Here is a 132,261-nt window from a genome sequence, read left to right on the forward strand (position 1 = left end):
AAATGTAAATAGTACAAATTACTCATTGCTTACACTTGAGTATTTTTATTTTCTACTTCAACTTCGTCATTTTTTTTTCATCTTATTTGGTACTCATTACTGCCTTAGAGTATGAGTGGCTACCTCCACAAGCTACAACAATAAAATGCACATTACAGAATAATGCATACATAATACAAATGAATGAATAAAAATAAGATAACTCTGACTGTAATAACTGGATATATTTGATACTTTAAGTAACATGTACCTTACATGACCTACATGTTCTTTTACTTAGAGCAGTGGTTCTTAACCTGGGTTCGATCGAACCCTAGGGGTTCGGTGAGTCGGTCTCAGGGGTTCGGTGGAGCCTCCGCCCTGGAATTTTTTATACCATTTGTTACAACATATCTTTGTGAGCAATCGTTTTCGAGGATGCTGGACATAAAAACTAAGAAAAGGAACAGACTTTGCTGTGAAAATGACATGAGACTGGCACTTGCCAAGGTGAAGCCACGCATATCTGAACTGGTCTCTCAAAGGCAACAGCAGAAGTCACACTGAGGTAAGTTGTTGTGAGTTCATGCACTGTGTTGGTTTTGTTATTTGAACAAGGTGATGTTAATGCACGGTTCATTTTGTGCACCAGTAAAAAAAAATCATATTTTATTTTTTACTAAAGAAGGGTTCGGTGAATGAGCATATGAAACTGGTGGGGTTCGGTACCTCCAACAAGGTTAAGAACCACTGCCTTAGAGAAACTATCTGAATACTTTTTCCACAACTACTGCTCCTCTGTATGTTGTCGTGCTAGATTTCCCTCCTGGAGATCAATACAGTTTGATCTCTTCATATCTTAATACATTTTTAATGAGAACAATCATGTAATGAACTAAACTCATCACAGTTTGAGCACCACTGACATTAAGAGTTAAACGACAAGTGCAGTGAAACAAACAGCATGTGTAACACGCAGCGTCCCAAATCAAAACAATCTCAGCGTGGCCAGCTGCTCATTGGACGTCTCCACACGTCACAGTCTAACCCGGAAGTGCAGTGACAGCTCCTGTTAAAAAGCCTTCATCCCTTTTGGCGGAAGACAGAAACAAAGGTGAGTTTTAAAGCCGCACACTTGCTTCCTCCTGCACGCGTCGCTCGCACCTTCTGGTGTTTTCCTCTTCTAACGCACGTTTGAGCTCGGTTCAACGCCGGAAGCACTTTTATTGAGCTTAAATATTAGCCGCTAGCTGCTAATGTTAGCGGTGGAGTAACGGGCTCGGGCTCGTCTTCTGTGATGATTTTTTTTTTTTTGAGTCACGCCGAGCTCTGTGAGCTGCGTGTGTGTCCAACAGCAAAAAATAATAATTTCAACATGGACATGCAAAATAATGAGCTCCCTGTATTCTCCGGCTCACCCTGAGTATCCTGCAGGCTGCTCCTCTGTTGCATCTCCATGCGCAGTGCAGGACAGCTGCAGGTTGCAACCTGCTACTGTGGAAAAGTCCAACAGAAAGGCTGCTGCAATGCAGGCTGAGGTCCTTATGTTACCTCTGCAAGATGCATGAAAGAAAAAAAAGAGTGATGTATTTTTATTTTTGTGTCAAGATCCATTGAATCAGCGCTTCTTTTGATCAGTTGTAGTGTACTACTACATCTTTTAAAAGTCAAAATTAAAAGTTTTCACTAAAACATGGTCAGTTGATCCAATAACAGGGACCCCTCTCTCTTTATGCTTCACTGTGATTGTTAGTATTTTTATGTAAAGTAACATAACACCTTCAGATTGACTGAATTGATGAATCCAATAGTGGAATACAATTAATAGAAATCACTAAAATAGAGGCAAGTAAAGTCAAAAAATGTCAACTAAAAAAAATGAATTCACAAATGAACCAACTGATGTGGAAAAAATCACTAAATGAAACAATGTTTCATAAAACAAGTCATTTAAAATGGGAGGTAAAAATGAGTAATAAAGAAAAAGGTTAGTTCAAGAGTCAAATTTCAAACTTTACTGTCACATAATGAAAGAATATTGTCTTATAGGTAATTTGTTGGGAATAAATTTCCCGTGATGCAAAAGTTTCTCCAGTATTGTCTTTGATTTATTCAACAGAGTAAGAATAAAATGAGGCGAAGAAGAAAATACGACTTTTACAACTATCATTTGTAAAAACACCATTACAAAGAATACCGCTCAGTGAATACCAAGTCACAAGTGTTTTAGCTCAAACATCAGAGATCCTCACACACACACAAAGTGGTTCAGTCTGGCAAAGAGTGAAACAAAGTAACATACATTTATTCAGTTCCTGCCCTGCACCTGGCGTGACCATGGATTCTCCAACTTTGAAGTTCAGTCATCTCTTAGAAGTCTTCTCGTAATGAGGAATCTGACCCTTATCTTATCCTAGCCATGAAGGTTATCAACAAAAACTCCTCACAGAAACTTCTCATTATAAAGACGAATAAACCTTTTGAAGAAACTCATTTAAATAACAGTTATTTACACCAGACGCAACTTTCTACCCAAACTCTTGGCTGGCCTTTGTAACGGGGTCACAGCTGTGAGATAAGACAAGCTGTAAACTGTAATCACTCTTCTCAGTGCAAAACACAAAATATAGTTTGACATGCATACATTTTGTCACCACATTAGGGGCTCACGAATAACAAAGAATACACTCATGAACCACATAACATTGCATGAAAACAACCAGTTGCTTTAATAAATAAGAGCAGACGTGTAAAGCTGCTTTAGAAACTCCTTTGCCTGTTTAAAATGGACACTGCAGTGGGAGTGGGAATGAAAGAGTTTCCGTAAACTCTTTTTGGACAATGGTGCGCTCAAGCGTCTACCTGCTGAAGTGGTGAAGGGTCCTGAGTGATGGAGTCTGCCTTTCTTCTTGTGAAGGTCTGAGTGGTGCCAGTGATCTTGGTTGCATGCTTGATGCATCTTGTGAGTTTTCTTCTCGCTTTTCTCACCAGGATGCAACGCTGAATAAGAATATGCTGCCTGTCTGACATTAAAACCTTTTAACATCCTTTCTAGAAACATTGTACTCGTCGGCCTTTTTGGCAACCCTGTTGTGGTTGTGGTCCATCTCAGTGCACAGGGCACTCAAACTGCCCCAAGTGGTCCAGATTGTTCTGTATGAAATGAGTTCATGCACATTCATGCAAGGATTTAGTTGCTTTGTATCACAGCATTTCCTGCACAGTTTGCTGGAATAGTGTGCGTTGAGAAATTCTCTCAATGGAAGTTTTGTGTGTCGATAGGTGAAAATATTTGAATCTGAAAGATGATGCTGGCTTTGCATTCTTCTCATTTTACTGCTCCTCTCATACTGTGGCACAGATTCTTTACATAACTGCTGGTAAAGAGGGATTATTCACGTACGAGTTAATCATTTACATTTGTGCGAAGCTTTGTGAAAACATAAAGTTTTACTGAGCTGCAGCGACTCCATCTGCAAAACAAAAGGTCGTCCTCCCTTCTCAGGCCTCTGTGCCCATGATTGGAGTTCATCGCACAGTTTTGTGCTACCGCTTTGTCATCACTGCCTACAGTCCAACAAAATTACCCTGCACTCAGCACTGCGGGAGATTGAGCGGTACCAACGAGATGCAGCCGAGTTCACCTCTAGCATAACATTCAGTGACCATAACATAAAGATTTATAGACACTGGTGTGGAGAATCAGCAAAAAAAAAAAGACTACAGTCATAGACCACAGGTGTAATTTCATAATATCAAAAGGGCTCTACTTCATTTTGCTTCAGTTCTTTAGTTTGAGGCCCCTGTGCATGCTGACTCACTAACAAAGGCTAGAGCCATCATTAAAAATATTAACTACAGCTACGCTTTTCCTGCTGTGACAAGTTAAAATGTCTCCTGTGAAAACAATATAAAACCAATAAAAGGCATATAAGGATTTATGACAGCCATATAAACTAATATTTAACATTTATAATATATAATTTTCATGCTATTTCTTATTAAATAGTAAATACTGTATCTGTCTCTGTGTATATTGGTATATATTTCTTTCTTTTCAAAGCAGCTTAATGTCTTTCCATTGTGTGAGCTGTCCAGCCGACCTTTCTTCTTTCAGCAGTCCAGTATTTTTTTATCTGTGCGAAAAAGAAAAATGTTTTTCAAAGGCCGTCTCCAAGCCATAAAAAAACTAATTCACCCGCAGCACGTCAAGCATTGCATTTTAATAATTGTTACCAGAATTTATTATTCCATTTAGTTTTACTCTTGGGGTATTTGGTTTATAAAGAGCTGGCGACTTGGTTTTGAAATAGTTCAATAGATTCTCAGTTTTTAGTGGACGACAAGAAATAAATTCTTCCTCTGACGGAGACACTGTGTGCTCCTTCTAAACAAATCCAGCGGACATCTGGCAGTTGAGAGCGGGTTGCTGGGCTGCATTGCGTTTACAAGCCCTGATTGGTTGAATTAATAAACACAAAATTATGTTTTTTGGAAGGGGAAAACCTATTTGGGTGAACCACCCAAATAAATTCTAAATAAGAGGAACACAGATCCGCATGCTGTTAACAAGATCAGTTTGGAGGGGACAGGCCAGATGCTCAGTTTCATATTGCTGAGCTGTACGCATCAAAAACAGTTATTAGACAGGTGGCCTTTCCTTAGACTTCCACCTGGCAGCTGGCAGATAGACACACTTTTTCTTTTGTTTATAGCAGTGTGTGTGTGTGTGTGTGTGTGTGTGTGTGCACTTGTCTTGATTTAGAAGTGCTTCTTTCGCCTGGGTGCTTGTATTCTTCTTAAATACTAGTCAAATTTAAACTCTCACATTGATGCGTGTCGAGTTCTCCCACTAGTCGACTGAGTCCGTTCAGCTCGGTGCTGTACATTAAACTATTCAACCACTCTGTCAGATGTTCTTTACACACAAGCGCCCAGTTGCCCAGGGCCCCTCTCTTCATACACTACAAGGAGCAGCCATTTGGTTTATTTACGGGAGGTGCTTCTGTAACTGCTGGAAATAGGCCAAGAGCCAATCGAAACACACGGTCGAGACCAAGCTAATAGAATCTGACAGGAATGGAGTCATAGAGGCCGCTCAGGCATCGTAAACCTGTCGCCATTTAAGCCCCTAAATTTGTCGCTATTACCTGCCTGCTTCTCCCTTTACATGGCCAAAGAGTTGTGAGGAAAAGTGCAGCCAGGCTCCAGAGTTGAAGCAGGTGTCGTTACTCATCTTTCTCTATTTCAACCACATTAAATACGTATGGGTATGTTTGTGCGTACATACATACACAGATGCACATGCATTTTCAGCATCCAACGCTAATCAATAATAGACTTTCCTCCATAGTGGCATCAAGTTAACAGTGAGGATTGCAGTGAGTATGGCAACAACCTAACAAACCAAAATGCTTCTGCACTGCACCACTGCTCCAAGGTAGCCTTACTTACTGTCCTTGTTTACACTCTTATGAAAACTTTTTTACTTATTTTATACTCTTATTTGGCTGTGTGCTTTTGGGGAATTGCTTTGTTGATAGTGCAGCAGGGGAAGATGTCAAGATGTGTGAGCCCTTTCTAGGTTTTCGTCATCCAAAACGCTACAGCAGTCAGTCACTGCCTCAAATGCTAGTCGGTGGGAACAAAGTGATTGGAAATCATTCACACTTCAGAAACCCATTGTAGAATCTCTAATTGAGTCGAGTCTTTCCTCCACTAATGAGCTTGATTATGAGAATATATGTAAATTCCCCTGGAACTGTTCTTGTCATTCTGTCTGTCTCCTGTCGCTGTGGCGACAGATCAGTTCGACAAAGTGTTGGCCGATGACATCACAGCAACAGATTTGGCATTTCTCTTTCTGGCTTTGTGAGGGACTTCACAAAAGGATGTGCGGTTTTCCGTTTAATCTGATTTCCATTTTAAGGGTCAAATCTTGAACTAGTGATTCGCCTGCCATCCCACTCTTAGCTTAATGCTCGTTTAATTGGCTTGAAAACACGAGTAGATAAACTCTTGACGTAAGGGTGTGATGTAAAATATGAGCTTTAAATGCAGCTAATGTGCGTTGAGTACAGAAAATATTGAGGAAAGTGTTGCAAAGCGCCAATTTACCATCCTCTAATTCTATGTCCATGAATGTGCCTGTGTGTGCAGACCTACTATGAGATAATTGATATAGGCAGAGACCCACTCAAAAATGTCTCTGATTGGGCCTTTTATAGATGAAGCATGAGAAGAAGCTCATTTCTCACATTGCCGTTCGCTTGTGAGGGAAGGCAACAAGTATTGAATTAGTTTGCATGAGAGGAGGGAAATTGAAATATGGATTGGGGTCGCAAATGCCTGCCAGTGCTATTGGCTGTTTCGGATATGGAGGATGAAATGTATTTTCTGTGTGTATGTGTGTGTCAGTGTGTGACTGATGCAGACAGTGCCGGCATTGAATGGTTTTCCACCTTTCCTATTTTCCAATAACAACTTGGGAGCAGGAGTGACACAGATGAAGTGAATGTTTTAAGAGCGAAAGTAATCTTAAAGACAAGCCAAGCTATTCCTCACTCTAAAACGCAGCCTCATCCACCGCTTCTCCTACATCACTGCTTCTGTCATGGAGCCAGACACGAGCCAGCTCTCTCACCATCTGCCATTTAGATGTATTTAAATCATGCATGCATGCTGAGTTTGGACCTGTGATTTGAACTGGTCAGGTCCCCGGTCTCTGCCAGGCTGCTCGGCACAACTTGTGACCCAGAGAAGCCGTCTGAATATGAATGAATGACAACACAGTTGGTTAAAAGTGTCACTGCCCAAAAGTCAGATCAAATTTATTAGATATTATCTGGCATTTAAGCATTGAAAACAGTGACCCGTCATAGTGGTTTTAATACCAGTTCCAGCTCTGTCATAGCTGGACTTGGCATTTAAGAGGGGTATCATTTTTTGGTAAAATGCTGAAAGCAGTGGGAATAATGTGTCATACCTAAAAATGTGTCCAGGATGACGATGAAAACTAGTGTCTAGTAAATAAAGTGTAGATGTTAAGTGATATGAATATGAACATTTAGATTTGGATCAAACTCATTATCAGAACTCATTGCCCATATACATGAGTAGTTTTTGCATGCAGATTGTATGTTAAGAGTATTATAAATTTAAAGTCATTGTGATTGTGTGACATTTTTGTCTCCTTAATTAGTAATGTACCATTTATAATAATAATAATAATAATAATAATAATAATAATGGAGCTGAAGCAATTGTCGATTTGTTGATGGTGCTTGTTTAACATAACATGTGACATAAAATAATTTAGTATTATAGTTTCTTGTCCTGATCCCAGCTATAACAGCAACATTTAAATATCACTAATGCAACAAATATATATTTTAATTTTTTTATACAATACATTTTGTGAAAGACATTTTCTTGACTATTTTTTGATATATATTTTTTTTACTTTTTGAAGCTTTTTTTATTTTGACAGAGACAGCTGAAGAAGTGACAGGAATGTGGAGAGAGAGAGAGATGGGAAACGACATGCAGGAAAGAGCCACAGGTCGGGCTTCCGCAGCAAGAACTGAGCCTTCATACATGGGGCGGATGCTCAACCAATTGAGATAACCAACACCCCAATATATTTCTTTAACCAATGAGTAATCCGCTGTTTATTTGATAATGAAGATAACAGTTAAGTTCAGTTGAATCTTAGATAATAATAAACTTTAAACTATACATGTAACATCTTTGATACAAGAAATGCAACTCCAATTGCTTTCACAGTAATAACTGAAAAGAAGTTAAAATAAAGAGCACATGATTGACCTTGTTGATGCGTTCGATTCAAACCCACGGCTGCATAGTGTCCCCTTTCTCTCTCTGCCCCATTTCTTGTCTACTTTTAACTGTGCTATCCAGTAAAGGCATACAAAGAATAAAAAAGAGCAATCAACCTAAAGAGACTAAAAAGAGCTCTTCACTTGCATCAGAGAAAAAGCTCCTTTGTTACATTTGAATGTATTAGATATTTAAAGAACAAAACTAAAGGACGTTGCTGTATGTTACCAATGTATGAAACTTCTTTTGTAGAAGGATGATGTTGCAAACCATTTGAAACTAAGCCATGAGAAGCCACTTTTAAGGGATCTGAATGGTCCAAAATGATTGGGTTCACAGGTAAGGACCACTCCACCCTTCTCGCCTCCAACAGAAAACACTCTGGAGAGTGGAAAAGGAGTTGTGTGTCAATGCTAGGGGACTGGAAAAGAAAGAGAGCAGGAGGAGGCGGAGGGAGAGCTGTGAAATCGATAGTTCATACCGTTCTGAAATTGCAGGGTTTTTTTTTTTGTCAGAAACCGTGTGTAGAAGGTGGAATATGAAATAGCTTTGGTGGGGGCCCCTGATGTAAGCAGTGGTATTGATTTCCAGAGACGTGGTCCAATTATTGTACGGCAGGTTTTGTCAGTGCCCTTTAAAGGACCAGAGCGACTCTGGTGGGGCAAAATTTTGGGCACCGCCTCACTCTGCCTCATCTCTTCCTTCCAGAGTGGCTGGCTGTTTCTGTCACCAAAGCCACGGAGGAAAAAGTCAAGGAAATAGAGTCTGCTGTTTCTACAGTTTCCAGACTCTCTGAGGACACAGCTGCAGGATGGGAGATTTCCCCTGTTGGCAGTTCCTGTTAAGAGATTCACTGGCATTACAACATAAAGAGAAAATAATCCTCTCTCTAGTAGTATCTGTCCGCAAGCGTGTCTGTTGGCAAGTGGCTCAGAGAGAAAGAGTCTGACTGAGTGGACTGACAGAATCACTGTCTCAGTACGAGACAGCCGGGCTTTGTACGCCTCTGTGTGTGTGTGTGTGCTGCCGTGTTTTGTTATTGAACAAGGACGGGGGTTGCATTGTCAGTATGGCTGCAGCTCGTGCTGAGGTACATTCACCCACACCCCCTACAGTTTATTAGTTATTGTGAACAGCCACACATTAGCAGAGCAGCTGTTTTAAAGCTTTTATTGCTGGAGGTTTTTTGCATGGTAACACGGTCTGTAATTCCCATCCCGTGTTCCCGATGTGCTGTCCCTGCTGCTGACGCTGCTTTTCGCACTGCCCCAGTCTGGCTTCGTAAGGAAAAGCGACAGGATGGTATCAGCTCCCGGAAGAATATAGGACATTTTACTCCCTTCCACTCTTGAGATTCAAAAAAAAAAAAAAAAGAAAGTTTGCTGGCAATGAAAAGAAGTCTTTCTCTCTTCCCCTTTGCTTCTTCTACAGTCACCATGTGTCCCATCTCTTCTTCCCCTCAACTCTCATTCTCGCTCTCCAAGTAACAGGAGTCTCACGCAATATGCTGTGTTTCCCCACTTGAGTGTTAATGAGGCAGATGAATATTCATGAAGAGGAGGCTGACATCGCTGTGTGGCGATTGTGCAGAGGATGTTTGTGTGCACAGGCACTGTGGTGGCCACATTTCTGAGGGATCTGTTATGTGGCGGGTAGACATCAGGGGACTCTGCTAATGATGCAAATGAGCGTCCCTGAATTTTGTTTTGCTTGGTGATTGTGGATGACCCCTTCCCAAGGCCTGTCCTCTCTCCCTTGTGGCTGCTGCTGGAGCTTAAGTTTAGCCTCCAGCTGCTGGTGGAGGACATCTAGGGAGCGCGAGACTGAGGAGCGGAGCTACCTCTTAGTCCGCTGCCTACACTCCTCCTCCTCCTCCTCCCTGTGCTTCTGGCTTGTGACAAACAGATGCCACGGGCCACCTCTCTGGGGATCAGCTGCTTTTCTGTTATTATAGCTCTCTCCGTATTTCTTGCTACCTCTCTCTTTATCTTTTCATTTTCCATGTCTTCTGCATGTTCTTTCTTGAAACATATTGTGCTGTGATGTATAAAGCCGCCGGCGCTGCGTTTCGAAGGACATAAGAAAGGCCATTTTAGCAGCAAAAGGCTGTGTGACACATGCTCGTCATGTCTTCGCCATTTCTTCCCGTCACACACTTTTGCCATTGTCAGCTTTGTTCTGCTCTTCAGACTCTTTTCCAGCAGTCCCTATAGTAATCTCTCACGTTCTCTCTCCTCTTTTTTCACTTTGCTCGGCAGCCTCTCATTTGCATTTTCTCACTTACTCATCACCCCAGTCTTCCTCTTCTCTCCCGACTATCTTCAGCCTGCGGCTTTCGCTGTTCCCCTTTCCCCCTCTTATTTGCCATCACTCCCCTTTTCCCCTCTCAGCCTCCCTCTTTCCTCCCTTGGTCCTCTGTAAGATATCCGCCCCCTACAGTCTGCGTCTGAAGGAGCTCCTGTGGTTCTGTTAAACATCTGTAAAGTCTTTGATGTCCCACTCGCCATTTTCGACATGAGGGGATGTGTGTTTATGTCTGCGGCACAAGGTGGAAGTGTGTGTTTGTCTGTCTGTCTCATGCTGTTTGTTCTCAGCAACCTTTAATTTGGGGAAGGTGAGTCTGTAGAGGAGGACAGATAGTCCGACTGCCTCCTTTTATGTCTACTGTTCGGTGACATAATAGAGACCTTCCCTGGCGCTCTTGGCCTCCCTGTGTTCATGAATCTGTCCACACCGCCACTTAATATTGTCAGTTCCAGTCTAGCAGGCGTCCATGTTGATTCTCATGAACACACACATCCTTCCTGCAGTTGGGGAAAAGGGTGGAGGCTGGTCAATTTATCTGCACTCTGACTGTAAGGCTATAGGGAGCCCTCCGTCTTCATCAGTTCACTCAGCAGATAGGCACACCCCAGTCACCGCTACTAGACTTACCTCATGTGTCTCCATTACTCGTTAATAACAAAGCTGTGAGGTGGACTCGAATTGGCGCTTCATGTTATGTAGGGATGTAACGATACACTCAACTCACGACTCGATTCGAGTCACGATTTTTTGTTCACGATACGATTTTTTCACGATTTTTTTTTTATCAAAATGAGCTACAGACAAATTATGACCAAATAAAATTATCTTTTTATTTGTAGGAAAAAAATCTCTCTTTACAGAAACTCTCAAACAGTTTGTGTTCTTATAAAAAGTGCAACTTACATCTTAAACAACAAAATACATGACAAATATCTCCTTTCTTTAGAAACAATCTCACAAGTAAACTGGTGTGATGTAACGTTACTTTGCTTTTCACTGTGGTGGCGGCTAATATGCTGCTGCATGTTGCTCGTGTTGCCGCTATATGTTGCAGTCTCTTGCAATATTTACATGCTGATTCGGTTTTGTCTGTCCATTTCTCACGGTTGTATTTGTGTACAGTCGTCCCTCGCTATATCGCGGTTCACTTTTCGCGGACTCGCTGTTTCGCAGATTTTTTGTGTGTAATTTTGCATGCTTTTTTTTTACAGTGTACTGTACAGTATGAACGCGCAGTGTGTTCTGCGTCCTAAATTGGCTAAGGTAGAACCGCACGTGTTCTGCGTCCTGATTAACTAAGGGAGTACTGTACAAACTGCGTGTAAAAAGGTGTATAAAAGTGTGTGGTTAGGGGTTTTACGGCCTTAAAACATGTATAATAATTGTAAAACTTACTTTGCGGATTACGTTTATTGCGGGTTATTTTTAGAACGTTTTCCCCGCGATAAACAAGGGACCACTGTATATAGGGAATCCAAAATGCTGCCACACAGGTGATTTCAAACTGCTCGGTGCATCCTCTATTTTAAAGTTATTTTCTACCGTCTCCATGTCTTCCCTCGCTCTGTGCTCCGTACCTACGTAGTGATGTGAGTCACGTGACTTGACGCCTGACGTTGAACAAATGAATCACCAACCAGTGGCTTTTTTTAAGATAACGTAGCCTTTTTCTAATTTTAAAAAAAGACGAAAGAGAACATATCCTACTTCTCTCGCATTCGCCAAGAATCGTGATTCATTTTTTCTGTCAACTGATGCGAGTCGTCACGCATTTGTACCCATTTTTAATGGTGTCACGATGCATCGTTACATCCCTAATGTTATGCCATGTTAAGAAACAGGGGTCTGCTGAAATCACACGGTGGAGCAGGTTAGAAATGTTTATCCACTCTAAAACATGACAGCACCGTCCGACGTGGAGTGTTTCCCACAGGTTTGTTAGTGAACTGATTATAGTTTATATATTATATAGTAGTCATGTCATTATAAACTAATGAGAAGAACATTGTACCTGCAATATTAGCTGACTCTTGTGCTCTGTTTTGATTATTGTGAGACACAAATGTACAGCTAAAGAAATAAACTGCATTTATTTAAATTTGTATTATTTTAGTGCATATTACACTGGAAAATAGACCAGCATGTATACATTAAACACTGTCATATATAATACACAGCTAATAAAGTATCTTTGCTTCTCTCTGTAGGATAATGATTTTATGTTTCCTACTTCACTGTCCATGTAGTGATTTTATGTCATTGTTGATCTGGAGATGATTTTCTAAATAAAACATCATAAAATCATGAAAAATGTTTATCTTACTTTCATAAAGCATTTTTTTCCCTGACCATCAGTCCAAATCTAAAAGATATTCAATATTCACTGATACAAAACAGAGAAAACAATCAAATCTTCACGTTTGAAAGCTGGGATTGTCATTTTTGATACCCGATGACTTAATCAATGAATCAGTCATCAAAATACAGCAGTATCATCGTTTCAGCTTTATTTCAAACATGAAGTCGCAGTATCTTATGAACTAAACTTGAAATCACAAGCAGTCACGCAAGTAAAATGCCTGTATTTATTATACTTATTGGACTGGGCAAGGTTATCACCTACATTAAGCTCAATAAGATAATGCTGTTTGAACCTTGGGTGCTTTTCATTGATACACCCTCCTGTTCCTGTCCTATCATGTGATATATCAGAGCCATCCTGCAACAGATAGGAATGCTTGTCTTCCTCCTGCGTCCCTCCACCGTCCTTGGCCTATGTGCCCCCTCCCTTTCCTTGGTCCATTGCTGATCAAAGCCCCTTTGAGGGGGCTGAGCACGTCCGGGGCTGATAGCAATTTGATAATATGTGTCTTCAGAATCTGTCGCTTCTTGTGTGATTAGATGCCGTGTGACAGGCAGCGTCGGTCCCATCAGCTCACATTAAGCCCCGGCGCTGTGCTGCCACCACCACTGCCGTTTTTATCCTTTAATGTTACACCTTCCTCACCAGCCGAATCAATTATCAGTGATTATGTTAGTGTCAAAGTCTTTAGCGCTGGGCTGAGCCCCCACTGCTGCTTTCTCCTCCTCTTCGTCGCTATGTGGCCCAGAGGCCCAGAACAAGCCACACTATGCTGATCCCAAGTCAGAGCACTGCTGCTGCAGAGGGACAGCTTTACAGACAGCTCTAAGTTTAACCTTCCTCCTCAACAGTGCTGTGACAACACAAGGAGAGTTTATTATGCCTGACAAACTCCCCCACGTTAAGTTCTCCTCAGCAATAAAGCTGCATAGCGATTAGCCCAATCATGTTCAATTGTGGATGTAGCTGTCAGAGCTGACTTGGTCGTCATGTTGTGTCCTTGGAGTTAACGTGGTTATACATTGCTTGAGAGGACCATGTTGTATAAGTAATAAGAGATCAGAGTCTTGGCTGCATCACACTTGTGTGAGCTGCTAAAAGGAGAATTTTCTATACAAAATCTCTCCTCCACACTTTCCAATTGTATCCCGTCTGTTTCCTCAGAAGTGCTCACATGGCCTTGGATTTACAGGCGTTGCGCTGTCTCTGTGTGTGTGTGTGTGTGTGTGTGTATATGTGTATGGATTACACACAGGGCAGCCAGGCGGCTCGTTTAAAAACCCCTCTCAGCTGCAAGGTCACGGCTCTGGCTTTTCCACCTTTTGTGTGTGTCAGTGCTCCGTCACATCGCACACATAGCTGCAAATTTAGGTTAAAACACTTTATATATAACACGTGCACACACGTGTGCTAACGACTGTTTCCTTGGGGTGTCTTTTCAAGTACATGAGAAAAGAACACATACTCCATCATGATGTCCGCCTCCTCTCTGTTTATTCATATATATGCTAGTGCTAAAACAGCATGGTTGGATTCTCTTCAACCTTTCTAAGTTCCTCATTTTTCATGCATGTAGGTTATATCATATCATATGATATATCATATATCATTAGAGACTTGTGATCAAGTTGTTTTGGCCTGAATCTTGATTACAGTCTTTTAATTTTAGGTATCTATCAATACAGTGACTGATTCGATATTTATTTGTTGTTTGGATTTGATGGCTATCTGGCACACTGAAATAATCAGTTCATGAGCTTGAATTATAGTTATCATATGAATGGGTGTCGAGAGAAACGCACTGTCGGTTTTGTTAGAACTTCTTTGGAGTTGGAGCTTTTCTCACACACGATCTTCGGTTGACTGTAGACACCGGCATGCAGAGAGCATTGTTTAACCCGACAAGTTTAACCTTGGTTTGTCATCGAGTTACTCTCGGAATTAACTAGCGACAGCAGATGTGACCCGCTCCAGGCGATGTGTGTCGTTTTACCCGACAAAAGCGACAAGTCAACGACGGCTAAAAATGAGATTCTGCTACCTAAATGTTTTGTACACAGCTCCTCTCTAGTGTGAAAGAGAGAGCAGAGATAACATATTCGCTATCTTCAGAGCTTAGCGAATCTGTGTATTTTGTCAACCTCTGTGTCAGAAGTTTTACTCACCAGTGAGTCCAAATAATCGTTCACATTTGCACACTCTAATTCTGACTGCCACATATGATCAAAGTACTCACACCAGCAGGTGGACACAAATACAAAGGAGTACATTAAAGGGTCACAAATAATCTGATCCTTATCAAGTGATCAGGGTTTGAAAGCAGGATTTCGGTCTTCAGCACATCTGTAACATCTGTGTAATGAGTGACATCCACAATGAAACTTTTGGCTGGTTGTCTGTGCTCAGTCAAAGATAATTTGTGAGAGAAAAAAAGTACCGGCTCTTCCCTAGAGATTTGATCTAGCCGATTGCGTCACAGTTTGGCATCAGTTTCAGAAGAATCTCACAGTCAAACACTCGTGAATATCATGTCAACAAGCCTGTTAATAATAAAAATAATAGCTCTAAATCAGCTGCAGCATGTGGAGGAAGTAGCTTGTGAAAACTAAGGTGTGCGAAGGAAGGATGTACCTGTTTTTTCGACACACTTAATCTACAGTTTAGAGCTGTAGGATGGGAAAATTAATTAGTCTAAAAATAGTGTTTCTGCCTTCCGAGTTAACAAAGTTGATTTAAGTAATTTGGTTATTATAAAGCTGAATGTCAAATCAAAATATGGGAAGGGATTCGAATAGATTCAGATTCAATTAGCAGATCTGAATCAAAATCTCAACCCTGAGAGTTAACCAATAAATCAATTAATCCATAGAAGTAAAATGAAATATAAATAATTTTTGATAATTAAATCATATTAGCAAGCAAAAACATTCATGTTTTTCTCAAACTGGAATTTTATTTTATTTTTTTACTGTTTGACAGATCGAGACGATCAGTAGATGAATTGAAAAATGATTATTTGAGTAACCAACAATGAAACAGTTGATCAAAATGACCAGTGACTACCAGTTCTCCACCAAAGCCAGCTGTTTACAGGGGATGAAAGCTGCAGCGTAGCTCATGTCTTTCCATTAGCAAAGCTCACTGTGGAAATAAATCAAGACTCAGGTTTGGAGTTGCCAGTTGGGATTAGAGTTTTTAAATTCAGCTGCTGTGCTTCTTTACGTGACAAGTGAGGCTTTTAAGAGCTAATGTGTCCGCCTCCTATCTAAGATTGTTTCTTTGACTCGCTGTCCCGACCCTCCCTGCCTCTCTGTCTGCCCATCCTCTCCTTCTATATGTTTTCCAGTGCTGAGTGGGGGTAAGGAGAGATAGTAATCTGCTGTAGCCTTGGCAGTCTCTCGCACTCTGGTCTCATTGAAGAAGATTGATGGCCCTCTTTCTGGAATGGCTGTTGTTTTGGACGGAGAGGGAAAAAGATGGAGGCAGAGAAGTGGATTTAGAATGAAAAACTGAGCGAGGGCAGGCGGAGGGAGGGCAGGCGGCGGCGGTGGTGGGGGAGGGAAAGAGAAATGGAGGCCGGGTGAATGATAGTTGTAAAAAGATGGAGAAATGGAGGAGGAAATGTCACAGTGGAGGAGCTCGAGAGCTCATTAAATTTAGTTTGTTTATTGAGTCAGAGTATGCATCCACCTGTGATTGGTTTCAGATTCACACATCTTTTTTCCTGATGCACATGTGGGTTATGGAATTGGCTGCACTTAGTTTGCATGTCAGCAGGATTATATTTAAATGTCAGCTTTTCTCTCAGACTGCAAAGGAGGCAGGAACATGTTGTGATGGAGCGATCCTGTGCTCGTGTGTCATGTTTCTGTTGCATTATAATGGTGTAACCTTTAAGCCTTTAGGGTATCTGGTATTTACTATTAGTAGTCAGTGCTGTATCGCTAGGGGGAATTAGCAGCCCTTCATCCCCCTTCATGATGACTCTATTGCTCAGTGCCTGCGTGTGGGTGGCACTGGGTTGATTGGCTGTGATGACAGTTATGCTCTTAATTGTGTCAGTTATTCTTCCTCTGTGGCTCTTTTGAATGTAGCGAAGCGCTTGATGTAACCCCCCTGGCGTTTTGTTCCTTTCTACATATTGGTCTTTTTAAGTCTGTGCAGGTTTTAGGAGCAGTGAGACGGAGAGGAACAAGCCTTTCTTCTTCCCCCTTAATTCTCCTCTCTTTTGAGAGATGAATTGAGTCTGACATTTTTTTTTTTTTTATTCTTTGGGCTACCCCCTTCTCTTCGTGTTCCTCTCTGCCCTCTGCTTAATTTGTCTTCTGTCCCTTTAGTGTGGTTCCTTTTTCTTTTCTTTTTTTTGTTCTTCTGTTTCTTGACTGTCGTTTGAGCTGCTGTTCCACTCCTTTCTTTCTCGCTCTATTTCATCAGCCTGTTGTACATTGACCTATCTTTCATCCTCCTTCTACCCCCTCTGTGCATTGTCGGCTCTTCATTTTTCTGCTTTCTATTTTCCCTGCTCTTGTATTTTTGTTTCCCACCTCCCTGTCTGGCAGCTTCATCCTCCTTTCCTTTTTTTTCCCCAGACAGACCACGCTGTCTCATGATACTCAGACATTGCTGGGGTCAACCAGTCAGGTCTTGGTGGCATGACTGGTTGGATTGTCTATTGTCATGTGTCCTTGTCTTTACTCACCACTTGAGACTGCCAGACTCATAGGAGGCCAAACGACACAGGACAGAAAAGACAGGAAGGGCATGGAGGCCAGGTCCCATCCTGCTTATCCAAACTGTTGATGGGGTTGTTACAAGCTCCAGGTTATACCTCATTTCCTGTGGTCACAACCCAGTACCACAATATTCCTGTGTGAATATTAAATAGAAAATAGAGAATACCAAAACAGTGGTCAGTTTTAGTTCCAGAAGTAGAATAATGAGGAAGCAAGGAGACCAAGAATATTTTTGTCTGGTCACGCTTGTCGGACTATAGGGAGCCATACACACTCATCTAATGGCTTTGTGTGCTAAACAAAGACGATTTTCTCCAGACAGGCGACTAAGTCAAATGTATGTGTAATTGTGTATAGTAGTCCCAGATCTGTTCTGTACAATTCTGGATCAGTAGTGAAAGTTCTCATGACAAAAGTGTTGGCAAATTTCCAAATAGGCGTTATTTGATGAACTGACCACGTATTGGGCATCGAAGTGGTTACTTTCTTGCCTGAAAAAATACCAAAATAAATAATAAAGGAATAATATAATAACAGATATCTTACCAAAGAGATTTGTATTTTCCCCGCATGTTGTCCTTTTGGAAAACAGATCAAGGTTTGTAGCATTTGTCTCTGTGTATATATTGAACACAGTAGGAATTGTGTTCATATTCAGTGTTATTCATGGTCAATGTCAATGCCGATATGCTGATACTGATATCTCTGCTTATCACTTATCATTGTTGACAGGGAGATACAGTCCAGTGTGCTCCTTACTCAGGGCTGCTCTGTCCGCCAAACTCCTTTGGAATTGAGTCAATGGCAAAAGCATTTTTTCTTAAAAATGAACCATGTAATTACAGGTTAATATGTGTAGGGATGCTGAAAACCAGATTAACCAAAACTGACATTCCTAGTTGAGAGTATTGTCGTTACTGTGCTGATCGCTCTGTCTTTCATGATAGCATTATAGGAGCATTATAGCCTTTTGGCCATTTGGGGTCAGGAAAAATAAGCTGTGAGCACAACACTGACATATCAACATCTTTTAAGTTATTAGCAGCTTTAACATTAATTCAAGTTTTGCTTCTGTCCTGCTTGAGGTAATGGTCACATGTCATTTGATCCCTTGTTGATATATGATCTGATGTCTGGCAAAACATTGTGCGCTGACGGGGATGCAACAAATGGTTATTTCCATAATCTATTATACATTTTGGATAGGTCAATTATTCCATAGTCATTAGTAACCATCACAAGTTCCCCAAGGTCTTTTGCTGACTTTGAGTCCAAAACTATAAAGATATTAAATTTACAATAATTTTGGAATAACTTTGGAATCTTTGTTTGATAAGTAACGATTGAATGATTATGGAAATAGCTCACAATTACTCTCCCTTTTGAAAATGTAGGTATTTAATCGATTATTTTAAAATGGGACCTATTGGTACGGGTAACGTCTCTTATAATGTCAGGTTTAGAGTGCACGTCTGCTTTGTTGAGACAGTGAGAACGATCGTGTATTCATTTCAGGTGAGCTATTGATCAGAAGGTGCTGGGCCCATACGCACATCACAGAGCCAGGCTTTCTTTTTGACATTTCTTTCGGGGTTCAACGTCTGTATTTTGCATCTGATTGACATTTTCTTGGTATGTGTGTGTAAACATGTGGATCTTAAGATATTTCATTCATTCATGTAGATCATCTCCTCTCTCCCGGAGGTAAAAGCCCACTGGCAGTTTGGATACTGGTCATGAATACAAATGCACTAAGTGTATAAAGTAGCCTATTATTATGTTCAGTATGTGTGGCCCAATGTAAGTTAGTATTTTATTGTCAGAATTTATGTAACTTCTGAGGCAACTTGAGACTCTGTCGCTGTAGTTTCAAGTCATTTATCCTGTTTTAAAATGCAGCTTTGTACTTTATGAGCTGGTTATAAAGGAAAATGGACTCAGATCAGCCAGCCTTTTCTAGTTTAAATGTCTTAAATATTCTTTATGGATTGGCTTTATTATGAGCCTAAAAAGCATCGATGTGGCTATGCTTTAGACAATTTGTTACAATCCACACACCTCTCTAGAATAGTGGTCGGCTAAACACAACCAGCCGGCTCTGTGAAATCCTGTTCCTCTTTGGTTGGCAGGCATGTGGAGTATGAGTAAGCATATTTGGTCATGTTTGTTTAGGTAGAGGTGGTATTTGAAAGAGAATTAGACTTGGAGGATTTTAATGAGACTGCCAGAGCATATCACGCTGGAGTTGAGTGCCACTGTGGGTCTGTACTGTCAGATGGTTGTACTGTTATTGGGGTCTCTGTGGGTCCTTTATACATCAAATTAACATGCAGCGTATATATCTGAATTATATCCACAAAGATTTTTATCTGTATTAACAGGCCATTGTAAATATATACCCCAAGAAGTATTAAGAAAGCATTAAGCCTGCTTGCAGTCTTACTGCTATAAGCACCATCATTTAATTTGTGGAAATGAGACTGCATTCCTTCATGGCTCTGTTTACACCTGTGGCTTAGTTTGCTGTTTGGATACAGTCCAGATACAGTTTGTATTTGGATTAGTGTTTTAATGCTGGGTGTAATTACATAAGGAATCCCTGTCCCACTTTGTTCCGTCTCGCTGTGTAAACCCCACTACAGTCTTTGTAAAACATGTCTCTTCGTAATATCTTGTCACTAAGACACACACGCGCAAGGACGCAAGTACACTCTATCTCAAAAATGTTCTAAATTCAAGTCTCCTACATAACAGATGCGCACACAAACAGTCAACTTGACAAGGAGTCTCTTGCAAGAATATGATAAGGCACTAGCTCACACCCACGCTCGCTCTCACAACTACAGTCTTGTTGATTCTTTCCGCTGTTTGCGCTTGTAGCTTGCCAAGAAGCTCAGGCTTTGGACGGACATGCAGTACTGACACACCTACAGACACAGAGACCTGACGGGCAGAGTCCAGCTGGCGAGTCATGGCAGCAGCAAGTGAAACAGATGTGCGAGGGACTTTGATCTAGGTGAGTATCAAATGGGGTGAGGATCTGGGGTAGGGAAGAGGGGGTGTTGGTCTGTACCAATATTAAGAAATGGCAAGTATACCTTAGAGGAGGGGGCTGGAATAAGGAGGTATTGGAGACTCTTCCAGCTTATGATATGTTTGTTAAATTTTAGTGGAAGCATGAACACATTTGACTTAAAATAAATAATGTCTTCAAGGCTTTAAAATGTTTCAAACCGTAGCACCAAAGCTCAAGGCCATAAACAGATGTTTATACAACGAAATAAAGTCTGAAGTAAATCTTGAACTAACTTGTAACAAGGGATCATGCTTAGAGGTTTGCACTGTCGCCTCATAGCAATAGGATTCTTGGTTTGATTCCTGACCGCGGAAGGACCTTTCTGTTTGCATGTTCTCCCTGTGTTTGCGTGGGGTTTCCTAGGTGTTCTGGTTTCATGTCCCCAGGCGCCCCACAGTGGCTACCCACTGCTCCTAATACTTAGGATGGGTTAAATTCAGAGCAACGTGGTAAGAAACTTGATTAGCCTTGATTTTAAACATGTATTTCATAAATATTGCAGTATTCCTGGTGCCATATGTACTTATTTGTCAGCGCAATATCGTTATAGGTCCACATGCTGTGTTGCTTTGAATTCACACTAAAATTGCCTTTCAAAGTCAAAGTGCAGATGTCATAGGAAAAAAAGGGTAAATAAAAGTAACCAAGTTGTAGTTCAGTAGTTTCTCTCAAGCAAACTGCATTTTGTTTTTCTTTTTGAGACTATACACTTATTCTCTGATGGCTAGCATCGAATCAAATAGTGGGTAAGAAGAAATTGATGGTTCCGAATGAGAAATGAGGTACTGTATATGGTTTGAATAGAAAACACAAACCTTCAAAAAGAATGAAGGTGACAGAAGATCTAAAAGGCTACCAGTGGATGAATACCAAGTAGCAAGCGAACAGAGGACGCAGCAGACACTTGATCATATGAGTGGCAGCTGGGTAAGACGTTTCAGGTAGTATTCAGCCGTCATTTGAAAGTGGAAGTTGCAAACAGTTCTAATAAAAGACATAAGAGTGGGAAAAAAAAGGAAGGAGATCGGGTTTTAGAAGGGGAAATGAAGGTGGAGGCATGGAGGATGTGCTAACATGAAAGGCCCCCCCCAAAAAAAAGAACAATAAAATATATCCTTCAGGGGAAATTATGTGGCCCTGTGTGTTTCACGCCTCCCGTGAAAAGTTTTCCATGTTAATTAGGTAATGTGAAACTAGCAAGTACAGCAGGACTGCACCAAAGCATGAGGGAGATGAAAAGACGGTGTGAAACAGCACGGTATTCCGCTAGAGGTCATAAAACATACATTTTTGTGTGTCTTTAGAGAAGAAAATGGTAAATGATGGTGCATTATTGATGTGACATGACATGTTGTTCCGTTGGTTTTGTCTTCTGCTTCATTGTTTCATAAAACATTTTCGGTTTGAAAGGTAAACCTAGGCACGAAAAAAATTCCAGGACACGGCTCAAATCTATTCTCCATGTTCCCATATGTTTAGAGTGTGATTTACCTTCATATATTCAGAGTGAAACTAGCACTGGCAGTGCCTTCTATAACCTCAGCGTTGCATGCATATATCCATGAAAATTAAATCTCTGTGTTGGTTTTGTTGAGAAATGCTTCTATATTTTAATCACCTCCTTTCTGTATTATCATACAGACGGAGAATCATGCAGAATCAACACGAATATGGTTTTGCAGATGTACGTGAGGCAGTGTCTGTGATATTGGATTTCCTGGCTGTGACTTAATTTCTGTTCTCCTCATGAAACTCAGAATAGTTTCAGCATTGAAAATGATAACATCTATTGTTATGTTTTTGTGTGAGAGTCGATGTCTGTGCGTATGTCTGTATTTGCAAGTGAAAGACAATCCGTGCTGACCCTGCAGTTTCAGCCAATTTGCTGTGATCACAATGACAAGTGTCTCCATATGGATACTTAGTAATTAGCTAAGAGGAGATGGAGAAAGGTTGGAGTTGGTGGGGCATTCGAGGACCTGTCAAAGGGCCCCACTCATCTTATCCCCCTCCCCCCATCCAAATCTGTCAGGAGGCTTGTCTGAGGCTCTCGTCCCCCCAGTCCCCTCCCTCACACTTGGCTGCTCCAGTTAATTGAAGCCACTTCAGATCAGTCAGAGGAGCTAGATCTGCATGCCTGAGCAGACCACGGCACTCACCTGACCTGTCAGTCACTGCTGCTAGCTGCCTGCCACACAAACCTAGCACATCCCAGTACATTTAAATGTTCAGGGCACAGTAGGGATGCCGGGGAGATGCTCTGTATGCCCCCTCCCAAACCCAGATCTGTCCCAGTTGTAGTGTATTCCTGTGTGCATTTGTGCACAAGCCGTTTTGAATGAGTCTATTTGAAACCTTGAGTTTTTAGTTGTTTTCATTTAGACAGGTGAGAGCAGTGGTTTTTAAACTCGATAATGACCACACAGAGACTGAAAAGTGAACAGCAAGGCGGTTTTTGTTAGGACTTAGACCTTTTATCTAGAGGAAGTGACCCTGAAATGCAGTTTTATGGCTTTAAGGAGACTGATGATGTCATCTGATAGCCAGTTCTTACTTAAAAGCGAAAACAAAATGTACCGAGGACAAACTTGCTCTCTAGATGCAGTGAAATGCGTTTTCGATAAATTCCTAAACTTGGTAAAAAAAAAAAAAGAGCAGAAAAGTGGTGTGAAAGCTCAGTTCAAACAAAGAGCAAAAGCAAAAAGCCCACAAAGCTGAGCTGAAGTGACACAGACTGCAATTGGATTTGTTTTGACTAATTTGCTGATACTAATTTGACTAATTTGTTGATAGATTATAGCTGAATAGAAAACTGTTTGCGGCTCATAAAAGCATGAGAATGCAACTTCCCCCTGATTTGGAACAAAATAAGCTGACTACGGTTTGCAAAGGCCATTAAAGTGATACCTTCATTATCCCTGCAGAGAAATTCAGTTTTTCTTTTTGCCAGAGAACATTGTAAGGTGCACAACCAGCAAGTCCTCATTCCTAAAGGACAAATTATATTAGGGCTTACAGTTTGGCAACTATATTGTCAAAGTCTGGTCAGTTTATGCAACTAATGCAACCTGGTTAAAGTCATGAAGTCATACACGTTTCACTATTGTGAGTGGACATTATTGACATGTTTTAAAGCTCAGGGAAATGTAATGTAGACATGGCTTTCCCTGGAGACAAATGTGGCAAAAGCATACAGTTTATGTGCTCCTTTAGTGCTGTGTGCTCATGAAATATATATGATATGTCCATATGGATTCAAATTTTAGACTGAGATGGAACAAAAAGATTAAAAAGCAGAGATTTTATTTGGGCACAGGGATTAGGATAAAACACAGATAGCTCTACTGGCTCTATTTCTTGATGAAACAAAAGGGCACAGAGGCTGATGGGGAAAAATGAAGACAAGAATGATGAAGGAAAAGATCTTTTAAAAGTGAACAGTAAAAATATATCTACATGGAAGCTATTGGAAAAAAGATACATTTCAATAAAAGAAATAGTCATATTGAAGCACTAAAATCCAGTAAAGTGTGTTATTTGTCCAGTGTAGTAAGAAGATGATAATTTGCAATCACTGGGTCATGTGACATGGAAACTATTACAAATAACTGCAATTGTCTTCTGTTAAAATATTTATGTAAATAAATAAGTGCATATTAGCAACCAAAATAGGTCTGCTTCATGAGACCAATTAGTATAATTTGTTTTATAATTTTTTATGGGCAAGTCAGCATGAAGGCGTTTATAATAACATTTTTCTGTGTCATTCATTCATTGTGTCAAATAGTAATTTATTGACTGATCCCTTCAGTCAAACCCTGTGGGTATGAACGAGAGCCGACTGTACTCTTACCGCGAGCACTGGCTGAAACTGAGCAAGATGCTGCCGGATCCAGAGTGAATATCTGTTGAATATCCAAGATGATCTGTCAAGTGCAGCCACTCTAAAAGTAGGATATCAAGGTTCGATATCATTTGTTCGCCTCACGAATAACTCATTGCTAACCTTGAAGAGACAGTGGAAGTGTCTCTGTTAGGATGTTGTTGGATTTTTTTTTTTTTTTTTACAAAAAAAGCAAAGTTGTGATTTTTTTTCACAGTTCTTCTTGAGCAGGCAAGTGAGTCACTCACTGACACATCAGCAGGGTGCATGTTTTCTGATGGTTTGCACCTTAAGGTCCTCCAGCTGAGGGATTGTCTCTTTGCCCTAAAAGGGGAAAGTTGTCTATCAGGCATCCTGCAGGAATTCTGCACAAATGAATACTTTCCTCTGAAATATTGTGCTCCTCTGTTGGTTCTGCCGAGCTGCCTTCCGTAACACTGAACACTGGGGATGTGTGAAGTAGAACCGCAGGGAATAGATCTTTTTGAGACAACCCACTTGGGAGTGAACGTCTGAAATGAGAAGTGGAGCTTGTGTATTGTTTTAAATGCCAGGCTTCTCCTCATCCGTTGTGCTTTCTTGTGCGAGCCTTTAGTTGTAGCTCAGTCAGCTGACATTTAATGCTCAGCCATTACATACTCTGCTGCTGCTTTAGTATAGGCCTGGTTGTTACCAGCATGGATATGAACGGACAGATGTGACAGCTGGCCAGCCATATGTGACAAGCCTTTTAGATCTTTATGCCTTAATTATGTCTTCTCTTGGGAACTATTGACATTTTAGGTCTTCACGTTCAGACCTAACAAACTGCCAGCCTCTAGTTGGCATTATCTGTCTCTTGGCAACCTCAAAGCTGACCGAGAAAGGTGCTTGATAAGTACTCACAGCTAAATTAATTTCTGCGAGCTGTGGTGTGATGGGTGCTTTCAAATTTATTACAGTGTTGTAAAAATCATGTCATTATATCATGTCTGTTGTTTACTGATTAGTGGCTCTGTCAAAAGTCTCCTCCGTTTTTCTTAATGAAGTTTTTGTGTGGAGTTTTCGGTCACGGTCTGAGGTTTGAAGCCGTAGTTTTCATCTATATTTATAGCGTGAGCCCCGCTGAGAAACCCTTTGAGCCTCACAGTGATTAGTGGCTACGCAAATAAAATTGACTTAATTAATAATTGAAAGCGGACGTTGAATTATTTTGAAGAGTGTATCCATAAATACCTAATCTTGGCTGAAATTTTCATGCAGCTCCAATAATCCTGCTGCAGTGTGTGTGCGTTTTTTTTATTTACATCACAGGTCACAGGTCACACCACAGGAGAACACATTAATGTTTTTTTCTCCATGTATTACGCTGAACGAGCTGCTGTCATCTCTTTTTAAGATTTTGAAAGAGAACACACTCGGGCATTTTATGTATCACATTGTTGTATCAGCAGTGCTCACAGGAATGAAGGCAACTCTGTTATTTTCTTTAGGATTCTTCTTATCCCCTTCATTTTCGCGTCTCTCTCCGTGTGTCTCACCTGGGTCTTCCCACACGTTCTCATTTCTCTTGTTATCCCAGGTTCTAATTTCAGTTGCCGCGGCAACCCTGCGGCTCCCCCCCACTTATTCCTCCTCCCTCAACTCTCTGAGCTCCTTGTTAAGTGTGGCAGAGCTGGTTAATGATTGTGTTTTATTTATATTTTTCCTTTTTGAAGGGCCACACATGTCTTGACTCTTGACTAAGCCTGGCTTTCTTTCTACTGTATCTTCATTTCATGTCTTTGTTGCTTACTTGCTAGCTTTGTTCTTGCCTCTCTTGTTTTGTTGCAGTCTGCCTTTGTGTTTTCTTGTATTTCTCATGGCACTGTTAGCTGTCAGTCGTGCAGTAAATTGTGGCCACTCAAGGACACTAGGTGGACCATCACTGCTATCTAATGGCATACTTGAATGCAAATTAGTTTGCTCAATGTGCCTTGTCTGATTGTTTGCTTTTATGCTGATCAAATTTAAATGTTCAGCCAAACTCTTGGTTCATCGGTAAAAGTTCACAGCATACCTACAGTAAGGGATGCATAATCATTTTCATTGATATTACACCATATGTTCAGTCTCCTGCAGTAAAGTTCACTTATAACTTTAACTTTAGAGCTTGGTGCACATTTTGTATCTGATTAATTACTTATCACGACACTACCTTGTTTTAGTGAGTTCACTTAAAGCAGATGAGGACAAATTACCTGAAGATGTAATAACATTCTGATATTTTGTTGATTTTGTTTCTACGGCAGTTGCATCCCTGAAAGATTTTCTGTGAGATGCCGACTTTCACAGTTGCATTAAGTGAATCTTGGATTATTTAAAATTACATGAACAGTATTAATTGTCCAGTATCTGTCAGGTTTAAACAAATAGCCTGTTCAAGTTAAAAACAAGTGAAAATATAACGATGGAATAGCCAACAAATCAATCAACACGTCCATATAACAACTAATAACAAGTTTCATAGTAGTCACAATGATAATAACATTTTTTATCATTGCCTGATACCAATGCACTGACAATATATTGTACACTGCCACAGGTATCTTAAATTCAGTCAGATGACATACCTGAAGAGTGTGTGTGTGTGTGTGTGTGTCTGTACATACAGTATATAAATGTGTACTGTATATGTAACTGCTTATTTCTCTTGCAAACATAATTTTAGTTTTTCTTTTTTATGTCTTCTTTATTTTCTATTTTATTGCAAATTTATTGTTTTCTTTTATTCCATTTTGTTCATACATTTTCATGCGTAGCGCAGAGGGGGCTGCAACTGCATTTGAATGTGCAATCCTGTATGACAATCGAGTTAAACTTGATCTTGAATCTTTCTTTCTTTCTTTCTTTTCTTCTCTCCTGTTCTTCATTCTTCCTCTTACCGCAATATATCTGATTTTCTTCTTTCCACACTTATCTCTTAATAGCGTCTTATTGTGTTGATATCATTGATATCTCTAGGACAGAATTGATATTCTCTAGAATATGAACAACAAGGAAATTATTTTAAAATTGATTTAGATGATGTCGTCTCACAGTCAATATAAAAATATTTGCATTTGGAAATTTTTTGAATAGCTCTGGAGAATACTCCTCCTATGGTTACTTCAGTTATTCCATCTTGCACATCCAAAGTTACAGGGACTGGAATCTGATTTGTTTTGACGCCTGTCTTGCTTGTTTGCTTTGCTTTCTCAGTTTCGGTCTGTCAGAACATTCCTGCTTTCAGTGTGAAAACTAAAAGCCAGGTCCTTTCACCTTCTCATTTTTTGCTTGCCAGCCTTCCTTCTTTCCTCCACTCTCTCTATAGGCCTACTCTTCGTTTATTACAGTCTTCTATTATCTTGATTTATTCAGTATGCATTTATGTATTTAACGTGGTTTAAAATAAATGCTGTCTGGCCCCCCACTGTTGTGTTTTTCCAGTTGTCTTGTTTCTTTGTTTATCTGCCTCCGTCCATCACCATCTTGGCATCTGCCGGAGCAGAGAAAGTCTCTCTGATGCTTTTGATTGGCTGTTCAGAGATTGGAATGTGTCTCCCTGACACAAATGACTTCATTAGAGAGTGATAATCTCAGAGGGGGTCCTCACCAAACGCAGCCTGATGTGGTGGATTTGTTTGGGCCATTTTGACAAAAGAGGTGTGAAATAGTTAACATGAGTAATTTTAAATGGCAGAGCAGGCAGAGAGGATTTTTAGGCCTAGAAAGTTCAATAGTGGCAGGAGTGCCCTCGGAGATAGTGAAAGAGTGGGGGGGTGAATTAAGAAGGCTCCGATTCGGAGCATAACTGTTGGTTACGGTCCCAGATTCACTGCAGAGATGTGAAATGTCAGTGTGTGTGTGTGTGTGTGTCTGTTTGTGGTAGTCGAACAGCTTTATCTGCCTGGCATTTCCTGCTATCAGAACCAGCTACAGCACCAGGCATCATCTGATGACCCTCCAAAAGGCCCAGCGCTGCAAAGAATATTGAGGGGAACACACGTAACCTTAACATGAATTAGGAAAGCTTGGATTTAGAGGATGACATACAGGGTTTTGTCACCTTCACTAACACCAGCAGTTATTTTGTTGGGTGTTATCTTAATAGTGTCATGGGAGTTCAGGTCTGAATCCTCCTTGTTGGCTTTTCTGTTAGCCCCTGTGGGCAGGTAATGAAAAGATCTCAAATCGGACTCCTGGTTGATTAATACCAATGATATGACACAGTCAGAGTTGTGTGGCATCAGCTTGTGGCTGCGACTTTGCAGTCTTTTCCACTTCAGCACTGCACGGATAGAGGTTGACATTTAGGTGCCAGCAGCCAAACAGAGACGTACGACTACAGACACTCGACGCCCACCACAATCTCAACTAGGGTTCTTCAGGGAGGGAATATTGAAAATGTCACCTGTAAATTATATGTAAACATTGAAACTGTTGAAATGTTACCATTTTAATGTCATATGTCTCCTATAAAGAAAGTTGGATATGGATATACAACAAAAATGTAATGATACCACATTAACATACTGCACGCCACAGTTTTTAATTATGCATAATTAGCTAATAATGTAAGAAAACACTGAGCAAGTATAGGCTTGTGCTCATTCATCTGACTTGTTTGTGATGGAAATAGTAGTGAAATTTAATCCGTATAGCTTGAGACAAGTTTTGCTGATGATTCTGTTTTAAAGGTTTGCTTTTCTTTTATGGCCGTACTCTTAATGCCTCATCTGACCAGCAATATTTTCCTCTACTTAGCAGTACAGGCATTTACTTTTTTATTAGAAAGGCTGTGGTTTGACAATTTACAGAGAGAGACAGCTCATTTTCAGCACTCACTGTATAATATATCTGCTCTTTAATGTATAGATAACAATGTGTAAAAGGTGAGGAGATCACTTTTGGTTTTAAAAAGACGATCCATCTTTTATGAATTTAATGGAGAGCATTTAAAATTCTCCCTGAATATAAATGAACGTGTGCGTGTATGTGTATGTGTATGTGTGTGTAAATGTGGTAATTGGGAGGCAGAGTGACGTTGGGGCACACAAAGGAGTAACCCTTGTCGTACCAAGTGCAACCGACGGATAGAACTGAACTTATTAGCGCAGCTACCTTTCCTCTCCCTTCCTATCACTGAAAAGAGCAACAGCAAAGCAGTAAGACAGAGTGCACCGATTGCACCTGTCTCCAAATCTTCTCAACGGTCTGTTCAACTCTGTCTTGGTTTCCATGCACTATAAGTAAACTTAGGTGAATTCAGTATCTGTAAGAATAAAAAAACTCTGAGAAAATGTCTTCCTACCACAAATTATGTGGTATCTTATATAACTAAGAATATCAAATAAATGCAGCTGTGTAACCATTAGGTACTAAATTACATTATTACTTGTGTGTGTCTTTGTTTACATCTTTGGATGTTATGATATACAGCTTGACTTCAGTAGACGGCAACTTTTGCTGTTGATGTGTACCGTCTCTACAGTCAGGAAGCCAATTTATTCACCTCAGTAGAGCTGATGGAAGCAGATCTAATTGCATATAACATTTTGCAGCATTTCAAACATCAGTTCAAAATTTGTTTGACCTCTCAGTTCCTGCATATGTGATATTTTTCTAATGGTCTCCATGTTCACTTTAGAAGTGTTTCTTTCTGATCTAATGCCACAGCTGTTAGAAATCACTGTTGAAAGATACATACATATTTTATGTTGCCAATCCTTTGTTTTGGTTAGTTTTAGGGGAAAATTGTCGATTTGGGTTGGATAAGTGCTTGATTAAAAGAAACCAGCCTTGACTGGAAATCACAGGAACACATGTGAAAGCACAAAGAAAGAGTGTTTTACTGTGTAAAAACGTGATGTTTTGTTGACCCATCCATCCACCCCGGCTTTCCTACATGTCCTTTACTCCTGATGGTCAACCTTCAGAATGCATTCATTCAGAATCCTGCAGTGTTGTAGGACACTGAATGTAAACATAATGTTGTTTTGGTGCAGTTGATAGATTCTTGGGAGGACAATATCAACAAAAGATGACCCAGGACCACCTCTCACTATGACCCTGTACATCGGCGGCTCCCTGCTGCTGCTGAATTGTCTCAAATGTAAGCTTCTCCAGTGAGAGGAAGATTAGATGTGACATCTGGTAAGGAGCAGGAATATTGTCCCCTGAGGTGAAGCGGGGCTGTTGTGTGGAAAAATGCCAGAAAGTGGCATTAGATTGCCCTTGATCTCCATATTTCAGCACAGTGATATGACAGTATGACAAGTTAAGTGAATAGTTGATCTTAATTGGCTCTTCTTCAGTGTGGATCCATTTGGGTTTGAAGTACATTATGCTAATGGAAGACCAACAGAAAAGACACATCAACAGAATCTTTCATTCATATTTGGTTCATTGTTGGCCTCTTGGAAAAGGATACTAAACAGCTAAACAGATCTGGTACACCTGTCAATGATGTCTTTTATATTTGAGGATATATTTAAAAATTCTCTTTTATGTCTTTGTTCATTTTTCTTTTCCAAAACAGTGGACTTTAATATAGATCCACACCACTTCGCTTTTTTTTATTATTTTTTCTCTTGCCCACGTGACTCACTCTACCTCTGTTAAAGATGACATCTCACAAATTCACTGGCTTGTACTGCTACCGGCACAGTTCATCATTATAATTGTTGTAAAGAAGGGAGAGAATGGTGAAGAGAAAATGGAGAAAAAAAAACCCCACACTCGGCCTGAAATCACCCACTGTTCTCTACATATTGAACATATTAAACACCCAATAGTGTACTCTATTATGAGATTTCAGACACTAATGATGCGTCATTATTTTGTGAATCATTGAATTCTACATTTTGTGTTCCACTGAGGGATTTTTTATGGCTTTATAGTACATAAATGTTAGAAATAGAGCTCCAACTCTCAAATAGAATGACCGACTTTAAGTACATCACACTTGGTAGAAAATGGGGAGAGACTCTGGACAAAGCGCTATGGTGAAGTGGGAGGGTGAAGGAAAGAAGAAATTCTCTCTTGCTGAAATAAGCCTTTATAGATGCATGGGGATGGGCTGAAAGCAATTTTCCCTAAGGCAACATTTCTGTGCGGAAGCAAGCTGACATTTTTTTTAAAAGCGCAATTAAAATGGAAAACCAAGGAGAAGGTTGTTGACCGAAGTCTGACTCTGGTCATATCATTTTATATCTGGAATTCTAATCATGTCATGACGTACTTTGAACATTGTAAGAACAATTTTATATTTGGCTGTATTCATAGTGCATTCTAGTGATTGATGACTCATTAAGATCTCTAATGAATCGCAAAGTTTGTTGGTCTCATCAGATATTCATTAGGTTTACACAATGCAGCACTTGGAGGTTGGTAAAGTTTGATTTCTCTGCTCATAGGACCTTCTTCTATAGACAACTGAGTGCTATATCTGTTTGTACATTCAACAGAAACTGATTAAACAGCATGACTGACACAGGTGTGTCTTGCACACAATGAAAGGCCAACTCTTAGGCAATGAGTACTAGCCAATCAGAGGTAAAGTAAGGGGGATCATGATTTTGATCTCCTGTGGAAATACATTGGCATCATTAGACCTACCTAAGTTTCTTTTTTCTGCACATATTCAAAGTGCAAAATCTATTGCGACTAGTCCAAGGCGCACATCATTAACAGCCCGCCGTCAGGTTCATTTAGTTTCCAAGCCTTTCCTTACGGATCAAGTATCTCGTTTTGCATCATGCTTTGGACTATAAAAGCTGACAACCTGTTGGCATATGAAGGTATTGACTGAGTGCATACAGGATGTCAAACACCCTGTGTGAAAAGAGAAGGATCAGAAGAGATTAGACAAGCGGATGGGATAAAGATAGAGCTAAAGACAGGCTTTGTCTTTGCCCCCCCTTATGAGCTAGGGCTCCTGCTAATTACCAAGCTCTCTGGTCCTTGCTAAATGTGTTTGAAATCCACTGGATGCAGATAATTGAGCTGGAAATGTGTTACATGACAAAGTCACACTGAAGGACAACCACTAAAAAAGGCCTCCTCTCCACTCCCCCCCCCTGTTTCTCTGTGAGGCGTACTTTGGAAATAAAACTCCACCAAAGGATTCATTCCACAGCGTTTGTCTTTGTTGTTTGCTGAGATTGAAGCTTAGGGGATGTTTGAGCCACCTATTGTGATAAGCTATAGTCAAAACAGAGACGGGCCAATGGCTGGATGTGTCAGACAGATCTGTGTCTTCTTGTTGCCGAAATAATTGCTTTTAGCCTTCAGTTTAGGGATGTGAGCTTTTAAAGATCCCTCACACATCATCATAGCAAAGTAGAGAAATGTTTTATAGCCACAGGCTAGATGTGTCTGTCCATGCATCTCAAGTTTTCTCTCAGCTAAGCAGTCGCTCGTACTCGCACAGATTTGTATAGCCTAAATCTCAAATTGATTCCAGTGCTTCATATGAATATTGATTTACTGGCTTGGATACATTGATCCCGGGTAGAGATAGGCCTCCCCTGAGAATGTAGGAGTGAAGTGAAAACAAGGTGAAGAGAGACTCCCTGTCGTTCTATTTGCATTTTAATTATAAATTGCATCATTGCACTGAGTGCGGTAACAAAACAACTCCCTCGCCCTCCATTCACTCCTCCCTTTTGCTTCAAGCTCGGCTCACTTCATGAGAATGAAACTTCATGCAGGGAGCCTCTGCAGGGCAGAAAACAAACAGACAGGGTAATACGTAGGAGCTCACCCAGTAGTCGTGTGCATGAAGGTGAAAGAAGCTTCGCCTCAGTGGGTGCACGCGAAAGTTGTTGCACAAATATTCTAGCTTTGTTCAGAGAAAGAAAGACATACATTGTCAAAACATATTTTATTTGGATGGTTAGATAGACTTAGCTGTGTTTCAGTTGGTGTTGGAGAAGAAAACAGTGAGAGAGAGAGAGAGAGAGCTGTGGACAACAGCCAGTATCATTTTGTCATTTAGAAAGCACTTTTCTGTTGTTATCTTGGCTACATGAGCCCACTGTGGTTTGATGTCTGCCTCTGAGTATAGAACTTTTATTTTTTTCAAGTCTCAAATTTTCACTGAGGATTTGGCTCTATGTGTGTGTGTGTGTGTGTGTCTGCGCTTGTGTAGAAATGTTACTGTTTTGTCACAGAAGTGGTGCGCTGTGACTATACAGGGCTGACTGATCACATCTGAGCAGTGTGTAAGCACAAATTGCAAGAACGCAGACAGAGTGGCTTTAGATGTGCGACTTAAAGCTCCTCTCTGGATTCTTCACAGGATGACATATGGACTTTGCTAAACGTTGTGTACCACTGTACATTACAAAAGCATTTTTATAGGATTGTGTCCATCAAATGAACTCTCATCTTTTTTCCACGTCTCCTGTATTGAATCTGTAATATCGGGTGTTTCTAGCTGAGTGTGCTAAATATCAGGAGAAGTGTATGCAGATAGATTGATTTGCATGTGTAATGTGATTTACCAAGACTGAAAGTCATTGCGGTAAAGGTATTTGTGGGTGTAATGAAGTACACCAGACCATGTACATACCACCTTTCACTTCAAATTGAGCTTTGCAGTTAAAAGAGAGAGACCAGGTGTTCAAAATTTTGACTACAGTTAAACTGAAGTACTTGTAAAGATGGTCTAAACTGTAGGTAAATGTTTCTCAAGAGCTACTCTGTTTTCTCTCTCTTTAGATTTAGGATTGGATCTTTTATACAGAGACACTGAGTCACAGAGCAGCTGGTCGGCTCTGCAACACTAGAGCAAAGCAAAGATCTGGGGAAGATCAGAAAGGATGGAGAGATAGGGAGAGAGAACAAAGGATGATGGCAGAGGCCAAACACTGACAACATACTCTCAGCTTGGCATTATGGTGGTAGCAGCTAAGGAGCTTTTACCCACTGTGGAGCATTGATTATATTAAATGATTAATGACGTCGTAGAAATGATTGCAGACGTGTGACCATTGCACTATTTCCTATTGAATGCATGTTTTAAAAAGTATAGTGCAGGAGTTTATACAATCTGTGAGACTGTGGGCCACCTGAAAAAGACAGACCTCCTTAGTTTACTCTGGATGGGATCCTGATTGTTATTTAATCCTATACATTCAACAACTGAACCATGATAGTTTCAAGTATGTGTAAAGTAAGAAAAAATATGTGTTCTGAGTTTGTCAGACTAAAGAAGAAAGTGTTATTAACCACCCAGCCAAATTTGAATGAAAAGGTTTGTCCTAAGGCATGTGTTCTTTTCTGACTCTAGAAAAGTGTGAGAAACTGTAAAATTCCCCAAAAGTGTTGTATCTCTGAATTCTTTAACTAATTTGTTCACGTTTAGGCGTTTATGTGATCTCCTTTTAATAACTAATGTAATATTCTTTCATTTCCATTTACTTAGCCTCGCCTAAAACAGTTCGGAGCCCCGCTGGGAAGCCCAACTCTTTGAAAACCTCTGGTATAGAGTAATCAAGTTGTATTATATACCTATTTGACCATGTGTATTCAGGACATGACTCAATTGTGAATATGTATTTTTGGTTTTGAAAAACTGCTTTCATGCAAACTACTAGCAACGCTGTGAAGTGATCTCTTAGAAATGTAGTCCAAAACATTAATGACATCAATGACTGCTTATCTCTAAAGGTTGACACCAAAATGAAGTTAATTAATATTACCACTCATAGTAACACATATACTCAGTTCTCTGAAATGCAGCTGGATAATAACATTATTAATTTGGGCTAATCTATCTCAGTTTCTTAATGTGAGACTTCTTATGGAATCTTTTGTTATCTTGGCTGCATATTAGCACTTCTCTCAATATTAGGTCTTCCAAAGAAGGATATGTGATCCAAACGCCAGACTAAAGCATGAAGGAAGAAGTGCGGGGACTGGCATGGTTGCCTGGTTTTTATTGCGATTTTGGCTGTGTTGAAGAGAGGCAGAGAAAATGGGGAGTTAAAGTGATAGTTTAAAAAGGGGAGAAATAAGGAGACAGAAAAAACGATATAGATAGACAGAGAGAGGAGACCATCAGTGATATGGAGAGCGATGGTGATGTTGTTTTACTGGGGTTTGCTCCTGATTCAGGGAGGGCCTCCGTCTCTGCCTGGCACCTCTTAATTCATCACACCTCCCGCGGCCCTGGATCCGACACACTCCAGTGTCTCCCCCGACCCGCCGCCAAGTTCGCGCTCAGCCCCGTCATGCATGCGTGCTCACCGCTCCCGTTATTCTCTTATCCCTGTTTTCACCCTCTTTTTCTCTCTCTGAGTGAGTGTCAGGGCTATCAGCGGTGCCTCGGGCAAGATGGACAGACACTGTTTTACAGCAGACATGTTTTCATACATGCTCCACATCCAGCCTTGTTCACACGTGTGTGTGTGTGTGTGTGTGTGTGTGTCTTTCACTCTCACCTGGAAACTCTCCTTCCCTCTGCCTATTTTGCCTGTCATTCTCACCAACTTGTGGTTTAGTTTAGATTTTCTTGCTATTAATATCAGAGACACCCCCGCTCTGACTTTTTTCTCATGGCCGTCTGCTTGAGAGCTGGAATTTCTTCTGTCATATGATCTCTGTGTATGTTCTTATTTAACAGGAAGTGCACCTCCAGTCAGCTGTGTATGATTTGTTAAAATGGGAGACAGCCCCTTCACTTGATCAGTCTTGCTGATCCACTATATACATCTGCACATGCTCCCTGTAAACATTGATTGGAGCTCCTGTCCACTTTTAGTGGAATCTGACCTTATAATGAGCAGGCTTCATTAGGCCTTAGATTTCTCACCCGGACTGGAGGGAAGAGGGTGGTGTGGGTTGTTAAAAAAGCACATGGTTGACTCTAAGCTGTCGGAAAAATGAGCTAGCATGTGGGCGCCTGATTTGCGTTCAGAAATGCGTCACGAATACGCTCAAAGCTGCAACATTCTGCCACTTTGCCTCAGCTTTTTGGCATGTTTTCAGTCTTTGTAGTCCGTCCCTCTGAACGCCGCAGCCCGTCTCTGTACCTCACTGTTTTGCTCGCTGCCTATTGTCGCACAAGGTGACCCTCTAAACACTCCAGGATCCCCGCTGTGATCGCAGCCCTTTCTGCAGCAGCCAAATCACACAGCTCCACCCCCGTCCACCAGGTGGTGGCGTCTCAGCACCGTGCTCCCCTCCCCCATTTTCTTCCCCTCCCAGCAGGAAACCAGGGCCTGAAGGGAGAGGCTCGTGGGTGGTTCTGTGTATTTGATGTTTGCCTTTCATTTTGCAAGTTAAAGGGAATTTAGATGGAGACATGTTGAGTGTGTGCGCATGTGTTTGTAAGTGCTTGTGTGCTCGCATTTAGTTTTTGTTTTTTTCCCCCTTTTTTTTTAATAATATATTTTTTTAGAGAGTCTTAGAAATAGCCGTAATGAATTCCAGAAGGCTTTCCATCTCTCTTTTCTGTCACTCTTCACCTCCTATTTCACAGCAGGCCTGGTCGCCTCAAGTCCCTGCCATATGGCCAAACTGAAGAATCTTTGCGATAGACTTAAGTATTTGATATAGAAATCCATTGATTTAACTGCTTATAGAGATTATCATCATCATCACCAGTAGCTACAATTGGCGTATCTTTATCTACAGTGAAAAGGTACTGTAAAGTTATCTCATGGCACATCACATAACTTGACAGATGAATCATTTTATGAACAAAGCCTTATTTATGATAACTTTTCAGTACCAAACAGTGCATTCATTTGCCTAGGCTGGAGGACTTTTTATAGTAACTGACTTTAATAGTTATACAGAAGTTTTTTAAATTTTATTTTGCCATCATGTCACAGTGACAGTGAAGATCAGAGAGGAGAGAGAGAGAGAGAGCGAGAGGAAGAGGGGTATGATGTGCAGCAAAGGTCTCCAGCTGTAACTGAAGCATCAATGAGCCTGCTCTGTATAACCACACTCACCTGCATTGTTAAAAGATATTAGTATAATTCTTCAACTCATAGTGAAGAATTGTCCTCCTTTTTCATTATATTACTTGTAATATGGAAGAAATGGACAACTTAAATTGAACTTGTTCAACAGGAGGCTCTATGGTAATGTGGGTCTGTCTGTTCCAGCAGTGAAATATCTCGACAAAAACAATAATTCAGTGTTATTTATTAAGCCATGACTTATACTGATATATACAGATAATAAAACAGGCATACTGAACATACTATGTGCTAACATGCTAAATGTTGAATGCTAAATACATCATATTTAAAAACTTTCAACATTCATGTTAATATACATTGACTTTCATTTTGCTGTGAAATAAAAGCTGTCTCCAGTCTGACAGTATTGTGCTGGGATGAGCCTGAATATTCCAAATAGGTCACTGATCAAGATAAACCGCTGAAATTTAAGCAACAAGTCAAGTCAGTTTTATTTACTGAAGCCCAAAATGACAAAAGGCTTTATAATCGTTGCAATATGAAACAGATATTTATAGACCTTTTGATTCTGATGGTTAAAACTGTGTTTTCTGCTTTGTACTTAGCAACTTCACACCATAACTTTAGATTGCATTACATAAAACTTAAATATAAACATTAAGAGAAGCGCCGGTGTGTGGGGTTTTTTTTTCTCACGAAAGGAAAGTACTAGAGATAAAAATAATAATCACAGTTCACTAGTTCAACGTGTCGAAATGAAATTGGTTAAATATGCATTGTCTTGCAGGTTGCGATGGATGCGCCACCAGCTATTCAGATTGTCACAAGCACAGATGGAAAAACAAATGAACAGAAATGTGTCCTCGAGTGTAAATATGCATTGTAAGCTGTTCACATTATCAGATTTGCAGATGGAGGTAACATATGCGGCGAAATATATGCTATCACCATGTAAAATTTACAGATGGAGTTAATATTACAGCACAAGCATTATTACACCATGAGCGGAGTATCATGCGTTGACTCACTGTGTGGTTACTGTATGTAGCCTGGTCTGTATCTGAGCAGGTGGCAGCCTCCAGCTCTCATGCTGATGGAGGAGGCAGATGCGGCATCACCTCGCTTAGCTCTTGTTTATACAGAGGAAGTTGAATCTATCTGTCTGTTGGTTTGTCAGATTCTCCTCCCTGGCGTGTTGAGGTGTGTGACAGAGAGATGGAGAAAGACGGAGGCTGGACTGGCAGAGTGAGAGCAGACTGTCTTCTCTGTAATGAATATAAATGGGCTCCAGGTCTCACTCTCCTCATCTGGTTCCCCTCTCTGAAAACAGGTATGGGGTGAGGTTGTGGGTTGGAGGTGGCCCATCCTGCTTCCCTCCCTCTCTGCTCGCTCAAACACTCACTGCATTGTACATGCAAAACACACACATCATACATGTGTTTCTGTCTTGATTTCGTGGTGACTGCTCTGTGGTTCGGTTCAGCCTGAACAGCTGTTAGTAAGACTCTCAGCAGAAGGAAACTTCATTATAGTTGTCAAAATAACCGTGTAATCGTGTGTTTTATTAAAATAATGTGCATTACCATTAAAAAATCAACTCAAACTGCAATCTTTCCCTTTCACTTGAAATTGTAATCCTTCTTGGTGTATGCAAATAATTTTGTTTGATTACGTCACATAACAGGAGCTGAGATTTAGGGAATTTATTGGCTAAATATGGAATATACTAGTCATAAGCGTGTTTTCATTTGAGTATAAGCACCTGAAAATAAAAATCATTGTGTTTTTGTTACCTTAGAATGATCCTTTTATATCTACAGAGGGAGTGGGTCCTCTTCCATGGAGTCTGCCATGTTTCTACAGTAGCCCAGAATGGACAAACCAAATGCAAGCTTTAGAAAAAGCCTTTCGCGTTTTTAAGTTTTAGTGTTTCATACCCACTTTAGGTTCTCCTGCTAGCTTGGAAGGGGTGGGGTTGAGATGAGGGGTTTTCATTTGGTTGCAGTCTGCACGTTCACCGCTAGATGCCACTAAATCTTAGACTCTGGACCTGTAACTTTAGATATGCATACATCATATTAGTGCTGAAAGGATTAGTTGATTATTTGATCAATCACCAGAGAATTAATCAGCAACAATTTTGAGAATTGCTGTATAATTTAAGTAATTTAACAAGTGAGAATGGCCAAAAATGTTCTGGTTCCAGCTTAGGAAATGTTAAATTAACTGTTTTTCTCTATTTCATATAATTGAAAAATGAATTTATTTGAGTCTTGGACCAATTAGATTGTTTCCTTGAATTTGAAATGATTATGTAAATCCATAGTAAAGAATGGAAAATAGAAAATATAGATAATAAATACAGATAAATAGTAAATATAAAAGGTTTCTTTCAGTCTGTCTTTTTCACACAGATAAACATAGCCTTGAACACTTATACAGTACAGTCTAAATGCAGTGGAATGAAAAGCCATGCAATAAATACTATCTTTGTGAAGACTATAAATACCCTCTACCATAGTGCAATCAAATACAACAACCCTCCTCAGCCCTCAGAAACTGTAGTGTTGAAACCCAACAAGAACTGAACATTACAGGCTTTACAATGTCATATTCACTGCAGGGCCTTTGTGTGTATGTCTGCAGTATGATAAGCTATTGTCTGGTTCTTTACTTTGCTTTATTTGCCAGAGAAGACTCTGAATTAGTTCGCTCTCTTTCTGTGTCTGAGCACCCTTACCTTCATCCTTATTTCCATTGCTTTGTTATCCAACCTGCAAGGTGCTGATGAAGCCCGAGCAGCAGCAACAAACACCCCCTTATCTGAAGCACAGACCCTCCATTACCTCCTTACTTTGTCTTTTAATTACCTTTGGGCACAGTCTTTGTAAAAACCTGCCCAGTCTACACTGTGACATTATTTATTTTCTCTCAGCCTGTGTGCATTATCACCTACTAGTCATTTTTCACCATTCACGCTGTCATCACTTGATTCCCATGACAAATGAACTGTCTGCAGACAGTTTCTTCTGAGGGAGTCCTATGATTAGCACACATCTCCTCCATCTCTCACAGTTGTTATTACTGTGTTCCCTCTGTCGCTCCACTCTTGATGTTTGTCATGAAAATGATGAAAAAACATCCTTAGCTTTATTCTGGTGTAAGTGTCATCTGGGTCTATTTAGAAAGCCGTGAGACTGTTAGGAGTGCTGCCAGTGTTGTCATGTTTTCTTAAATTGATTCCCTGTGATTACTTGGCATTTATGGTGCTCTGTAAGGGACAGGATACAAGAAAATCTCTTGGTAAATTGTGCTTTACTGTGAAACAAAGCACGAATAATGACACGCACGGGAAAGTCTGCATATACGCCCTCACTCACTCATATGGACTATAATTAATTGCCAGGAAGTCTCAGGTAATTTAAATTGCAAATCAGTATAGCCTTGTTCTTCCAACTTTTGCGATTAATATTTTATTGTTTTACTGAGCGAAAATGCCACCAGTGTTTTTCATCAGATACAAATAGCACAAAAGAAGAAAAGGGGGGCACTGGATTGAAGAAGATCAGATCCAGGCGTTATCTCTAAACATTAATTAAGTCGTGTCTGTGCGGATCTGTCGAGGTCGCCTCTCCTGTCTCCAATCCACATGCAAAGACAGAGGTCACTGTAGCTTTTCACCCTTTCTCGCATTTCTCGCTCTGTCTCTCTGTGTTCTCGGTCTGATACTTTTCTACGTTTCTGGCAAGTTTTCTCAGGTCCTGAACTTCTCTTTCAATCAGCCACTAATTAAGCAGCAGCGTGGAAGGGTTTTCTTGGCAGGAGATCGGGGGGACGTGCAGGTTGAGTAAGAAAAGCCAGATCCTGAGAGTAAGAAAAGCCAGATCCTGAGACCTTACGATGACATAGGTACGAATCGTGTGCAGAAGAACTTGAGAAGAGCAAAGGATGGAACCGGCGGAAATGAGAGATTTATGTAGCAGAGAAATTAAGCTGCTCATTTTTATTTTTTCTCAACATGATTTTCAGTCCCATGAGAGTGCTAGTGTAGCAAAGGACCAAAAATTAAAGAAAAATAATGAGAAAGCTTTTCTTTGCCACAAATATGAAGTCTGCAATATGGCCATTGCAGTCTAAATCTCAATCGTAGCATGAACATTTTTTTGGATGCAGGCTCTTCTAAAAAAATAAACAAGTTTGACCTTTCTTAGCCAGCACTAGGTTTTGAAAGTAACGTGTGACCTTGTGTTTGTGTTTGTGTAAGCACCGACTGGCAGCTTGAGATGAAAGTCTTTAGTCTTGCACTTCACTTCGAGCCACAGTGGACGGATGCAGCCTGGCTGGAATCAGATGGCTGGCACAGCGCTCTGCTCCTCTCAAAGCAAAACAAAGACGAAACCACGCGCAGACAAAGGAAGGCTTCCCCCAGTGAAGCAGAGCGCACACCGCTGCTGTGCTTTGAATGCTGAAACCTCCTTTAAAACAAATGACTTCGGAGCCTTTACGTCCTACTTACTTGGAAAACCACTCAATTAGACTAACCTTTCAATTAGGAATTGCCATGACATGCACAAACACATACACACTAGCACTCACACAAGGTCACAGCTTTTCATAATGCTTGACCTGTTTAAAGTCAGTTATTTAATAACTGTGTTTCTTGCTCTGTCCTTATAGGGTGCCTGTAGCTGTTCTGGAGTCTGGAATCTTCTTGTTGTGCTGGATACAACTCTATATAAGAGGTGGCCAGCTGGACTGATTATTGACCTGTGCTACACGCCGCATACCATCACACCCACACCTGGCTGGTGCTGCTCCAGCCCCATTCTGGTTATCTTTGCATTAAGGCTGGCAATGTCTGGAGTCCCAAGTCCCCCTCCCCCGGCGGAAATGTCCAGTGGTCCCGTGGCTGAGAGCTGGTGTTATACTCAGGTGAGGAGTATGTATGACTACCGTCGTGTGTGTATGTGATTGGCTGCATTTCCTGACTAGTTACTGATTGCAACCCCCTCACTCTCACTTTGCCCTCATCTGTCTAACGTGAAACAAACCACGAAAACACGCGGAAAATGCAAAAGACCCTTGTAAGCCCCGTCCTCATCTCTGCGTGGAAGGGTTTTCTTGGCCGTCAGGTTGGCACCATGTTTCCGTGGAATAAAAATGACGAGGCTCTGCTGCATTGATTTTGATACTTTTGTTGTTTGTTACCTACCTCATACTTAATCCGGAAACTATTTGCAACACAAAAAAATCTGATTTTTCTTTAGTTTTGTAAGCGATTTTGCAGAATAATAAATGGAGCTAACTGTAAGTGAGACAGCCGTCTACTGAAATGAAGCTCCTTGGTGCCCATTTTTGCTCCGTAGACGTGGGTGTTGCACCTGAAAGTAAGCCTGTCTATCAAGACAGAAGATACATCAGTAATCAGTAAAATAGTTTTTGCAGTAACTCTGTTTTTTGTTTCCCACAAAAAAACGGTGTCATTTTGGGTGTTTTCTTTGTTTAGGGGTTACATGTGTTGTGAAATTGTGTCTGTTTCCGTCATTGCAGTAGAGTATTTTCCTATTCACAGCCAAGGTAGATAAAGTATCAAGTCATTGATGATGTCTGTTTTCTCATCTCTTCTATGTCTTTGCAAAATTGCTTTGTTTTTTTTTCTCTGTTGCCACTTTGACAATATCCTTTCTTCTTTTCCCTCCGTTTGTTGTCAGTGTTTATTAAGATGAAAGGCAGTTTTGATGTGCGGTTTTGAAGTCCAGCCTGACCAAACACAACTTACCCATATAGAATAGATAAATATATAAATAAAAAATATCTGGTTTCAGCCCTGCTTGTGTCTTTTTCTGCACAGATCAAAGTGGTGAAGTTCTCCTACATGTGGACCATCAACAACTTCAGCTTCTGCCGCGAGGAGATGGGAGAGGTCATCAAAAGCTCCACTTTCTCTTCGGGAGCCAACGACAAACTCAAATGGTTAGTGATGGTTCTCTCCTCTCTTCTCAGTGATTATCCACTTGTTGAGAGGTAGACATTGTTTTCAAGAGATTAAATCCATCGATATCAGCAGCCTGCTTCAGTGGTACCTAGTCTGATTCCTACAGTATTACCGCTGATGTTTGCTCATATTTTTGGAATACTAATTTGTGTATTGCTTTTCCAGTCAAAATTGGCTGTATCGTCACTTTCTGTGAGCGAAAGACAAACCCATGATCAAGGCCAATGAACAACATGAATTTAAGCATACTAACACAGATGTTTTTAAATACTTATATAGCCAGTTAAATATTCAGACCTACTGTATGTTTGACATATTCTCCACCAATAACAAGGAAATTGCTGAGTCAGTCATTGAGTCAGATCATTTTGGGGAAGCCTTGCTCATCTCTTGAGGTCACAGATATAGTCATAACGTGTGCAGTGGCAAGTCGGTACGAGGGTGGTTGCCATTTTAAAAAAAAATCATTCTTGTAGGTCTGCTTTAAATATCGGGGTGTCATACTGCTCAACCTCCAAGGAAATAATTGTTCCATAGCGCTGGAAAGGAAGCTTTAGTCAGTTTGTTAAAACTCAGAAATGTGATTTTAGTCTGCACTGGTTTGCTCTGGAAGATATTGGTGGACTTTAGCAGACCCTGAGGGAGACCTTAAACATGCTGCAGGGATTACTCACCCTGGAGGAGCTGGATAAAGTAGCTTTGGGTGACAAACTTCTTGGCCACTTTTCTTGGCATGTTTCCACTGTGACCTGTAGATTCCCAAGGATTGGTGGCTGGTTAAATGAGATCTTCGGTTTATGTAAACAAAGTAGATCCAAGTGAACTGCCATCCCGTTTTTATTTGGTATACAGTAGGCTATGCTCAAGATATACTTGGTTAAGGATATTGAATAGTATGGTTATAGTATGGTATTGTTTTTTGTGCATAGAAGAGCTTCAGAAAGCAGGTAAACAGATTCTGTATCTCACACAAAAACATGGCCAGACATTTTGTGAGTGCTGAAAGTAATCCCTCTAGCCTCAGGTCAAGTAAGGGTATGTCTGAGATTGGTCAATTACCTGCTGAAATTAGAAACAAATCGAGATACACAATTTCAGAGTAAAACAGGCGTTTAAAGACCAAAGTTGTTTTTGGACATTATACCATTAGTCTACTTCCTCCTGTAAGTCCCTAACCAACACTGTCTACCACCTTTTTCATTTAGTCTGAGTAAACAATTCAGACTGTTCTCTTCTAGCCCTCTGTATCATACCTCACTGTCAGTAGCATTATTGTTTGTTACTTCGATGCTCTGATAGGTGCTTGTTAGAGAAATGAGATCCAAAGTGCACTGCAGGTCAGCCCCACACCATTAGACATTACAGCAAGAGGCCACAAATTGTAACAATAACAACAGTGAAAAGACTTATACTGGTTGTTTTATACTCAATTAATACAAACCTGTCAGGTATTTAGGGTGAGGTTATTTACGCGTTCGTATGAAGAATCATTTAAGAATAATTAAATGAAAGGAGCATTTAAAATTTTGAAACGTTAGCTAGGAAGTTGCATCTCTAATAAGAAGTAGAGGTGTGTCAAACAATCAATGTTGTTTCAGGGTCTATGGCTACAATACTATATTGACACTAAGACGGTTGCTGAGGTGGAGGTGTTTCCTTCCTTACCTGCTTTAACAGTGGAATGCTTTTGCTTTAGTCAGTTCATCCGTCTGCCAGTTTATTCCTGTTTGACATTGAAATATTGACATATGTGTTTATGCTACTGTGTTTGTGTTAAAAAGGCTCAGGCTCTTTCCTCTAAGGTCCACTGTTTTTTTGTTTTTTTTTATCTCAGCTGTCTATAAAACTCTGTGAAACTGAAAGCTTTTCATTATGGAGTGAATAAATAGTGTGGTTTTGATTCCAGCTTAGTAGAAAAAAATGCCTTTTAGGGTTGTATTTTCCACTTTGCTGAACTAGACCTTAGATTTGTGCTATACACACTAGTGTGTGTTTCAGAATCGCCTGTGCTGAAACATTTTTATCACGGTGAATGAATTATATCATGAGCAACATGTTGACTTCCAAGCCAAGTCAGAAACTTCGAAACACTTCTGGTGTCATTACTGACAGGATAAAGACATAATTGCACAGACACATACAGTAAAGGATTTGAAGCATCACTTTACCTTTATCTGTCTGATCAGTGTGTTTCTTTCTTCATACCTGCAGGTGTTTGCGTGTGAACCCTAAAGGTCTGGATGAGGAGAGTAAAGACTATCTGTCACTTTACTTGCTCTTAGTCAGCTGCCCAAAAAGTGAGGTGCGCGCCAAGTTTAAGTTTTCTATCCTCAATGCCAAGGGAGAAGAGACCAAAGCCATGGGTAAGTCTGACTTTAACCAAAAGCAGCTGATTCTGACCTGCTCTCTGAAGCGCATAACACGTCCTCATTTTCATATAAACTGTCCACCGCTTTCATTTTCTTAACTTGATAATAATTTGGCATTAATAAGTGAACAACTATTTAGAAGTCTATGTTCAGCAGTGAGCTGAGGACATCTGAAAGTTTGATAGGTTGAAAATGAAAAACTCCTGTCACACCTGTGTCTTTGGGGCACCGAAATGTGTAAATATAGGAGGTGGGGAGTGTGTCTAATACTCCAAAGTGTGTCTAATAATGTGAGGTATTGATAGCCATATGGGCTGGTGTAATCACTGCTGGTTGGATTCATTTCGAGTAAATATATAATTCAAAGTAGCGTGGGGCAATTTTGATTTTAATTAAAAAAGACCCAACCTTTTTAGAACTCCTCGTCCGCCTCTCTCCCCGTTGATGAATTGGAAATGAATGCGCCTCCAATTCCTGCTCTTTTTTTTTTTTTTTTTTTTTAATTAGGTTATGTTATGGGGAGGAAAAGCAAACTTGGGTGGAATTGAATTAGCGAGGACCAGATGTGACCGCTTCCTGGTTATCAGGCTTTCTGGCTGCCTCCCTCTCTCCCAGTACCCTGCAGCATACTGTACAGGAAGCACAGAGGAGGGAAGATGGGGCGTGGGAGGCAGGGAGAAGAGAGAAGAGGTAGCAGGCGGAAGTGTGTTTGAATCGGAGGCGTATGCAGTGTAACTGTGTACAACCCCCTGCGGTGCAGATTGTGTAGAAAGGGAAATCATTTTTCCTGCTGAGAAACGTTCCCCCATGTGAACTTGACACCCCCACCCTCTCATGTGTACTTTCAGTCCCTCATTTGCTCACTCAGAACTCTCTCTCTCCTCCCATTTACACTGGTGATGTCACTTTTTCTTTTATCCTTTTATTACACTTCTGCCCTATAATGGAATACCACCTCTTAACTCTCGGAGACAGGCTTGCGAAAACTGAACCTTACTGTGGTTATTGTCCTTTAAGCTTTCTCTCCTGGCTATAATACTGTATGCTCGTCGCTGTGTGGTATTGTAGGGAAGATTTGCCTTGCGGTATGAGTAATAAACAAACCTTTGAGGTGTTTGACTTCACTACTTGGCCATTTTGTTAGCACTGTGCTCTTTTAAATGACCCTAGAAAATCCTGAATGTGGGGAATACCGAGTGAAGTGAAGAGGATCTCATTTTCCTCTCATCCTCACTTTTTGTGTCTCAAGGGGCTTTAGGCTATAATGGTGTGCTCTATGGTGCACACCCCATCCCATTCTTACCATATGCCCTCCTCCAATCTTCCCACAGTCCCCCTAGGGAGACCTGGGCCCTCCACTTCACTCGCCCTGTCACAGGAGAAAATTACCCAACTGCCAGCATATTTGTGACAGTTTAGTGAGCACTCCGTCTGAGAATATGGCAGTAAAGATTGCTCTATCGGTTCTGGATCATTTAGAATCCAATTTAATCCAAGCCTCAAGGAAAAAAGGCCAAATAAAAACAAAGTGCCTTAATTAAGAAAGCTGGGTGGCTGTGGACTGTTTATGTGGCAGGTCACTGCTCGGCCTGCTCATACACTTTTGTCCCTGTAGGGACAATTTTTTAATACAATGCATATTAAATGTGAAAACAGGAAGGGTTAGATAGGAGAGTGAGTGGGTAATCAGTAAAGAAAGAAAAGTTTTGAAAGTGAAGTGGGCACACTGTATTGAAATATATATATATATATCTAGAGTAACATTGCTATCGAAGGCACATGTCAAAAATTGTTCTGATGGAAATCCTCAGTGCCGAGCCGAACAGCTGAATTGCTAAAGTTTGTGAGGTGTCAGTTTAAATTTCGGTTCTTTTTTTTTTTGTAGCCTTTTGATGAGGTCAGTTCTCCCTTTAAAAAAACAGTCTCTGTAACTCATGTGAAAGTACCAGCCGGCCATTGTTTAATTTTACCCGGTCTCTGAGCAGGTATAAATTTTGATTTGTGTTGACTGGCGTGTGCATACTGAGAATTGAAGTATCCCTGCAGTACTTAAAGCAGGCTGCACTACGATGGCAGATTTTGACTGGAAAAGCTTGACATTATCTGATGAAACACCACACATCTGCATCAGTCAGTCAGCCCTTGAGCCCCCCACTAGAGAGTGTGTGTCTGTGTCTGGATCCTCTGATGGTCCGTACTTGCTAATGGAGACAGATTTAGGCAGTGGCGGCAGCCCACGATCCCCCTCCCTACACCGTACTCCCGTACTCTCAGCTTGGCCACATCATTTCTCTCCCTGGCTTAATGTGCTGGTTCTCTCCTCTGAGGCTGTTGGGTGGGTTGTAACTTGTCTCTTGACACCCCCCCCCCCATACCCCCTCCTTTCTTCCTCCTTTTGCCAGAGAAAACATCTGCCCCCCTGCAGACTCCTGCTCTGACAGCTCGGAGAGGAGAGATGGAAAGTTCTCATCCTCTGCCGCAAGCTGTTTTGTATTCAAATAGTCTCCTTGTTAAGTCTCCCCTACAGACAATGGTTTTGTTGTGTTGTAGCCAAAGGCTAAGTGAGTTTATGTGTGTATGAGTTGGCCAGAGAGTCTAGTTACAGCAGGTTTTGGTGTGGGCTGCCTCTGTGTTTTGTAGCTGGTGATTCAGTGGGTCCTTTTTTTTTTTTTTTTTTTTGGTTGCAGTTAATTGAAGCTCTGGGTATGAGCTTGTCAGAGTCTGTTGCCCTCGGTAACTGATGGAGGTGATCAGACATTCTGTGTGGGTGAGTGGAGCACGGCTAATAGAGTAGAAGCTATTGGTCAGTCTTTACATAATCAGATGGTATTGACATTGGAAGAAACAATGTCAATAAACATGTTTGTGCTGACACTGGCGTATAGAGCTCAATCTTCAATAGATATTAGATTTTCTCCTCTGAAAGACTGTCTGTCATGTTTATACGTGTATCTGTCTGCTTTATGCCAGCCAGTGTGAATCAGTGTGCAGAAGGAATAAAGTTTTAAATTAGATTTTTAAACTTTGTCACTCATGAGATATATACACTCATATAGATAGGGTCTAGTCAGTTAATGGCTCTGCTAAGTGCCTTTTCACGTAGGTAGGTTTTGAGAGATTGGGAAATAGATGTGAGTATAGTCGGTTGGTGGTCGTGAGTAGTAGTGAGCGTGTTGGATTTTGCTGAAGTTGAACATGTGAAAGCTGAGGCCAGAAGAGTGACAGACAGGAAGAGTGAGAGATGTTGACTCTGGCTGCTGTGTCGGCTGTTTTCCTTTTTTCCTATTTTCCTACACGCCGACACGTCTTTTGGCGACCTTCTCGTTCTGTGTGCCAACGGTGCCCCTGAGCCCTCTGCCTGAATATGGATGCCCCGCTCACTTAAACACCATGGCATCGCTCCCGCTTTCCTCTTCTTCTCCCTGTCTCCAGCTCAGACCTCATTTTTCTCACCTTCCTCATCACCTTCAATCTTTTTTCGGCAGGGTGAGAAACTTCACTCTTCAATGCCGGGGAAGTATCGAAGTGCACTGCAGCGTGGTGAAAAACTTGAAAATTACCTATGGGTATTGAGTTGTGACGCATGTTTTCACATAATAATGATTCCATAACTTAGTGCGATGTATATGTGCCCACCACAAGTGGCTCTGACACTTAAGACGAACTCCTATCTACGCTTATTACTCTTTTTCATCAGCCACACTTTTCCTGCTGGATATTTTGCTTGCGCCGACCCCCCTCCACCGCCGTCCAGCTCTCTTTGGTATTCTGGCAGAGTGGTTGCACTCCCGTCACCTCCGCCAGCTCACTGAAAGAGTGAGCGCCAGCGATCTGACCTGCAGTTGATTCTCTGCCAGTGCAGGTTTCTGATGCCCCACTAGAGATGGCAGCATGACATTAGCTGAGCTCAGCACACACACACACACACACACACACACACACAAACACACCCTCATCATCTGTGCCTGTATGCATGTGCACATTCACACATACACACACACACACACACCCTCATCATCTGTGCCTGTATGCATGTGCACATTCACACATACACATACACACACACACACACACACACACACACCCTCATCCTCTGTGCCTGTATGCATGTGCACATTCACACATACACATACATACACACACACAGGCACCTGTCACGGGTAAGCACTGGAGAAGTCACACCTTTCTCTCGCTCGCTCTTCCCCCTGGTCTACTGAAGCTTCTTTCAGCGATGCCTCTCACCTCTCCTCACCTCTTCTTCTTGGCTCGCTTCCCACCCGTCTCACTCTCCTGCCAACCTCCCTCCTCACACCCAAGTTTAGCTTTAGATACTGCCACTGGGGAAGTCCTCACTCATCGCTGCTAGTCTTGTTTCATACCCGAATAACACAACTTCACAAGGAGATTCTGTGCCTTGGGACTTCATCTGGGTCTCTCATGCTTGGTCTTATCACACATGTTTAAAGGACATGAAAGAGTGGGTGAAAGTCAGCAAAGAAAGTATTTTTTCCAGACTCTTCTTCAGAGATAGGTACTAACTCTTTTGCTTTGTGTCTACAAAGCCACAAACCGTACAATACAGTGTGCTAAGGCCACAGACGTCTGACTCTTTTCAAACCTGCTAGGCTTTGGTTGACAAATCTCAGTGTCTTTTTTTTTGAAACACTGACACTGACTCTGTTACACACAGTGACAGAACAATGAATAAAGTAGAGTGCTGTGAAAAAAGCAGAATGCAGAGATTTGTAATGTTTGTGCATTGGCTTCCATGCGTGCTCATGTGTGTGTGTGTGTGTGCTTGCATGGTGATTTATGTCAGCTTCTTTGCATACACAGTCTCCAGAGGCCAGGGGATTACTGTAAAGGACCCCCTGCATGAGCAGTGACGGGAATAACTGCATATGCACTGAACTCCTTCACCAGTCCCCTCTTTAGCTCTCTGCTCCGTCGGATCCAAACGGGGGATTTGACACAGGATCTTACACCAGCATTGACACTTCATCTTAGTGCTTCCCACTGTGATCTGTCGGCAGATCTCCTGTTGGGATCTCTGTGCAAGAGCAGCCTGAAGGGAAATCTGTTTGAACTGCCGAGGCTAAACATATGTAGTGTGCACATGCTGCAGATGTGTGATGTGTGAGAGGTGATGACCTCTTGGTATGTGTGATTGCACAACTTATAGTCTGTTTCAGTCTTTTACTACTTAATGGCCTTTAACCCGGATTTAAAGAACACTGTCATTTTTCATCATCTGACATTAACACATGAATAGAATCTAAACTGGAGATGGATGATGGAGATGTTTCCATGTTAAGCAGAAGTCTGAAATGTCATAAATGATAAACTGGGGGTCTTAAAGGTACTGGATAAATCAGCTCAGCTGGGAATAAAACATTTTTTTCTCTGTCTTTTGGTGAGCTGCTCAAGCAGGCAGTTTTCATTTTGATGCCTTTTTTTTTTTTTTTGGTGCACATTGTTCTTATTTCCCTCTTCCATCCCAAGTCTCAAATAGTAATATTTTCACCTCCGTGGTATTTCATGCCTCTAGGGATATAATAACATTTACATTAAAATAATCCCTGTGCACGGTTTGAAATCTGATGTCTCCTGCAAATCACAGCCTACTCGCTCCTATCCTAATACTTATGTCCCACTTTAGGAGCATGTATGCATTCTGATTTAAATCATGCACAAATGCACAATGCTCATTTACATATATGGTTATATTTGATATGCTGTAAGTAGAGTGGGGACACATCGCTTTTACAAATTTGAGTATGGCCAAATTGACACGTGACTGGAGTTTGTAGTGAATTTGCTCCTGGTGTTTCTGCTCTCTCTCTAAATCCAATTATTCTGTTGCATGTTAACATCATGTGTATGGGGAACCTTGATGATGACATCTGCCAAATAAATTCAAAGACCTGAATAATAAATTTGCTTTCTAGTTGTTCTTTTGTAGCTTAGGGCGCATGATCCTGCATTCTTTGATGTCATTTAACTCCTTACAGGTCAGAATATATAATAACAGACATGTCGAGAAAGGACTGGTGTGTAATTTAGTAGCATCTAGTGATGTAGTTTTGATTGCAACCCTATTGTGGCTGTAAAAGGTGAAAGACCCTATCTAGAGCCAGTGTTAAGTTGATGGTTCAACATGGTGGACTCTGAAGTAGACAGCCCGTGCCATCTGTAGATATAAGGGGCTCATTCTAAGGTAGCAAAAACATGATGATTTTTATTTTCAGGTGATTATACATAAATATTCTTCAAAAATCTGACATATTCTGTCAACAGAGCCCCCTAAATCTTATTACCTTCTAACAGCAGTGAGGCGTGTCTACCCTGATGGGACTTGACGAAGATGTCTCCGTTAACAGAAAGGGTCTGTCACTGAAACTTGGCTTGGCTGAACACATTCAGAAATCCCCGAGCAGAGCCCAAGACACTCATTTTTTCTACTCATTAACAAAGTAGCGGATGATGTAATATCTCCAACGAATGGTGTTACATGCCTCCAACAGGGCTCCAGTTACATGCAGAATTTATGTGTTAGTGCCCTGCTCTCTTTCTATTGGCAATTAGCTTTAATTTGCTGTGATCTCTGTAGCAGTCATGCTCCGTAGTCATTATCTTTTGACCTTGTATGTGTGCGTCTGTGACTGTTAGGTGACTGTAGATAGCTGTTACCGCCCCCACAGTGTGACTATTGTACACACAAGAACTCCAGCACCTTTCCTGTGTCTTTGTAGTGCAACTGACTGTTACAGAATCCTTCCTGCCACTGTCAGAGATAATTGGCACTCCATAAACACATGATAATTGGACTGCTTTGATCCCTGCAATTTCTCACTTCTTGGCCAAAGAGGCACAGCAGTTCTGTCTCATGTTTACCACTAGTCTTTATGTGGCAGCGAGAGGATACAGAGAGTGAAAGAGAGCGAGATTCTGTTTTCTTCTGAAGTGTTAAAAGCTCCCCGCAGGCAATACTTCCTGCACCGAGCCGCTTTCGCCATTGTTCCTCCGCCGCTTATGGCCGTGACTCATAACAAACTTTCTCTTTCGCACACACACGGTCACACACGCAGAGCTTAATCACATTGTGAAAGTCTCCAAATAATCTTGTTTTTCTGTGTGTGTGTGTTTTCTTTTGCAGAGAGCCAGAGAGCGTACCGTTTCGTCCAGGGGAAGGATTGGGGTTTCAAAAAGTTCATAAGGAGGGATTTCCTGCTCGATGAGGCCAACGGTCTGCTGCCCGATGACAAATTAACACTTTTCTGTGAGGTAAGAGTGCAGACAGTTTATCTGAACTCGGGTTATTTGTTAAACACACTCACTATCTTCAGAAAGAAAAGAAAAGAAACTCAAAGGATGATAATCCTGATTATATTACTGGATCAACATTATTATTCATCACATGAGATTTTTCAATATTGCAGACAAACACAGACTTCTATGATTCGGCTTTAAAACCAAAATTGTGATGTTGGATTATACTGATGCTGAGTTGTGTGTACATTAGTAGAACTACTTGCTTACTTACCCCAAAATTTATAATTTGAATATAATCTAAAAATAATGAACAGTGTTGAAATACATAAACGTATTGTTTGTATTGGTGGGTTTTGCCTTGGAGTGATCACAACTGTAATTCTTGTCCCACTCATCTTTTTATTCAACACTACCGCTCATTGTATGTCCCTGTTAGTGAATAATGTATGTTTTTATTGGTACTACATAGCCTCTGGGTTTAGATCTCTCTCTCATCACTAGCACACAAGCTGATTGTCATTCAGCCGGCATGGTGGCTTGGCTCCGATTCCTCTGATCCGAAAGCTGGCTGCTGCTCCTCATTGAAAATTCCCTTGTTGTTTCTCAGCTGTAACACAGGGGGCAGCAGAGGTCAACTGTCCTCTCTCTCTCGTTCCCCTCTGCTCCTCGTAATGCAGCCGGGGAGCAGAGAAGAGGTTAAACTTTCTGGATATGTTAATGCCTTAGTTGTAATGCATGCACCCATAAATGTTTAAAAAGCATGGCAGTGGCTGTTTAAAACAATTCTAATTAACCCTGCGGGTATGGAGGAGAGCGTGTCTTGAAGTTTTCCCTTTTTGTAGCGGAGCAATGTGCAAGTCTGTTTAAAGTGTTTCCAAACTGGGCTTATTGACAGAGGGGTAGGAGGGGCAGTGCTGCTTCTCCAGAGCCATGTGGGATGGGGTGCGTGTGTGTGTGTGTGTGTGTGTAGGAGTATCTTATGCATATATTGTGTGTTTTTGTGCAGGCGTGTCTCATTGGGACGTAATTTTGAGGATGAGCCTGTATGCTGGAGAGAATGAGCTCGAGGAGAGAGGGATTAGTTACCTCGAAGAGTCCTCTCTCACTGAATTCATCCACTCTCCTGAAGGAGGTGGAAGGCGGGGTTGCTGGTTCAAGTCCTCTGTGGCCACTTCCTCCCCCTTAAATTTCTGTTGTGCTGTGGTAATTAGCCAGCGCTGCTGATGAACAAGCGAGGCAAGGCAAACCAGCTTTATATAGTATAGAACCTTTTTACACAAGGAGAAATCAATGCGCTTCATGTAAAAACTGTTTACAACAAAAAAAGATTCAATGAAAGCAGATAAATAAAAAAGGCAGAGCATTTTCCTGTGTTTTTTAAGATTTAAGAGAAGATCTTTCCAGCTGTGATAGATTTACCTTTTTTTTTTAACCTTGGGAAGAAAAAAAGTCTGAAATACTTGATATATAGTAAGCAGCAGTTTTTAAAATCAATTCTAAAATGTGTGTTTTATAAAAAAAAAAAAACAGTCTGAAAGTAGTGCAGTAATGAGATCGCCATCAGTGAGGTCTGGTAGAGTTTTCCACCAACACGTGGGCAGGACGGTTGGCGGAGTCTAACTTTGGGTGGTTGGTGGTAAGAAAGTGCTGAACGGGTGTTTGAATCTCTTTTGCTGGTCTTTTTCCATGCGAAAGTGAAGCCCAGTGTTTACCGTCAGAGACCTGGCTCCGCTTTCGTCCAGATGGTCTCGTCCGGCATCTGAGAGATCCCCATCGCCCCAGAGCCCAGCTCTCTCCCTCTTCTCTCTTCTCTCTCATCCGCTACATTTCCTCTTTTTCCCCTCCATCTTATCTTTCATTCAAACCCAATCCACCCCTCCTCTCTCCCTTTCATCGTTTGCTGCCTCCCACTTCGGGCATCAGAGTTTCTTACTTTTTTCTCTCCCCCCCTCCACATTCTACCTTCACCTCTTTCCCCATGACTCTTGTCACCCCCCTGCTCAGGCCTACTTTTCCTTCCACCCCATTTGCCCTTGCCTGTCTCTCGTCTTTCTTCCTCTTTTATTCTGTATAGTAGAGTGTCAAAGAGGCGAAAAGGCTATGAAGAGAAGCCAGATCACTGTGGGAAGGGGGTGGCGGGATACTGGCTCAACCTCTCTTCCTGACCCTTGGTCCCCGTGCTCAGTTCATTTGCCTCTGGAGACATTAGTAATTCAAATTTAGCAAAGGGAATCTGGCTATATGTCATGTTGGAGAGAGCCTGAACAACACCAGCCGCTGCTCTCTCACTCTTTTCGTCTGTCTTTGTCTCCATCTCTCTTTCTCTCTCTCTTCATCCCTGCCAAAGCGCTGCAGACACCTGCAGGTATTTAATGAGGAGATAGCTCCCATTAAAGGCGCTGCGTTGGCTGTCAAAAGAGAGCACGAGAGGACAGAGGGAGACAAAGAAGGAGGGGAAGAAGGAACAGCGATAGGAGATTGAAGGAAAGGCCTTCTTCCTCTAGAAAAGTGGGCACGCTGGGTGGCATCGAACCACAGGGGCGAAGAACAGACAGAGAAGGGAAAATAAAGATCATACAGAATGTAAAACAAAAAGCCAAGATGATCTGGATTCAAGTTCTAGAGAGAATGTTTCATGAGGATGAGACATGTTTTTACCTTGTTTTTTCTCATCCCTCCTCTAATGAGACGCAGAGGTAAAGGAGGTTAAATTCCTTCTCTCTTTTACCTCTCCTCCCTCTTTCCCTGTCAGCACCGCAGGCAACCTCTTGCTCTAAGGTCAGACCATTGCTATCTAGCTGTTCATGCTATAGATAATGCAGATGCCCTGAAAGTTTTGAGAGTAATACCAGACACACTCACGTGGGGTCCTGTGGCTGCAGGAAAAATCTCACCAACTTTGTGCTGTCGTGATTTGCCCGCAGGCAGAGTCATGTTGACTGACACTGTAGTGTTACTACTCTGGAAGTCTGTTTTGACTGACTAAAGGGAAAAGAAGGGGGTTGTTTTGGAAGGAAGAAGTTTATGGTGAAACATATCTGTCAGTCATGTTAAATTGGCTGCCGAAAAGTGAAGGAACACAGCGGTCCACCTTTAGTCAGCCAGAAGGAGAGTCAGAGAGCTAATGCTGCCGGACACATTTGGTTTGTTTCACAGAGGAGATTGTCTATTCCTCTGCAGACTGTCGTGGCTTCAGGAGCAACATGCAGGGTAAAGCCTGATTTTCTCTGTATCCACCATGCAGGCACAACACACTGCATCAATTGTTATACTCTACTTAAGCCAATGATAGGCTACACTAAGACAACTGGAGACATACTGATGTACTGATGTCCATAGAAAAGGGGAGCAAATTTCTAAAAGCTTGATTGTTTGACCCAGATGGAGGCTGGGGTGTAGTTGATCCATGTTGGTTATGTTCTTTGCCATGTAGGCACTATAATAAATAAAAAGGCTTTTTGACTGAAGTACCTTAATGAAGCGCTGACTGTTTTAGGACTTCATTTTTTTTTTTTGGAGACATTGATCGCCTGCCTGTGCATAAGAGGAACCTGTTTTGACTTGCATTGTTGTCAAAAACGTGCTTCCTCATTTGTTTTTCATACGGATATATTGTTTTGCCAATGTGGACTGATGTTGGCCTTTTTTTTAAAAGAAAAATACATTGATTTTATTGTCATTTCATTCAAGTTGCAAACACTTGTGAAATTGAGAGCTATTGCATATTTTGCTGCTGTCTTATTTACACATAAATTAAGTGCGAGGGGGGGGATGAAGAGAGTTTTCACTTGATGTTTTTTCATGTTCAGTAGCAACGCTGTGAAGAAAGAACAGGGGGCCAGATACTGATTCAGATACTGTAGCTTTTGGGGGAGGTATGTCATAGTGTATTTATCAAGTCTGCAAAGGTGCGCACCTCTTCTCTTTACATGCATTTAAGTGGAGGACCGTGTAAATAACAGGAGGAGAAATGTTAATAGAGGTTGATTATGTATTCTGCTGGATGTACTGAAGCTGCACTATTTGTTCTGCATTTCATTGTTTCCTTTCACGAGCTCAGGGACTAGAGATGGAAGATGGAGATGGAAATAAGCTAGTAGCTAAATCTACTTTTCCTTATCTCGAGGTTAATTTGTTTTATACATTGTCCCCGATATAAATAAATTGAATAAACTAAACAAAAATAAATGTTTCAGTTTTGCAGAGAAATTTCTTCACCTCTGAAAAAAGGGCTTAAAAGCGGGATTACAAACACCACGAGGGAGATGATAGTAGGAAAGGAAATGTGTGTAAAATATAGGTTCATATATAACATAAAAAATGATTATTAGAAGCAAAAATGAAGCAATAAGGTTGTATATCTATATCTGATTACTGTAACACAAAGCATTGTTGGACACATTCTGCGGTTTGTGTTGAACTGTGAAATCATTAGGCAGGGCTTTGTTTTGTTTTGTGAGCATTTAGTTGCATTTATCCATGTCAGCACCATCCCCACCTCTTTATTCTGTGCTTTCCTTTGTCTTCTTCATGTTCATCTGCTTTTTGCTTACCATGCATGTGTTTATTGTCTCCTAATTTGTTAATAAGAAGATTATATGCTAAAGAGTCTAATATAATTTTGTAGATTAAAGAGTAATATTTTGCAGAATAGTAACAGGTTTTCTCAGGTGGTTGGCCAAAGTAAATATCATCTCATCCCACATCTGCCCTATACTTATGAGCTCTGCTTCACTGTAATGACATGTTCATCTGTGTTGTTTGATCTGGAGGAGAACAAGGAGAAATAGTAAAACACTCCACAAAAATAAGAGAAAAGATGGATTTTGATATGAACAATATAAAAATATAAGAATATACCAAGAGATAACTAGCAGTTAACACAGGAACACAGGATCAGAGCTAAATTTTGTGTCTTTAAGACAAAATTACACCCAAGCTAGAAATATGTATTACTATTATTTAAATTTTAGAACTTAACTACTTTTTTGCAAAAGGGGAAGTACCTCCTAAATCACAGTGATAATATTTGAGGCAAAATAAGAAGCAAGCTGTGCTTTGCATATTTAGTTATTATTAATGTACTGTATACTAACCAGTCGTGCTGGTTTACTGAGTGCACAGCCGGGATTACACGGCAGCTTTCAAGGGAGTCCTGTTTGGATTTTATATGACAATTCAATTGAATTGAATGCCAAACATGACACATGAACGTGCGTATATGCACATGCGCGCTTCTGAGACATGCGTCAGGTTTAGTGTTACAGAAACAGAACAAATCAAAGTATATATTTATTAATCAGAGAAAAAAACAAATCACAAAATCAGCAGAGTGACACTGGCAACGTTTTGCGGCTTCTCATGCACATCCAAGAATCACCCTGTAAAACATTTTTAAACATTAACAACTTGTGTTTTTTTTGCCTACAGAGAAATAAAGAGACTTCTTGCACCATTCAGTGCTTTTAAAAGGCTTTTATGGATCATAGTATTGGGTATTTTCTTTTTCTTTTTTTTTTTAAGATTATTTTTTTTAGCCTTTTATGCCTTTAATGATAGGACAGCTGAAGATAGACAGGAAGCAGGGGGCAGAGAGAGGGGGAGTGACACGCAGTAAATGGCCAATGCGGGATTCGAACCGGGGCCAGCTGCAGCGAGGACTATAGCCTCCACACACGGGGCGGCCGCTTAACTGACTACGCTATCGACCGCCCTGTATTGGGTATTTTCTGTTCTAAACTAATGTGACAAGTTCTTGAATCAAAATTAAATCAGATACTTTTGTTTTTACATCAAGTACCATGAGCACATAGAAACAGCTGTTTGTGCCTTGTGGGTCTCTCTCTCTCTCTCTCTCTCTTTATTATTCACTGTCCCTTCACTTTTGTTTCCCTTCTGTCTGATTGCTACAATGGGAGATAATGGAATTAAGTTCTATTTACAACCACACAACCAAGCAAGCAAGCTAAGAAACCAAACTAAGTGGTTCTTTTTGTTTGTCTGAGACTGTCTATTGATCTCTTTTCAGTACCATGGACAGGGCAGCTGCCTCAGCAACAAACACACACACACACACACACACACACACACACACACACACACACACACACACACACACAGTGCTGTCCATGGTTCTGAAATTGAAATTTAATGAGCGATTAAACATTAATGTACATACATACATCATCTGTAACTGCTTATCCTCATGAAGATCACGACGGGGCTGGAGCCTATCCCAGCTAACTATGGGCAAGAGGTGGGGTACACCCTGGACAAGTTTCCAGTTCATCACAGGGCACAACAACAAACAACCATTCACACTCACATTCACACCTATGGGCAATTTAGAGGCAAAATTATATTAATATTTATATATTATAATATTTTTACTATTATTATTTATTTATAGAACTTCAAACTGTGATGCAAAAATGGACGACGTTTTAGAGCTTTCCCAAGATGTTCCAAGCTAGGCTTTCTGGCCGTGCTCCCCTTAGCCCCCCATGTCATTTGAATCGGGTCAGCAGCTGTATGTGTAAACAGGAGGATGAGCCAGTGTCTTCATCTCAATTGGTTTATCTTGTGCACATAGACGATCTTTGATTCGATTTACCGAAATGTATTTCAACCGGCGTCTTGGCCACCACTAGTTGGTCTGAGGTCTTTTCTTTAAGGCTCCTCCGCCGCGTCCCTCCTGGAGCGAGGTGGCGGTGGGAGAATAAATGAGCGTGGTGCTGATGTTCAGCTGTTTCCTCCTCTTCCTCATGGTGTTAGTGCGGCTCGCCTCTCTTGTCGGTGGGTAAGCACTTTGCCGGGTGACAGCACCCATCCTTCACAGGGCCCTGCCATATGCCGTGCTGCTGTCAGAGGAGACGACTGCAGATGCTCCAGCTGCTCCCTCTCTGCACACTGAACAACACACACACGCACACACACACATGCACACAACCAGCTTTTGGAGCAGGATAAAGAGGCAGAGGTGGGAAGAGACAAGGGAGGAAAGGGGGTGAGGTGGATGCAAATGTAGGTTTGGGTTGTTGCGGACAAAAGGGAAAGACAAAAACAATCTTTCATTCCTGGGAAATTAGGTAAAATATATTTATATATTTTGCATTTTGCATTAAGAAGAACAGAGAGCAAACGTGAAAAAGGTATGATGATTTAGAAATGACATTGCAGGTCTAATCAAAGAGGTGCAAATATAAATGCTGATTGGAGGCGAGACATAGGAGGAGAACGAGCAAACAGAGTGCAAGCCCGATCTTTCTCGATGAAATTTTTGCTGTGAGCCATTTTTGAGCCACAACAGATCTTTAACTGTTACTGCCTTTGCAACACTCTAACACCAACACCACATCAACAGGTGCTTTTTTTTATCCCATCAAAAGCCCCCTTGCTTTTCACAGAGAGTAAAGAGAGCACAAAAACTGAACAAATTGAACTACTCATTTATTTATTATTTGTCTTTGTCCAAGCATTTCCTCCAAGCACTTTAGATCGAACCTTCTGAGTCTCAAAGCTATCACTTTAGGCTCTATGATCTTCCAGCAGAGAAAACAAAACCACATAAAAGGGACCCAAATGGTGCTCTCAGCCGGCATGCAGAAGCACACACTGCCGGTGGTGATGATGGTGTGTGTGTGTGTGTGTGTGTGTGTGTGTGTGTGTGGAAATCCTCTGTCTATGTGTGCATGTGTAGGAACAAGGTTAGCCAGGCACAACACACTTGGCTGTGAATCTGAGCGCAGGCCACACTGCTCGTTCAGCAGCGTGACTTCAAATCATGCGTGAAATATTCCTCTGTCTGAGTAGATTCACCTAAATACCTCTGTGTCAGTGGCCGGCCTGCCTTGTCTGTCGACTGAGCCACTGAAATGGACACAGTTGGGTCCCTGAAGTGACCAACTGGTTACTGGGGGAACGGGGGCGATTTAATACTACAAGTCTAGTTTGTCAGGAAGACAAAGGAATAGCAATTATTGCATTTGTTTGCAGCACAGCCCAAAAAAAAACAACATTTTTTCAGTTTCTTTAATAATTAAGTAAATACTCTCTCTTTCTATATATATATATATATATATATTGCTATAAGCCATTTTGATCTGATTTCATGTTGCATATAGTGGCAGCTGCTGTCTAACTCATTTTTTGGTTGAATAGAGATTGAATAAGGTGCTTGAAATACAATCATAACCAACTTGGATGAAATTAATAGCCTGTAATTAAAAAGGGCGAGGTTCTAGCTATTGTCTTCCGAGGAGAGCGAGTGCAGTGTTTATTTTTGAATTTTATTTAATAGTGTTTTGCTTTGTGGCTATGTTTGTTTAATGATGTCAGAAGCAAATGAGATTCTGCTATTATTCTGCATTTTAATCAGTTCAGTCACCTGCCAGAGGGCAGCTGACTCTGACTCCCGTACCAGAGTCTGTCTCCATACTAAAATATGCTGTCATTGCTTTGAGTGTTTTTGGACTTCTTGAACAATAACATCTAAAAGTGGGTGGAGAGGATGAATAAGAAAGGGAGAGGGAGAAAGAGAGCCGCAGAGTGGATCTGTGACATCAAGCCTGTTTACTCTGGCTGGCTGGAGAGCGGAGGGCCACTCATGCATTATAAAAAGCTGGTGATGAGTTTTGTGCTTGGGAGTTCTGACGACAAGTCTCAAGATCAGAGATCTTTAAAGCCCTTGTACATAAAAAGTGTTTGTATGTATGTTGTGTGTGTATAAAGTTTGTTACTTCATCCCTTTTCTCTTTTACCAGCTAATACAGACCCACTTTGTGAAGTCTTATATATTCAGTGTGTCATAAAATATAAAATTTACAGTATTCCTCTTGAACGTTTGATTTAGTTTAAGTTGAAAATGTCATTAGATATTTAAAAACAGATTATGAAACTGTGTTATATATTACTGCACAACCTCTGCTGTTCCCTTTTTCATACATTATTTTGAATACATTTGTTTTGCTCCTTCCAAGTGGCAACATCACACTGACTAATATGGTAATATGAATTTGAAATGCAGTGCAGATATAACAAAGTTAATGTTGTATAAGAAAGAAGATAGAATTTCACTTGTATTGTCATTGTGCGAACAATTCAGTCTTTCTTTATTAATGTTTCAATTGTCAGCTCTACAGAGATCAACAGTCAGTTTCACAAATGCCCCGGCTAATCAGATTTGGATCAGTGTCAATCATTTAGTTTGGTGTGGTTGGAGTCCTTTTCATGTGTATCCGGTGTAGAATCTTCACCTAGGCAAACGACAGTGCTGTTCTTGCATTGATTCACTCTGCCAGAAATAAAAAGTGTGGAGTGAAATAGTCTAATGATAACCTGTCGGCAACAAAGTGTAACCCACAAGACAGCAAACCTGATAGTGAGACAACAAGAATTGAATGAAAGTAGTGACAAGTAGTACTACAAAAAACTGGATAGAGGGAATGAAAGAAGAGGGTGAATTTAAAAATATAAAAATGAAAAGGTGACATTGGTCTGCAGCAAGTGCACAGTAGACTAATCTTGGTATCAGTTTTTATGATTGAAATACACACACACACCCACACACACACACACACACACTCAAAAAGTCTCAAAAAATGTATTCATTTACTCACATTCTGTCAAATCATGTGACATTGAGCTTGTCTGCCAGCAGGCTAAGATTCTCCCAATTATTATTCGGGGCACCCCGGTAGCTCACCTAGGCAGTGCACGCCTAATTTGCAAAAGGCTGAGTCCTAACTTCACAGCAGCGCAGGTTCGATTCCAGTGTCTTCCTCGCTATGTCTTTGGCTGTTTTAATGCAATAAAATCCCCCAAATGATCTTATAATAAACAAAACTAACTATTTCATGTGTATATGTATATATATATATACTTTTTCAGTGGTAAAATTGCAACCCTAATGACTTGCAATCCAACATTGAGCTAGAATGCTTTAAAGTTGCTTAAATTTCAACACTGTGTTGACAGTCAAGGAAATGTGTGGTAAGGTGGTTGGGAAGAAACTGGCATGTGGGACTGACATATCTTGACAATTGCATAGAGCTGGTAGAGAGGTATACTCCAGTGTGCCATATAGTTACTCAAAAGTCAACAGCAATGCACCTGAGATTACAAAGGGATTATGCTCCAAATCAGTGAATGAAAAAAACAAAAAAATCCAAATAATGTTCATGCAAATGATTTATTTCTAATTTAACACGAAGAGGAAAGGCAGAAAGAAATTACCCCAGGAAAGGAAAGCACTTACATTCACATTACATTTAGTCATTTAGCTGACACTTCTTTGCAAAGCAACGTACAAAAGAGGGAAACAATGAAGGTACAGTGTGACAAGGACATGGTAGTGCAGCTATAAGTACTATTCACGTAGAGTAAGTTTCCTTTTTCTGGTCACATAGCTACAGCAAGTGGCATCTCTCATGTTAGAGTGTGTGTGTAGTTTGATTAAAAATGGGTGTGTGAATATAGCTGTCTTTGCCCCTCTGCCCGTGTTTATGTGTTTGAGAATGCACAGGACAGAGCAGAGAAATGAGACTTGGGAGGTAAAAAACAAGTGTTTCATAACTTAATGAATTTCATTTGATTTGATCTTTTTTTCTTTCTTTTTTTTTTCAAACTATTTCACGCATGGCGAAACACTGTAAATCCATAAACAAACACATAAACAGGCAGAAAAAGATTGATGCATTATGAATAAATCATCCGGGAATCGAAACTCAATATTAACTCTGCATTGCCTGGAGGTTTGAGAAGGAGCTTACGACAGATCCATCTTGATGTCTGAGAAACTAACTGGGAGGCGAACGCTTTAGTAAGTACTTATCTTTGGAACTTAATTACCTAAACAAATGATGATTGTGGTGATATAGCGGCAATAATTCTTCATTACTGTTATTCTTTACCTAAGGGTGTATACAAAAAGTGTTTCTTTCATTATCATCATCATCATCATCAACCCCACTGGGGAATAAATAGAAATCTGTCATTCAGTTAGTTGGTCAGTCCAACACTTGCTGGGACCTTCAGTCTTGTTTTACCATAACATTTGTCAAGGATAATGGATGATTGTTAATGACTTTGGTGACTCCCAGGTGGATAATGGTCAAAATGACAGGGCAAGAGGGCGTGGTCATTCATAGATAGTTTCCTATCAATTTTGCTGACTTTTCCTCTAGGGCAACAGGTTGATAGTTTTGTTGTTTTAGTGAAATGCCTCAGCAACAAATTCTTATCAGTTTTGGTACAGTCATTCATGTCACCCTCAGGATGAATTGTCATCACTGTGGTGATCCCTTCAATGCAGGTCAGTGATTCTAATCCAATACATTTTTTCTCATATTCAGTGAATATGTCCTTACGGTCTGCTAGCTGTCTATTCTGTGTGCGCGCTTAAAAAATCTGGTTCGATTTGTTTGTCTGCATCCTTGTTTGCCAAGATATTCCCTGTTAGCCTTTTTTTTTTTTAAAAAACAGTCTATTGTTAGGTTTCACAGGTTGTGTTTTGAATGCTGTCATTCATTTGATGACATTTTATATTAGAATATTAATTAATTAATAATTAATATAAATATTAATATATATTAATAAATTAATATATTTTCTGACTAATTTCAATTAGCCTTATCTGTACTCTGCGGTTATTGCCTATTAGCAATTTTATTTAAATTTAGTGTGCTACACTTTAAAGTAAGATGGTAAACATTTTAACACAATGTCACTATGCCTGCAACCTCACAGAGCTGATAGCCTGTAGACTCTTGTAATTCAAAATCTGAAATACATATTATCCTATGAGCCATTCATTTCAATTTATCTGATAAATGAACATAATAAACTTGGAGTATATTTGTCAGCCTATCCCGCAAATGAACAAATGTGGCTAAAATGGCTTCGTTCCTGTCCACTCGTCCAGTATGAGACGAGAGTGTTTGCAGAAGAAGGATGCAAGCAAAACGAGGAGGAGGTTGACAATGACTGAAGATGACAGCTAATGGTCTGAAGACTGTCAGGGCAGCCAGTGTGTCTAAATAACCAGGTGCTGCGATTTAGTTTCTGCCTGGTTAAACAGTGGAATAATTGGTCAAGTTAGCCAGTAATTAGACCGGCTCTGCCACGCTGCGTCTGAGAGCCCAGCGACGGCTCCGCCATGCTAATTGGGCTATTTATACCGAAACACATTGACCAGGCTCACTGGCTTCCCTTCCAATTCGCTTTTCAGCACTTGTTTATTTTTTCACTGTGTACTCAGGACACAGCACTGGACTTGCCATCCTCCTCCTCCTCCCCGTCTCCTAAAGCCATTTTTCATTCCAACTTGAGCTCACTGAACTTCTGTCCTCTGCCCTCTGTCTCTTTGTCCATCTGTCTGTCTGTCTGTCTGTCTGCCTGTTGTTTTTCCTCCCTCTCCTCTTCTATACACATCAGCTCCCATTCTCATATTGCTAATCAGTGTTTTTCATGAATGCCCGTGTCTGTGTGCGGGACTGTCTCTTCCTCAATGTGTTGTGTGTGGAGTGTGTGGAGATGGATGTACGTCAGTCACTCAGACCTGCATCCCCCTGGAGTGTGATTAATAGAGCCAGCTGTGAAAACCAGACTGTCACACACATCCATACACAAATACACACACACACACACACACACATTCACACTCATATACTCACACGCTGAGGAATACTTCGGATGTTCCTCTGTTCACAAAAGTCACATATTTCTCTTGCTGTGTCTCTGGTATTTCTGTTCCAGAAATGAGCTGCTGCTTTTGAGAGGCCATCTCCAACTGCAGATCCCACCAATAGCTCGCTCACACCCCCCATCCACCTTTGGGTGTAATGGCCTCTCTAGTCTGTCGCTCGGTATCTCTGCATCTGTATTCTCTCTGCCTTTTTATTATCCCTATATCTTCCCCTCTCTCTTCCTTTTCTCCCTCTCTTCTTCCGTTTTATTATCTTTCCTTCTGTCTCTCTTTCCCTCTGTCTTTCTGTCCCCTTCAGGCTAACCCTCAAACCTCCATCAGGAGCAAACAAGGCTCCTTGACATTCAATTTCCTGCTTGCCACGCAGTTCTCTATTGTATGTGCTCCTGTTCCTTTTCTAGGACTCTTTTTGTGAGAGTTGAATAGGTGGATGGATGTGGCATTGGACGAATAGGCGGCCAGATGGATGGATGGGATAGGGAGGGAACTTGGCTGTTTTTTGTGGGGTTGTCAGCCTCCCTGGCCAAAGCTTTAACAGCAAGGTCACTTTGTGGGCCTTTTTTTCTTAAACAGTATACTGAATGTGATTAGGCGCTGTCAGCAATGAAAACAGGGAACAAAGATTATTATCCTCAAGTCTTATTTGCTTCAAGGCCATAAATATTTCAACTTTACTTAAAATGTACTGTCTACTTAAATGAGCTGTCAACTTTGAGTGTGAATTTGAGTTGTATCTTTTGAGTGTAATCAACTCTGCAGCCAGCAAGTTAAGTCAAATCTCCATACGTTCAACTAATAGTTTTTTCTTTTTAGGTACTTAAAAGTTTGAAACTGTTTATTTATATTGTCCAGAGTTGTTTGACATAATTTCCAGTCATAATTCATGCAAAGCATTATCAGGTTTGACCCCCTTGTACACCACACGACTTTTGCTGTGCAAATGACAACATCCAAGTATGAAATCTGTGGTTGAAGTGATGGAAATACTGAAATGGATGTCCTCATAACAATTTGTATTATTTTAGTTGTAAATAAAGAGAAGATCGTATGACGAAACATGTATATAAAGAAACAAATGTCATCATAATTTTCCTCGAATTAATGAAAACAAGCCTTTCTGGAGAATTTTAGAGCCAATTAGAAAGCATGCTATGAAGTATACTCGTGAGCTAACAATATTTATAGAACTTTATTTTCTGAGTTGAATGAATGATGAGCCACAATTAAAGATGACACATTAACAGAACCTTCTGACTTTGAATCACACTTTAAGATGGTAAGTTCTCAGGATTTAATTACTTGTTGAAGCGAGAGACTGGCTTGGTTTGTTTGTTTGTATGTATGATTGATGACTGATTTGATATCGCTATGTCTGACACTTTTTATACCAAAAAAATAAATTGGCTGAATGCATTTGTCAGCATCAATAAACTGAGAATTTTGTTTGTCTCTTCTCTTCTCTTCTCTTCTCTTCTCTTCTCTTCTCTTCTCTTCTCTTCTCTTCTCTTCTCTTCTCTTCTCTTCTCTTCTCTTTTCTCCTCTTCTCTTCTCTTCTCTTCTCTCCTCTTCTCAGCTTTGCACCTTTGGCTTTTTTCATTGAACCAACCTTTCAGCAGAGATAATTGTTTGTTAGTGTAATGTTTTTTCTTATCAGAATACTTTATCACAAATTATATCTTACTGGCTGACCATGTTCTAAGTCAGGCTGTGGGCAACTAACTGGTTGTTTGATTAGATGGCACAGGAAGCAGGTAAAAATCTGCAAGTCAGTCAATCTAGGCTGTTGGTAATTAGTGTGTGTGTGTGTGTGTTTGTGATAATGTGTATGTTTGTGCTCCTGAGCTTGCTCGTGTGTGTTTGCAGTGAGTCCTGTTGAGAGATAAATGAGTCTGGTTGACATTGTCTGGAACAGGTGGTGAAGTCAGCAGGGAAGACGTACAGACAGCTCACACACACACACACGCATACACACACACTCACTCACTCACTCACACACCCAATTTGACTTCAATGCCGATTTTCTGGCTTGTTTGAGAGCATAGCCAATCTGATTGGATAAAGAAGGAAGAATAGGTTGTCTTTGAATAGCCTCCATATTGAGTGGCTGATGTATTGATTACAGAGGCAGAGAACCCACATTAATCATTCACAGCATGTTTGATTGACTGATTTATTGTCTTTTTATGAACATTGCATGCTATTTATTTGCCTCCGTGTGAACCAGTGAGCATGTTAAAGTAACAGTACTTCTGTGTCACACATCAGTTTCGCTCATGCACTCTGTATATGTGTGTGTTTTCAGGTAAGTGTGGTGCAGGACTCTGTCAACATCTCAGGCCAGAACACAATGAACATGGTGAAGGTGCCTGACTGCAGGCTGGCTGAGGAGCTCGGAGATCTGTGGGAGAACTCTCGATTCACTGACTGCTCCCTGTGTGTCGCCGGGCAGAAGTTCCAGGCGCACAAAGCCATCCTAGCAGGTGAGAATATCCTTTAATTCATCACATCTGATGAAGGTGTCAGTAGCTTAGCTTATGATTTTCTACACATATATATATATTTTTACAATGATTAAATGTAGTAAATGATGTTATTGTTTGGGCACAGTCATCAAAGATTACATTATATGACAGCAATATACTGCACATTTCAAATATTAAAGGGATAGTTACATTATATTTTTGTAGGATGGATATGTATCATCATCTACCATTCATGGGATTATTACATTTCTGTTGTGGTCTCCTGGTAAATTCAAAAGATTTTCTACATGTGAACACTTTATAAATCTAGCTGTTAAAGCACCAGTGTGTAGGATTTAGTGGCATCTGCAACTGTGTTGCCTCACCATCTCCTTCCTAGTGTGAAGTAGAAACTATGGTGGCCACAAACTGCGCAAATCTGAAGCCAGTGTTTAGTTTGCCCGTTCTGGGCTACTGTAGAAACATGATAGTTCAACGTGGTGGATTCTGTGGAAAAAGAACTGGATTGTTTTTGTTTTTTCAGGTGATTATACTCATTAGAAAACATTATTAAGTAGATAATATTCCATTTCTGCCTTATTCTGTAAATACAGCTCCCTTTATCTTACACACCACACCTTTAATTGTCAAGGGTCATTCCCACATATGCACACATCATCATTAATGAAGCAGTGTGTAGACTTTTAGAGAAGTTTACTGTTCATGTAGTACACACATGAACACTGTCTTTTTTATGATTTTTTTTCACAACAGTAACATCCATAAAATAAACAGTCACAATTTCCACAAGACATTTCACACACTTCACACATTTGACAAATTAAATAAACTAAATAAAACACAAACACTCAACAACATACGTCAACGCAGCAGTTTTAAGTTGGTTGTGCACTGTGACTTTTAAGAAACTCTATTGAAGGTTTCCATACCGTCTCAAAGTCCGCAGTCCTTCCCCTGGTTATATAAGTCAGCCTTTCCAACACAATGCAAGATGCCATCTCCTTTATCCACACATGTATCGAGGGCACATCCATTTTTTTTCCAAGACAGAGCGATCATCCTCCTGCCCTGCAGTAGTCCAAAGTCAATCAAAGTTGGCTCTTTAGGATTGGCAATAAAGTTTTTTGGATATATACAAAGTGTACATATTTCTGCCTGGTGAGGTACCTTCACTCCAACAATCTCAGATAACGTCAGAATAACTTCTTTTCAATATTTTTATTTTATTTTTGGGCAATCCCATACACAGTGGTACAGAGTACCCTTTCCTTTCAATGCACGTGTCTGGCACTTTAGGGGACCACCGGTTTAACTTAACTTAACTGGGGTAATGTATGTTCTTGTCAACCATTTGTATTGTAATAGTTTCATTCTACTATTGATAGATAGTTTTGGGGCTTTAAAACATGCCTTTTCCCAAACAGCTTTTTGTATGTCTTACTGAATATCCAGTCTCCATGCCTCTAGCCTCTCTGGTGGACTCTTTATCATATGACATCAAAGCTGTATAGAATAAAGAGAGGTGCTGAAGTGTGCACCATTTTCTGCCCAGATTTTGAATCCTCCGTCTGCCCTTCCTGCTTTGAAATATGTATTGCCCCATATGGGGGAGAAACGAGAGATGGAAGCAGTGTCTCCAATATGCTGATGTGCTTTGTACCAGACATCAATAGTGTTTCTGAGGAAAGGGTTATTTGTTAATCTTTTTAGCTTCTTTGGGTCTGCAGAGTACACATACAGCCTTAATGGGAGGTTTGGTACTGATGTCTGCTCAGTATTCACCCAGGCTGGAGGGCCCTTCAGTGAGAAATAAAACATTGCAGAACGTAACTGGGCAGACCAATAATACAATTTCAGGTTTGGGTGCCATAGCCCATTTATATGAATTTTATACAGGTTAGACTGGTATAATTATAATCATAGAAGAACCATTGTTCCTTTGTATACTGTATTCATAGTAGAGTCCAAGGTAAAGTCTTGTCTATCATTCAAAAACTTGTTTGTATAAAACTGAAAATTATATAAAGTAGAAAATTTCAGACTCTAGCTGCATATTTGCTTGATAAATAACCTAAATTAAGAGGTCATCAAGATGTGTGTTTTTTGTAATTGACAAAAACTTTTGAGATTCAATCACAAACTAATATTTGTTATTTTTCATGGTGCAGTTTGTCTGAATTCTGGGTTTAATTTGAGAGTTTGGTCTAAATTCTGTTTCAGATGCTTTTCCACTGTGAAAAGATTTGAATTTCGGGGGAAATAGTTAATCAGATTTTTAATTTTGATGAATAATTTTACATGCCGCTGGGGTGGTTAAATTTAAATACATTTGATATCTGTACAACGTATCAGCTATTGGCACCTTGAGCACCTGCCTGTGTTGGTATTTGGCTTCACTGAGTTTGTACTGACCACACACTGTTATGTTTGGACTCCCTCTCTCTCTCTCTCTCTCTCATACACACACACACACTCACCCAAATTTGATGCACGGTGAACAACTTGTCGCAGCTATTGGCACTTTGATGACAGGAAGCATCAGATAGTGAAAAGTTTGAGGAAACTGGTGAACTGTGTGTCTGTGGGGGCAAAGAGAGGCTGTTCATTATTGGATTTGTTGAAATGTGTGTGTGAGGAGCCATTTTAATTATGTGCTGCTGTGGTTTGGGGTCTTCCCCTCTCTCTCTCTCTCTCTCATTCTCTCTCACTCTCTCACTCTCTGCTCTACTTGGTCCAGATGACGTCCCTCCTCCTCGTTATTCCCCCTCTTGGCCGTTCCCGTGACAACTCTCCCGGCCGTTAATCGCCGTGGAGATGGACAGAGAGGGATCAAACGAAGGAGGGAGAGCAACTCAAATTGGCTCCATATTGGCCATGTGATCTTTATACCGCCCCGGCTCTCTCTCTTTCTTTTATTTTCTAAATCTTTGTTACCTCTCCTTCTTACAATTCCCCCTTTCACTTTCATGTTTTCCTTTTTAATTCTCTCGTGTCTCTTTCCTCTCCTCTCTCTGGTTTCCTCCACTTTTCACTGTTCTCCTCTGCTGCCACTCTCTTTTCTGTGTCCCCACATCCCTATATTATTTGTCTTCCTGTCAGTCTTTTCTTTTTTATCTCTTTCACTCCTGTCAAATGTTGCCTTTGCTCCCCATTTCTGTCTACTGTTCTCTTCCTCCGACTTCCTCCTTTTACTTTCTATGACCCTCTCTCTCTCTCTCTCTCTCTCTCTCTTTCTCTCTCTGTCTGTCTCTCTCTCACCCGCCCCTTCCCTTTGTTGCTGCAGTATGAGCTCACCAGTATTGAGCTGCACCAGACAGACTTACTGTAGGTTAGTCCCCATAGTCCTACCTGGCAATTCACTGCTAAGCTTTGTCTGAGTGCTCCACATTAATTAGTGACAACGCTAACTTTAAATTTTTGTCAGTGGCTGATTTAGCCTGATATGTGACAAAATGATTGGCATCATCATATCCCTGTCTCAAACATATGGCTCTCACTTGTAGGTAACTGCAAAAAAAACAAAAAAAAAACAAGAATCTACAGCAAGTGCAGCTGTCTTTGACTTGTCTTTGACACTTGATAGACAACCCTGTTTTTCTCGTTTTAGTTCCCTGTCATGTAGATTAGAAGTTTTTTTGTGTAAATCAGCTGTCCATAACTTTAAGTTTCTTGGCTGGCTTTCCTCACATCCTGTGTAAACAAAACAAATTACCTCTTGAGAGAAAGCAGAAGTACATCACAATTATTATTTTTTTTTACATATATTTCATTGATGCCTTAAACAAGCATGGCAGTTAAATAGTTAGCTCACCATCGATTCACCTTTTGAGCTTCTACAACTTTTATCTTCCCACTGCTGTGTGGCAAAAACATCAGCGTGCCCCACGACACTGACTCCTGTCACATCTACAATCGGATTATGAGATAAACCTTAAAATATCTTGACAATTAATTTACCTGGAAACATGAATAAAAAGTTTGCACTATTTATGTTTCAAATCAGAATTGATGCCCAGAGGTTCAGCTTTTTGACATCTCGTTTTCTGGCCTGACTTTGGAAGTTATTCTGACCCTGAGCCACAGCTTATCTGAGACACACTTATGAAAGCTGAATGATGTGGGACCTGATAGTTACTGTGTTATTTATGTAGTTGATGAATCGGTTCTGACCTTCTAACCACTGCTGTATGTCCCTTTTTTCATCCACTATGCTCACATTTTAATATTATCCTCATTATTATACTTATTTTTCGCTAGTACAGAGCTGATGGATGACACCATGTTTCCAAATGACTAATTAAATGGGTAGCTCACTCTGCTGTTAATAACTCATTATTAAGTACTTATATTAATTAGCATATCACTGACTTTGACACATACTTAATAACGTGTTAAACATTTGTTAAATTTTAATCACTAGTTAATTAAGGATTCATTAGTGAACAATAATGTAAAGTGTTACCCAATGAGCACATAATCAAAGAAAGTGAACCATGTCCGAGGAGGATACCACTGGTTGGTTTTCAGTAGAAAGCTAAGCTCTAACCTCTGTAGAGACACATTCTCTCTCTGCTGTTAAACAACCAACTGGTAGTCGTGTTCAGACACAGACTGAGCTCCATCTGTGAGGTTCAGCCTCAGCCCGCGCCGAAACTAACCGCTGTCAACGACCAGGATGAAATAAGAGATAAAATACACTGTGTCATTGCCTTAAGCAGAACTACAGAGACAAGATATGGTGATTATTTTAAGCATGCAGAATTATCAGACAGCGGCGATTGAAGTACAACAGAAGTAGGACTGATTTATGCAATTTGAAGTGGTTGGATCAGGCAATTAGCATGGGTGGTCTGTGTTTGAGATTTAAGCAAGATTGTGTAACTTTTCTACCACGAAGAAACCGATTTGAAGTCATGCTACACTTGCTTGTATTCGGGTGAATGGTGCCTCTGTCATTCCCATCGTGCTTCCCGTATGCCTCTTCTTGCACTATGTGTTTTTGTGCTTCGATCTCCTGTGAGAAAATACGTAATGGTTTACAGCACTAAGTCACACACCATCAACTATTTCACTGATTCTGGTAAAAGTGGATCATATTTCATGAAGACAGTGTTTCTTCACTTTCGCTCCAATGTCCTCCAGCTGCTCCGCATCAACTCTCTGTGATTTACAGATGTTTCCTGATAGGCAGTAAAGTAAGCTGCTCTGAATTATAGCTGCTGTTAGCTAATGTTGCCTCAGTTTGTTAGCTGGGCTGCCCGGAGTGTGCGCTTGGAGCACAGATGGAGTGTTAGTGTTTGTAACAGGCATTCTGGACCAGGGACAAGGAAGTTTTCAGGCCTGAGGTGTGGAGGAGTTGTTGACTCACTATTTTTTTTCAACATAAGTAATAAAATCATAACAAATACATGTGTACAACAGTCTATATTTACAACAGTGGTAGTGGACTCTGAAACCCTGGGGGTGCTAAACTGCTAAAATAGCAATTTCTAGGTGATTAACCTCTCCAGATGGGTCTGAGTAACAAAACAAAACACACCGTGTTCTGCCTGTGAAAAAATGCTACTGGTCAGCTCTCAAGTTTAATGATAAAAACAAAAATACTAAAATCAACCAGGTGTCATGTTTGACCAATAGCTCCAGTGCTTTGGGGTTCACTAGATCTGTTTATTTACAGTAAACCGTGAATTTATCTCTGTTACAACCATGCAGCAAAGTCTGATTTAAGAAAACCAGTAATATAAAATCTGGGAGCAAATTGGATTATAAAAACACCATTAGCATTGCAAACACTCCGTCTAATTGTTTCCTTTTTACTTTGAGGGACTTTGAGGGAGCAGCTATTTTGCATTTTCTGTAAATGGAAACATCGTCTGTACTGTCCTTGCCTCAAGAGGATTTATAAACTGTGTCCTCCTGCAGCAAGAAATTTAGGATTTTCAGGGCCATAAAAGCTTGTGAGAATCTCTTAAAACATACCCGCTCCTTTTAAAAACATGTATTTTGAGATGAAAATAAGCCTCAGAAGTCCTCTCTGCTAGCATGATAGATTGGTCTATGTTGAGTGACAGCAGGCGACCATGTTATCAAAACAGGAAGGCAGACCTTAATTAAAGCATAATGTATCAAATAAGCTACAGTCAAGTCAGTCTATCAGTATTAAATTCTAGCTAAACACAGCTTACAGGTCGTCATGAGTCTGTCAGCAGGACGGAGCTGCGGTTGACTTTTACCACATGATGTTTCTACTGCTGTCACTGCTGTCAATCATCAGGCTCCCTCTCCTCTGGCCCTCTGGCAGGCTGTTAACAGATATCAGAAACCACGCCATGCATCAACATTGCACACAATAACAAACCTCCCACTCTCTCCTCCTCTCTCTCTCTCTCTGTCTCTCTGTCTTTTGTTTCTCCCTCTGTCTCAGCTCGCTCGCCGGTGTTCAGTGCCATGTTTGAGCACGAGATGGAAGAGAGCAAGAAGGTGAGTCGAGCACTTGACTCAGTTGTTCCTGTGCCCTCAGTGGCGAGTCAAATGTCTACATTCTAATCTTTCTCTCTGTTGCGTCAGGAAGTGCTCACCTCTCAAAACATCCTTGCATGTCTTCACGTGTACCTTCATGTGTTGACTGCTGGCTCTATTATCTCGTGTCTTTTAAAGCCACTGTGTGTTGAATTCTTATTTGACTATAACGTGTTTGAAATTATCCTGAAGGCAAAAGCTGTTGTTAGTAGATAAAATGAATTTTTTTAAAAATTAAAAAAGAAAAATAACTTTTTTAATTATTGTGGCGAAAGGATTCAGCGTGCAGGGTATAGCAACCACAATATGTTACGAGCAGGACATTTTACGTGGTGGACGCCCTCCAGTGGACAAGCTTTATAACGAGCTATTTATAACACGTCTCACCAGAATTTATAGTGACAAATTCTGTAAAATCATTTCATTTAGTGGAATGGGCAAACTAAACCAGTCCAACTTTTGTGAACTTAAGCACTCGAATTGACCGATAGCACGCTCTCTTGACCTTCAACAGAACGGAGAGGTGGCATATCCAAAATTGAAGAAAATATCATAGTTTGTGTTGCACCAACAACTTTTATCTAACACTCTACTGCCACAGTATAAACCACTCAACAAAAAGCAGCTACCATAGTCAAAGGTCAAAATGTCTTTTGTATGAACTTTGAGATCTTTATTGTCCTGTCAGCAACTGGAGAGTTAGTGATCAAGTCGTGTTATTTATCCAATCATTGCCAACGCGTTTTTGACATGCTAAAAACTGCACTTCTTCAAACAGCCACGGGCCTTTATCAAGATATGCTATGACTGCAAACTATGATTTATGATTACAATTGTTCAACAAATAATCCTCCCACTAAAGTCAGTGACCAAGCCCCTAGAATCAAATACTTTGTGCCAGTATGTCTTGTGACTGGGATTTCGTGACAAGACGACACTCATTTCTGTGATAATCTCTTCAGGATTTCTCAGTCGGGTTCTATTCTTACACATATTGACTTGCAATTATCTGAAAAAGCATTAGAAAAAAATCTACTCGTTTAAGAACTTAAAATAAGCAAAAAAATAACTGGTCTCCATGCAGTGGTTGATTTTCACTTAATGTCTAAGTTTAATAGAAAACTGGACAGAACAATACGCTAATTAACGGTAACAATGTTATTTATTTTATTTTATTTCAATATGCTGATTTTAGGTTGTTTTATTTTTAATGTTAATGTCAAGAACTGAAGCTGGATTTTTATTCATATCCATGTGTATATGTCTATATACATTTGTGGCTCATTGCGCAGGTAAGTCTATCAACACGGCATGCAGCGTGTGCATCTTTGTATTTTTTATGTGTCCTCTGTGATATTTGTATTTGTGTGTGTGTGTTCATTTCAGTTTCCATCTGTAGGTGTGTGTACACATGTGTGTGATGCACAGAGGCCTCGTGCTACAGTTGGTTGTGTTCATCTGATAGGAGGTGGTGAGATTGAACCTCTGTGATTTAGCCGTCATGTCAGCGGAATATTGATGCCTGCGCGCCTCGAATGGGGAAATTATAAAGCACAGCGCCAGGAAATGCATCTTAATTGCTGTTTAAGTGGGCGTCTTCATCAGAAAGAGGGAGAGACGGTGGGCCACGTCCCCATACGATTCAGAGGAAACAGATAGATGGGTTAACACTCATCTGCAGCACTCTATAGAGGAGAGACAAATGAGCCCATAAAGAAACACTCTAATAGAGGGCTGCTCTGTGAATAGAGGGGAGCTTCACACACTGTAACTACAGGAACGTTGTCTATTTATGAGACACTGTTGAAAGCTTGCGTTCACAATACTCAAGGAAGCCCTGTTAGTTTTATCTCTTCTGACTCCCAGTGTGGTGCTATGCTGCCCTTTTTATTTAATTAACACTCGACACACTTTGCTGTCACAAATCAGCAGAATAGAATTTGTGAAGTTTTCTGTATGTCAAACACCCCCTTATGCTGTGTACAAACATTTATACAGAGAATAGACTGTGCACAATGTAGTGAGTGGATGATTCAGGACATGTGTGCTCTCATGCCTTCATGTGTGTTATCTGTATTCCTGTAAAAAAAGAGCTATAGCACACTGCGTACTGTAAGCTCCACCCGGCTGCTTTCAGACTCCCCCTCCATTATTTCTCTCTGTGTTTATGTTGCTGTTGAGTGGTCAGAGTTGACACAAACGCACTAAGCTGTTGGTACACCCAGCCTGACCCTGCTGAAACGCCGCTGGTCACCGTGGTGACGATAAAGCACTGTTATAATTGGTTTACTGCTTTGTTCTGCCTCTCAGTGCAGAGGGAAAAGGTTCAGGTTACCGTCACTGTGCCGGCGAGCGATAAAGCCTACTTTGCTGGCTGCAGGCACTGTCGAGGTATGAATGCTCAGGATTAATTTCCAGGAATCAGCTGAAAAAAAAATTAAATAAATGTACTGTAGAATGTAGTTTTGCTGAAACGTGTTCAGACTGTTCAGAAGGTTTTTGGGGTTTTTTTTGTCTTATTTGGAACTTGTTTTGTATCACTGCATGGCTGACTGTCCCTGTGCGTGTGCTAAACAAGGTGAGTGAGTTTAATTCAGGTAGGTTTTGGAATATTCACATAAAATAAAAAAACACTCCGCTCTGCCGTGTGTGGTTTAGAAGCATTGTCAAAGCATCTGTCTTTTTCTTCTCTTGCCTTTTATTCTGTTAAACCCTGTGTGTATTCTCCTCTCCTGTCCTCTTCTCTCGCTCAGAACCGTGTGGAGATAAATGACGTGGAGCCAGATGTCTTCAAAGAGATGATGTGCTTCATCTACACAGGCAAGGCCCCCAACCTGGACAAGATGGCTGATGACCTGCTGGCTGCAGCTGACAAGGTACAGAGAGTGAGTGTGTGTGGATGTGCGTGCACCTGTTACTATGTACAATTACACACATGCCTTTATGCATAACAATGTCCTAAAAAAATACACCTGAGAAATACCAAATGCTCTTCAACTCCCAATCATGTTCAAGCACACTTTAGAGATGTACACACTTAGAATGAATTATTTTCCTCCTTTGTTCCTGTGCTGGCACTGTTTACTCCAAATCCACATTTTACTTATTGCATTTGCTTCATCAGTAGTATCAAGCCACTCATGATTTATGCTTTCCAACTGTTAAAGCAGCCAATCATGCACTATTATGTAGGACCGTTATAGCTACAATAGTGGCATGGCTGTAGGATTGACGGTGTTGGTCCACCACCAAAATATCTCAATGACGGATTGCCATGCCGTAACTAAACCAGATACTGCCAGCTCCCTCTCTCCCAGCAAATCAAAGCCCCGTGGCTACATAGTTTGTGTGACGTGGGAGGTTATGCCGAACAGAGTGACATACTGACCAGTGCTCAGTGTAGCAGCAACTGCCGACAGGCTCTCCATGTCCGCACTGGAAACACAGAGTCTGCAGGAGCTATTGAAGCACTTTCACGGCCGTTGGCAAAGGTTTCTGTGTGGTACCTCAAGTAGCTGCTGTTAAAACTCTGCGTGTCCCTGCTAGACACACGGAGAATCCACATGAGCTTTCACAGTCACCTCTGCCTGTCTGTCAGGGAGTGTCAGTATGGCTACATGGCAGGCCACAGTCAACCAGGAGAGGGAGATTGCTATGCATAATAATAGCATAACATACAGAATTTAAATACTTTGCACTAAATTGACCCACTAACTCTGCTTCTAGTGCCACCATGGGGTTGATATTTTTGTTTTTTAGTAAAATATTTGATCATCTGTGGTTATTCTTTAACTACTGACTGTCTAGTGACAGTCCAAACTTTTGCTCATCCAGTGAAATGTCTCAACATCTACTGAGATAGAGGCCAAACGTTAGTTTGTTCATTCTCCCCAGATAATGTAACCCCTGTTTAGGTTGTTCCCATTACATTTGGTTTAGAACTTTGACCCCCACAGGATGAACTCTTGTATTTTTACTGATTCTGGATAAAATTTGCCAAATTTTCTTTACTTTTGTACTACTGGCAGAGATTATACCTTCTATACACCATGCAGCTGAGTCCTTATGTGCAAGTTTGATACCAGAGAACAATTAGCTTTACTTACTAAGACACGTGTAAGACGTGTTTTAAACATCCTAGTTCATTTATATTAACTCCTTTACATCATCCCTAAGTTGAAAAATTGTGGTGATGCCGAATTCCCTGTAGTCTCGCTGAACCCTTATAATACATCTTGAGGTGTGTATGAATATGAAACAAGATTATTGTTCCTAGCAATTTTGCAATCAAACTCCGTGGAAATAATTTCTTACCTCTCAAGTTTCCCACCATCATCCCCCCTCACTCTGCATTGCTGTCACTTTTACTTCTCTTAACTATATTTTTCCGTTATTCAATCTAGGCATTGTTGTCGCTGCGGCGAAGTAATTCTGTATTTCCGTATCATTACACAGTGCGACAACAGTTGTTTGTGGCAGTGCTGTTTAAGTAATTTAGTTTACCTGCTGTTTCCCTTCTCTCTGTCATCTGCAGTATGCTTTGGAGAGGCTGAAGGTGATGTGCGAGGACGCGCTGTGCACGAGTCTGAGTGTGGAGAACGCCGCTGAGATCCTCATCCTCGCCGACCTGCACAGCGCCGACCAGCTCAAGACGCAAGCTGTGGACTTCATCAACTAGTGAGTTACGCTCCTACACTGAGATCATTCATCTCCAGAACTATTTCCACACTTATGCAAACACTTTCCTCTGTTTTACACACGCACACACACACACACATTTAGATTTTCGTCAAAGGAAGTCATTACTTTTCAGTGGGAGCAATTTTTGCCTCCTGAGGAAATTTAATTTAATCCCTAGATCAGACCATTTTGCTGCTGTATCATATTGGGCCATTTAGCAATAAAGCTCAGCTGCTGATGTTAATCATGTTGCAGGCAGCCGGTTTAGGTAAGATGGGGCCTATTAGCATCAATGCCTGCTATTTATGTCCATGGAGGGGTGATTGATCCGGTATTTGAACGCCTAGTTGAAACAAAAAGCTTTCTCTCAGTCACAGCCTAAATCCATCACCTCCCCTCTGTTTTCTGTATTCTCTGTCTCTGAGCCGGACACATTTTCCATCCCTTTGTTCATTCCTCTGTCCTTTCTTTACAGCTTTACACTTTCTCCTGTCCTTGTTCCTGCATGGTCTCCCTCCCTCTTTTATTCGTTCCCATCTCTTCTCCCCCTCTTGTACGCTGCATAAGAGCTAAAGTGTGCCTAAAGGTGTTCAGTAATGCAGATTTCTAGCCCTAATCCCAGTCATTAATTGTGGTTATGGGCGTTATGACAGTTTAATTTGCGACAGTGTTGTTGTGGTGGCGAGAAAATTGGCCACAGGGGACTCCCGGCTAGCAAAGCGTTATCAACCCTCCTCCTGCGGACACAATGGACAGCAACAAGAGCAACAAAACAAAAATCAATTTAAAGGACGAATATAGAAAACAGACGACACGGAGGAACCAATAATCCTCCCCCAGTAGCACCTCAACCTCTTTCCAGACCAGTCTTTACAAGAAGCTTACAGTCATTTAGCCGAGACAATAGGAGTCCTCTTTATCCTACCTCTGTCTCATTTATTTATCCTCTCCAGGGGTGTAGCGGAGGTAAAGCCACCCAAACACTCTTTATCCACTTTGTTTAAAGAAAAGAGTTTCTCCACCTTTTTCAGCTTGAACATGCATCTTTAGGCGTGAGAATAAATTACAATAAGTAGTGTAAAGGCGGTGTGAGTAATATGAAGGAAGGAACCCTTTTCTGACAGTATTTTTTGGCTGATAATGGTGGTGGGTTGCCTCATGATTACCACTGACTGGAGGTCATAGTTTGGCCTGTTTTTAATTTACCTTCACATCACTGGTCCTCTGTCTCCCTCTGTCTCCTCCTGTCTCTCTCTGCAGACTTTCATTACTGTTCCTAACCTTTTTTTTTTTGATCGCTGCTGCTGTCTCACTCTCTCCTCCCTCCGTCCATCCCTCCTCACTCCATCTCTCCTGCTGTGGCTGCTTTCCTCATGCCCTTTCGCTGGCCTGTTTCCTCAGCCTCAGCACACTGGCCATTACTGTAAGCAGGGGTTCACTTCCTCCACAGAGGATAGGGTCAGAGGTTGGCTGGAGGTCTAGAGCTGCTGTGTGGACAGCAAATGACCACATACACACACACACACACACACACACACACCAAAGTGTCATGAGTAGACATGCCAAAACACAAGTGAACACACACACGCACACATGCTGTTTATTTACACACAATAAAACATGAAAAATGTCATTAAAGGCCACACAGCGGTGTGCGTGATAGTGCAGCCCAGCACCCCGAGGGGTGTCAGGAGGTTGAAGACAGCCACAGGGTCTGCTGGTAGAAACTCACATCTGTGGGAGATGATGACCACGAGTAAAACTCATCAGCAATTAATTACAAGTTTTATCCAAAATTGTTTTTGCCTTTCCTGCCTACATTAGTTAATTAATGCTGAAGCTCTAAATTCACACGACCACAGGGAATCCAAAGAGTTTAAAATGTCTTGAAAATACTGTTAATTTTACAAGTGTGAGGATTTTCCTTATCTCCATTTTAAATGGAAAACAAAATCAAAAATAGAAAAAAATATATATAAATTAAGAATGACCTGACACTAATACATACTGTTCAGATTCAGATTGTTTACTCAAAGTGTTTAAGATCTATTGGCTCTATTTACAGAATATGACAAAAATGAAAAATAATACACGTAACTATGTTTTCATAAGTGTATAATCACATGACAAAAATCATCATGATCATTATATTTGCGGTTGCTCTTCCATGGAGTTCGCCATGTTGAACCGTCATGTTCTACGGTAGCCCAGAATGGACAAACAAAACGCAGATGCTAGTTAAATTTTTGCTGGTTTTGTGGCCACCATAGTTTCACCCTCACACTTGGAATGTGAGAATGAGTGGACAAGACTGAAGTTTGTAACTACACTGTTAGATGGCACTAAATCCTACACACTGGTCCTTTAAGTAATACCACATAGGAAAACTATTCCAAAGGTATTAGTAGTAGTAGTTTCAAAAGTACTTTCTATACTTTCTGTTGCCCATAAATATGAAATATTTTTCTTTTCAGAAACGTTCCTCTTTTTTATACACATTAATTGTGCTTTAATAGGATATGTTTGGAAAAGATTGATCAGTAAAGTTTTGAGAAGATACACTTTATCAGGAATAAATCAAATTGTCACAATCATTTAATGAGGAAAAAGTAAAAATATTTTATTCCAACTTTATGGGCAACAGTGTATATATGTTTATCTTTCGAATTACTATTGTTGAAGAAAAATGAGAAATTACCAGTATTTTGATGTTGTAAAGAAAAAAAAGTAATGCATTACTTTTTGTTTTGTATTGTTTAATGTATTGGAGTAGAAGTATAAAGTAGCATCTGATGTCAATCAGATGTAAATATTCAAATGAAATAAAAGCACCCTAAAACTGTGCTTAAGTTAAGAACTTGAGTTTCTTTCTACCACTGGCCATATCTTGGCCACTCTAGTCAACTGAAATATGGCAGTTTAAAATGTTTTTTTTTTTTATATATATAAATGTGAGTATATCTTACTATTTGCTCTAAAGCATGGTACTCCCAAAGGGTCCGGTATAGAACCGAGGCACTGCAAAGTAATTAACAATATAGAAAACAAAATCAGCTACATAAAATTGAGTTTATTCTTTCTATTCTATTTTCAATTTTATCTTTTTTCTCAAATCGTATTGAAATGAGACAATGTGTGAAGTTTTAAGAAAGCTGTATGTAATGTGTGAAGAGGCGTTGCAAGTAGTTATTGACTCAAAAGGGTCAAGATTTTGGAACCATCACTCCCAAGAACATGATATGATATGATATGACCAAATTATGACTCAACATACTTTCTCGTCACATGCCCACATATTTATGATCCTTGAACATTGCCTTTTATTTGCATGATGTTATTTCTCTCAGAATGACCTTTAGGGTTCAATATTTAAAAATATAAAGTAAACAACAGCTCTGCCAGCTGGTATGACAAATCCTTAATGTCTCATAGCTGCACTTCACACAGATGGAGTCATATAGTCTCAAGATCTCCAGAAACTTGGTAACTTGTGCACTTATTTTATTTGCTTGTTCATTTAGTTTTTTTCTACTTTGAATCTCTTCTCTTTGCCCTTTTTTTTTCTTAGTCATGCAGCTGATGTGATGGAGACATCGGCCTGGAAGTCCATGGTGATCTCTCACCCACGCCTGGTAGCAGAGGCCTATCACTCCCTGGCCTCTGCTCAGTGCCCCTTCCTGGGCCCACCAAGAAAACGTCTTAAACAGTCCTAGTGGTTCGGAGAAACTCTGCTGTCCTAACCCTGCTGTGTCCTACCGCACCGGCAACCTCACTGCTCCTCCCTCCCAGTCCTCCTTTTTCTCCTACAGATGCCCAAGACTGAAACCCAGGCTGAAGGGAGCTACTCAGCTGGGCAGACCAGAGAATTACAGGACTGATGCCACAGAGGAGCTACTACACATCACTGTAGGTGGGGATGGGGTGAATTCTGTAAGATCTGAACCTGGATATTTATGGCTCGCAAGCTCAAAGCCTTGCGCATTCCATATATCCTTTATCTATGATGTTGGAAAGCTATAAACAATACCTGCGAGTCCGCCACATAAAGAACTGACTTTCTGGCTCGAAAGGAAAAGTCAGAGCTGACTCCCTGTAAATATAATTCAATGACATATTGTCTTGTACTGTGTTAAAGCCCTAATTGTGCTTGTAAAAAGGCAAGTGAAGAGGATCAACCAACCAGAGAGTGAAAGCCTATTGTTCCCATTGTTGATGATTTAAACACTGTTTGTACAGTAAAGTATTGTTTTTCTAGAACACAAACAACTCTCAGTTTGAATGAAAGAAGACAAATCTGAACACGTTTTAATGTTCACTATGTAGCATGTGCCTTAAACTGGGCAAACACTGTACAGATTGGCAGATTTTAGCCCTTATCATCCGCGACTGCCTCTAGAATTGGGCCGAAATTCTGTCGAATTGGTTGTAATTTAACGTGCAGTTTGAGGGGGGGGGGGTCACAATGCCATATTATTTACCCGAAGAATCAGCGATTAGACTGTCAGATGATCAGTTGGAGTTCTGGCTGAAATTGTTGTCATCTGTTTTGCAGTTTAAGCAGATCCACAGTCAGATTTCCCACATGGCTGCTGTCAAGATGCCATGATGAACTGTAGTGAACCTGATTCAACATCACTGGAGTTAGTACTTTACATGTAGTCTTGACTGAGACTCTAGATGGACTACTATACCACGATACAATACTGTGATATAAAACTGCACTTCACCACAGAATGGGCAAACCACGTTGTCTAAATCTTCCAGCAATCTGCGGCACGTTTTTATTTAACATTCACAGTAGAATTGGGGGAAAAAAACCCACTAATGCCAGCTTTCTGGCTTTTTCTTGTCATTGTGGAGGAGGCAGTCATTTGTTTGAATAAACCTTATTGGAATTGGTCGAATTGATCCGAACTGTGAGAACATAAAAGTTGCAGGTCCTAATCGTATAGAAAGGCAGATTCAATTGACTCTACTAGAAGATTTATGAAAATGCACAGTGTTTGCCCGGCTTAAAATAATGATGATGATCATGAAAAAAAAACCTTTTTACTCACCTGTTACCACAATACACCCCCTGTGACTGAAACAATGTTTTGACTTCTGAACCAATGAAACAAAGATGTTTTGAATTTCGTCTGTGGTCTTTGTTCTCCTCTATTCGTTATTTCTCATAATTCAGTTTGGCCACATCTACCAGTTACTGATTCATTAATGCACAGCCTCTTTTAACATGCCACCAGACCAGTGTGTGTGAGTAACGCATCCCAGATTCAAGCTTAATCCTGTTGTGATCAAAGTTCAATCCCCAATGAAACGTGCCACTCACCTTAGCCTGATCACAAGAGCTCACATCCAGGTGTGTCGACTCTCATTCATGGACACAAGTCTGTTTGACTCGCTCCCTGTGGCCTTTCTTAGAAAACAGATAGATTGTAATCACTTCAGAGAGAGTTGGGCCTTTCACTTGGACGATATTTTAACAGGGATTTCTCTGTGTTGACCAAAGTCAAGGCCCAGCAGGCTTTGAGGAAGCTCATCACTGAGCCCTGCAAATCGCTCCTCATCAAACAGTCGGCCCTGGCCAGCGATCATTGGGGATATTCTAGCAATGTCCCAGTGTTCATCAAACGAAGGGAAGGCCATTATTTTTGACACAGACAGTATACTGTAGCTCCATGACAGACCACACATTAGTACGACTCATCATTCAATTACACCATTTATATTCGCATGGAAGTGGCATCGCAATTTTGAGATACGCTGATAGAGGTGTGCTTAACAATGTGAAGAGCATTTTTTTCTTTTATGTGTACGTATACACACAAACATTTTATGATTAAAGCATCAACAATAGTGCGATGATGAAAGGAAATGATAAGAGGGGAAAGAGAGAAAGGTTCTCAGCCAGACCTGAACCTCGGACTATAGAAAAGCTCTAGAAAAATCAGACAGACAGAGATCATATTGATATATTATGTTGTCTAGAGTTATCAAAATGTAAAATTTAGTTTTTCTGGTTTTTGTCACAATTTCAGTATCTGAGCATTCTTGATTTTTGTATCAATCATGATCTATGAATGCCTCACGTTAGTAGTGGGTAAACGTAAAACAACAGATATACAAAAAGTCATTTTCATAATCTGGCCTACTCAGTTCTCAGAGACTCAACCTCCCATATTTTCACTTTGTGTACTGTATTTTATTCACACTCACTGTCACTGTCATTGTCTTGTTGTTGTTGTTGTTGTTGTGTGTGTGTGTGTGTGTGTGTGTGTGTGTGTGTGTGTGTGTGTGTGTGTGTGTGTGTGTGTTTTAATGAACTGCCAGATGGACCAAAGACAATTATCCATCTTGATGGACAATAAAGTTGCACTCTTTAGTGCTCCCTAAAATATTGTCACATTATGGTGCTGGGCGATATGACAGAAATCAGTGATAAGCATATTTATGGATATTGATATGCATCGCAATGTGGTAGATGGTAGGCGAGCAAAATTACATTACATAAAATAGTGAAATTGATTTAGTTGGAATATGAGCATTATGATATGGAATATTATCATCCAGCCCAATCACGATATATATATTATTAATATATTTATTATTACAAAAAGTAATACTGTTCTGTCTGCTTTTGTGGTAAATCCCCATAATATGAGCTTCATAAAATAAAATAAATAATTAAAAAATAAAAAATAAATGAAAGAACAGTTGTATTAATTTTCATTAGATTGTACAGGTATATATTATAAAGTACAATCGAAACTCGAGCTGAAAAAGGAGAATATCTTTTGATAGCTTACACTTCATAATGCCCGATAACCTTCCAGCCAATATTTCTGAGTGTGACCTTCTTCATATGAGCTGGAATTTGAGGCATCAGGGTGTGATTTTTTTCCAGCTTTGATAGTCAGCTTGTGTAGCAGCTTGCAACCAACCTTCTGTGTCTGTGTAAAGATGTGTGCGCGCGTGTGTTTGCGTGTGTCTCCACTGGCCTTAGATGAGACAGTCAGAGGGAGATAGATGAAGCGATGCATGTGGAGAGGCGTACTCAGTTGTTATGCATGCTGTATGAGTCTGTCACTCCCTCCCTCCTCCGCGTTCTTCCTCTTGTGCCTCCACCTCGCCTCCCCATCATTCACTCCTCTTTTTATGGGAAGAAGGAGAGTGAGGTGTGGCAGGTCAATGCTGTGAAAGCCTGTGACAAGCTCTGCATCTGTGTTAGCCCGCCATCACTAAAGAGGAGGAAGAGCCACGTCGAGATTGATTCCTGCTGGTCTGCACTGCCCAGCAGGAGTATAAGGAGGGAGGGCAGCAGTGAGGTGACAGGGAAGTGGAGAATGTTGGAGGGTGAGGGGTCAGATTTTCTGAGGGTTTTGAGTTCAGGGGCTTGAAATTTAAGCCCCAACTATTTTTATGTCAATGCCACCCATTTGTCAAAGACTGAAGTGTCTCTATGAATATAAATATGGTAGTAATTTCACTTGAACATTCAACTTGCACGTATATCATGAGGAAACTAACAAGATGAAGGCATGACAACCAATACAATGATCCATTGGTCTGGGCTATCTACTGTACCGGTGGAATTTGCTTTGTCTTTAACTATCTTCTATATTCTCCAGGAAGACCTCAATCAGTGTCTTTGTACAGTTTGGGGAAGCATAACAAACAGAAAACATAACATTGACATATTCTGATTTTTAAAGTTGTTCTGGTGAACTTGTTAGCCTGTTTACACATCCTGCGTACATACAGTAGAGCAACATTGGCATTTATTTGTCGTGTTTGTGTCCACCAGAAGAATCTAAGTCCAATACAGTCTTCTAAGTCTCCTGAGGGAAATATCTCACTCTTTAGCTGCTAAATGCTCCACTGTGTTTACCAGATGGTTGTTAACTTTATCAGAACTTTTTCAGTGAAAACTGCTGCAGTAAAGTTGTGGGCTGTAAAACCAAAAATAATAATAAAAGTAATTAATTCATCAGAAGGATTAACACATTATTAAATAGGACAACTTGGAGGTTGTGAAATCCCATTTGTTTCTAGGTAAATAATTCTAGGTATGTAATTGTTATCCAATACACTTGTTTCACATTCAGCTGATCTTCTCATAGTTCTCTAACTTCCGGCTCTCTGTGTGCACTGAGTACATGCATACACAGTCTTGGCTCTGTAAAGCTACAGCCACCCTCCTCGTTATTCCAGCCATTCCAGTCAGGAGCTAGTGTGAAACTATTCTCTCTGTTTGTTAGCTGCGGCATGAACTTTAGCCACGACATAGCTAATGTTAATTGATGTGGTGTCGTTTGCGCTGTGTCATGGTATTTGTCATAATATTGGATACCTCCTCCCCTTTAATAACAGCTTAGTAATATTTATAAAGCCAATCTTTAGATTACTGGACTGAACAAAAGCCCTTATTAATTTTTTGGTTTCATTTTATGGAAATTAAAGGAAAGAAACCCATAACCTTTATATTCATTTTCTAATAAGCCATCAAACTATAAAGTATTAACTCATTTGGTAACATTAATAAAGCCATTAGTTACATCTTATTAACCCTTTCTAAACTCTGCATCATTAAAAAAGCCATACAAAATCATGTGAACACCACCAGAACATCGCTGCCTAATGCATTAATGACAGCACATTATAACCTTCGAGAGGAGCTATTTGACCATATATCCCTCGTGATATTCCAAGTAATCCACTCACACGGTATCATCTGTGACAGGCGAGGGGAGCTCGGGCCTTGGGGCAGAGAAATGGAAGGATGAAGTGACAGAGGTAATGGATGGATAGAGGGATGAAGAGTGATTGGGTGTCATACAGGTGGGATAGGGCCAGACAGATAGTGAATGAAGGAGAGATGGAGGATGGATGGCCGGAGCACCTCAGACATTGACAGCGTTGAGAGATTTGTCTTCTTTGTACTCCATTTGTCTTGTTTCTCCTTCTCCACTGTGTCCGAGTGAGTTAAATCTCATAAAACTATTTACTCTGACAATACAGCAGCAGCAGCAGCAGCAGCAGTGATGGTGGTTGGCGGTTTTGCTGCAATACTGTACCCGCTTGTGAGTGTTGGGAGACGCCATTTCAGGACAATCCTCCATTCTGAGTGGATTGTTGTAAGGATTAGGGGACGTGCGCTAAACAAACAAACTGCAATCCACAATGAACTGTTTGCTAATAACACCGGATGTAGATATTAGGGGACCAGACAAGGGAGTTGAGTCATGCACACACAAACACAATTATGCATATATATATGAGCTGCTAATTGCTTTGTGTGCACCAATCCATCCTGTGAATGTGCCGGTGCAATATTGCGGTGCTGTGGGTGTTTGCCCGGCTCATAACCGCAGACCAATGTGGTGGAGACAAGCTCATATATTAAGATAACCCCGAAACGGAATGGAATTGTATTTCCCCGGCGGTTCAAACGACTTCTGTGGTTGTAAACTGATAGTGGATGAGATCTGGCTTTAATGAAGCAAGACTTATTGTGCACAGTGCAACAGAGGTGCATGGGTGTATGTGTTTCATTATCCGGGTATGTGTTTGAATGTGAATGTGTGTCCATTTTTTTATTCTTAACAAGGAGCACTGTTATCTATAGGTGCATGTATGCTTGCACTCTCATTGCGGTTGTTATTGTATCACTGTTTTCTTGCTCTGAGGTTGTGAGCGTGCGTCTGATGGCTGTGATTTATTTTGCCCGAAATAATCAAGTGAAAGGTTTTTATTTTCTACTCGTCCCTGGTGTAATATTTCTCAAGGTTGTGCGTGTTTGTGTGTATGCACAGGCTGTAAGAGTGTCATCTTCATCTGTTTATTAGAATGTTCCCTGCTGGCCTGGCTGTAATGAGACCTGTGGAGCCAAGGAGTGATGGAGTTGAACTCATCAGGTAAGAGAGAGAAAGAAAGAGAGAGAGAGATGTACAGTGAGGAGAGAGGAAAGCTGGATGATGTAAAATAGAACCAACCACAACAACAAAATGTACTTCTCTTGTCAACACCTGATTACTTTTGCTTCATTTGTTTATTAGAGATTGATTTCAACCCAGTTAAAACAGACATCATGTACTTTAAAGTTAATTAAATCCTTGCGATCAGGGTCACATGATTTTCTAGCAAAATATCGTCCTCTAAAGACACTTCCTGTAGGTGTGATCGCTGAAACTCCAGCTGGAATCATTAGCTTGGTTACCATGTAGCAAGGGAAATATTTTACTACCCGTCTCCCTCTTGTATTAATTCTGTCCATATAGGTCTGAAGATAATGGTAGGAGAGATTAATGAAAAACAAATGGGTCTATCCCAGTATGCATTAGGTGAGAGAAAGGAAGGAAAGTAAAGTAGAGTGGAGCCTCAATGTCCCTGAGGCGCAATTTGGTTTACGGACAGTATTCAAATGAACAATAAACGCAAGAAATACAGTAACAGTCAAAACGACACAATAAAAACTAACAAGACCAAGACTCTACAACTATTCCAGCAGCTATGTGAGGTTGTACTTAGGCAAAGTATCAGCAAAGCAACACAATGAAAGAAGGGAATAGCATTTGTTTTGCAGGTATTTGGTCATAAATCAAAGTATTGGACAAATAAAATTTACGACACAAGATAAAGAGTCAGGGGATCCCCAAAGTTAAACATTCTTTGTGAATATCTGTTCCAGTGTGCCAAATTAACTACAAAACCAATGTAACACAGATATATAGCCAACTGATAGAGCTGTTGTCCAGATAAATGTTTGTAGTGGTACAAGTTGAAACTGCTGGGTACAAAATGAAATAAAACCGGTGTTTGAAGAGTTAAAACAACAGAGTACAAGTGAAACTGAGAAAACAGACTGTAAACCTTCTCATTGAGATATTCTCTGAGGCGGGATGAGGTCTGGACAAGAAGAGAGAAAGAGGAGAGACGCAATGAAGGGCATCACAGGAAAAGGGGAAACAGGGTTGTCTTATGAGCACTGTGGTCCATTTGTTACCTGCGCATGGGTAAATGAAAGCCCTCTCTTAGCCTCGTTAAGCATGATGCACTGCCTCGGCCATCGGCACGGCGCTGATTAAAATTCGCCCTCCGGAGTTTGGGGGAGCAGCTAGCTGAGGCTGCACTCCTGCACTCTCAAAGCAAATGGGCTGAAAGGTCACGGCTCAACGACCCCCACAGCCATGCCTTATTTATTTAGCCTTTTACCTCACCTGCCACTGGGACACAAGGAGGAGAGATCTTCATTTACGCTCAGGCTCATACACTGACGGTATGCTACACATTTAACAACTGTTATCCTGCTGTTGATTTTTAAGGCTTTGAACTGATTCAAGTGCGGCAGTTTGATTCAGTTCCACAGATGAAAAAAAGCTGAGGAAATATGGTGGCAGTAAAAAGGCTTATTTTACTTGGATTTTGTGAAGCATCTTGGGGCATTGGCCAGTTGGCAAGCTTTTTCTGGACCTGCAGCCAGTTCATTTGGTGAGTCTGAAAGCTCTTATAAAGCTCGAGAACTGATCACACATCCACAAAAAAACATTGGTCAGTGTTGTATTTAAGCGAGTCAACACCAAAATTTCAGTGTCAACTTCTCCATATGCTGTTAGCTGGCCTACTCATAAAAATTCAAATATGAATTAAAACTGCTTTAATTAATATTTGCTGGTGGCATGGCTCCGGGGATGCCTGTTGGTCGGTGGTCTACCACTTTGGTCCAGACTCAAATATCTCAACAGCTTTCTGAAGGACTGCCATGAAATTTGGTACAAATATCAATGGTCCCCAGAGGATGAATGCCACTGGCTGTGGTGATCCCCTGACTTTTCCGCTAACACCACCATGAGGTTGACATTTGCAGTTTAGAGTAAAATGTCACATTTTCATGGAGTGTCATCATCAGGTCAAAATTTCAATGTATCCAATACTTTATCTGTTTATCTGTCCAACAGACTGTAGAGTCAGCTCCTCGGTTTTTGTGTCTTTTGGCTCATTGTTTTGGTTTCCTAGCTTGCCAGTTCAACTGCTGTTATAATAGACCTCATCAAATGAGGAATCTGCCTTGAAGGTGCTGCAGGATTATGACAAGCCGAGCACTTATGGTCATGACTGTGTTTTTTAATACACATCATGAGAACCAAATTCACATTATTAAAATAGTCTCAATCACTTTTTACTCACCGATATGCTGTAGGTCAGGGGTCGGCAAATAAGTTTGGACCCGGGCCATTTTTTTTTCTGACAATTCCATCGCGGGCCATGACCATGCTTTGCGTTTATCAAAAATAAACGTTATTTAACTTTAGAAATGCATTTCATTTAATTGAAAAGATTAATTTGCTTCTATGTGCTGTTATTACGCCCACTGCGTCTGTCGTGAAACAGGCAACCTGCCGTAACTAATGTATACAGCAGCACAGATCTGCCGCTGATGTGCATTCACATTCATATTTGATATTTGAGCCGACCTTGTTTGGTTTTGTTTTTTTCATTTAATGAAACACATTAACGTTGTCCGTTACAAGAGGGACACAGGACACTTTTAGTTTCCACAGGTTACAGCGCACGCACGTGCCAATTAGTGTTCCGACCTGTGCATCAAGTAATGAGGCTGCGAGGATGTTCTGGCTGCTGTCACGTTACTTATCAGCTACTTTTTAATAAATGTTGTGAAATCTGTGGAATTGTTGTGTTTTGACAGGAAACATGAGGTTTAAAAGATATATTTAAAAAAAATATATTATATATTATATGTGTTTTTTTTTTTTTTTTTTTTTTTTTAAATAAATCAACGTCATATAGCAGGCGAGACATAATTGATGGCGGGCCAGTCTTGGCCCGCGGGCCGCAAATTGCCGACCCCTGCTGTAGGTGCTTATATGGTGTTGAACTTGACTTTGGACAAATTCTTGTGTACAACAACTCCCATAAATCTGAGGAAACTAACCTGGCTGGTACTGGCTTAACATCTCCTGTGTTCAGGGGGCCTAAATGTTTGTCCAGATGATGTTCCATCCTGCCAAGAACAAAATTCACAAGGAAGCAAGCTTGCAACTTTTGGGATGAATTGGTATCGGCTTCCAAAAACCCACATCATCAGTCACCCACAGCAGACCTGATAAACTCAGCTCACTCTGTGTAAAGAGTATCTGCTAGCAGAAGGAAGTAAAAGCTGAGAGAGACAGCAGACATACACTTTTAATCTCTCCCCTGTTTCATTTTGTCTCCTTGTCTGCCTGTTTGGGTTTCTTGCATCAAACTCTTTGATAGGTACAAACACCAACTGTATAATTACTCTGAACAATTTGTGAGACTCATTGGAGGTGAAGAGGACATTTCTGTCATTTGTTGCTGAGGTTTCCCAGATATCTGTGCGTCTGTGTTGTAGCAGAGGGGGCATATTAAGCTCTACAAGGCTGCATTTCTTTGTAAAATTACTAGTCAGTTTGCAAGATGCTGCAAGTTTATACTGGCACATCTCCCCACTTGAAATTCTAGTTTTTGCCAATGACCAAACTTCAACTCCAACTAGTGATGACAAATATCTATCATATCTAAAATGGGAGATATTTTGTGATGGCATGTTTTGATCTATTTTATCTCTATAACTACATTCCGTCTACCTTATCTTAACTTTTCTGAATACAACCAGAGAGAACATGAACATGAACTCTGACCCAAGAGATCTGCTGGCTACAACAACCCACAAGCTAATGACATGTTTTTATATACAGGTTTTATATCAAAGGAGGGGTTAGCTGGCTGCTTCAGATTCCACTTATATAAATGCTTTTTTACATAAACCAAGAGATAGTACAGAGACTAAAAAAAAAGCAGAGTGTTTTTGGTGTTTATCTTGCAACATGCTGCAAGATTATACTGGCACATCTCCCCCACATTAATTTCTTATCTTGCGTTTGGTTGTTGGCAGCAGAACTAGTAATAACAAATATATATCATGTGGTAGCAACGTGCTCTGTGAGGCTGTTGTGCAAAAGTTCTTTCAGCTAAATGCTAGCAGCGTTTACCGTGTAAACGAACTGTTAGTGTTAGGAATGTGTTGGGAATGTCATAGTCATTATCATTGATATTACTATTACCAGGGATGTAGTGGTAAAAAAAGAGGTGGGTAAACTATACATTTTGGGATCGGGGGACCACGACGTTGTAAGGGCCAATTCATAGTCGACGCAAGCATGACGCAAGGAGGCTACGATGTGTATTTTATGAAACAACTTTTCTGACACATAGGATTGTGTGTGTATGAGTGTTTGTAAATGTGCATGTGTGTGTACTTGTATGTGTGTGAATGCATGTATGTATGTTTGTGTGTGACAAGGGTTCCCTGAGGTCTCTACTCTGTATCAGTCATAATTCGAGATACACAATACGCATGTTTGAGGTTTATTAAATCTTAATAAAGAGAAAAATAATGTCAGTGTGAAAGAAAGCAAAAAAAAAGAACAATATCAAATAATCATTATAGCACTGAACTTAACTTTGTAGCTACCCATAGTCAGCGCCGGTCCTGGCCACATTTGCGCAAACTGTATTTAGAGGTGCGTAAACTATATTTAGAGGTTCGTAAACGCTATTTCCAAAAATCTGGAGGTGGGTAAACGGCGTTTACGTGCGTTTACCCACCACTACATCCCTGACTATTACTATCTGTCATCATGAGATCATGTAAAAACACTTCACTAAAAAACACAAATGTCAACCTTATGGTGGCGCTGCAGGTAAAGTGAGAGAATCACCAAAGTCATTGTACAGTACACACATACATCATTTTATGGCAATGCATTCAGTAGTTGTTGAAATATTTAAGCCCAGACCAGAATAGGTGGACTGACCGACCAGCACGTGCGGCTTAAAACTGGACTAATTTTAGCTCTTTTGTCCCATTGATTCAGAGCACCACAGCCCAATTCAGGTTGTGGAGAACAAGAAAACTGTCAGCTGTTTGACGTCATGTAGCATGATTCATGTTTTTTTTGAGGTTTTTGAGTTTCTTCTTAACTCTTTTTAGAATTTGGAGTCAGAGCCCTTTATCTGAATACATTATTTAGTCCCCTGAGGAGATGTCTGACTTTGCTTTCCTCTCACCTCTGATATTCTCAATCCAATTCTCCCCTTCGCTTGCTGTTCTTAACACCTTCCTTTGCATTGCATTCATTCCGCCAACTCTCCCCCTCACTCTCACCCCTCCTTCAAGCCAATCTCTCTCCTTCAGCGTCCTTTCCCCATCCGTAGCCTGCTTGCCTCCCTCTGGCCTGCCTCATCTTCATCCCTTCTTGTCTTTCCCTTTCTCTTTTCTCAGAGTCTGTCTTTCTTCCCCTCTTGGATCGTGGTGTAGGTCCGGCAAGGTGTAATTGGGTTGTGCTCTGTTAGAGAGCTACTGGGAGAAGAGCTTTAATCTTTAGTCTCACTCAAAATGTAAAAGCGAAGGCTGGAGGCTTCTGGCCACAGCAGAGATTTTCCCCCTCACCACACACGTTTGCATATTCACCTTCCTTTATAACAACACAATGCGTTAATACACATCAGGGATTATTCACTTGATTATTTCCAGACGCAAAGATTTAAACACACACACAAACTACACACTGGTCATATTTACTTCTCAAGCAGAGCCACTTCTCACACTTTCCATTCAGTGTCAGTGCTTTCAAAAGACAAGTGTATATGCTGATTCTGCCCACAGCAAGTAAAGCACATTAGTGCTCTCCAGGTGGTGTGTTGACTAGATAATGAGCGTTGAGGTAATTGATTGGGGGTTGTAATTAGTGGTTAGCTGTCACTGATTAATCACAGTCCGCTACTTTCAGCGTTATCATGTCTGGGTCTCACGTTGTTTTGAGCATGTGTGTCTGCTTCACCAGGCAGCAATTGTGCCTTTATTCTGATCGTCTCGGTGCTTAGCTCTGACCTGACGCGGCCAACCACATACACATTCACGCGCTTTTCTTCGCTCGCCTTTGTTGCGTCCTTCCAGTATCTTCGTCATTGCAATTTTAGCTCTTTGGTTTATCTCATTTTTCTCACTGACACCCTTCTGTCTCTTTTGTTAGTCTTTTTTTTTTTTTTAAATATATAAATAAATGAGACTGCAATCCTGCACTCAGGCCTCAAGGCTGTCCTATTGTCATTTTTGATTAGTGCTGGTTTGTCAAATTAGCTCGCTTTAATCTCACAATTAAATGATTTAATTTAAGTTTCACGCTAGTATCAGATGTAACTTTTGTGAGTGACTCATTTGTATGCTGAAGCTTGTGAAATCATTTCTGTTAATAGGATAATTTTGGCGCTAATCAGCAAGTTTTTTGCTCAGATGAGGTACTGCTGAGCTTCCTGCTACATCTCCAGATTACTGACAGATAGCTGTACTGCACACTAATGTTACACAGAGCTTCAACAGAGAGAGAGAGGACAGAGATTCAAGAGTGTGTATGTGTCCAGCTGTCTATACGGGTTGCCTGGTCCTTTGTATGGTTTGTCTGCTGATTGATAGTCAGGTGTAGTGCAGAGTGGGTTGGCAGCGTCATGGAAACAGGCAGAAACACACAGTAGCTTGACCTTCTGAGGTTTTGGGATGTGTGTGATGTGTACCTGTGTGAATGCATGAGCATGTGTGTCTTTGCACTTCTACCTCTGTGAGCACCAATGTTAGACCTGGAGAGTGAAGACATTTTGGCCCTGTCCTCCCCTCAGAGCTGTTTAGTGTTAATAAGACAGTAAAATGGCAGATAAATCATCTCCATGTGATGTACTTCTCAGTGAATGGAATATGTGAGAGAGGTATAATTACGAGAGAGATGTGATTGAAATTCCATCCGCTTAGACGGCAGCCCCACACTTATGGAGATGGAAAACAAACATTTTGCCAAATGAAATTCAAACACAAACCTCCGACCCATGATAGAGCTCTGCTAACTACACTGACCCACAAGATAAATACATCAAGTGGTATTTTTATATAACATAAGAGGTTATATATAGTAAATGCTTTTTGACTGGTATTTTACATGTAGAGATTACAGCATTGACAAAGTTTTTGGCCACATGGGGGCAGTCAAACAAGCTGTAAACTCTACACTGACATATTGTCACTGTATAAAGGTGGTATGGCTGACATTTAGAGTCGTGTTTCTGGTCACATGGAAAATATAAACTCGATATTCACTCTTGTGTTGTGCTCTCCAGAGGGAAACATCTCACTCTTTAGCAGCTAAATGCTTCAGTATGTTCATCAGTTAGGTGATGCTGGACAGGTAGCGTACAGTGGGTTTACAACTTATAAAACAACTGAAGAATGATCCTGATAATTAACTGAAAGATGCTAAAATACTCTGTAGACTTGAGGGAAACTGCAGAGTTGGGTGATATTTCTCTGTAGCTACTAGTGGCCCCCCCATACATATTATGAAATTATGATCAATGCAGCTTTAAGCTTTAGTTATAGGGCTTAGGTTAGATGTAGGTCTACGTAAGGCAAATTTGAGGCGTTGGATTAGTGTTTGGGTCTAGGGAGGGCATTATGTAAATGAGCGTCCTCATAAGTAAAGAGGTACAAATGTGTGTGTGTGTGTGTGTGTGTGTGTGTGTGTGTGTGTGTGTGTGTGTACCCGATTGTGAGGAGAGAAGGGAGTGGGATAGAAAATCCCTCATTTCACCACTGTGCAGAGGAATGTCAGCATGATGTATGAGGTCACTCGTCCTTCAAGAAGCTTTTGCTCTATCCGCTTTTATCAGGCAAGCTGTTACCTCAACACACACACACACACACACACACGGCCTCACAAACAAGCTCGTGCATACCTGAAAGGTCACTGTGAGGAATGTTGGTCCATCACTTTGGCTATTACCCTTCATTAGTTGTAAAGTATCTCCGTCCGGCTGACTCTTTGAAATAGTCACTGCTTATGAGATGTTTCTTTTTCAGGACCTCATGAATTCTTAAAGCGGTCCGCTTGCCCTCCTCCACTCGAGTCCCAGATCGCTCAGGTGAGCTGATGGTGCCAAGCTGAAGTCATCACACATTCTCCTCACACCACAGTGAGGTGAGTTCGTGTGCCAGTCCTCGTCGCGAGTGTATAACAGTCACACACACACTCTCGCCAGGGTTAAGAATTCCATCGAAACCCCCAAATCCGGTGCTTTTTGCTTGCTTTTTTGTTTATGTACTGATGTATTCCTTTCTTTATTTACCTTCAATTCAAAGTTTTCATTAAAATGCAAAGGATTTTTGCCTCTCTCACTTCTTCTTCTTCCTCAATCTGCCAATTTCTCCCCACTGCGCTAGAGAATTATCTTGACTCGTACGGCTTTGCAAGTTTGTCTTTCTCCGTTTCTACCTCATTCTCTCTCTCTTTGGGTGTTCCAGGGGTCCATTTATTTCTTAACTGAGGAAATACAAATATCTCTGCTGCAGTGGGCAAATTGCTCACCCTGACCATTTCGGTGTAAATTTGTGTTTTACATCTTAGCATTAAAGCAGTCAGTCAGTCACTTACTTCTTATTGTAGATGTACTAACCATCTGTACCAAGAATTCCTGACCTCAAAGTTGATATTTGATTTTTTCATCTCAGGAGTATAATTAGGAGAAAATTAAAACAATTTAATGACAAAAAAACAACCAGCCCTATCACCCAGGAGTGGCATAGTGTGGGTGGTATATGTTTCCTTGTGGCTTTATATGAAAATAATTCAGATTCATGCATGTGTTTTTCTTTTAGGGGCAAGACACTGATAATAAACTTTATATGAAAAACAATATTCAAAGTGCTGCACAATAAACAAAACAGCTTGCAAAATCATTACGGAGCAGGCAGCAGAATATGACAGAAAAACAAGGTATTCTCTCCCTCAAACACTCCTGCAAGTTCCTCCTCATTTGAATTAAGGTTTTTTTCCTCCATGCAGGCGTGTGTTTGCGAAAACTTTCCTCTCCACTGATGATGCATCCACGGCCAGTAAGTAATGTTGAGAGTGAACCTGAAAAAAATGACATGAGATGATGTGTGTTGTGTTAATGAGCCACATTATCATGAAATCCAGAGTGAATAAATAACTGAATGAATTAAAGTAGCTGCGCAAAGGTGCGTGTGCAATGATGGGAATAATAATTATCATTCTGCTGTCGCTCCAGCTAATGACTATGACCACAGTGCCTTACATGTATCAATCCTCCATTGCTGCTAATTTGGAATGTGTAATTGCAGTTTGTTTAGAGTTTAAAATAATATTTTACCCTAAATAAAATTTGTAAACCACAACACTCATGATTTTTCATTTTTGCGTTATTGTTAAGTGTCTTTTTGGTCTGTTGAGTCATGCAAACTCGTTTATTCGAAACATAACACGCGTAAATGTCCTTCCATGTACAAAAAGGATTTTTCCCCAAAAAGTGAACAGCATTGGCCGCACAGTAAGTAGGTTGAATCACTCCTGTGCTGCAGCAGCAATCACTCAGTTGCATGTGCTGCTCCAGTGGGAATCCATTAATAAACAGCTGACAACATGACGCACACTATAAACCAGAAACAGTGGGGAGAGATTGTGCTGGTTGATTATAATGAAGGACTTCACAAAAGGGAACTTCAGAGATGGCACATACACATGCAAACATGTGACGCATGTCCGCCTTTCAGAAGTAGAGATTTTTGTCACACTGTGTTTTAGCTGGTATGAGGCTGCTGTTGACGGACTATTCACAACATCTGACATGGAGTCTGATGGGGATTCTCTGCTTTGTTCCGACTATTTTCTCTCCTCCTTTTCTCCCCTCTGTGCTAAAGAAAAGATACAGCTCAGATCTCTGTTGGAGAAAACATCTGTTCCCCCTCTGAGGAAGTTCAGGCAGAGTGTGAAGTAAAATGTGTGCATGTGTGTTGCATGTGCTGCTTTTTATGCACCATGCTGGACTCTATTTTCTCTGTAGTTAATGCTTAAGTAAATAATTTTACCAGTCTTAAAACCTGCCACTAGAATTCAGTATTAAAATTACAATTTATATATTATTATATATACAGTATAATTCAAATATTTGTATAATGAGTACATTTATACGCACTGATTTTTGAGGCTGACTCTGATTTGGGAAAATATATTTCGATATATTGGCCATTAGTAACACATAACATAAAAACATACTTGACTGAATCCTGTATTTATTTATTTTAATTTTTTAAGTTTTTGACTAAGATGCGTACTAAGACACATTGTACAGTTGAAAAGTCAGGTTTTCAGATGGTGACACACTTTCTAAATCACCACAGAGTTTGGCATTTCTATATTGCGGTTTCCTGTCTGACACTGCATGTTCACAAATCGATATATCTGTAATAAACGTATAATAGCTGATATATATCTCTAATTGCGAGTTAATTTTGTGACATTTGTTACTGCATTTAGGTAGCATTTCCATCCTAAGTGCTTTACAATTATCCTCTCATTTACCCATTCACGCACCAGTGCTGACAAGCTGCCTTTCAAGGCACTGATCCGACCATCTGGACTGATTGTGGTTCAGTGTCTTGCTCAAGAATGTTTGTGACATGTGGAGCTGGGAATCAAACTGCCAACCCTGCAATTAATAGATGACTCGGTCTACCTGAGCCACGGCCACCTGGTCCATGCAGTCAATTCATCCAAAAAATTGTGTGTTCAACCATAGAAAGATGAAAAAGCCTCCCCGATGTTTGTGTTCCTGCAGTTCTTTGTAAACTGAGCAGGCGCCCGAGCAGATTTATTTTTTCTTTTTTTAACCATTCAGCCATCGAGGCATTGGCCAAATCTGAAATAATTAAGTTTCGAAACACTGGACCAACTCTGTTTTTCTATCAACTTGTCTAAATTTGTCTTTCCTGTGATCCTTACGTAAGATATCTTTATTCTGGTTGATTGAGTGTTCTTATTAAGTCTATAACACTGGACTAAATGCAAACCCAACTATTGCTCTGGATTTTATGCCATACTCAAGTAGTCCTTCGTGTTTCATATGCAGTATTTTGCACAGGGCAGGGGTGGATGATATGAGACTAGCATCAGCTGCCCCTCAAGCCTAAACGATATTAGTCCACAGTGGGGGTCCTTAGTGATAGAGGTGGTAATAAAATAAAGATGAGACTGGGCCCATGATATTTACAGAAGGACAATGTGATTACGAGAGGACTGTTAGTTCTCCTATGAAGCTCTTGGATTGTGATGAAAAGCAATGGGAAGATATTAAACCTGAACCGTTTTGTAAAAACCTGCCTTTTGCCATCCACACCTGCCTCTGAGAGACCCTTGGTGTCATGTAAATAAAGAGAGAAAGGAAAAAGGATGATTGCTTTAGAGGGAGAGGGACAGCAAAGGGGGTGTGCTGAAAGAAAGAGCGAAAACGGTTGGAAAAAGTGTCAGTGAAATATATAGAGAAGGTAAATGGAATCTTCTGAGAAATGAAGGATGAAGGACGGCATATTGAATCCTGGGAGCGAGAACGTTGGGGCTGAGGTAAAGATGAAAAGTGAGTGGGTGAGAATGACAGTCAGGAGCTGAGGCAACACTCAGTATTCGGGGCAGAGCAGAGGTCTAGATGTGGTCAGTCAAGCTGCTGCATTCAGCTGCTTTAGACCCACGGCTCCCATAAAACTCTTCTGATGCTGTCAGTATCTGACTCAGTCTCGTCAAAATTATAGACAGCCCTAATAAAAATCCATAAACATGAATGTGGCTTTGTAATTTAAACACGAAAGATAATATTTTTAATATTCCAGAATGTAATATCTGTAGCGGTTTATGCTCCGATAACATTTCAGAGCTGCAGTTTTTTTTTAACGCTTCTTTGGTCCAAAAAAGTGGATGTTACAGTAAACTGAATAGAGAGATGATAAAACATATTAAGATTCAGGGATGACAGTGGCATTATGTTTATTATTCTGCTGCTTCTTTTGATGGTAAATAGATAAACCCATGTGGTTACAACTTCCCTTTTATACTAATGAATCATTTACATTTTCTACCATGTATACGTAATGCAGTATATGATCAAAAGTACATTAAACTAACATGCACCTCCTAAAACTACACATACTACACAGCTAATACAAAAGCTGTGATTGGTCACAGATTGGTAACATTTATCTAACAAAGTAATTTCTACTGCGAAACTTCTGCTTGCCGCTGTTGACATGTTGACTGTGATGACCCAAAGTCAGATTTCAAAATGCAAGCAGCTTCAACTCTGGCTGTGAAGTGAAGCCGATGTGAAAGTACAAAAACTACAGTTCCTCAAACGTCCACTTGAGGCCGGCTACAGAACAAGTCAACCTCCATAAGCCTCAATATTAACACGTCTAACGTCACAGCAGAAATAAACATGTTTACAGCCTGGTACAAAAACAGCTTTGGTCTCTATAGCTAATTTCTATCCTGAGGGTGAATTTCTATATAACTCACAAGTTCATATTAAGGATTTAAGTTATGTATAATTAACAGCGTAGCCATTACATCTGCCGTTAGGTAGCAGAAGCAGGACTGCCAGAGCCACGACAATCTGAGCTTCTCAGTGGCTCTTCAGAAACCTGTGGGTGACGTCAATGAGGGAACTAAATGGTCTATTTTTATGTAACTCTGCTCTGCTGTATACAAAAAAAGACACCAATAAAGCTTTTAAAGTTGCCACTGTACAACCTGCACGGAGTTACTACATCACCGAAACTCTTGCACCGTGTGAAACAAATAATTTGGCCACTTTCTGGAATGAATGAGGAAACACAGGTGTAAATTAGTGATATTATCGATGGCTGTAATGCATTCAGCAGCGGAGCAGAACCACAATTAACCTTATTATTTACACCTGTGCTTTCCCTGCTTTGACAAGTCAAAATGTCTGCTGTGAAAATGGTGGAAAGCCTCCATTTAGCAACTCATTTGAGTTACAGCTGCTTTTTACACAGAAGGCATTTTGACATGTCACAGCAGGAAAAGCACAGGTGTAAGTATTAAAATTAATGATGGCTGAATTCCATTTAGCTCGCTCAGTTTCCTGATATTGTGCATGCTCGCTGCCACACAGATAGATACAGTAGTCCCTCGCTATATCGCGGTTCACTTTTCGCGGACTAGCTGTTTCGCGGATTTTTATCAGTGTAATTTTGCATGCTTTTTATTTACAGCGTAGGGTGTCACTCCCTGTACAGATTGTAAAGCCCTCTGAGGCAAATGTACTTTGTGACTTTGGGCTATACAAATAAAATTGATTTGATTTGATTTGATGAACTGTACAGTATGAGCGCGCATTGTGTTCTGCGTCCTAAATTGGCTAAGGGAGAACCGCACTGCGTCCTGATTAAGGAAGTACTGTACAAAATGCGTGTAAAAAGCTGTATAAAAGTGTGTGGTTAGGGGTTTTACGGCCTTAAAACATGTATAATAATTGTAAAACTTACTTCGCGGATTTCGTTTATTGCGGGCTATTTTTAGAACGTATCCCCTGCAATAAACGAGGGACCACTGTAATAGTACAGAACCATTCTTACTATTATTATTATTAAACTTAATGTCAAAATGTCTCCTGTAAAAAGGCTTATTCAGCCAATCAGGGTCCATTTTTGTGACTGTTCTACCACACCTACAAATATAATCAATTAATACCTTTTCAGCCTAAAGCAACACCATGTAGAAAATTGGTGTCGAGTTCAATACTGCAATTGTAAATGTACTTAATATGACATGTTATGATTACATCACTTATAATCCAAAACTAGTCAAACACCAAGCAGGTGCAACAACACAACATTTAGCAGCCAGCTAATATTACTTACTAGTCCAACAACAAAAAGCCCAGCTCAGTGACTAAAAGTCAGGCCCAGATTGACTCTTGTCTGTTGGCCTTTTGCTCAGTAACTCTCTCCTTTTGTCTTCTTCGCTTCCTCTGTCACTTACTAACATCACCTATGGACACTTTGCCATTAGCTATGTCCACATAACATAGGCTCTGCCCCCCTTCCGCCTTCCCCCATTCCCCCAGGCAGCCTGGCTAACAAACTGAGCCAACATGAGCTAACAGCAGCTGTAGTTGGCAGCAGTTTACTTTACTTATTAGGAACTACCAACTATTTGCTTTAACTACACTTATTATGCAACATAATTATTGTGTTATTCTTATCTCCACCTCTGTTTATTTGAACACAAAACATGAAAACTGGATATTATCAGACCGCTGTACGCTGTTAGATTTTTTTTACACAATTTCTAGCAATTCATAAAAAGTCTAATAGGAGGTGTCCAGGGTCAGTGAAAGTGTCTTGTAATAGTTTGGGGGTCTGTGCACCAGGCCACTTCCAGGGGCTTGAAGGTCACAGCACTCCACCAGTGTTGAAAGCTATGCAGCCATTTCTGCCCTGCTAATAGAATTAGCAGGCCATCTGTTTTCGTGCAGTGTGCCAGCCCGGAACCCCTGCTAATTATGTTATAATATCCCGTTCAACGGCAGTCGTCTTTTTAATATTCCCCCAGCAAACACTCCGGGGGCAGGCTCCAATAAAAGCAGGTGGCTGGAGACAGAGATGCAGAAACACAAACCCACATGCTCTGTTCTAATGAAATAACACTGTAGCTGAAAGTGTATATCTTACCCGAACTGGGAAATATGTTCAGAGGCTGAGCCATGTTGCCAGGCGACTGCTGCCTGGAATGGCATGCGTGTCTGTGGTGACAGACAGATGGAGGAAGGAAGGACGTGGTGAAGCCAAGAGGCTGGAGTTACAGTCTCTCTAAGTCTGTGCGTGTGTGTGTGTGTGTGTGTGTTTGTTTGGAAGAGATTGTTGTTGTTGTTGTTGTTGTTGCTTGGCTGTCGTCGCAGAGTCTGTGATAGCAGTGTTTGCAGTGTCGCACTTTAGCACATCAGGGAGGTGAGCAACACCATTTAATAATCTGGCCGTGTCCCCCTCATCAGTAAAATGCTGTTACCACCCTCTGCACAGCAAACACTGTTTACAACATGTCTGCTATTACAATTTAATTATTGGGGTATTCTGGGCTGCCAGCATGGCCTTTCTTGTTTGCACTGTTGGTGGTTTGTAATCTGACTTTTTCATTTTTTTTCTTTACAAGGCCTGGCTTTGTTTTGTTGTTGTTTCCTCTGCATGCCCTTGTGTTTGCAGATTGACCTTGCTCCAGACAAAGTGAGACAGAGACTCACCCGAGTGCTCACAGTGTGCCTCATTAAATTAGAGTACTGTCAGAGGGGAGTTGAAATAATGCTGCTACACCCATTGTCTGTCCCTCTTTGTCATCTGAATGAGGCCCGTTATATTTTCCCTCATGTTGTCTCTCCTCTCTCACAGATGTAAGCACTGATGCTGTTCACGGGGGACGTTGCACTTTCACTCCTCAGCGTGACTCTGCTTATGAATATCTCAGCAGTCTGCCCAGCTTACCTGATACTCATCTTACAGGTGGATGTTCATGTCATTTTATTATTTCATCATGCAGCCATCTGGGTCTGAGAGAGGCTGCTGAGAAGACACAATACACATGTTCAATTAAATTAGGATTTACACAACATTCAATATTGCACACATAAACAGGTTCGCAACTGGAAATGTGCACGCGTACACACGGAGGCAAACACTCAACAATTATAGTATAATATTACAGCTAATAAAACCAAGAGGGAAGGTTTTATGGGATGCTCAGTAACACGAGTGCTTCCTGAAATACTCTCTCCAAAGCATTACACTTGCATGATGATAAAAAACAGGAAGAAAATCGGTAACTAACTAGTTTTGTGTGTGTGTGTGTGGCCATGTCAACTAATAAACCACAGCCAGCTGTGTTTTATTAAAACTACTTCCACCCCCGAGGCTTGTTTTCAATGATTCATCATTAAATACCTGCGCCATGCATGTTTATGCAGTCAAATCATCCTGATATAGGATCAATTTGAAGGAAGATGAATTACACTGGCATCCCTCTGATCTCAGTTTTTTCACCCTGCTCATTAACTCTATATCTTAAGGAGTAGAGCAGAGAAGGTGGAGGCATTTTATCTCCTCAGATATTCTTCTTGTTAAATGTGAACAAATTGCCCGCTGATTAACATGTCAGGAAAAATGGCCACGGCATGGGCCTACTGTAGATGTTCCACAATGACGCTACAAGAACAGAGAGATAAGGAAAAGAGAAAGGAGAGAATTAATATCCCTTTGAAACTGACAGCGGATATGCCACATTACTATGCTGCTGCCGTATCTTTGTGTCTGACCAGTTGTGTTGATTGGGATTTCTCCCCGGAGGTAAAAGACCCTCTGACAGGATTCAAGGCTTTAGCCTACCGTCAGACGCTTGTCTGTAATTTGTGATTACAGCAGAAGCAGAAGGGGTGGCAGGGATTAATTCAATCCAACACACAAATCTGATTCCCCACATTTGCATATTAATGAGAAAAAATGTTGAGTGTTTTTGGCAGCTGGCAAAACAGAAGATGGTTAAAACTTTGAAATTTGGATATTTACTGCTCTTGTGTCTGGCGAGTTGAGGTCAGTGTCTGGTTTTGCATTCATTTGCATATATTTACATCTAAATGATGAGATATACTTGTAGCTATTCCAGTAGCTTTGTGCCTCTTGCCCTGACACTGTTTCCTGTTCAATTATTACAGTTTACACTCATTTGTAAAAATCCTGAGCAGAGCTTGTTTTCAGCAGTTGCAGAAGCCTAGTTTATGTTTCATAAAAGCTGATAGTCAACCGACCCTGGACGAGATAATTGTGGAAGTCAACAGTCTCCCTTCTCATTTGGTTACGGCAATTAATTTAGCTGTTGTAAATGATTAATGAAGCTGGTATTACAGTTGTAAGTTACAAGCGGTTACATGATGCTGTGGTTTATGATAATATTGTCTTCTGAGATGCTGGATTCATTAAGGGTCATTTCAGTAAAACTGGTGTCTAACTAAAGATTATCCACATGTGCAGCAGAGTCTGCACCTCCTCGAGAGTGGGCTGCATATTGGACAATATGAAAACATAATGAGACAGATTGTTCATTTCTCAGGCAGACACATTTTCCTAAAATCCACAACATGATCAATGAACTCTTTTATCTGCAGCTTTGTCACTTTAACTGTGAAAAGAGCCTCCAGGAAACAACAGTGTTATGACTGCTCAGCAGTTATATTCAGATTATTGAGTAAAAGCAGAAATGTGACATTGCAGAAGAAAAAAAAAACGTTAAGTAAGGAAGCACTGGTTTTTTACTACCTGTTTACAAACCGTTTATACATCACACGATATATTTAGTACAACGTACCTGTCTACAGTCTATTCTTATTAAAGATATTTACCACATTACAGCACAACATTGTGGTTTAAACATTTTAACATCACTGTACAGCGGTCTACCACAGTCTCACATTTAATATAATATTATATTTTACTGCTATATTTCAAATAAGGTATTGTAAGTAAGGCATTGTGCCAAAGAAAGCCATGTTTGCTATTGAGTTAATGGTAAATTCATGTTTGGTTGTAATGTGCTCACTCAATACCAATTTTGGACCAATTTTAAAAATTGTTGTCCCCATTAGCCACTTAAAAAATAGATTCCAGGTTTAAAAGGCATCAAGGTTTCCTTGAATATTGCCAGTGGTCCAGATGGTTTTAGGAATTGAATTAATGTAGTTTGATTTATAGGAATTCATCCTATTTTTGCTATTTCTGCTGAAGGTTTTGGATATAAAAATATTTTCCAGTCAGATAAATATTGATTATAAAGTCCACCCTTTCCTGTGGAAATATAGTGGAGTAAGTTACCTCATAAAAGGAAGTGAAGATTGTACCCAAACACTTAGGCTCTGGTATGTGTGCTACTCTACCACTATGGTATTATGGTTATCAGCTGTGGTGGTTACCTACACAGCACACACCACCTCCATTGACTCCTCAACATGGCTGATCGCTCTACATTCCTTTGGGTCTAGATTTCCTGCAGTTGTGACTGACTGGCTGACTCATGCAAAAAGACCCATGGCTGCATCCAGAGTGGTAACATTTCTCTGCAGCAGCCTTCAGTAAACGTGGTTCTCGGTCTCTGTTGCAGTTGGATGCGGTTGTGGTTTATGAGCCACGCGGCCAGCCCATTAAACCCGGCGCTCTTTTGTAAAGGTTGTCTGCCTCTTAAACGGTGTCATCTTTATTGATGTGTTTCCCTCTCAGCCCCCCTCCTCTCATGTACAGAAATATGCGATATGGCCCTGGTTTAAATTCAGTTCTCCAGCACGAGCCGTTTATTATGGCAGACAGGCCAGCTATAGAGCTATAGCTTTAGAGCACGAAAAAAAGTGTGTATGTGGAAAAGGGGGAGTGGGAGGGGGGGGACTGTCCCAGCATGAAATGATACAGCAAATTAATGTCTTCCTTTCATAGATAGCTGCACAACCACACACATACACAAAAAATACACACAACAGTGGCTCCACATGCCACATCCCGCTTAGCCCTGACAATATAGCAGCTGTAAAAGTGGCCGCCTCTGTGATCGGACGCACAAATCACAGCAGGAGAGATGAGATGGTGCCGTCCTGCCTCTCAGAGAGCCGGGGAGGGCCACGGTAGAGGACAAGCTGTCAGTCTTATGCCGCAGAAAAAAAGAGAAGTCACTCCTCTTCTGGAGCTTCCCTGTATGCATCAATGTCATTTTACAGAGACCCACTTTGCCGTATGTGGACATTCAGCTAGTCTTTATCTGAAAGAATGGCCATCTAAGCTTGCTTGCTCCAGCGTACTTATGATGCCAACCTACGGTCTGGATTCTGCTCTTGTTTGGTTTTGCTTCCACATTATCTTTTACACTCTTTTCTTGGGGAGTCACCTTTGACATCAATTTCACGTGGTTCATTGTGGGTGGCTTTTCAGTGCTACGGTGCCAATATAAATGTAATACACTGAGTAATAACTCTGGCTAAGTATTGATCCTCTGGGATTTCTAGGCTGTGTTAAGTACTCTATCTCATCGGCTTCAATCTTTACATGACAGACAGTGTGTGTGTGTGTGTGTGTGTGTACTGTATGTCCTTGGTTATTTTGTGGTGGTGCTGCCTGCTGCTCTGTGCGCAATCATGTCCACATACACACATCAAAAAGGACATTTGCTGTTTGCTGCGGAGGCGTGGGTGAGTAGAGTCAAGGGATGGAAACGCAGACCTGATTAGCACTGTAAACTCTTGCCATGCTGGTGGAGTCTGTCCCCTACCTCAGCGCTCCCCAATCCCTTACCCACCCCCACGTTCCCCAGAGCTGCTAATGACTGCTAATTGTGGCACGGCAGGGGAGAGATGCTAAAAACCGGATATCACCAGCCATGTCTGGCATCGCCACTGCCTGCCGGCTGGGAGGCTGGTGGCCCCTCATCTGTCAGCTCAATCTATCAGGAAGTTGACTCAACTTCTGTGTCTTTGGGAAAGCAACCTGAAAAACAATATTTACATCAGTGCCATGGTTAAAGGGACTATTCACACTGTTGACATTGCTCTTTCACAGCGGTTTTGGAGAAACTGGAAATCAAAGCAACAAGGTCTCAGCAAGCCTGAATCAAATTGTGAATTTGTAGTCATCAGAATTGTACTGCAACTGTAAAATCAGAAATGTTCCTGTATTGCGGTAAAATAATAAAAAAGAGGAAGTTCAGTGTGTTTGTCAGCCTGTGAACACGTTTAAACTTTAAAAATAACTTGAAAGAAGAGGACATTTTGGCAACATGTGTCTAATGCAAGCTTCAACCTCTGTGGCTGTGGAATGTCCCCTAAACTATAACCATATATATACATAAGTTACCTGTTTATATTATAATAAGGCTTAGACTTTTGCATAATTAACAGTATGGCTGCTTTGACTGACAGGTCGGTGCTGTCACAGGTGGCTTGTTTGAGCAGCCAGGTGTCATTCAGCCCACCTCAGTTCTGTTTATGATCCAACTTGTTTACCCATATTTTGATTAGTGGGGAGCTAGCAGAGGCAGGACTGCCAATGTGGAAATGACCATCATGTCACAAAGACTACGTCCATATTCTATACTCTCTATGGTCTCATGAAAAGACACTATTCAGTTATTGTAATTGTAGAAGCTAGCGGTTTTGAAGTTTGACTCATACCAGGCAGTTAAATATCTCAACCTTTGCTGCTTCAGTTTTGAATGTTCCTTTTTAAATTTGTCTCTTGTGAATATTCCAACTTTATGAAAGTGCAACACTAAATCAAAAGAGTACTCCTTTAAAGACTTATTGCTACGCATGGGCTCATAATGGGCTCAAAACTGATCTGTACAGTATAATAAGGTAGCATTTATAAATTGTTATATTTTAGTTTGATTTTCTTCTCAACGTGACATCAAGTGATTTCTGACCATAATTGACCTCTATTGATGATAAGCAGAAATTGCAAAATGGATAGATCATGGTTTATATCTCCTACCCTCACTCCCACTAAGTTTTACAGTTTAGTTTTGCAGACTAGTTGATACAAACAACAAAATCTCATTTTCATGTCAGAGATTAAAGCAGAAGAATGTCTAACGAAGCAATAATACATTTCAGGATGCAAAATTCAATCATTATTCCTCTTTTTTTTCATGTGAAAAAGCTCAAAAATGTTGGGACTCCTCACTGTTCTCTAGCACAGAGAAGCTTAAAATACCAAGTAATTTGAGCCCATCCATAAGCCTCTATGGATCTTTGAAGAGATGCAACTTTTGAAGCAATTTTCTGTGACAAACAAGTCACATTAAACTTAGTTTAGAGCCACTTAGACAGTAATTCAAGGATTTCTTCTGTATTTCAAACAACCCCCTGATGCTGCTGCCAGAAAGTAAAAATGAAATCAATATTTCCAGGGAACAACCACTAAGTGGTTTGGAATGGCAAATATAGAAACTTTCGAAGAAGAGTTTGGATTCATGTGTTTCAATCATCACTAATGAGGAGTAAAACAACATTTCTGAAAAAAAGAAATAATTACTGTACTGCGAAGAGTTATGTAGATTCTCATATTTTCTGAATTTTGTCCACAATTGTCTTTGTCTTTATATGATGAACGATATGATGGCCAGCTCTGTGGGCTTCTTTTAAAGAGCATCATCAATATCTGTTCATTTTTTAGAGAAATCGGTGGAAGTAGCGCCTGTGGTGATATGTTTGGTGAGTGAAAGTCCTGTCATTCGCCACTCTGTCATGGCCGGAGGTGTAGCGCACACCCCCGACAGCTCCCCGACAAAATTTGATGATGTCTGCAGCCGTGATGTGATAAATTGTATATAATAATTCTGTGCTTGCATTTTGAATTGCTGGTAGAGATTAAAGTAATTTAGATCGCCTCTGCAGTTATGAAGTTATTAAGCATCACACGGTCATGCTGTGTTTATTTTTAAGATTTGCACTGGTTGATATTACGGTTGTTGATTTGCAATATATTTTCTTCAAAATGTCAGTGTTGACAAAAACTATAACACTATGGGCTCTTTGTGATCTCAGTGTCCAGAGACAGCAGCTACAGTGTTTCTAAATTTCAACTCAATCAGCATTTGATGGACAAGTTGCCCTCTGTGTAAATCCACTGTTAAGCTCTGTCCATCCTTTAGTCCCAGGATCGCCTCGCCTGCTCAATCTCTTACTCTCACTTTCACCAGTTCTTTTAGTCGGCTTCTTTTTTGTTTGGCTCGAAGGGAGACACAGTTGAGCAGGACAAAAGGAGGACATAGCTGTGACAGACAAGCAGGGATATACATTCTCTATGTCCCTAGGCATCCGTGCTGCATCTTCCTGAAGTGTCAATTATAATTCCAGTGGATGAGAGATCAGAAGCCCGTATGCAATGCTGTGATAAATTTCCGTTGCCAACTCTGTGGTGTATTTCATTTGGAATGGGATTTGGCAGAGGGGAGAAAGTAATGTTCAGATGAAGTGCCTGACCTGTTTCTTTGTCCTGTGTTAGCTCTTCCATATCGCTCCATCTCTCATTTCAGTGAGGAAATTTCCCTCTTGTTTCAAACCCAATTCTTCCAAAACTCCCTGCGTCAGCAGCAGCCCCTGCATCCGCCCAGTCAAAAGTACAGTGTCCAATTAAACTCTCATATCCATGCAGAAAAGAATAATTTCTTTCTCTTTCTCTCCCTCACTCCTTCACCCACTCAATCCATCACCCCCCCCACTCCCCGTTCTCAATTACCTTTCACTTTCTCAATTACTCTGCCTTGTTAGGAAAAACGGACATGCCTGAGCACAATATGAAATACTAATTAAAAACCAAAGTGCGGAACACAAATTTAGATCTCACATCAGCATCGTTTTTTTCATCTTTTCACTGTTTTTTTGCAGAGTGTCTGCTCCTTGCCCCCCGCCTACTCTCCCTCTCCCTGCAGCAGATGGCTTTGGTCAGAGGTGGACAGGTAACAGACGACCCTGTAACTCCCCCTGGAGCACCTGAGCCCTGCCCTGCCCCGCCTGTCCCCCCTCCTTGTCCCAGCAGCAACCTCCTCCACCCCTCTCGCCCAGCCCTTTGAACACCTTCAGCCCTCTCTGCTCCTCCGTCATTCCCAGCACACCACCCTCCTACCCCTCTCTACTCTTCCCTTCCTCCCTCCCTCCCTAACTCACCATCTCCTCTTCTCTGGGCTGTATCTGGTGGGCCAGCGCTCCCCTTCCTCCCCCCAGTGGTGCAGGCCTTCTGGACGGAGCAGATGGTAAGAGAGGGCCAGGAGGAGACGTCCTCTAACCTGGGAGCCCAGCCAGACCTGGCCCACAGCGAATGCCTGATGCCTGCCTAATAGACCTGGACTGGGCTTGCAAGAAATCGTCTCACTGTATGTGTGCATGTGTGTGTGTGTGCGCGCATCAGGCCATGTGTGTTTTTCATGTAGCCAACATAACTGTTTTTTCTGTGTGTTATTGGAATGTGTGTTATTTAAACCTCAGAGTATTTGGCTGTAACAGCCAAAAGATTTGGTGAGTCCAGAATAGTGATTTCTAAACAGGGGTACCACAAGGGCAGTGGAGGAAAGTATCTCCATTTTCTATTTCTACTCCTTTAGTTACTAGTTACTTTACAGAGTATGGACACAAAATATGATCAACAAATAAATTATAATAGGTCAAGATAAGACTTAATTAATCCCCAAGGAGAAACCATCACAAGCTACCCAGCAGTATATAGGGTCATTAAAATCAGCTCGACCTTTACCACCTGCAACATTAAAGTCATGCACACATTAATGCATTAATAATTATGATCCAGTAATACAATATGCATTATTCTGAAACGACCCATTCTGCATAATGAGTACTTCACTTGGCTTTGGTATCTTAAGTTTATTTTGATGCTGATACTTTTATACTTCCACTTTTATTGAATTTTGCATGCATGGCAGGCATTTCTACACTGCGCTACTTTTATTTAAGCCAAAGATCTGAGTACTTCTTCCACCAAATTTCTCATCTACAGATGAGAGTAAAAAAAAAAATCTCTATCATCTTGTTACAGTGCTGTGGGGTCACATCATGAAACATTGCTTGAATAGATAGCCGACACACCACTCAGTGAAAAACATATGCAACCCTTCAAAGGTTTGTGGTTGGCTGCCGGTAAAGCTTGATTCAGTGCAGGCAGATGGCTGAGAGGACTACTCTATATCTTTGAATGGTCTTTCATTCGTTTAGGTTGTAGAGAGTCATCTTTATAAGGGTTTGCAAAAAAAAAAAAAAAAAAAAGTCTTGTTTTGTACATGGAGTGCAAAACACTGTACAATGAACAACCACACTGACAACTAAAAGAGCAGAAAGAAACAAAGAACCTCTGAGCAACAGGAACTGGAAGCTGAGCATCAAAATCTGTGCAGATTTAAATAGGGGGGCATAATAATGTCTCTACCAAGCTGGAATTAACAGTGTTGCTTTAGCAAAGCTATTCTTGTTCTAGGTCAATGTCTATGTCGAGGTCATTGTGGGAATTGATGTTCAATCTAAGATTGTTATGGGGACATTGACTTCTCTCTTTGAGATACAGAACAGCTGTATGCTTGTGTTCTGCGCCACTCTGGCGCATTCATTATTATGTAGACCAAGGTCAGAGGATTGGCCTGTCAGCCTCTACAGAGTCAGATAACAATGTCACCGATGTGACCACATATTTCCTTGTCTCTAGACTAATGATCATTTGGCAAATGCATAGTTCTGTAGATACACTGAATATGACTATTTAGGGACATAGAGTAGCTCTGACTCTACTGTGAGAGCATATAGACGAGCCAGAGAGGACAGCTTCTTCAGAACTGAGGCGGCGTCAGGTCATGACAAGTTTATTGATAAATCTTCCATTCTCCTTGGCCAAGCTTCAATAAACCTGTCAGTAAAAGACGCCATGGATCGCTGTCCAACTTGTACACTCCACTATCTGAACCGAACACTGATGAACAGAAGTCCTCGCAACAATTTTTAAAACTACTCCAGCACTACTGAAACTGGATCATAGAGTATCAGCTGTGCATGAACGGACAAACCTGTTCAATCTAACCACTGAGTAGACTACAGGGGACTCAAAGACTAACAGGTTCCTAATATTAGCCCAGTTTGCTGTGGTTGAGTCATGATCTAAGGTCATTTACATGTTTCTGGACTGGAAAACAAATGCTTGTGATTGCAACAGTATTCTTCCCTCTCCAACTAAATGTAAGTTATAATTTATTCATATTCTTTTTTGCGGGGGGACAAGATTATCTGAAATGTAAATAATACATTTAGAGTATGAATTATACTAATTTAACTTTTTATCAGCTATTGTTGAAGAAAACAAACATCAATCTAACAGGTCAAACTTTTAAACTATAGTGTATATTTTCCAATTTGTTTCAATTATAGGTTTTCTTGTAAAGTGACTTATTAAAAGCTGTGAAGTTTTAATCAGAAGATTTAAATGATGGTGCTTAGCCTTTCATGTGTTGATTTGCGTGTGTGTGTGTGTGCGTGTGTTCCTGTGTGTTAGTTTAGATATTCTTTAATTACATGCCACTGCAATCTGTTTCTATGGAAACATGCACATCCCTTGACTGAGGTGGAAGATACACGGTGCTCCTCCGATTGCCAAGATCGTACACCGGCGGTGTTTTGATGTTTAATAGGTGTGCTGAGTCTGTCGCTGATCAGAAAGAAGAAAAAAAAAAAAGTTCAGAGACAAACTTTGAACTTAAAACTCCTGCAACAACGTATTTAGTTTTGGATGTTTTGTGAGGCACAAACCCAATCTACATGTGTAGGTGAGTTTGATCCCTGTAAATGCACAAAATGATGGATGTGTTGGGAGAAATATATTGAGTTGAAAGTATCGTGTCCCAGGGGGGAGAGGCATTTTTCTACTGTAGCTGCAGAGAATAAATGTCTCTACCAAATCTACCTCAGAGAGTTATACAATCCTGGTAAGCCCTACATCTGTCTGTCTGCTCCCTGATACCCAAAGCTGTGGTTTCAGGGCACCTTCATTCTGAAGACACACTGATTCTGTTTCCATATGAAGCAACACTCCCTGCTCACTGTTTTTTGAAGTGTATTTATGGCTATTCCATGAAATTCATTTAAAATTCATTAATACCAGGGGGACAAATTCAATGAGCTCAGCCTAGTTTCCCTCATTTGCCCAGCAAGTCCAAAAGGATTGTTGTTCTCCCCAGACGCTGCTCCTCTCCAATCTCATCCTGTTATTAAATATTCAAATCTCCACTGCAATCGCTCTGTTTAGTAAACACTCAGGGGACCTCACCAAGACTATTAAAGCAGAGATGATTATGATCATTTGTTTTTGTTTAGTTTTGTTCCTTGATATTGGCGACATGCTAATTGCTAAAGGACTGCGAGCTAATTGTTTGACCGTCGTGGAAATGTCACCTGACTGGATAGAACGCTTTCATCTGCAGCTTCCCTTCCTCTTGTTTTATTTTTCCCCACTCTCGTGTTTGTGTGTAATGTGACATTATATACACCCGCCAAATATGCACACACATACTCTGGAAATTATTTCACACACCCTTCCTTCTTTGATCTTTTATTCTTAGGTACTCACCCGCCATCAAATGATTTGGAGGAACATTGAATTTATCTTCTGTTTCCTTGTTTTACATCATTTATCACTCCCGTCCATTCCGAGGGCTTCTCTTCTCTATTGTAGCAGATTGTTTCTCATCCGATCTCCAGTGTCACGCTGTTTTCTAATAAGCGCCATAGTAATTTCTGTGTTATTAATGGCGGCTCACACTGCCATCCGAGGAGCTTCCAGCTGTGCAGAGGCAAGAACGGGCATCTTGTGGCCCCCCGTGCCACCTCGCGCTCGTCACGCAGACCGCCACCCCCACCACCGCCTAGGGAGTGTGCATGCATGCCCTGGAGGTGATGCTAATGGGAGATTTTAACTACATTTCCCTCCTTCCTCCCTTCCTCGCCTCCTCTCCCACTGGTGCTGCAGATATGAGCCTAGAGCAAACACAGGGCACTCTCATTAAGGGACTAGTGCTGGTATTAAATTCGCTGTTATTAGAGAGGCCTGCTTTCATTTCACTGGCACAGCAAACCACAGACACCCACAGGAGACTCAGGGTGAAGACTAGATTACACTCATACACTCAGATGGCTCATGATGTGTGTGTGTATGTGTTTGTGTTTGTGTGTTTTGGGCCTGAGCTACAAAAGGTGGTGAGAAAAATGGGAGTCGCAGTCTCTGCATCCTTTTTTGTAGGTGCCAATTGCACAAAGAGACCACGGTTAAAAAATAATAGACTGTAATGTGGCTGGGCAGAGGGCATTGCTTTAATGGCAGCGTTCCCTGCTGTGTTTTGGCCTTGGCTCTCTGGCAGAGGGGCGTCATTTTTCACATTACTGCTCACCCCCTGCCTGACATGTCAAAGATGGACAAAATCAATATACATACAGCAACAAAGACTCCGGCTCTGCAAAATCAATGCCACTTATTTGATCAAAGACTTTTTCCACAAGCCAGAGCAGAATGTGCACGAATGCCTTCACAATGTGAACTGGCAGGTTTATATCCAGACTCCTGTATGTGAAATAAGTGCCCTCTAGGATATCCTCACAGCCGTTCCTCTCCATGCCGATACTGCTCTTGTCAGCGGCCCCTCAGGGCGCGAAGGGCTGAGTGACGGGAGCGAGCCAAAGTGACTGTGACAAGGGAACTCGCATCAAATTCCCTGACAGTTACCTCAACAACCTCCTCTGATACTGCCATGTCACACGCATAAGGAGATTACTGAATGGATTTAGTGAATGTGAAATGTGAGTGAACGCTCCATGATACAAGCTTCTTTTTTTTTTTTTTCCTTCCCCCGGAGCCAAAGGAGCCTTCCTATGTGATATGCTGCTACATGGCGTAGGCACTTGGCTAGCTCCACTTGGGAAGAAGACAGAACAGGTGGCAAAGAGGCGAAAGCAAGGCAGAGTGAGTGCGCGCTGTGAACACGCTGCAGGTGTCGTGGTCGCCTGCAATGGCAAGAGGCTGAAAAAAAAAACAGCCCTTGCACACCTTCAAAGACACAAGCAAACATAATTATATTTGAGATATACTGCAGGAGGACCCCATTTGACTCTGTGTATTTGTTGTGGTGTTTGCGATTGTAGCAGACAGTCAGTTTTTCATGGTGGCAGGCCTCTCTGTTGGTGCTGTAAAGCACAGCGGTGTGTTCAGCTGTGACTGGGACTCATTAGAGGAGGAGAGTGTCCGTCATGGTGCCTGGCTGTCTGTGTGCTGGTCATCCAGTGGAGGACTGGGAGAAAATGGAGGAGGCCGGCAGAGCCCAGTCAAGCCTCCCTCCTCCATCCAGCCTGCTCCATCCTGTCCTTTCTCTCCACTCTTATTCATTTGCTCTGCTGCTCTCTCCTCCATCCTCTTCTCCTTGCTCTCTTCCATCTCTCAACAGGGGTTCATCTCTTGTGATTCGGTGAAGCCCATTATCAGTTCCCCTACCAACCTCCATCCCCAGCCAGCCTTTCAACAACAACACACAACCACTCGATCAAAGCCCCAAGAGGGGCGGCAACTTGATTGATGCTTATCAAAGAATCCATTGTTGTTGACCTGTGTCGCCAATCCCCGTCATCATGTGTGCTGCGGTTATTGCAAGTCTCTCACTGTGTTGTGTTGGACGTGTTGTTAGCCAGGTATTGTTTCTGCGCCATCCCAAACAATCTTCAACAATAAAAGATAGCGCCAGGTGTGCCAGGCAACCATGACAGTTCTTGCTGACATTCCCTCATTTATACCACAGTAATGTAGTTTCCAGTCCTCCATGATGGACCCTGGAACCAGCAGATGTACAAAAGTGACAAGAAATGGACACATAAAAACAACAGAATCAAAACAGATTGAACGCCTTATGTAACTGCTTTTTTGAACTTGTACACAGGGCAATCATTTCAAATAAAGGTTGTAGCTGTAGCTGCAGGAAAATGTGAAATGTAATGGGCTCAATTAGAGCACACAACACAGACAGAAAGGAGACTTGAGAGTTGCAGCTACTCAACACATTTCAAGCTTGATGCTCTTCCTCAGACAGCACCAAGACCTTCATCATGGTGATGATGACTATATATCATGATAAGGAATGTATGTTCAAAACAATACTGGATGCCAGTACTTTTTTTCTTTTCTTTTTTTGCTGTTAAAGGTGTAATTAAATAAATATATAGATTACATACAAATCCGTTGGTTGATCTATTATTGTGTAATATTTTTGTACATTAAGTAGACTCATAATGACAAGGAGAGTATTTTAGATTATGCAAGACATTCCTTTAACACAAGTTAATTAAGTAAAACAAAAAGAAATCTAAATAAATGACATTAAAATAAAGGTACCAAGTTGAAAACTGAGGTAGTTTTGGACACACAACTTATTTAGATTTAACAAAAGCTACAAAGCCTGCATGTATTACATGTTTAATGAGAATGAAATTAGTGAGGCTCTTTATTAAACACATTAAACACCTGTGGAGATAGCGCCTGCATATCATAAAAAAATCCATTTAACCTAAGAAGTGGAAAAATGGACCTGCTCTAGCAGAATGAGAATGAAAATGTGTTTTGTGTATTCATAATTTGAGCAAGAATGATCAGTTTTGTTGTTGTTTTTTGATGGCTTGCCATTTTTATTCTTAATTTCTTTGTTGACCTGTTTCAACAAACCAAGTTTGTCCTCTCAGTAAAAATTAGTGACAAAGTGAAAACGACACAGTACAGTACAGCTGTTCATGGAACAAAAGAGAAAATATTGTTGCTATATACAATTTAAACAATTTAACAATTTGCTTTAAACCAAACCTACACCATAGCAATGTCAGAATTTTTTTAATTATTTAGCTTCAACAGTTTTGGACAGCACTGACAAATGATAATGGTAATTTTGCCGATAGAGCTGATTAAAATGCTCTTATGTCAATCTGAAGGGTAATTACAGAACAGTGTATTTTGTAATTTAATACATATATACAGTATATATCAGGCCTGGGCAATTTGTTCCACAAAGGGCTGGTGTGGCTGCAGGTTTCTGTACCTTTCCAACCAAGCAGCAGTACACCAGACTTGACTTTAATCAACTGATCTCAGTCTTCACAGAGTTGATTGGTCAAACTGTGTGCTCTTGGTTGGTTGGACTTTTGAACTAATTGCCCAGGCCTGGTATATATAATACAACAAAAGGGCAATTAGCCCTTTCATCTTCCTGTTCATCGATTTATCATTTACTGTCCACTTGTCATTTTGTGAGTTTGCCTCAGAGCCACAAGTCTCTGTGCGGCTGGCTTTCAGACCAGCAGGACCAGTGCTGTGTGTGTGTCAGATCTCCACTCACGTGTGAAGCAGCTCAGACACTCAGAGCTCAATCTATCCAGGCACCCTGATTCTCTCTTTCTCTTCTCCCCTTCTTTCTCCAGCCTAGTTGTCTTTTTCATCTGCTGTCTTTCCCTCTAAAGGGAGATTACCTCCTTTTCATAGACCGGGGCTGATATTTTATTTCCAAATCACTGTGGCTCACAGTTGTGTTTCCACACTCCTCTTTTTTCGCTCTCTCTTTCCTCAATGTACTGAGAGACAAACACAACAGAGGGAGGCTGCAACACAATGGGCATGTTGACATATAAGAGGAGGTGGCATCTGAGAGGCTGAGGCCTCTGTGGCGCTCAAATGAGAAAGGACATCGCTCATTTCCAACCTCAAATTGCCTTGCTCTCATCTCTGACCCTCGCTTAACAGCCTCACTCAGGCAATTCATCGTCCATTCTAACACATAAAAACAAGTGTGTTTACACAGAAACATCCGTAAACATGTACACACACACACACACCGATAGAAATGTAATGGAAAAATCTAAACACAATCATAGAGTTAACAAATCAGATAGAAATGTATTGTTAATTTCACTGCCAAAGGGTTGACCGGTTCATGAGTGTGTTGCCAACTCAAATCTGTTAACACACATTACAAAGACTAGGCAACCATTTATATCCTGTGCCCTCTGGGCAAGACCCTGTCTCCATGGCTACAGGATCATGTTGACCAGTTAAAAAGCTAAAAAATAATGGCTACCCAGGAGGCAGAGTGATTGATTGCAGTTTGCCATGAGGGAGAATCAGCAGAATTGTGGATGTTTCTGGGTGCTGCAGAGTCATCTGGTTGACATTTCACCTGATGGGCAGGGATGAGTGGGTCCTCCACCAGCTTCAGCGATTTCCTTCCCGTCTCTACCTTCTGTCAGATTGCCCTGTGGAAACGGCCCTGCTCATATAACTTCATTACTTTTTAATGCAGCCGTAATTACTCCAGCATGTTGTAATTGGACAGAGATATGAGAACAATAAAGGATGTCAGGACACAGAACAGGATTTTAATTGTGGGTTAATGATATTTATTTTGCGTCGTGCTCCTTTTCTTCTCAGTCATGGCTCAGTCGTGTGGGCTAAGTGTTGGATCTCCGGGGAGAGTGAGAAGGTGCTTATTTCCCTCCCGGGTAGGCGAGGAGATTTCTCCTCTCTGCTTTTGTCATAGAGAGGCAGCACATTAACCTCGGATCAGATTAAGGGCTGTAACAGAGCCAGGTCGCGGAGTGGCCAAGCGGACGGGCTCCTCTGGGCTCAGATTAGGCCTGACCCTTGACCAATGTGTCAGTAATAGATAATGAGCTTAGCTTTATCAGTCCTATTTGTCTCCCCGAGGGTCCACATGGCAGCCTCACCCTGCTACGTGTAAACTGTGGGAGCAGTACGAGGTTTAATGCTCCGATAAGAATCATGTTACTTTATCTGCTCTCTCTGGAGGCTCCTCAGTTGAGAGCTGCTTTGGAGAAAACAACTATCGCTATACCCAGGGGGCAGATACTATGTGACGATGCACTAAGGAACGATAGTAACACTATTCATAAAGTGATCATTTTGTCTCTTACATTTACATCCATTCATTTGTCACATGTAACATATCAAAAAGCCCTGAGTGGATTTCACTGAAATGTAAAATAATTATATCTCCCTGCATCTCTACATTTTCATAAAGCACTAACTTAATCTGCATTTGCTTGTTTATTTTTTTATTTACTTTTTTCAAGGTTTTGTGATATCTGACTCACTGCTACATTTTCCCACTGCTGTGTAGTGGCATTTTCAAAATGATATTGATCGGCCCAGGAGGGGAGCTATAATTACAGCTCAAAACAAGGTGACGTATTTGTTACTGACTGGCCCACAGGGAGACGGCCTCATTCTTAGAGAACATGTTTGTTTCATCTTGTAGTTGTTTTAGATGTCCGTGGTGATCACTAAGCAAGTAGAGTGGGGTAATAAAAGAGGTTTGCACACAGTAATTAATTATGAATGTCATTTAGTCTAATTACAGCCATAATTACAGAGTTTTTGGAACAAAGACCGACTGACGCTAAGCTGAAAGGCTGAAACTGGGCTGCAGTCAATCTTAAACTGATTTCCCCTTCGACATCGACATAAAAAGTCACATCAGTAACCTGTTATAAGTGATGAAGGATTGATGGGCAAATTATACACCTGCAACAATGGGTAGTGGGAGTGACAAAAGGCAAAAAGACGAGGAGAGAAGAGGTGCGAGGGGAGTTTCACATCCTAATCAATTACTCGTTTCATCCACCTGTGGTTTGCATATGTTGTTGATGAGGAGAGGATTATCGGGCGAAGAGAGAAGAGATGAAAAGATGAGTGAAGCTGCTAGATTAATATCCTGCCATGGCAGCCTGGGGAGAGATTAATTTCCTCTTTACCACCATTTAAAAAGAGACACATGCGTCAGGGTCAGCAGTTGCTTTAATGGAGAGAAAGAGAGTGATCTGTTTGGCTGCTTGCCGTGGGGTTGATGGGTAAGACAATGGATATCATTGGTCTTATAGTGAACTTAGAGCAAGTCCACCTAAGCGCCTTTTGCCCCCTGTGTGCATTTGTGTGTGTGTGTGTGAGAGAGAGAGTAAAGGTGTGATTGATTGGCTCTCTGAGTGCTTGTGCCACTGGGAAGCAAAAGAAAGAACCAAAGAGTGTGCAGGCATGTGAGAAGATGAAACGCGTGGCAGACTACGTGTGTGGCGTGACACGCTTCTTGAGATTTAATTCGATTGAATGGGAGTGCTGTCACTGTATCCAATGAGAAAGATGATCTCACCCGCATTTCTGCAATATTAGCCTGATGAAAACGATGGCATTTTTAGATCTTACGCTCCATGTCTTTATATATATATATATATATATATATATTTGCTGGAATTAAGAGCAGGCTGACTTTGCTGGGACGCTAATTGGAAAAGTGGGAAAAGGAGAACTAATTGGACAATATAAGAGGATCTCTTTATGCAGTTTATGTTATATGATGAGTAATCTGCAAATCCATCAGATCCAGACATTCATCATTAGAGATGAGCGTATGAAGCATGGATTTCATCAAATATTTTTAGATTAATCATGTCAATTAATAACTACTACATATGATGAGCCTGGTGTATAAACATAAAATTAATGACAATATTGTTGTTGGAGTCACATAAAATGTGTCTTTTAAATACTGTAAATGTCCTTATAGCTGCATATAACAACATACTAATGTCTTATAAACCAATTATTAAATGTTCATATATTATATTATAAATGCTAAATAGGGGTCTTAAAGTTAAGTATGTCGAAAGAAATATCGATGTAATTAATTTACGGAAAAACGAAGTGAAGAATTTGACTGAATCTTTGACATAATCTCATAAAGCATTCATAAATATTGTTTTTTAGTCTTTGTCAGTGTTTTAAAAGATCAGCCAGTTAATGTGAGAGTAATAGCGAGATCCAATCTTGCGTTTTCATTTTTCTGTTTACATTAACAGTGTCTTTAAAGTCCTTATTTCTCCAAAGCGAGGCTGGTTAACACATTCTGGTTGTTCCGAGTGTCAGGCCACCCTTCAAAGTGTTCAGTCATTAGTTTGCTGCCATTATAAATCTTCCCCCTTATTAGAAACACAGAAAGCTCAATAGCTGGAAATGCAGCCACTCACAAACACTCTATCAAACCATTGCCGTATTGATCGGCCTCTCTCCTCTCATTCACCTGGGCTCAGATGGATGGACCTTAGAGTGTCAGTCAGTCCTGTGAGTCAGCCTCTATATCTGCCTCCTTACAGTCACTTCCTGCAGCGATGCCTCCGCTCAAATGTCAAAGTAAATGAGCTGGCCAGGCTGTGCTACCGTATGTGATCATCAGGCCACTTTCTACTTGTTTGTTACGATAATTTCATATCTCCAACACAACACAACACAACACACACACACACACACCTCTACCTTCCCCTCGAAATCCCTCTCCCTCCACCCCATGTGGCTCTCCAGGCACTTGGGGTCATTTGCTCGCTTATAGGTTTAATTAAAGGCCTGTTAATTATTTAGTCTGCTCCAGGGGGCGAGACCATCCTTGGCCTTCAGTTTGATCAGTGTGTGACTTGTTAGAGTGTAGAGGAAGGCCCACAGCTAAACATCACTCTCACTGAGCCGATACTCTCCACAGACTGAACACACACTGTAAGAACAATGCTTGTTAAAGCGATCAATGTACAGAGTTTTTTTTTAATCAGTCAGTTTAAGGAAAACATGTCTTATTATACAGGTTTATAGATCTGACCTATTTTTTTTATTGATTATAACATTGCACCAACAAAGTAACGACTAAGGGTATGGAAAAAAGTCAAGAATATATCTTAAGTGCAACAGGTCAGACACGAAACACAAAGTTGGTGTGCTAACTGTGATGGATGTTCAGGTTTTATTTTTACCATTTGTCTTCATTATCGCTGCCAAATAAGTTTGGCTAACCTTGTTTTAAAAGAAGAAAAAAAAAGCTGATCCTCTGTTTATGTTTCTTACCTGACTGGCTTCTTTTTAAACACATTCGTGTTCCCAGATTTCATCAATCTATTTCATGAGAATAAAGGTATTATTACTGGTAGGATTAATTGAGATTCATGGATGTTTTGAATGAACATGTGGCAATTTATTAAATGTTCTCTGGCAGCATATTTCTATATTACAGTTACTACTCGTCTAATAAAATATCCACAACAAAGTACAAGACAGGACACGTTTAATCTATTAACATTTAACAGAAACCCAAACCTAATTGCCTTTGTTGCCTAACGATAACTACACACTGAATTCAAGATGCAAAGCCTGATCTCCAGTGTCAAAGTTCTGCTTTCTGTTCACCATCCACCACAAACACCTTGGTACAGTTAAAAAATTGAGCACTTCCTTTAGAAAGAAAGTGCCTAGGGAACATAATCCAGACAGCAACTACATTTCCCTACACAGTGCTGTTGGGGAATGCCAATTAGTAGCATATAAATGTAATTTATAAGAGACAGGTTCAATCTTGGGTTGGTTTCTGACTTCCCGTGTTTCTTTCCCTGTTGGACCTATTTTTAGCAAAGCTATCACATTCTCAGTAATTAATCAAATACAATTGTATTATAACTGACAGCAACAGTGCCGAAACAAAGAAAACAAGTTGAATGAAAACTGAATTTCCCTTTAATTGTTGTAGTGAAGAACTCTGCAGTTCCTCTCAGCTTCACAGAGCTTTATACTGAGTTTCAACTTATTGTTTAGCTGTCCGTCTTCATAGTGTCTTTTTCGACCGTAGCAGGCAGCTGTTTTCAGAGAAATAGCTCTTAAAACCCACTGTACCCTACCTGCACAAAACCAAACAACAGACAGGCACAGTGAGTGACAATCTGGTGAACAAAGTAAAGCATTTAGCAGCGACAGAGCTGGACATTTCTCTCTGAGAACCAAAAACTAAAAGGAGAGAAAAAGATTTTTTACCAAAACTCTGAACTCCAAGTAAATGGATATTCCATAAAGTTCACAACGTTTACACAAAATTCTACTTAAAATTACATAAAACAGCAACTGAATGACTTAAAGAATGGATCAGTTATCAGACTTGTTAATTTTCTATTGAATTTTAGACTCAAGATTTGTGTTGAAACAATCACTTAATGGATAAATGAGATAATTCTGTTTTGGTTAATTCAATCAGCATACTTTGTGCTTCACACTCAACAACGTTTTCACACTTGCACAGCAGTAACAGTTAGACTTGCTCATGCAGGACTAAGGCATGAGTGTGGGTGAAATGTGTGAACTGTACCTTACCAAGCAGTGAAGTGTTTTGATTGCTGCTGTCGGCCTGCTCATCCCCTGACCAACTCCTCACCTCCATCCCCCAGGGGGGATAATGACACTAATACCTGTAAGCGGCGCTCTGCCTTGATGCCAGCCAGGCAGGAGGTAGCGGAGGGGGGTACCAGGCCTTTTAAACCAATTTCAAGCCCGTCAATTAAGCTGGTGATTTGTGTTGGACAGAAATCACTCTGGCACTGCCACTTCAACATCCCCCCCCTCCCCTTTCTGCACATACATACATACACACTCACACACACACACACAGACACACACACACTGCTCCTCCTCTATCCCACAATCCTTAGGGGACTCAAAGAGCCATTGATTGGTTGAGCTGTTTGCCCCCCAGACAGATCGATAATCACTGTGTTCTCCCGGCGCTATGCTGGGTAGACGCTCATTTGCCAGTTCCCATGGGAACTGCTTTGAGTCCCACCGGATATGGAGCTTTGAAGACCTACTTGATTTTTTTTTTTGTTTTTTTTCTCAAAGTTTCTCGTTTGGAAGTTTTACTAAATCAGCCTTTGAGGACAGTTAATATTGTGTCAAATGATAAACGCTTTAATTGGCAGTAACTGTGGAACAAAGAATTGGTGTCCGTGTTAGAGGCTATCTTGGTTATTATTGGTTCTTTTTCTTAAGACAGATGATAGCGATGTGTGTGTATGGTACGGTAAAATAATGAATTTCTCTTGATTAAAAATTCTCTCAGAGAGCGAGTGCTGAAACCCTATTGATTTCCATTAAAAGTAATCAAACTTTTCATGGTACTAGATGGGTGTGGGAATTTTTTTCCATTGTGAAGAACTATTTGACTTCTGCTTTTAAAATGACCACCAATCTACACAGAAGAGTTTGAATCATCCCATTCATCAATCAACTCTCCCATGCCTTGCTTCAATATCAGCTGCTAATAGTCTGAACCCTGAACTCGGAAAGTATTGGCAGAGTATCGCCGAAGCTATGAAAAGCTTGGAAAGTTTAGGGCTGTATCTTCTGATTCATCAATCTCTAAACCAATAGCTCTGAGTTGTCTCGCACATGAATCTCCCCTCAGTATCAGCCCTGAATCGTTTGAACCATCAATCTCCCCTCTATTAGACTTGCACTGTCTGCTCCATGGCCATGTCTTCTCATTGGAGTTATGGGTCGAGGGAGGGATGGGGTGAGGACTGTAGAGGGATGATAGAGACATGCGGGGGAGGCGCAGAGGTTAGAGCAGGCAGAGATATGCTTGGTATTTAGGTGAGATACATGAGGAATGGCTGTATCTGTCATTTCCTGCCCTCTTGTCTCCACCCGGTGGTCCCCGTCGCTCTGTCCGTTCATGCCGGTGGCTCATAAAGAGTCCCACGCGGCCCTATGTTCAGGTCATAAAACCAAATTAAAATATTAAATCTGTCAGGGCCTGTCCTCGTAAATAAAGCCATATATTACTCCTCCATCTATAAAAGTGAAAAAGGGTTGAGGCATTTTACAAGGGGGAGAGGAGCGGGCCTATTTCGGGTCTGATCACAAAAAGCCACCTCATCACTGCCCCCACCTGTGGACTGAGCTAATTATTCACTCTGCAGGGTGATGGAGAGTAGGGAGGGATCGATGAAGTACAAGCCACAGATAGTCAGACTCAGGGACAATGTGACTGGTTTTTATCTGTATCAGTGACTTGAGGATGTTGGGGAGGGGGGGGGTGGCTGTAAAATCTAGATGAAATATTTGCATGTCTGCAGCACATTATTCACCAGTAATAACCCAGTAACCAGAGTTTTTTACGTGATGAAATATCCAATTTGTTCCTGTCTGTCCTGACTGATATAACAACTATTACACGGTTCATGAAAGGTTTCACATTTGCTCTACATGGTGTCAGGTCTTTCCAAAAAAAAAAGCCAAATGATTTGCTGTGCAGAAAGTGATGCAATTAACCTTTCTGACACTGGCAACATTTGTTTAGAATAAATACACAAATAGAAATACAGAACATTATCTCAACAATTATAGTTTAAAGAGTAAAAAAAATGTGTTTCTTTGCCATCCAAAGTTCTTAAATCAGAGGTAAAAGTAATGTAAAGCTTAAAATACTTTTCAAAATAGTGTCACTGTTGTGTAAAGTTTGCTCTGACCTAAAATTATACAATGTGAAAATGAGGTCCAACATAATGTGAATCAGTTTTTCTCTGAACCAGTACTGCCTCTGAGAGACAAGGGCACTTCCCTCCCATTATAAAATGAATGAATGAATGATGAACTGCATTCTCCATCACACCAAAGTTTTAGAAGATAGCTCAATAAAACTCTTTCAGTTGCTAGGATGAAACACACAAAACAATTGTGTTAATATTTCTTAAGGTGTAAAAACCATTTTTGACATTTCTTCATGAGACCTTAATTATTTCACTCTGATTTGTGCTGCTATGTTGTGTCTTAAATGCAAGTGCTCTGCCTTATCCTGCACATTAACTCTGGTACCCATATTTGTTTTTGTTGTTGGTTTGATTTTTTTTTTTCTTTTCTCTCACCCATGACCCTCCTGGCTTAGGGGGAAATCTCCTGTTCTGCCAATATTGCTGTCGACTGGCAGCTTTGCTGTGACTATTCTTGGGAGTTCTAGATATGAATCCCCTTTCTTTCTTTCTTTCTCTTACTTTGTGTAATGGTACTGGGTGCTTTTGTGCGTGTGTGTGTGTGTCTGTGTGTGTGTGCGTGTGTGTGTGTGTGTGTGTGTGTGTGTGTTTGTTTCATTGTGAAAGGAAAAGTCAAAAATAAAACAATAAAAAGAATAAGAAGTCCAATATAACCCTTTGTAGTTAGATGAAAGTTTTTTGGTTGTTTTCTCATTAATATAAAAAACATCACCTGTGCTTACCCCACACACTACCAGTCTTATGAGCTAGCAACAGTTCTTTTGACTGAATTACCAACTGGTGGCAAAGCGAGCATGTCCAGAGCCTCAGAGTATCAGAGGGCACAAAGGCTGTGGTTCAGTGTATGGCATTTAATGTTCTGGTAATCTCATTAATTGCAAACTTGTTTGGTGAAATACATCACAATATAACCTGAACTAGTAAAGGCCTTAAGGTGACTCATGCCTCATAACACTTTCTTTAGTCCCTGTCTCTTTGTCCGCTCCTCTGTTCATACAGTAATTGTGTTTACAGAATGCATATACCTGCGTAAATCTATTACATTTAATTACAAACAAAACTCAGGATGAAGATAGGTGAGTCAGCTCACTAGGCCCCCTTAGTGGGTTAAAGCCTGCTTTGTTAAGTAATAAAGTCGTATGTTAGATAACATACAAGTTGGGCTCTGTCTGGTGCAGCCACATAACAAAAAACAAACACAGGGCAGTGCCATTCTTGACAATGAAAAGTTATGCAAGGTGGTTGAACTACAATTACAGTACATGGTCTTTTAACATCCCCACTAGGGGGTTCTACTGTGCCTCAGTTCAGCTCAGCCTCAGTGAATTCTATCCACAGTTGACCTACCTCCCCCGTCTGTCCAATCCAGTACTCCCCGAGATCAGAGCCATTAGCATTAGCAAGCAGTAGGGATGTTGGGATGGACGTCCACCTGCTACTGGGCAGCTGCTTCTGCCCGCTCAGCTAATTGGCTGGCAGGTGGCTGGAGGAACCCAAGTGTGTCTCAGCCAGGAAGAAGGAGAGCGAGGACATCAAGTCTCCCTGTATCCTGGACCAAAGATGAAAAGGTTTCTGCACTCTGCAAAACAAGTCATGCACATACTCACACATACCAGCAGAAAACAAGCTGTAACACGCACATGCACACACACACACACACACACACACACACACACAGGTCTTGCAGCACTTGCTCACACACACAAACCCAAAATAACCACAAACATGCATGCACACTCTCCCTCTCCCTCTCCCTCTCTCTCTCTCTGTTTTGTCCAATACACACACATATACTCAGTCAAACACACTGACGTACAGTCTTTGAGCTTTGTAGAATAACCTTGGCACCAGCATGGTGCCTGCTTCGCCAGTCTGGTAGATAGATGGTCCTCGACATAGGCTGGCACAGCCTTTTCATTATGTTCACTACCAATCCATAGGAGCTGAGTTTTGGATTTCTTTCCTTCTTTTCTCATTTGCTCCTGGCTTCCAGTTAACTCTACTGCACTGTCCTGTACTGCTCTTCTTTTTTTTTTGCATTGTCAGTGACCATCCTTTCCCTTTATCTATTGTCTTTTAGTTGCAGTTTTGTTTTTCCCTCTCCTCTCCTTTCCTCTCCTTTCCTCTCCTGGCTTAATTAGGATGTGGGGGAGTCTGGTTGTCGGTTGAGTAAGCTCAGTATCAGATGATTAATTGCTGGAGGGGGGTACAGCAGCCCAGGGGCAGTATGGCCGGGGGAACACAAGGTTACAGGATGGTATAACCCCCCCCTCTACACTCCTTCCTGTTCTCCTTCCCTTCCCTCTCTGTCTCTCTCTTTCTCTTTCTGTCTCCTTCAGCAACTTGCACTCTTCCTCTTTCCTCCTCTCTCCATCTCTGTCTCATTTATCTTCTCATTCTCCCCTCTCTCCTTGTTGATCTGTTGTAAAGTAAATTCCCCACGTCTCCTTGTCTGACCTATGCATGTTCCTGGTGAGCGCTGGCCGGGGCCGCCTCAGAGCAGGAACATCGCTGCACATATGTGTGCTGTTAATTAAGATAAAAGGCTGAAGGCGGATGAACGGCAACACAAACCAGCTGTTCATCACTGCAATGATCATTAGCTCCATGTATTCATTAACAAGCCTAATTTTATGCATTTCGGGTGGTCGAGATGCTCAGTCTCACACTGTCTCCCACTGTGATTTGCAGTAATTCTCACCTCAAGTCTGTGTTGTGGTGGTCAGTGGTCTGCCGACCTTGGCTGCCAGCAGGTTGAGAGTGTCAGACTGTGCCTATGATTAGTTTGCAGATAGTGGACCTTGTCTTCGGTCGGCCAGAGGGCAGAAAATCTATTATGTGATTGGTTGGTTGGCAAACCTCTCTGTAGTGGCAGCGTCAAGCAGGAGCTAAGTCTAGACTCTAAATTTAGATTAATGGAAGAGTAGCTGGCTACGATTGTAATTAATAGCAGTGACCTGCAGGGGCTACACGTATTACTAAAGCCTGAATAGAACTGGACACCTTCCTGACCCACACACCCCTCAAACACTCTTTCACAGGGAATGGAGACCTCATGTATTTTCTCCGGGTCTCTTTTTATTTATGGCTTGTTTTGACTTCACTGCTTCTCGCAAAATGTTGTTCGGCAGACAGTGTACGTTTGGTTTTATTGTGCAGAGTCACAAAATTCTGTAGCGTTTCAGGCTGTGCTGGAGACGGGGCAGCAGCCCACCTTGAACAAAGTATATTCCGAGACAAAATGCTGCTTCAGCTCTTTGCACCGAACTCATCTTCGACCATTTTGTTTGCACCTGAAAGCGCTCCTCCGTCGCCATTCTCTGGCTACGAATGTATTTCAGCTGCTTGTGACCCTTTTTTTCCCTCTCATTCTCTTGTTCCTTCATTCTTGGTATTTTCACTTTCTCTCCCTCCCCTGCCTGATGCCGACTTTCTCTCCCTCCATCATATTGAGCTGTCCGTCAGTGTGGGGCCTCGTGTCTCTTGGTCTTTGATGGATGGGGAACACGTAGGAGGAGCAGCCGTCCTTAATAGACACGGTGGATTGAAACGCTGGGGAAGTAAATGTTAAGGGCCTCATAAAACATCCACTTCCCCACCCTCGTCCTATGCTGCCCTCCCCCACATCACCCACACATCTCCCTCCCTCAATCACCCCCCCCCCCCCCTCAATCCCCCCCCCCCCTCCTTCTAAATCTCCACCCACACACCACCACTGAGTGATCAGTCGCCTGCAAGTGTTTCTGTTTTTTTTCTTAGGACTCAGGTGTCTTTATGGAGACGTGTGTAGGTATTTGTTTGTGCAAAAATGAATGTTTTTATGTGCATCAAACATAAACATCCCTCCTGTGGTGTGATAATGGCGATGGATGGAGTGACAGGAGACAGGCGCCCCTTCCACTCCAATCAGACGAGTGTGAGAGCTGTAGATCAGATAGCATGGCAGTTTCCAGCAGTGACATGTCACTATGTGTACGTATAGTGACACATGCCCCCTGACCCCGGGTAACCATCAGCTCCTACTGGCTTGTCAAGATGTAGGAGGGGGATTAAGAAGACATTGGTAAAGTTGATTTATTTCCTCTTGCCCTCAAGCAGAGACAAGGGAGCCATGTTAAAGAGCCTCCATCAATAAGCCTGGGCTCCGGCTACCATGTTTGCAAGAGGCGGTAAGGTCAGCTTTTAAAGTTATAGCTGCAGGGTGATAGCTGTACCACTGAATAACTCAATTCCCCCCAAGGTGGAAGGGTCAAGAGGAGTCAAGGACAGTGGCGAGGCGGGGGTGGATGGAAAGTGAATTTAGCAGGAGAGAGGAGACTTGCTGTTTCATCTGGAGCATTGACCCTGGTCATAATTCCAATTGCCTGACTTGTTTGATGCAGAAAGAAATCCCTCAGTGTGAAAGGAATTGCCTTACCCCAGCAGCTCCACTGTGTGTGTGTGTGTGTGTGTGTGCTTGTATGTGTGTGTATATGTGGAGGAGGGGTTCTGACCATGTTTTAGATCTTCAAAAACAGCCCCTGAATTGAAAATCTCAGCATAGAACATATTTGAAGCAGTATTATATGTATGTGTCTGAAAAGACAACCTGAAGCCAATATGAGGGCTCTGCAGATTCAGTCATTAATCATCATAATGCAGGAGGCATCCAGCGATGAATTAGAATCCCATGGCCCATGCAACCTCAATAATCCAATTATTTAAAAGACAAAATAGAAGTTACAGTTCTATGCTAAAATCTTTAAGGTGAAGGTCGACACATTACAGCATAGTAAGGCAAATGGCATCAGCTCCCCGGTGTGCTGTTATTCCCCAATGGCAGTATTTCATAGCTAACGTCAAGACTTGTACAGCAAGCTCTTGTTGAGGTCATGTTTGGAGCTCAGAACAGAGGATGAAGTCATGTTCGGTCAAAGTACGTAATAGACTCATAAGACATTCAGAAGATTTAGAAGAAGATGGGATCTGAGAATGTGCACGCAGCAAAACCGACGTTATCCTACAGGTAATGAGCAGGAAAATATTTGCTGAATAGAGACATCTATCATTTAAATGAGGAGAGAGTCAGCACATTGTAGAGAACACTCTTTGAGAGATAATGGCAAAACTACTCCAGCTGTAAATACTTAAAATAATATGTGTTCAGGTGGAGAGTACATGCTGGTCGAGGTGAGGATTGATAGTCATGTCTGTACACTTTTTGCTGCGGTATCTTTGTCATC

General features: G+C 41.0%; 1 protein-coding gene across 4 annotated transcripts; it reads left to right on the forward strand.

The window, feature by feature from the left end:
• Positions 1–1,006: 1,006 nt before the first annotated feature.
• Positions 1,007–97,157, forward strand: spop (speckle type BTB/POZ protein). 4 transcript variants are annotated; one of them, XR_003463421.1, is made up of 13 exons: positions 1,008–1,093; positions 20,101–20,236; positions 41,795–42,049; positions 42,969–43,090; positions 45,324–45,475; positions 52,638–52,765; positions 67,759–67,936; positions 74,364–74,419; positions 77,212–77,334; positions 78,993–79,135; positions 82,707–83,044; positions 88,984–89,052; positions 97,083–97,157. XR_003463421.1 is itself a non-coding variant. In XM_027285970.1 (12 exons), the coding sequence occupies exons 4-12, from the start codon at positions 41,972–41,974 to the stop codon at positions 82,849–82,851; spliced, it is 1,125 nt and encodes a 374-aa protein (XP_027141771.1). In that variant the 5' UTR covers positions 1,008–1,093; positions 20,101–20,236; positions 38,295–38,447; positions 41,795–41,971. The 4 variants fall into 4 exon arrangements, 3 of the variants coding, with proteins under 3 accessions (XP_019116054.1, XP_027141771.1, XP_010738130.1); XM_027285970.1 differs by lacking the exons at positions 88,984–89,052; positions 97,083–97,157 and adding an exon at positions 38,295–38,447 and having other exon boundaries at positions 82,707–82,851; XM_010739828.3 differs by lacking the exons at positions 88,984–89,052; positions 97,083–97,157 and having other exon boundaries at positions 82,707–84,274.
• Positions 97,158–132,261: the final 35,104 nt, after the last annotated feature.

This window comes from Larimichthys crocea, chromosome XII (genome assembly GCF_000972845.2).
Source record: "Larimichthys crocea isolate SSNF chromosome XII, L_crocea_2.0, whole genome shotgun sequence".
Taxonomy (NCBI): Eukaryota; Metazoa; Chordata; class Actinopteri; family Sciaenidae; genus Larimichthys; species Larimichthys crocea.

What these genes read in the sequence shown, in the direction of transcription:
- spop (XM_019260509.2), top strand. Translation starts at nt 41,972, where the DNA reads ATGTCTGGAGTCCCAAGTCCCCCTCCCCCGGCGGAAATGTCCAGTGGT. An exon ending in TGCTGGCTGCAGCTGACAAG is followed by an intron (nt 77,335 to 78,992) that starts GTACAGAGAGTG and finishes TGTCATCTGCAG; the next exon opens with TATGCTTTGGAGAGGCTGAA. An exon ending in GCTGTGGACTTCATCAACTA is followed by an intron (nt 79,136 to 82,706) that starts GTGAGTTACGCT and finishes TTTTTTTCTTAG; the next exon opens with TCATGCAGCTGATGTGATGG.